General features: G+C 43.3%; 2 protein-coding genes and 2 long non-coding RNA genes across 5 annotated transcripts in view; 2 read left to right on the top strand and 2 right to left on the bottom strand.

Annotated features, from left to right (window-relative positions):
• The window catches only part of camkmt (calmodulin-lysine N-methyltransferase), a 204,881-nt gene extending 180,768 nt beyond the window's left edge, over positions 1 to 24,113 (top strand). The window contains exons 10-11 of one of the 2 annotated variants that reach the window (XM_071409403.1): positions 11,909 to 12,040; positions 22,586 to 24,113. In XM_071409403.1, coding sequence (XP_071265504.1) covers positions 11,909 to 12,040; positions 22,586 to 22,687 — 234 coding nt within the window. In that variant the 3' untranslated portion in view covers positions 22,688 to 24,113. The remainder of the gene's footprint in view (positions 1 to 11,908; positions 12,041 to 22,585) is intronic. The other variant, XM_071409404.1, reaches the window with a different exon arrangement.
• Positions 962 to 1,403, bottom strand: LOC139580574 (uncharacterized). The gene is made up of 2 exons (XR_011676066.1): positions 1,280 to 1,403; positions 962 to 1,037 (listed from the first exon to the last, which is right to left on the bottom strand). It is a non-coding gene; the product is annotated as an uncharacterized lncRNA (long non-coding RNA).
• A 76,955-nt stretch (positions 24,114 to 101,068) lies between the features above and the next one.
• LOC139580202 (uncharacterized) lies at positions 101,069 to 136,665 on the bottom strand. Its single transcript, XR_011675992.1, has 3 exons — positions 135,280 to 136,665; positions 134,815 to 134,929; positions 101,069 to 101,443 (listed from the first exon to the last, which is right to left on the bottom strand). It is a non-coding gene; the product is annotated as an uncharacterized lncRNA (long non-coding RNA).
• A 1,004-nt stretch (positions 136,666 to 137,669) lies between these two features.
• On the top strand, positions 137,670 to 141,233 carry six3a (SIX homeobox 3a). Its single transcript, XM_071409394.1, has 2 exons — positions 137,670 to 138,616; positions 140,141 to 141,233. Exons 1-2 carry the CDS (start codon positions 137,925 to 137,927, stop codon positions 140,331 to 140,333), a joined length of 885 nt encoding a protein of 294 aa, XP_071265495.1. The 5' UTR covers positions 137,670 to 137,924; the 3' UTR covers positions 140,334 to 141,233.
• The last annotated feature ends 2,946 nt before the right edge of the window (positions 141,234 to 144,179 follow it).

Genomic DNA, 144,179 nt, shown 5'->3' with positions numbered 1-144,179 from the left:
TATATATATATATATATATATATATATATATATACACATATATATATATATATATATATATATATATATATATATATATATACACACATCATAGAGGTAGGCTTCAGAACCAAGTGCAAGATTAGTTTGTGCATAACTATTTTAAACTGTGATGAGTCAGACCTACTGTCATACAGTATGTCTTGAATCAATTGACCTTCTTTTCCAAAAACATTTCAGTCATTTTGATTGTCTTTTTCGTCGACTTTTCCTTTCTTCCTAGAGTCCGTTGTACTGCTTCTCCTCACCCTTTATCAACTTTTCTATTTTTCTTTTATTGTCTTTTTCAGCCCTTTTTCATTCGCTCTTATCTCCTTTTCTACTGTCCATGGTATATCTTGAAGCACTCAATGTGCAGTGGCGCTTTGCATTTCTCACATGCATAGGTAGTGCGTTTGTCACAATGACGACTTCTCTGGAACCGGTACATCGTGTTGATTGGCCAGTGAGAAGCTTTGTCATATCTTGCCTGATCTTCAACAGTAGCAGCCAGTAAAGACCTCCTTCCGTGGCTCAGTGGTATCGTGCCAAACTTTTGCCTATTTGGGCTGTATACTATGTGTTTTGGAATCACAGCGGTGGCAGGCCTCTTCGATCGTTTGAACACTCAATCTTTATTTTTGGCCACCTGCAGCTTTTCCCTTGGCTCTTCTGGCTGACATCTATGGCTCTTCTGACTGGACCCTCTGGCGGGTAGAGGCCCTTGGCTCTTCATTATCAACAATGGAGGGGGGTGGGGGAGGTTGTGGATGGGGGGTGAGGGGTAGGTCATCATCACTGATAACGTTGTTCCTGTCATGATCTGTTAGCATAGGTTCAGCATATGCATTCAACAGCCTGGCTGGCAAATGGCCTGTCCATAGTCCATATCTGACCCATCGCTATCACAATCACTCAGGACAGCATCTTTCTCATTTTGAGGGATAACTGCAATGTTGCATGCCTTGTCTGGGCAGTCACCTAGATCCAACATATCCCGAACTTGACTCAAAGTGAAACTAAAAGAAAGAGTAGAAAGTTAGGTAGAACAAGACCTATGTATGTGTATCAGTATGTGTATACCTAGATGCACTGTGATATCCCACGGGTCACTATTGTTGCCGTCAACATGTTTACACATTCTATGACCACACTGAACAAAGTTGAGTAATTGCAAATGCATGTATCAATACTAGACACCTTAAAGATGATGTGTACCAAAAATCTTTGTCCTATCTTTATGTTAACATACTTTACTAACCTTTTGTTTGGGAGCTTTGATGCAGCCATCCTCTTCTCATGGTGCAACCAGGAAGTAAAAAGCTCTGGTCATGTGACAATTTACACTAAACATGTGACACTACACATCTTTCATTGAGACCCTTTATTATTTCAATATTTGCTGGAAATGCATTGATAAGTCATTCAGTAAAAGATTTAGAGCCTTATAACTGAAAAGTTTTTTACGGTCACTTTTGTGACCGATGGGATTAAATAGGTTAATCCCCCATTGTAAAACAATAAAATGTAAAACAATAAAATGTGAAGAAATCCAAGGGGGTGTAGTCTTTCTAAATGCACTGTAAAATAATACATAATTTACCAAAATGTTTTGCATACAGTATAACTCAGTATTTGTATTATTTATTTTATAAAGTCATTATTACTCGTATTTATTAAGGATGTCGATAATTTCAGACTCCACTGTACAGACATACAGTGGTAAAACGTATTCACACCCCTTGACCTTTTCCACATTTTGTTGTTACAGCCTGAATTTAAAATGTATTAAATTGAGATTTTCTGTCACTGGCCTGTACACAATAGCCCATAATGTGAAAGTGGAATTATGTTTTTAGAAATGTATACAAATTAATTAAAAGCTGAAATGTCTTGAGTCAATAAGCATCAACACCTTTGTCATGGCAAGCCTAAACAAGTTCAGGAGTAAAAATGTGCTTAACAAGTCACATAATAAGTTGCATGGACTCACTCTGTGTGCAATAATAGTTTTATATGACTACCTCATCTCTGTACCCCACACATACAATTATCTGTAAGGTCCCTCAGTCGAGCAGTGAATTTCAAACACAGGTTCAACCACAAAGACAAGGGAGGTTTTCTAATGTCTCACAAAGAAGGGCACCTATTGGTAGATGCTGACATTGAATATCCCTTTGAGCATGGTGAAGTTATTAATTACACTTTAGATGGTGTATCAATACGCCCAGTCACTGCAAAGATACAGGTGTCCTTCCTAACCCGGTTGCTGGAGAGGAAGGAAAACACTCTGGAATTTCACCATAAGGCCAATGGTGATTTTAAACAGTTACAGAGTTTAATGGCTGTGATAGGAGAAAACTGAGGATGCATCATCAACATTGTAGTTACTCCACAATACTAACCTAAATGACAGAGTGAAAAGAAGGAAGCCTGTACAGAATAACAAATATTTTTAAATATGAATCCTGTTTGCAATAAGCACTAAATTAAAACTGCAAAAATTGTGACAAAGAAATTCACTTTATACTGTATCCTGAATACAAAAAGCGTTATGTTTGGGGCAAATCCAACACAAGAATAATGTGCAAATATGCAAATATTGTAATAATCCAGGTATGCAAAGCTCTTAGAGACTTACCCAGTAAGACTCACATCTGTGCCAAAGGTGATTCTAACATCTTTTGACTCAGGGGTGTGAGAACTTATGTCAATTAGATATTTCTGTATTTCATTTTCAAAAAATGTGCAAAAAAATATGAAAACATGTTTTCACTTTGTCATTATAGGGTATTGTGTGTAGATGGGAGATATTTAAATATATGTAATCCATTTTGAATCCAGGTTGTAACCCAACAAAATGTGGAATAAGTCAAAGGGTATGAATACTTTCTGAAGGTACTGTACATACAGTGGGGAGAACAAGTATTTGATACACTGCCGATTTTGCAGGTTTCCTACTTACAAAGCATGTAGAGGTCTGTAATTTTTTATCATAGGTACACTTCAACTGTGAGAGACAGAATCTAAAACAAAAATCCAGAAAATCACATTGTATGATTTTTAAGTAATTAATTTGCATTTTATTGCATGACATAAGTATTTGATCACCTACCAACCAGGAAAACCTGCAAAATCGGCAGTGTATCAAATACTTGTTCTCCCCACTGTACATACACACACTGTGTAAAGTGTCTGTCTTTGTGAACAACGTAACTTAACTGTACATAACTGTATGTAATGGATTATACAGTAAAGCTGCTTGAAGTTTTCCTAAATTGAAACCACCAATACGTTGTACATAATACATGAGTCCGTTTCTGTTATGACATGGACTCTTACATTTTAAACAACGTGTTGAAACTTTGTTGCTCCTTTTGCTGAAACAAGCAACAAATTAGTCTTTGGTTGCCTAGGCCTCCCACAATGCAGTAGCAGCACATATTGAAATATAATGAATAGAATGACCTTGGACCCTCTACTCTCTGGCAACTTGAAGGTCTTCACTATTTACCACAGCCACAAAGTCTCTCATTTCTAAAATGTAGCTTATTAAAATGTTATTTTAGATATAACTTTAACCCTAACCTTAACCATACTGCTAACCTTAAATTAAGACCAAAAAGCATTTTTTAAATTATATATTTTTACGACATTGCCAATTTTGACTTTGTGATTGTGCTATATAGTGGAAACCCAATTTGACTGGTAAAGTCATTGCAATGCAATAGTTTCCATGTTTTTTATTTATTTTATTTATTTCACCTTTATTTAACCAGGTAGGCTAGTTGAGAACAAGTTCTCATTTGCAACTGCGACCTGGCCAAGATAAAGCATAGCAATTCGACACATACAACAACACAGAGTTACACATGGAATAAACAAAACATAGTCAATAATACAATAGAACAAAAGAAAACAAAAAGTCTATATACAGTGAGTGCAAATGAGGTAAGATAAGGGAGTTAAGGCAATAAATAGGCCATGGTGGCAAAGTAATTACAATATAGCAATTAAACACTGGAATGGTAGATGTGTAGAAGATTAATGTGCAAGTAGAGATACTGGGGTGCAAAGGAGCAAGATAAATAAATAAATACTGTATGGGGATGAGGTAGGTAGATAGATGGGCTGTTTACAGATGGGCTATGTACAGGTGCAGTGATCTGTCAGCTGTTCTGACAGCTGGTGCTTAAAGCTAGTGAGGGAGATATGAGTCTCCAGCTTCAGAGATTTTTGCAGTTCGTTCCAGTCATTGGCAGCAGAGAACTGGAAGGAAAGACGACCAAAGGAGGAATTGGCTTTGGGGGTGACCAGTGAGATATACCTGCTGGAGCGCGTGCTACGAGTGGATGATGCTATGGTGACCAGTGAGCTGAGATAAGGCGGGGCTTTACCTAGCAGAGACTTGTAGATAACCTGTAGCCAGTGGGTTTGGCAACGAGTATGAAGCGAGGGCCAACCAACGAGAGCGTACAGGTCGCAATGGTGGGTAGTGTATGGGGCTTTGGTGACAAAACGGATGACACTGTGATAGACTGCATCCAGTTTGTTGAGTAGAGTGTTGGAGGCTAATTTATAGATGACATCACAGAAGTTGAGGATCGGTGGATGGTCAGATTTACGAGGGTATGTTTGGCAGCATGAGTGAAGGATGCTTTGTTGCGATATAGGAAGCCAATTCTAGATTTAATTTTGGATTGGAGATGCTTAATGTGAGTCTGGAAGGAGAGTTTACAGTCTAACCAGACACCTAGGTATTTGTAGTTGTCCACATATTCTAAGTCAGAGCCGTCCAGAGTAGTAATGCTGGACGGGCGAGCAGGTGCGGGCAGTGATCGGTTGAATAGCATGCATTTAGTTTTACTTGCGTTTAAGAGCAGTTGGAGGCCATGGAAGGAGAATTGTATGGCATTGAAGCTCGTCTGGATGTTAGTTAACACAGTGTCCAAAGAGGGGCCAGAAGTATACAGAATGGTGTCGTCTGCGTAGAGGTGTACCAGAGAATCACCAACAGCAAGAGCAACATCATTGATGTATACAGAGAAGAGAGTCGGCCCGAGGATTGAACCCTGTGGCACCCCCATAGAGACTGCCAGAGGTCCGGACAACAGGCCCTCCGATTTGACACACTGAACTCTATCAGAGAAGTAGTTGGTAAACCAGGCGAGGCAATCATTTGAGAAACCAAGGCTGTCGAGTCTGCCAATAAGAATGTGGTGATTGACAGAGTCGAAAGCCTTGGCCAGGTCGATGAATACAGCTGCACAATCTGAAACCAGATTGCATAGCGGAGAAGGTACGGTGGGATTCGAAATTGTCGGTAATCTGTTTGTTAACTTGGCTTTCGAAGACCTTAGAAAGACAGGGTAGGATAGATATAGGTCTGTAGCAGTTTGGGTCTAGAGTGTCACCCCCTTTGAAGAGGGGGATGACCGCGGCAGCTTTCCAATCTTTGGTAATCTCAGACGATACGAAAGAGAGGTTAAACAGGCTAGTAATAGGGGTTTCAACAATTTCAACAGATAATTTTAGAAAGAGAGGGTCCAGATTGTCTAGCCCGGCTGATTTGTAGGGGTCCAGATTTTGCAGCTCTTTCAGAACATCAGCTATCTGGATTTGGGTAAAGGAGAAATGGTGGGGGCTTTGGCGGGTTGCTGTGGAGGGTGCCGGGCAGTTGACCGGGGTAGGGGTAGCCAGGTGGAAAGCATGGCCAGTCGTAGAGAAATGCTTATTGAAATTCTCAATTATAGTGGATTTATCGGTGGTGACAGTGTTTCCTAGCCTCAGAGCAGTGGGCAGCTGGTAGGATGTGCTCTTATTCTCCATGGACTTTACAGTGTCCCAGAACTTTTTTGAGTTAGTACTACAGGATGCAAATTTCTGTTTGAAAAAGCTAGCCTTAGCTTTCCTAACTGCCTGTGTATATTTGTTCCTAACTTCCCTGAAAAGTTGCATATCACGGGGGCTATTCGATGCTAATGCAGAACGCCACAGGATGTTTTTGTGCTGGTCAAGGGCAGACAGGTCTGGAGTGAACCAAGGACTATATCTATTCCTAGTTCTACATTTTTTGAATGGGACATGCTTATTTAAGATGATGAGGAAGGCACTTTTAAAGAATAGCCAGGCATCATCTACTGACGGGATGAGGTCAATGTCATTCCAGGATACCCCGGCCAGGTCAATTAGAAAGGCCTGCTCGCAGAAGTGTTTTAGGGAGCGTTTGACAGTGATGAGGGGTGGTCGTTTGGTCGCAGGCCCATTACAGATGAAGGCAATGAGTCAGTGATCGCTGAGATCTTGATTGAAAACAGCAGAGGTGTATTTGGAGGGCGAGTTAGTTAGGATGACATCTATGAGGGTGCCCGTGTTTACAGATTTGGAGTTGTACCTGGTAGGTTCATTGACAATTTGTGTGAGATTGAGGGCATCAAGCTTGGATTGTAGGATGGCCGGGGTGTTAAGCATGTCCCAGTTTAGGTCACCTAGTAGCACGAGCTCAGAAGATAGATGGGGGGCAATCAATTCACATATGGTATCGAGGGCACAGCTGGGGGCAGAGGGAGGTCTATAGCAAGTGGCAACAGTGAGAGACTTGTTTCTGGAAAGGTGAATTTTTAGAAGTAAAAGTTTGAATTGTTTGGGTACAGACTTGGATAGTAATACAGAACTCTGCAGGCTATCTTTGCAGTAGATTGCAACACCGCCCCCTTTGGCAGTTCTATCTTGGCGGAAAATGTTGTAGTTAGTGATGGAGATTAAGGTATTTGGTGGTTTTCCTAAACCAGGATTCAGACACGACTAAGACATCCGGGTTGGCAGTGTGCTAAAGCAGTGAGTAAAACAAACTTAGGGAGTAGGCTTCTAATGTTAACATGCATGAAACCAAGGCTTTTACGGTTACAGAAGTCAACAAACAAATGCAGTGCTAGGTCTTAAAGCATGTTTAGACATGGACCTCATCAAGCTAGTTTTATCAGTGACAGCACCAGTAGAGACAGACAATGTACTGGAGGAGTTTGCTGATGTTTTTACAGGAATAGGATTATTCCCAGGAGAATGTACCATTCACGTTGACCCAGACGCCATCCCTGTGGTCTACCCACCGAGAAAGATTCCCCTTGCTCTCCGTGCCCGTCTGAAGAAAGAGTTGGAGAGCATGGAGCAATCTGACATAGTCACCAAGGTTACGGAACCGACTGACTGGGTAAATGCATTAGTGGTGGTGGAGAAACCACGCACAGGCAAGCTCCGAGTATGCCTCGACCCAAGAGACTTGAACAAGGCTATCAAACGCCCCCATTATCCTTTACCGACGCTAGATGGCATCACACACAAGCTAGCGGGAGCACACTACTTCAGTGTAATGGACGCTAGATCAGGCTACTGGGCTATCAAGCTCACAGAAGAGTCATCTAAGCTCACAACATTCAACACACCGTTTGGACGCTACAGGTTCCGTCGCCTGCCTTTTGAGATTATCTCAGCCCAAGACGAGTTTCAGCGAAAGATCGACGAAGTGTATGAAGGCCTCGACGGAGTTGTGGTAATTGTGGACGACATCCTTGTCTATGGTCGAACCAAAGAGGAGCGCGACCAAAACCTCTGCGCGATGCTGCAAAGGTCCCGCGAGAGAGGAGTCCGGCTCAACCCCGAGAAGAGCACAGTCGGCGTTACAGAGGTCAGCTACTTCGGACATCTTCTCACAGCGACTGGAATCAAGCCAGATCCACAGAAGATCTCAGCCATAAAAGAAATGGAGCCACCAAAGAACCGTGCAGAGCTGGAAACAGTGCTTGGCATGGTCAACTACTTAGCCAAGTTCGCACCCAGCCTCTCCAATGCTAATGCACCCCTGCGTCAACTGCTAAAGCAGTCCAGTGAGTTTCTCTGGGACAAGCAACACGACATTACTTTCCAGAATGTGAAAGACTTGATCACGAGAGAACCAGGACCAATCCTTGCCTACTACGACCCCGACAAAGAGCTCAGACTCCAAGTGGACGCGTTGAAGTATGGACTAGGTGCAGTGCTACTGCAAGAAGGAAAGCCCATCGGCTACGCTTCCAAATCTCTCACAGACTGTGAAATCAACTACGCTCAAATCGAAAAGGAGCTCTACGCCATTCTGTTCGGATGTAAACGTTTCCATCAGTACATATATGGACGACAAGTCATTGTGGAATCCGACCACAAGCCCCTTGAGTCAATTATGAGGAAACCACTAGCCGCAGCCCCGCCAAGGCTACAGAGAATGATCCTTCAACTACAAAAATACGACTTCACAATCACTCACCGTCCAGGCAAAGTCATCCCTGTCGCAGACACACTCTCCAGGAAGTTTCTTACCTATAAGGACAGCAGCCTCAGTGAAGGCATGGACATGCAAGTAGACACTGTGTACAGCAACTTACCAGTTAGTGACACAAAACTGAAGGAGATCCAAGCAGAAAAGAACTCGCACAGCTGAGGAAAGTCATACAGGATGGATGGCCTGAGGAGAGGAGAAAATGCCCTCAGAGCGTCTCAGAATTCTGTAACCATCGTGATGAACTATCACAGATCAACGGAATAATTTTCAAAGGAGAGAAAATCATTATTCCTACCAGTCTCAGAGAAGAGATTTTGACAAAGATCCATGCTGGACACATGGGCATGGAAAAGTGCAAACAGAGAGCACGGGACATTTTGTTTTGGCCCGGAATGTGCAAACAAATAGAGGACATTGTTGGTAAATGCGCCATATGTCTTGAACGACGCCCCTCAAACACCAAAGAGCCAATGTTACCTCACTGTATCCCAGACCGACCCTGGCAGGTCGTGGCAACCGATCTGTTTACCTGGAACAACGAGGACTACATCGTAACAGTGGACTACTACAGCAGATACTTTGAACTCGACAAGCTTCACAGCACCACATCTGCAGCTGTGATACACAAGCTGAAAGCAGCCTTTGCCATGCATGGCATTGTAGAGACTTTAATATCTGACAATGGGCCCTGTTACAAATCAAATGAGTTTGAATCCTTCACAAATCATGGGAGTTCACACGTCACCACAAGCCCGCATTACCCTCAAAGTAATGGCCTTGCTGAAAAATCAGTGCAGATTGCTAAATCACTCATGGATAAAGCAAAAGCAGACGAGAGACCCCTACCTCAGTCTCCTTGAATACCGCAACACTCCAGTTGACAACTTCAAATCACCAGCCCAGCTGTTGATGAGCCGCAGACTTCGCTCAATCCTTCCCAGCACCAACCAGCAGCTGAAACCTGAGGTCGTCAGCTACAAGGAAATGCATGGAAAATGTGCACAGAGACAACAACAAAAGCAATACTACGACATGTCAGCTAGACCACTGCCACCACTGATCGACGGAGAGTCAGTTAGAATCCAAGAGCATGGCCTCTGGAAGCCAGCAGTCGTCATCCAGCCAGCTGACACTGAACGTTCATATCACGTCCGCACCGCAGAAGGAGCGGTCACCTACTGAACACAAAAGAACAACACACTGATGAGATGAACTATTCCCCTGAAAGAGAACGTGATGGACTAAACACACACACACACACAGCACAACATACACCATACTTACCTGCAGCACCACAAGAACTGTTGACTGACACAGAAGCATGCTCAGCATCATATCGCACAAGGTCAGGAAGAGAGGTCAAGCCCAGAGCTGTCCTAGACCTGTGAAATGTCAAAGGGTGTAAGCGGATCGCTGCCCTAAAAGAGTTCCAGACTGTAAACGTGTTATTGAAAGTTCAATGAAAATGCTTTGGTATTGTATTTGTTTGAAATGTTAAGATGTATTTCTACTGTGAAAGCTGAGTTGCTGAGAATCCCTTGTTTGAAAAGTAACAGTATGTTGGATCATTGTTCAGAGTCTATATTGATTCAGTTGGTGTAGTATGCAATATAAATGGTTACTTACCTTGAGTTCAAACTGCAGAGCATGTTTACAAAAGAAACGCTTAGAATATGTAAACATTTTTCTTTTGTTTTAAAAGAAGGGGGGTGTAATATTCATATGTGTAAACATACTGAATTATAATTGGATGCATTTTACCGCCATATCATACTGTGCTATGATTGGTTAAGACAACCCAAATGGTTAGGTCATGGTCAGTTTGATCCTGGTTGGCGATACGTGAACATGCCAGGTATAGCTAGCTAATAAAGCGCTACGTTAAGAAATATCCTGTAGTACTGCATTTTATTATTTTGTACAAAGTGTGCAAAACAAGACAATGCTAACACGCTAACAGTTAGTAGGCCGGGGCTAAACAAGCTAGCAGTTAGCAGACCGGGGCTGGCAAGCTAGCAGTTAGTAGACCGGGGCTAGCAAGTTAGCCTTTGGGGGACGTCGCGATGGGGGTAAGTCTGTTTTTGCCTCTTCGTGCGGTGACGTCGATAGACCAGTCGTGGAGTTAGTAGGGTTCCAAGTAGCTCTAGGTAGCTAGCAGGCCTAGCAGGTTAGCAGAATGGGCATTCAGCGGGCATCGCGCCTGAGGGGCCTGTTGGAATCCTCGGGCAGATTATGTTGCTATTCCAGTCGTAGAGGATCGGCGTGGTTCTGGGGGTACTGTCGGTACGGGGCACGGATATTGTAGCCCAGGAGTGGGCTTGGGTGGTAGCACAGGAGCCCTGGCCGGGCTAGCTTCAGGCTAATTGGTGCTTGCTCCGGGATGGAAACGCTAGCCAGGAGTGGTCATCCGGGATTGCGGTTAGCTAGTTGCGAAGATCCAGATTAAAATGTTCAGAGTTTGCGGTAGGAATCCGTGGATATGGAGAGAAATAGGTCCGTTATGCTCTGGTTTGAGTCATGTTGCTCGAATGGGCGAGAGCTTTCCGAGCTAAAGGTTAGCGGATGACCGCTAGCAATGGTTTGCTAACTGTTAGCTGGCTAGCTTCAGTTGAGGGATTCCAGATCCGAAGTAAATATAAATACTTTAGAAAAAAGCAGATCCACGCCACATTGGGTGAGGCGAGCTGCAGGAGAGTATTTAGAAGTTGAGGTTTAGGAAAATATTTAAAAAAGATATGCGAAGAAAAAGATGTAAAAAGATATATACATGGGACACGACAGGACAAAAGACAAAGACGTCTGACTGCTACGCCATCTTGGGTACTTTTGTTAATGTAGATTGTTCATTCAAATATGTTAATGTAGATTGTTCATTCAAATATGTTAATGTAGATTGTTCATTCAAATGATTTTAACTGATGTGGCTCATGTAATGGAATGTATTTTTTGTAATGTCACTTGAGTTGAATCAACAAATCACAGGACATATTGATGGGTACACTTGCTGCTTTGCTCTTCTGTGTACACTCTCAATGGCCTCCAGTCCACCCATTATGCCATCATTGTCTTAAAAGGGGACGCCCGTTATATATTCATTTTATGTATATGGAAGCCCATGCAGTCAGGAGCGGAGCAGAGGAGAAAATGTGCGTCTAATTATTCGAATCTTAATTGTTTGCTATTCGAACGGTTATTACGGAGACCGTGATCATTTGGCTGGCCAATTACCATCATCCAAAATTCCATGACAGTCACAACCCTAGCAAGCACATACATAAGCAGTTATAAATACACATTAACCTGATTCAGAAACATACCATTACACACGTAAAGTACAGGTGTACTTTTGAAATACATAGGTTTATCAATTGTTTTTTAATAAATTGATAGACTGTGTATCTCTTTCTCTGTATCTCTCTCTGTCTCTCTCTCTCGCTCTCTCTTTCTGTTCTCTTTATCTCTCTCTGTCTCTCTCTCTCTCTCGGTCTTTCTGTTTCTCTCTCTCTCTCTCACTGTCTCGCTCTCTTTCTGTGTCTCTCTTTCTGTCTGTCTCTCTCTCTCTGTCTGTTTTTGTAGGGTACAGCCCTGGTGTTTGCCCCCACTAGAGGAGACACTCTGGGGGAGTTCTGTCAGCTGGCCGAGGGGACGGGGCTCCAAGTCTGTCGCTATGAGAAGTATGATGAACAGGTGTGGGATCTCCACTTAAAGGTGAGCGAGACGCCTGGTACTGGAGCTAGAGCCGTGTCTGACAGGCCCTGTCCTAACCCTGAAGAGAAATGTATTCTGTCCTCCAAACCCTTACAGGGAGCGGTCTCTTGTCGAAAAACATCAAGCGAAGGGTGCTGTCCAAAGTTTATAAGATGTAGGTAGCCCAGGATCTGAGTATAGTGCTGTAAAGGCCTTGCACATTGAGAAAGAACAATCTCTAGTGCAGTTGCTATATAATCTTAGTGAAAGAGAGAGCGAGGGAGAGAGAAAGAGGCAGTGTTAAGAGCAGCAGTCAGTGTCCAGCTGGTTAATGGAAGAGCGTGGGCGTGGGCGGCGCTTGGCGCGTGGTGGGCATGATGGCAGGCACACTGAGTGGCCCATTCAACTGCCTGGAAACGTCAGAATGGACCGGCCTACTGAAGGGTAAAAGGGTCTGTCAACAGGACTCGGTCTTTCGCCTCTCAGGGGTATTGTATCCTACAATGGAGGTCTGGAGTACTGCTGGTTTTATGTTATACCTGATCATTTATTGCACCCACCTGGTCTCCCAGGTCTAAATCAGTCCCTGATTAGAGCAGTGGAACTGGCTTTGAGGTCCAGATTTGAATTTGAGGTCTCTATTCTATGAGTGATTGAGCTGCAGCCTTTTGAGCTCCCACCATTCTGATGGGCTGTGGGCGACCAAGGACTGATAATAATAATGTATTGGATTAATTTAGCGACTTTCTACATACTGAGGTACTCAAAGTGCTTTACATACAGTAGTAAGCGGAAAACTCTCCTCTCTCTGACAGTCTGTGAGGTTACCTAGGCCATGAGAAAGTCATTTATACTAATGGTATAAATGGTTCAGTAGAGATTGAATGTGGTTGTGGTTAAAGCTTAAACACACCGGTAGGATTGTCAAACGTTTGCCTGGCAGCAGTACTTAGCATCTCAGAACCTAGTGTCGGCAGTCAATCTCTTTGGTGTTCACACAGCAAAGACTAAGTTGTCAGCCACTAAGCCTTGTTCAAATACTCCAAACCAGAAGGTGGCAGTAGCGTTGTTTGGCAATGCATGTCCGTGTGTGTTGTTTATGGTCTAGATTCCAATGTCAGCTAGCTGCGCTACTGTTGCTATTTTGCAGAAAGCCCTTGTTTATACTAGCCAAATAGCTACAGCTAGATAACTACCTAGCAAGATGACAAAGAAACAATTGAATTCACTCTCCATAATCCCATACTGCCAGTGCCAGCCCATAGTCAAATGTTTAGCTAGCTAACAAATTTTAGCATATTCACTAGCTATCACAACATATCTAGCTAGCTTGCTAAGGACACTGCACTAACTTGGGAGTTTATACAGGCAGCTGTTTCATTTAAACTAGCTAATCCATTGTGATGAATTATAATGTCAATACTAGCTACAGTGGTTAGCTATCTTGAAGGAAGTATTTAGTGTTGTGTGCATGGTGTCTGTGCACTTAGGTAGCTACCATCCCATAACCTACATTGCATATGAAGTATGACTAGCTCATCCGTGGATGTATGAATAAATGCCCACTTTTTGTATTATTTGTTTTTGTTGGCTCCCCCACATGGGGGTTCGTGCTCTCTGATTGGGTGAAAGTCAAGTTGTTGGCCACTGATGGGCATTGTGATTCTACAAGTAGAAACAGTAGGTTTGTTGCTACCAGGTTGGCAGCAGGTACCGTTTTTGTTCTAGCAAGAGAAGGAACGGCCTCCCACTGTGATAAGTACATACCGGAAGTCTATCAGGAGGGAGATTATCGGTGTGTTTCATGCTTTAGACGGTTAAGGTTTGTTGACTTTGTCTCTATGGCGTCATGACAGCTATAAATTATATAGAACGACGAAGTAACAGACAGACCTACTAGGTAATAGACAGACAGACAGTGGAATATAAAGTGGCACTTAGAAGCCCATTAGTCGGGGGATTAGCCAGCAGGGTGGGGCGGGGTCAGGTTTCTCTCCAATTAGCAGCCTGGTCCTGGGACTGACCTCTAGGTGGGACTTGAGTCAGGGTTCAGCAGTTAGGATGGGAAGATGCAACATTACAGAATGTTCAGGTAATGACCATGTTGTCAGGTGGGATGGGATAGTTAGTGTAGCAGGCAGCCAGTATCAGGCAGGTCCCCCGTGATCTAAGTCAGTATTCGACATCCATCCATATCTGAGGAAGTAAGGAGATGATGTGGAAACAGGCCACTAGGGGCAACAGTGAGCGCTTTTACCTTCAAGCAATGGACGGGGATGGTGGATGGGCATAAGCATCTGCCTCTAGTTCCAAAGGTGTTCGAATCCAGTGATAAAGTTATTTTTGATATTTGTGTTTTAAGCCTATCCCAAACCTTAACCCTTATTTGAACCATTCGGAGTTAATGCCTAACCTTAAGAATTCTGAGTGAGTTAATTACTAAACTTAACCTTGAAACGATACAGAGAAGTAACCAAACACTTCAAAATTTGAGGTTTGGAGCAACTTCGAAATTTGAAGTTTGAGAAACATCGATGAACGTCTAATTCTGACATGAGACTGAGAGCTTGTTGGCCAGTATATAGGGTGCCTCCCTTCATAACATGACACAGTATTTACAGTACCAGTCAAAAGTTTGGACACAGCTACTCATTCAAGGGTTTTTCTTTATTTTAAAAATGTTTCTACATTGTAGAATAATAGTGAAGACATCAAAACTATGAAATCACACATATGGAAACATGGAGTAACCCAAAAAAGTGTTAAACAAATCAAAATATATTTTAGATTTTAGATTCTTCCGTAGCCACCCTTGATGCCTTGATGACAGCTTTGCACACTCTTGGCATTCACTCAACCAGCTTCACTTGGAATGCTTTTCCAACAGTCTTGAAACAGGTCCCACATATGCTGAGCACTTGTTGGCTGATTTTCCTTCACTCTGCGGTCCAACTCACCCCAAACCATATCAATTGAGTTGAGGTTGTGAGATTGTGGAGGCCAGGTCATTTGATGCAGCACTCCATCACTCTCCTTCTTGGTCAAATAGCCCTTACCTGGCCTGGAGGTGTGTTGGGTAATTGTCCTGTTGAAAAACAAATCATTGTCCCAATAAGCGCAAACCAGATGGGATGGCATATCGCTGCAGAATGCTGTGGTAGCCATGCTGATTAAGTGTGCCTTGAATTCTAAATAAATCACCAACAGTGTCACCAGCAATGTACCCCCACACCATCACACCTCCTCCATGCTTCACGGTAGGAACCACACATGCAGAGATCATCCGTTCACCTACTCTGCCTCTCACAAAGATACAGCGGTTGGAACCAAAAATCTCAATTTCGGACTCATCAGACAAAATTACAGATTTTCACCTGTCTAATGTCCATTGCTAGTGTTTCTTGGCCCAAGCAAGTCTCTTCTTCTTATTGGTGTACTTTAGTAGTGGTTTCTTTGCAGCAATTTGACCATGAAAGCCTGATTCAATCAGTCTCCTCTGAACAGTTGAAGTTGAGATGTGTCTGGTACTTGAACTCTGTGACGCATTTATTTGGGCTGCAATCTGAGGTAGTATAAATTCATTGAAGTTACTCTAATGAACTTATCCTTTGTGCTAGAGGTAACTATGGGTCTTCCTTTCCTGTGGCGGTCCTCATGAGAACCAGTTTCATCATAGCGTTTGATGGTTTTTGCGACTGCACTTGAAGTAACGTTCAAAGTTCTTGAAATGTTCCGTATTGACTGACATTCTCTATGCTTATTTGAGCTGTTCTTACCATAATATGGACTTGCTATTTTACCAAATAGGGCTATCTTCTGTATACCATCCCTACCTTGTCACAACACAACTGATTGGCTCAATTGCATTAAGAAGGAAAGAAGTTCCACAAATTAACTTTTAACAAGGCACACCTGTTAATTGAAATGCATTCCAGGTGACTACCTCATGAAGCTGGTTGAGAGAATGCCAAGTGTGCAAAGCTGTCATCAAGGCAAAGGGTGACTACTTTGAAGAATCTCAAATATATTTTGATTAGTTTAACACCTTTTTTGTTACTGTATGATTACATATGTTATTTTATAGATTTGATGTCTTCACTATTATTCTACAATGTAGAAAATTGTTTAAAAAATAAAGATAAACCCTTGAATGAGTAGGTAGGTGTGTCTAAACTTTGGACCGGTACTGTACATTGAATGTCCTCTATTAGCCAGTAGATTCTCAGGTGCCAAGGAACTCTTAACACACTCCTTTTTTCCCCACACACACACACACACACACACACACACACACACACACACACACACACACACACACACACACACACACACACACACACACACAGTCTCTCTCTCCACCACCTCCTCTTCATTGTGCCCTTGATGTACCTGAAGTTTGCTGGGGTCTTTGTTGGAGCCGGACCACCTACGGTGTCTCTGTGTAGATAATGATGGGAGACCAGAGGGGGTGGGATAGCTGAGTCAAGTGTCCCACTCCCATGGTCTTTGTGCAATTACACAGAGGTGTGTGTGTGTGTTTCTGTGTCTGTCTGTGTGTGCGTGCATGTGTGCGTGTGTGTGCGTGCATCATAAGGCCAACGCACACACACACAGGGTCAGCTGCTGTGTGTGGATATAGCGGCAGGCTGAAGTGGCCTCATCATATCAGAAAGTGATTAATTCTCCTCTGCTTATCTTCTGATGAACATTCTGCCCCCTGTGTGTCAGCTGATATATGTGCACGCAGGACACACACCACACACACCACTAAGACTTCTATCACACCCAGCAGATGACTTCAACACACACATGAACGCAGACGCACACACACACGCACACACAAACACCATAAGATACACAGCCTACAGGAAGAAGGTGGTCAGAGACTTACCAGTGTGGTGCCTGGACAACAACCTCTCCCTCAAAGTTAGTAAGACCAAGGAGCTGTTGTCGACTATAGGAGGAAAAGGGGAGAGCAGCGACTGGGCTGTAGGGGAGCAGGTCGAGAGCTTCACGTTCCTTGGCGTCCACATCACTAAGGACTTAACATGGTCCACACACACCCGCACAGTCAAGGAAAGGACACGACAGCTCTTCTTCCCCCTCAGGAGGCTGAAAATATTTGGCTTTGGGCCTCAGATCCTCCAAAAGTTCTACAGCTGCACCATAGAGAGCATCTTGACTGGTTGCATCACCGCCTGGTAGGGCAAATGCACCCCCCTCAACCGCAAAGCCCTACAGAGAGTGGTACGAAAAGCCCAGTACATGACTGAGACTGAGATCCCTGACATCCAGGACCTCTATGTCAGGCAGTGTCAGAGGAAGGCCTGAAAAATTGTCAAAGACTCCAACCACCCAAGTCATACTGTTCACTCTGCTATCGTCCGGCAAACGGTACCAGAGCATCGGCTCTCGGAACAACAGCTTCTACCCCCAAGCCATAAGATTGCTAAATAGCCAGGCTGCTAAATAGTCAATTAATTGTACCCAAACTATCTGTACTGTCTCTATCTTGCACTGACCCTATGTACACTCACTAGACTATATATACACACTCACTCACACACACTACATTGACACACCCACACACATTCACATACACTACATACAGTGGGGCAAAAAAGTATTTAGTCAGCCACCAATTGTACAAGTTCTCCCACTTAAAAAGATGAGAGAGGCCTGTAATTTTCATCATAGGTACACTTCAACTATGACAGACAAAATGAGGAAAAAAAATCCAGAAAATCACATTGTAGGATTTTTAATGAATTTATTTGCAAATTATGGTGGAAAATAAGTATTTGGTCAATAACAAAAGTTTATCTCAATACTTTGTTATATACCCTTTGTTGGCAATGACAGAGGTCAAACGTTTTCTGTAAGTCTTCACAAGGTTTTCACACACTGTTGCTGGTATTTTGGCCCATTCCTCCATGCAGATCTCCTCTAGAGCAGTGATGTTTTGGGGCTGTTGCTGGGCAACACGGACTTTCAACTCCCTCCAAAGATTTTCTATGGGGTTGAGATCTGGAGACTGGCTAGGCCACTCCAGGACCTTGAAATGCTTCTTACGAAGCCACTCCTTCGTTGCCCGGGCGGTGTGTTTGGGATCATTGTCATGCTGAAAGACCCAGCCACGTTTCATCTTCAATGCCCTTACTGATGGAAGGAGGTTTTCACTCAAAATCTCACGATACATGGCCCCATTCATTCTTTCCTTTACACGGATCAGTCGTCCTGGTCCCTTTGCAGAAAAACAGCCCCAAAGCATGATGTTTCCACCCCCATGCTTCACAGTAGGTATGGTGTTCTTTGGATGCAACTCAGCATTCTTTGTCCTCCAAACACGACGAGTTGAGTTTTTACCAAAAAGTTATATTTTGGTTTCATCTGACCATATGACATTCTCCCAATCTTCTTCTGGATCATCCAAATGCTCTCTAGCAAACTTCAGACGGGCCTGGACATGTACTGGCTTAAGCAGGGGGACACGTCTGGCACTGCAGGATTTGAGTCCCTGGCGGCGTAGTGTGTTACTGATGGTAGGCTTTGTTACTTTGGTCCCAGCTCTCTGCAGGTAATTCACTAGGTCCCCCCGTGTGGTTCTGGGATTTTTGCGCATCGTTCTTGTGATCATTTTGACCCCACGGGGTGAGATCTTGCGTGGAGCCACAGATCGAGGGAGATTATCAGTGGTCTTGTATGTCTTCCATTTCCTAATAATTGCTCCCACAGTTGATTTCTTCAAACCAGGCTGCTTACCTATTGCAGATTCAGTCTTCCCAGCCTGGTGCAGGTCTACAATTTTGTTTCTGGTGTCCTTTGACAGCTCTTTGTTCTTGGCCATAGTGGAGTTTGGAGTGTGACTGTTTGAGGTTGTGGACAGGTGTCTTTTATACTGATAACAAGTTCAAACAGATGCCATTAATACAGGTAACGAGTGGAGGACAGAGGAGCCTCTTAAAGAATAAGTTACAGGTCTGTGAGAGCCAGAAATCTTGCTTGTTTGTAGGTGACCAAATACTTATTTTCCACCATAATTTGCAAATAAATTCATAAAAAATTCTACAATGTGATTTTCTGGATTTTTTTCTCTCATTTTGGCTGTCATAGTTGAAGTGTACCTATGATGAAAATGACAGGCCTCTCTCATCTTTTTAAGTGGGAGAACTTGCACAATTGGTAGCTGACTAAATACTTTTTTGCCCCACTGTATGCACACACACAACACACACACGCATACTGACACAACACAAACACACACATACATGCATTTTACACACACACATACACACACTTTTACACTCATCATTTGCTGCTGCTACTCTGTTCTTTATTTTATTCTTATTATTATCTATCCTAATGCCTAGTCACTTTACCCTGCCTTTATGTACATACCTACCTCAAATACCTTATTATTATCTATCCTAATGCCTAGTCACTTTACCCTGCCTTTATGTACATATCTACCTCAAATACCTTATTATTATCTATCCTAATGCCTAGTCACTTTACCCTGCCTTTATGTACATATCTACCTCAAATACCTTATTATTATCTATCCTGATGTCTAGTCACTTTACCCTGCCTTTATGTCCATATCTACCTCAAATACCTTATTATTATCTATCCTAATGCCTAGTCACTTTACCCTGCCTTTATGTACATACCTACCTCAAATACCTTATTATTATCTATCCTAATGCCTAGTCACTTTACCCTGCCTTTATGTACATACCTACCTCAAATACCTTATTATTATCTATCCTAATGCCTAGTCACTTTACCCTGCCTTTATGTACATACCTACCTCAAATACCTTATTATTATCTATCCTAATGCCTAGTCACTTTACCCTGCCTTTATGTACATACCTACCTCAAATACCTTATTATTATCTATCCTAATGCCTAGTCACTTTACCCTGCCTTTATGTACATACCTACCTCAAAATACCTTATTATTATCTTTCCTAATGCCTAGTCACTTTACCCTGCCTTTATGTACATATATACCTCAAATACCCTATTATCTATCCTAATGCCTAGTCACTTTACCCTGCCTTTATGTACACACCTACCTCAAAATACCTTATTATCTATCCTAATGCCTAGTCACTTTACCCTGCCTTTATGTACACACCTACCTCAAAAACCTCATACCCCTGCACATTGATCTCTCTGTATAAAGCTCCATTCTAGTGTATTTTATTGTGTTAGTTATTTTATTATAATTGTTTAACTGCATCGTATTCGGCGCATGTGACAACTAACATTTGATCTGATTTTTGATTTTACACAAACACTTCCAATCTGCTACGATGTCAAGTCCGATCAGGTGGTCTAATATGATGCAATAAGAAATGGGATGGTCCCTCAAATCACTATACACTAATACCGAGACCAAAATATATGCAGTCTGAAACTCTGCCAAACACGCCACTCTCAGACCTGAGCTTATAGGAAATGCACTGAGCTGTGTGGCAGAGTTTTACGGAGGTGAATGTTGTGGACGTAAGATATGGGTGTTAGCGGTGGGAAATGTGTGCGTATGAGTGTTGCTGTTAAAATTCTTTAAGAACCGTTCTCTAAGACCCCAAAGACCCTCAAATCTGCAAGCCCCCCTTGTGCATACACACCCACACACACCCGCCCCCCCTGCAGCAGGCCTTCCCTTGTCTCTCCAGGATGAGCCAGTCTCACCAGTGTGGAGCAGGGAGACGGCTTCTTTTTAGCAGGGCTGCGTGTTATCCTCTTATCCCCACTGTTCTGGAATAGAGCGCGACCAGCTGGAGGACTGTAAGGAGCCTGATAATGTGATCTATTTTCTGCCCGCCGTCTTAATCTTGTTACTCAAATGGTTGTGAAGAGAGTCATGAATTTAAATTTTGCCCCCCACGCATTAACCCCTCTGTGTCCATATCCCTCTTTTCCTCTCTCTCTCTCTCTCCCAGCTGCCTATAAGCGAACAACCCCACCCCACCCACACGTCTCCTTCCCTTCTCTCTCTATCCACCCCATCCCTCGCTCTCTGTTACCCAATCCCACGAGAGACCACAGATGTCCGGTTCATCCTCCTCTCCCAGGAGCGCCTTCTCCTCCCCATTTCTCTCTGTCTCTCTCGCTCTCTCTCTTTTTCGCTCTCTCTGTCTCTCTCTGTCTCTGCGAAAAGCTATGGGAGGAATGAGGGAGGGATAGACAAGGACGGAGGGAGAAAAAAGCAGGGCGAAAGTGGCAATGAAATAAATGACTTGCATCTTGGCAGCAGCGCGATTAAAACGTAAGTCCCGATTTATCCAGCCACCCATGAAGCTGATTAGCAGTCTGTGATCAGGAGGAACAGCTTTGCTTGTTAAACTTTTCACCTCTGCGAGCTCGCCAGGGTTTTTCCTCCACCCCGCCCCCCAACCACACCAACCCCACCATCCTCCTCCCAGGCCAGATTTGAATGTGAATGTGGCCGTCCGTCCTTTGCAGTTGGGCTTAGTGTTGGGAGGCTGGCCTTCCCCGCATACAGGCGGGTCACGGGTTCAACCACCGGCCGGTTACGTGGAGGGGTGTGCAGGGAGATAACACACATCAAGGACACGGGAGGGGTCTTATCTGTCCTCTCAAAAGCCAGGAGAGGGAGACTGAGAGGGAGACTGAGACTGAGAGGGAGAGAGGGGATATGTCTGCTGAAAGTAGCTGGTTGTTTTAGGAGTAGGGAGGGAGCCAGGCAGGGAGAGAAAGTGTTGGTTGGTACCACTGGGTCCCAGGTGAGAGGAAGGCTGGGAGATCTGGAGGAGGAGTACTGTCTGCGATGTGTCTGTGATATACAGTTTTGGGCCTTGGCGCTGTCACGAACACCACTACTTCCTTTAATAAGACATGCATTATATAGAAGTAGTAAAAGTAACAAAGATGTCATAAATGAGTATCAGAGGCCACTTCTTTTTTTCATGTTCTCTTATTCTCTGAACCTGTCGACTGGGGTTTCTGTTTGTGAGGGAGTTGATTTATATAAACGGATTTCACATTTTGTACAAAACTCACTTTCTTAAGTCCTGGCGTGGTGCAGACACCAATCAGCGATCTGATTGGCTGGGAAAGAGACCGGCTCCTAGACCCTCAGCGCCAAGTCAGCCGAGGTGGGCACTGGTCACCACCGGGACTTAGCCCATAGAGAGACTGTAGCTTATTGTGTAGTTCATTGTGGGCATGGAGAGGCAGTATGCTAGGGGGCATACTGTACATGCTGCACTCAGTCCCTTTGTAACTGAGAGAAGTGTGAGATAAGTACCTGGGAGAGAGTCACTGTAGACTGATCCACTGTTTAAGAGAAGTCAGCTGGTAGTATCTGGGCCAGTTAGTATCATCTGAAGCAGAAAACTTCTTCCACCCCCTCTGACCTCATCCTAACTTGAAACTCCTGTGGTGTATTCACTAGGAACCAAACGGAACAAAACGGGCAGGGACGAGACCTACCAGAATTTTTTCCAATAGAAACTCTAGTTTTCCTTGCGAAACTCAACTGTTTGCGACAGTTTGGACTAATGATTACACCCCTTTCCTGTGTGTGTTTCAGATGCAGATTGAAGGGAAGGAGGCATATGATGACAACATCCACTACCCTCTCCTCATCACCCTGACCCGAGGAGCCAGCCCCACCCATCTCCATCTCCTCTGAGACCCGGCTCACCATCCTCCCCTCGCTGCCCAGCCTCTTGCCAATCAGACACCCAGGGTTAGGGTTAGCCCGTCTAGCTTCCTGGCAGTCCTGCACACCAGTACTAATGCCACTGTGTCCCTGGCTCACATAGGGGTCGCGGTTGATGAGATACAAGCTTGGGGATGAATTGTTTGATTTGTTTCCAGTTTATATTTCTTGTATTAACTCCACTCACACTGTGGTGAGTTCACTATTACTATTACATAACATTACAGAATAGTTTTTTCTTGACTTTTGGAAGTTTTGTGGCAACGCTTTGAAGAGTGTGTGTTGTGATGACGACATGTTGTGTGTGGCTGAATCGGTCTCTGATCACTTGCGACCTTGTTACTGTGCAATACAACAATGTGCGATGTGCAAAACCGAATGGTGGAGATTTCAGGTTTCCCTCGCAGCCTCAATGAACTGAAGCATACATATAGAATCACTAGATAATGTTCTGATGCGCTAACCAAGTAGTATGCCAACAACGTTTATGTATATGGTCATACCGGACAGTATCTTTCACTAAAAGTCTATGATGAACTTTTCATTTATTAATCAACAGGGTTCAGGTCACTTCGATCCATGCCCAATACCCATCCGAACAAGTGTTTCTGAACGCACATCAAACTGAAAATGTTCTTCTGATTTGTCATCTATGCTCTGCAGAAGTATCTTAAACCAAAGGTTACATGGCAGGGTTCCACAGAGTTGAATGGCGATATGTGGTTCACTGTGAAAAGTGCTTCTCAGCCAATACCTCTCTGGGGTTGAGTTTCCCAAAAGCTTCGTAGGACCCAGATCTTTAGTCCATTGCCTACAAAGCTTCCAATTGCCTCCAATGTATTTTCCGAGATCTTAATGCTGCGAAGCTTTTAAGAAACTCACACCTGGTCTCTTGCTCAATGCGCTCAGCTATATAAGCCAAGACCTTCTACACTGTCTCCAGCTGAAACTGTGTTACTGTGAGATTAACGTGAACAAAATGATTCCACAAACTCACTGCTATATTTGACGTTTGTCCATAAAACGCAAACATCAAGTATTATTTATACCCACCACTCAGCATTATGGTCTTCAGCTGGCTCTGGTCTACAGTTTGCTCTGACGCTGTGCTCTTTTACATCCACCAACCCGTACTCTAACCACAATTGTATTAGACATGGATTGATTGATTGTTTTATTAGAGTCTCAGGTGGTTTTAATAACTGTCCATTAAAAACATCTTGCTATATATTACAGTCCTCTGTGGCTACTTTTATAACTAATGTTCTGTTCTGTTTTAATAATAATACCCTCTGAAAATAACATTATGTCATAGTTGTTGTGATATAAAAGTTTTAACCCTTTTTGGACCCCAGGAAGAGTTCATGGGGATCCCAATAAATACAAAATATGGTAAGAACATGTCAAAGTTGTATTATTTTATCAAATGTGGTTGATTTGATTTCAACACATTTCACCTTGATCTCCTATTATGGGCCTATATAATTCCCTCCTTTCAGATGCTTGGATCAGTTGAAATGATACTCAACTCATACAATAACATTCTCTGCAGATCGTCGTCATCCTTCTTGGTTTTCTCAGACAGTGGTCCCTGCTCTCTAAGCCGCTCCCAGACAGGGTGCTGTTTTCAGTGCAGGCCACAGCCCTTCTCCAGACTACTCCTCCACAAAAATAATAGAGAGAGGGAGGGCAGCATAGAACAGCTAATCCTGAGGGCTGTGCTAGTCAGGCCGGTGCTGGGCTGCAGGGGTAGGGGGAATACAGGGGAGGGGCAAGCGAGCCCCCCTCGATCTCTCTTTTGATATTTTAAACAGGCCTGTTCTCTCCTCCCCACGCTCTGCCAGAGAGATTGAGAGAGGGAACGAGGGAACGAGAGAGAGAGAGGAGCAGAGAGAGAGAGAGACTGGGAGAGCGACTGGGAGAGCTCCCTGCTCAACACAAGGGCCCCATTAACTTGACCACTTGCCCTTTGCACACAAAGCCTGGGACGGCCCCCTGCCCCTCCCACCCAATTATGTGTGATTAGGCTCAGTGTGCTATGTCAAGATGCAGGAGGGTGGGAGAGAGAGCTCTGTTAAGGACATAGAGATAGGCATCTGTTTAGGCCTGTCAAATTAAAGTTTATTGGTCGCGTACACAGATTTGCAGGTGCAGTGAAATGCTTGTGTTTCTAGCTCCAACAGTGCAGTAATACCTAGCAATACGAAACAATACACACATAATCCCCCCAAAAATTATAGATAAATTAAGATATATCAGAACAAGCAATGTCAGAGTCCGCAATATATCATTGGAGGCTCCTCAGAGAAGGAATGGGGTGACCATCCTCCTCAGTGACTTTCAGAAGAAAAATAAATAGTGAAACACTAAAAAAGTTTACCTTTTTAGATGAAACTATATTAAATATATTCACATCACCAAATAATTGATCAAAATGAAGTTCTACAGTAGCCTCAACAGCACTCTGTAGGGTAGCACCATGGTGTAGCCGAAGGACAGCTAGTTTCCGTCCTCCTCTGGGTATGTTGGCTTTAATACAAAACCTAGGAGGCTCATGGTTCTCACCCCCTTCCTTAGACTTACACAGTAATTATGACAACTTCCAGAGGATGTCCTCCAACCTATTAAAGCTCTTGCAGCTAAACTGACATGTTGTCCACCCAGTCAAGGGATCAGAGAATGAATCTAGTAGTGAACGCATAAGCTACAGCTAGCTTGCACTGAAGTGCATACAATGTGGTGAGTAGTTGACACAAAGAAAGAGAAAGACAGTAGTTCAAATCACATTGTATTTGTCACATGCGCTGAATACAACAGGTGTAGACCTTACAGTGAAGTGCTTACTTACAAGCCCTTAACAAACAATGCCGTTTTAAGAAAATACAAAACAAAAAAAGTAAGAGATAAGAATAAAAAATAATGGAAGAGCAGCAGTAAATAACAATAGCGGGGCTATATACAGGGGGTACCGGTACAGAGTCAATGTGCGGGGGCACTGGTGTCGAGGTAATTGAGGTAATATGTACATGTAGGTAGAGTTATTAAAGTGACTATGCATAGATAATAACAGAGTAGTAGAAGAGGGTGGGGGGCAATGCAAATAGTCTGGGTAGCCATTTGATTAGCTGTTCAGGAGTCTTATGGCTTGGGAGTAGAAGCTGTTTAGAAGCCTCTTGGACCTAGACTTGGCGCTCCGGTACAGCTTGCCATGCGGTAGCAGAGAAAACAGTCTATGACTAGGGTGGCTGGAGTCTTTGACAATTTGTAGGGCCTTCCTCTGACACCGCCTGGTATAGAGGTCCTGGATGGCAGGAAGCTTGTCCCCGGTGATGTACTGGGCCATACACACTACCCTCTGTAGTGCCTTGCGGTCGAAGGCCGAGCAGTTGCCATACCAGGCAGTGATACAACCAGTCAGGATGCTCTCGATGGTGCAGCTGTAAAACCTTTTGAGGATCTGAGGACCCATGTCAAATATTTTCAGTCTCCTGATGGGGAATAGGTTTTGTCGTGCCCTCTTCACGACTGTCTTGGTGTGCTTGGACCATGTTAGTTTGTTGGTGATGTGTACACCAAGGAACTTTAAGCTCTCAACCTGCTCCACTACAGCCTCGTCGATGAGAATGGGGGCGTGCTCAGTCCTCCTTTTCCTACAATCATCTCCTTTGTTTTGATCACGTTGAGGGAGAGGTGAGAATTAAGATGACTTTCAAGTAGTAAGACATGTATAAAAGCAACAGATACCATTAATAAGAAGGGGCTAGAAGCGTCTTATATGGTGAGCTACCGAGTGGCTAGGACAGGCAAGAGATATGGCTGGGACAATGCTTGGGGAAAAGGCCAAAAAAACTGTACAGACAATGCCTTCATCAAACAACACTTTCACGATGCATCAGTGACATGGCAGGAGATGTTTTGAAACAATTACTGCTTCGCATACAAGCCAGTGAATTCTATGCGTTACAACTGGATGAGTCAACAGTCGTGGCGGGCCTGGCACAGCTCCTGGTATATGTCCGTTACGTTTCTGGGGGGTCAATTAAGGAAGACATCCTCTTCTGGAAACCAGGACAACAGGAGAGGATATTTTTAAAGTACTGGACAGCTTTGTGACATCAAATGGACTTTGGTGGTCAAGATGTGTTGGTATCTGTACTGATGGCACAAAAGCCATGACAGGGAGACATAGTGGAATGGTAACGCACGTGCAAGCAGTTGCCCCCGACGCCACTTGGGGACACTGCAGCATCCACCGAGAGGCTTTTGCTGCCAAGTGAATGCCTGACAGCTGTAGTGTCCAAAAAACGTTTTGGAAATTGTTAACTTTGTTAAAGCAAGGCCCCTGAACTCTCGTGTATTTTCTGCACTATGCAATGATATGGGCAGCGACCATGTAACACTTTTACAACATACAGAAGTGCGCTGGTGATCAAGGGGCAAAGTATTGACATGTTTTTTTAAATTCTTTACTGACCATAATTTTCACTTGTCTGACTGCTTGCATGATGACGAGTTTCTCACATGACTGGCCTATCTGGATGCTGTTTTTCCTCACCTGAATGATCTGAATCTAGGGTTACAGGGACTCTACGCAAATATATTCAATGTGCGGGACAAAATTGAGGCTATGATTTAAGAAGTTGGAGCTCGTCTCTGTCTTCATTAACAAGGACCTTCCTCCATGCCCTGCCTCCAGTCCACTTACCGATATCTGAACAAGAGAGCATCATCGAAATGTAATTTAATCAGAAGCCACTGCCAGATTTCTGGATTGCGCTGCGCTCAGAGTATCATGCCTTGGCAAATCGCGCTGTTAAGACACTGATGCCCTTTGCATCCACATACCTATGTGATAGTGGGTTCTTGGCCCTCACTAGCATGAAAACTAAATACAGGCACAGACTGTGTGTGGAAAATGATTTAAGACTGAGACGCTCTACAATACAACCCGGCATTGCAGAGTTTTATACCTTTCAAGCACACCCTTCTCATTAACCTGTGGTGAGTTATTCACAATTTTCAATGAACAAATAAAGTTTTATATGTAAGATGGCTAAATAAAGAGATAGATTATTGATTATTATTATATTATTATTTGTGCCCTGGTACTATAAGAGCTCTTTGTCACTTCCCACGATCCAGGTTGTGACAAAAACTCACACTCATTCTTATGTTTAATAAATGTAATGTATAGTGTGTGTGTGGCAGGCCAGCCCAGCCTCACATTCAATTCGCGCATATATGTACAAAATCTATTTCAGCAGATTTCGTGCGTTTTTGTGCATTTTTGGGGTGGTTCAATTCGTTTGAAAATACACTAATTTCTGTGCTACTTAATTTGTGCGAAAAGACACTAATTTAACCAGTAGGCGACACACAAGCCGTTGCAACAACCATAGACGCGATCGCCTGTATTTTTTTATTTTACGTTATGAATATATAGATATTTTGTCTTTTTTTAACCATATAACCATAAGAGGTTATATATATATATATTGTCTTTTTTTAATCCCTATTAAAACATTGTGGTTTTATGCCTATATGTACTGTTTTCGATTTTTCTGAACAGACTTTTCAGTATAGAATGAATGTAAGCAATGCATGATGGTTAATGGTGTTTTATTCGGCTGTAGTTCCATGTATTTCTTAAAAAATAAACGTGTAAACCATTTTTATTGACCAGAATGTAACTGAAAATACAATGGCAGCCTTGCCATTGTCCATCAATAACAAAACTTTTTTTTTTCGTATAACATTTGGGGAACGTATGCAGTCATTGTAGTCTTACATTTTGTTGGCCAACCAAAATTACCAAAACGTTAACCCGTAATAAGGCTAGGGTGGCTGAGTGTAAATACATGGCTCTGAGTGTAAGCACCTTTTCACTAGAAACGTTCTGTTGTTCAAATTACCGTCAGTGCGAAATAGCTAGAAAGCTTTCGTATTTCCCCTTGGCTGCACCTACGGTTACGATAACGATAAATCAAGTGCAATACCTGCGTCGACCTGTGTCGAGCAGCAAAACACCGGAAAGCTTCTAGCCTACTGGAAAGTTACAAGAACAAGAATAGTTACCTCATCCGGTCATGTGACACTCTGGATGCCCCCTAAAAGCAATTTCCACCGTTTTGAAAAATGACGCCTGGTAACCCCAAAAAAATACCAGGTGCACGAAAAGTTTGGACTTAGAATATTTTTTGAAAACCTCCATAAATCACTCAGGCCATTGACTCGAGAAGAAAAAACATAAAATATTTTCCAGAAGAAAAAACAGAATATTTTTTGAAAACCTCCATAAATCACTCAGGCCAGCACCCATTGATTTGGGGCGGTAGTATAGCGCTCCCAGAGCGGGTATGGAAGTCTGGATCCCCCCTAAAAGCATTTAAGGCTCTGTGTGTCTTTAAGCACCATACTTTTTCACTCCATCCTTCTGTGTGTGTGTGTGTGTGTGTGTGTGTGTGTGTGTGTGTGTGTGTGTGTGTGTGTGTGTGTGTGTGTGTGTGTGTGTGTGTGTGTGTGTGTGTGAGAGAGAGAGAGAGAGAGCTTTTCTTTGACATCTGTTTAGAGAAATTACTGATTTACAGTTCATGAGGGTTGACCGATTCACACATTTAAAGTTTTGGAAAGATCTGACTTTTTTAAACCTTCGAAACAGCACCTATGACCCCATTTTAAGGCACTTCCGGTTGGCACAGGAAGCTATAAGTAAATACATATCCTGATCGGCGTATGCTTTTACAGAATCCTGAGTTTTAAGTCTATACGTTAAGAACTGACTGATTTACACAGGGTTGAATGCACTATATATCACAAACTGCTGGTTGGGTATGGCAAAACACTTTTAGGGTGATTTTATCACTTCCGGTTGCTCCAGGAAGCTTAGAATCAACACAGGTAGACCTCATAGTGGCTTGATGGATTGTCATTGAAGACAGGTTCATAAGACATTCATAACCCACATAGGCTTCAGGTTGAATTTAGGGGTGCAGGCAATGTGTTCCTATGGGGTGAGATGTCATTGTAAACTGTTTGATGTAAACACCTTCTTTTAACTGTTAAGGGTTAATGCCACACGGTCAAGGTTAGGCTTGCACAGAGACCTTAGGAACGTTCCTGAGGTCAAATTGTGCTTCTAAACCTTAACAGTGCTCTCTCTGTCTCCCAAAAGCAAAAGACTTGAAATGTAGGTCAAGGGTCATCTTCTTGTCACTGTCGCTGCGCTCAGACCGAGCAAGCTACGGTCAAGCGGGGCATCTCGTTGAACTCGGCACGGCCTGGAGACTATGGTGATGTCATTTTTAGTGGTGATTTCAGAATGCTATTTTGGTGGTTTTTCACTGTTGAAACATAGCAACCGGAAGTGATAAAATCACCCTAAAAGTGTTGAAACACATGTGCCTTTTGCACACATTGTATATAGATTCTCTTTTTTTCTACCATGTTATTGACTTGTTTATTGTTTACTCCATGTGTAACTCTGTGTTGTTGTCTGTTCACACTGCTATGCTTTATCTTGGCCAGGTCGCAGTTGCAAATGAGAACTTGTTCTCAACTAGCCTACCTGGTTAAATAAAGGTGAAATAAAAAAAATAAAAAAAAGAATATTGCAAATGCACAAAAGTCAACTAGCAAGTCAGTGTCCATCAGCCAATTAGATATTTTCAGACACCAAACTGATACCATCTGACTCCAAACTCACTTTTTCCAACTCGTTTAGAAGCCAACTATCACATATTTCAGAGCAGGCCCACAATTCACAGCGCCTTCCATTTAAACCATAATAAAACAAATAATACGTAGTTGTGTTCTAGCTGCGGGTCCAGTTCTCACATTATGTTTAGCCCTATGTGAGGCGACCTCGAATCCCAAGTTTCGGCTCGATAGGTCATTCGGTGCCCGAGAAAAACCTTAATTGGTGCTGAAATTCCACTTTTTTCCATGCCTTGCTACGGGGCCCTTGAATGAGCTATCGGACAGAAATGTCGGGGTCCGTCTCTATGGGCCGAGCCGGTTTCAATGCACCTAGTCTTGCAACTCTGGGACTTTTCTAAATGTCACCATTTTTGTAATGCTCAAAATGAATTGAAGTCAATGCAAATGCACGAGGCTTTTTATCGGTCCGAGAACCTTCTAGAGCCACATAACTCACCGTGCTTAATCGACCTGAGCTCTAGAACAGGTTTGTAAAGTTTCAGAACTCTAGGTCTGACGGTTCTTTAAAAGTTCGAACAAAAGTAACTATTGCAGGCACTGTCTGCCTCTAAGCCCCTCAGTGTGTCACTCCATCCTTTCTGTGTGGGTGTGTAAATTCTTCCTTGAAATCTGATGGGATGAATGACTGATTTACAGTTCATGAGGGTTGCCTATTCACATATATTAAGTTTTGGAAAGATTTGACTTTTTTAACCCTTCGAAACAGCCCTTTTGACACCAATTATGGCACTTCCGGTTGGCACAGGAAGCTGAAAGTAAACACATATCCTCATTGGAGTGGGCTTTTACAGAATCCTGAGTTTTAAGTCTATACGTTAAGAACTCACTGATTTACATAGGGTTGAATGCACTATTTCTCTCAAACTGCAGGTTGGTATGGCAAACACTTTTAGGGGGATTTAACCACTTCCGGTTGCTCCAGGAAGCTTAGAATCGACACAGGTAGACCTCATAGTGGCCTGATGGATTGTCATCGAAGACAGGTTCATAAGGCATTATTAACCCACATAGGCTTCAGGTTGAATTTAGGGGAGCAGGCAATGTATTCCTATGGGGAGACATGTCATTGTAAACTGTTTGATGTAAACACCTTCTTTTAACTGTTAAGGGTTAATGCCACACGGTCAATGTTAGGCTTGCACAGATCGGGAGGTCCTTAGGAACGTTCCTGAGGTCAAATTGTGCTTCTAACCTTAACGGTTCTCTCTCTGTCTCCCAAAAGCAAAAAAATATGAAATTGAGGTCAAAGGGTAATTTGGGTCCTTCTTCTTGTCCCTGTCGCTGCACTCAGACCGAGCGAGCTACGGTCAAGCGGGGCATCTCGTTGAACTCGGCACGGCCTGGAGATAATGGCAATGCCATTGCAGGCTTTGTGTGTCTTTAAGCACCGTACTTTTTCACTCCATCCTTTTATCCCCTTTTCTTCGTGGTATCCAATCGCTAGTAATTACTATCTTGTCTCATCGCTACAACTCCCGTATGGGCTCAGGAGAGACGAAGGTCGAAAGCCACGCGTCCTCCGAAGCACAACCCAACCAAGCCGCACTGCTTCTTAACACAGCGCGCCTCCAACCCGGAAGCCAGCCGCACCAATGTGTCGGAGGAAACACCGTGCACCTGGCCCCCTTGGCTAGCGCGCACTGCCCCCGGCCCGCCACAGGAGTCGCTGGAGCGAGATGAGACAAGGATATCCCTACCGGCCAAACCCTCCCTAACCCGGACGATGCTAGGCCAATTGTGCGTCGCCCCACGGACTATTGGCCTAGCCTCCCGGTCGCGGCCGGCTGCGGCAGAGCCTGGGCGCGAACCCAGAGACTCTGGTGGCGCAGCTAGCACTGCATTTTATTTCATAAAATCACAGAATTCTGGCAGAGCTTTGAGACCCACTTAAAAAATGTTCGTCTGAACACACTGCAACTGGATCTGTAACTTTTTTTTTTAACTCCTTTTTGTGAACATTTGTCAATGTACGATTTCTCTTAAATTACGATAGATAAATGGCTGGTTCTTTTTTTCCTGACACCGTATGCTTATGTACTTTGACGTGAAGCGGTCAAATTAGCACCCTACTTTGCGTTTTTGACCTTTAATCCCAGAAAAATGGCCATAACTCAAAAAGCGTTGAGGCCTCGACCCCATCTTGTTCGGGGCCAACTGTCCATTACATCTTCGAAATATTTTCCGTTTAGGAGAAAAGGCCACATGCATTTGCAATGTGCTTGTGCATTTGCAATATTATTTATTTTCCCTCTGGTGGGAATTTCCGAGACTGCAGAAAAATGACCAAAATGTATTATTTTTATAAAACGGAAACCGAACGTCCGAGAGATTTCGTTTGATGACTTCCTGAAAGATCTCTCCCCCGCGCACGGCCCTACGCCGTCCGCGAATTTTAGAAACGTTGCAGGACGTTTAGTAAGGGACCGTACATTTGCAAAGTGGCGTTTCTCACTAACCATATGGCGAGTGCTAAAATGTTTCCTTAAGGTATGGAAAGGCCTTGGAAAGGCCATAAGTGTAAGCCAACATAATTCATTATTTTACATTAACATGTAATACATGCATTATGAAGAAATGGTGTAATTTAGGCTCCACGAAATATGAAATGGGTTATGAAGAAAATCGTGTATGGTTGCCTACATGACAAAAAAGGCGTTCTGATTACAAGTGCACCAGTATCCAAAGTATTAAGCGAAATCAAGCACAGAAAACAGCATTGGCATTAATAAAACAATATTTCCCACGAATTAAGTCGCACGTAAATGTGCGTCTTTTCTCAAAAATTCTGTTCAGCAAGTCTAAAACAGTACATATAGGCATACAACGACACATTTTAAAACATGGTTAAACAAAGACAACATTTCTGTATATTCATGACGTTGAATTAGCCATTAAGAAGAACAAAAATGAAATACAAATTATCGCGTCTATATGGTTGTTGCAAAGGCTTGTGTAGCCTACTGGTTAAATTTGTGTCTTTTCGCACGAATTAAGAAGCACATAAATTCGTGTCTTTTCTCACGAATTAAGCCAGACGAAAACGCACAAAAACGCACGAAATCTGCTGAAATACAATTTGTACATACAGTATATGCGCGAATTGAATGTGAGACTGTGTTGGGCAGGCTTACAATGATGGCAAAAAACAACATTTGAGAGTGCGCTGACCCTGGTGCTAGAGGGGGTACGCAGCTGGAGGTTGAATGTTTGAAGGGGTACAGGACTATAAAAGTTTGGGAACAACTGCAATAGAGCATCTTTGGGATGAGATGGAACTGGCTGTTTGCAGCATGAATGTACCGCCTTCTAATCTGCAGCAACTACGCCATGCCGCGTTAGGGGGACCAACATCCCTGTTAAACGTTTCCGAAACGTTGTCCCGAAGAATTCAGACTGTTCTGGAGGCAAATGGGTCTGACCCAGTACTGAGTGTACAAAACATTAGGAACACCTGCTCTTTCCATGACATATACTGACCAAGTGAATACAGGTGAAAGGTGTGATGTCACCTGTTAAATCCACTTCAATCAGTGTAGATGTAGGGGAGGAGACAGGTTAAATAAAGATTTTTAAACCTTGAGGTCATTGAGAAATGGATTGTGTATATGTGCCATTCAGAGGGTGAATGGGCAAGACAAAATATTTAAGTGCCTTTGAAAGGTGTATGGTAGTAGGTGCCAGGCGCACCTGTTTAAGTGTGTCAAAAACTGCAACGCTGCTGGGTTTTTCAAGCTCAACAGTTTCCCATGTGTATCAAGAAAGGTCCACCACCCAAAGGACATCCAGCCAACTTGACACAACTGTGGGAGGTTTCGAAGTCAACATGGGCCAGCATCCTTGTGGAACGCTTTCGACACCTTTAAGAGTCCATGCCCTGACCAATTGAGACTGTTCTGAGGGCAAAAGGGGGTGCAACACAATATTAGAAAGGTGTTCTTAATGTTTTGAACCCTCAGTCTACTGGTGATTGCGTCGTCCGTGGATCTGTTGGGGCGGTATGCGAATGGTAGTGGGTCTAGGGTGTCAAAGCACTTCATGATGACAGAAGTGAGTCCTACGGGGCGATAATAATTTAGCTCAGTTACCGTCACTTTCTTGGGTACAGGAATAATGGACATAATAATGGACATCTTGAAGCAAGTGGGGATAACAGAGATTGTCTGTAAACATTCCAACCAGCTGGTCTGCACATGCTCTGAGGACACATCTGTGTGCACGCTGCATGTGTTAAGCAGAGTTTAGGAGTGAGAGTGGCATCTGCCAAGGTCAAATGGAAAGAAATTAGTATATAGAATACATTTTCTGATTTTACTTTTTTTTTTAACTTCGTCCATTTCAAAGACTAAAGGACAGCTGGCAGTAAACCTGCCTCTCAGTTATATTTCCAAGTATCTACACACACACACACACACACACACACACACACACACACACACACACACACACACACACACACACACACACACACACACACACACACACACACACACACACACACACACACACACACACACACAGCCCCAGATGATGCCATGTCACTGAGAGCTCAGTGTTGATGTAGTCAGTGTTCAGGGGTCACATGGGAGGGGGGCAGGTTGCGAGTGCTCCTGTGCTTGGCACCACCAGGTCAGTGCGTGCCCCCCCCCTCTCCAGGACCTGGCCCACTTTGCCCAGACACTATGTGCTAGGTGAGCTTCTGAACTACCTACCCTCTAGCCCCCACCCCAGCCCTTACATCACTCTGATATGGACTCCTGTATGAGCCAGTGGCTTGACATTGTGACACCTGCTTTTAGCTGTAACATGGAACAGAGACAGATAAAATGTATATAATAACCTACTTTCTACAGTAAATTAAATCTGCTGGGCTGCGTGGGACACTTATAACCTAGGTGTGTTCTTGTGCGTGTGTGTTCTTGTGCGTGTGTGTTTGTGTGTTCTTGTGCGTGTGTGTTCTTGTGTTTGTGTGTTCTTGTGCGTGTGTGTTCTTGTGCGTGTGTGTTCTTGTGCGTGTGTGTTCTTGTGTTTGTGTGTTCTTGTGTGTGTGTGTTCTTGTGTTTGTGTGTTCTTGTGTGTGTGTGTTCTTGTGTTTGTGTGTTCTTGTGTGTGTGTGTTCTTGTGCGTGTGTGTTCTTGTGCGTGTGTGTTCTTGTGTTTGTGTGTTCTTGTGCGTGTGTGTTCTTGTGCGTGTGTGTTCTTGTGTTTGTGTGTTCTTGTGCATGTGTGTTCTTGTGCGTGATTGTTCTTGTGCGTGTGTGTTCTTGTGTTTGTGTGTTCTTGTGAGTGTGTGTTCTTGTGTTTGTGTGTTCTTGTGCGTGTGTGTTCTTGTGTTTGTGTGTGTGTCCAAGTCACTTGCTCGCCCCCTTTTCCCCAACATTTCCCCCTGCACTCCTCCAGTTGTTGTTGATGTGGAAAAGCCTCTAAGCCCTTTCCTTCTTCCCCCTGAAGTTGATTTCAGTATTTTAATCATCCACTTTAATTAGAAGTGGATTCCTTTTCTTGCTTTTCTGCACTTCCTAAAATAGTTTTTTCTGTGCCGGTGAAGTGGAATGCTGGAAAGTCCCTGAAAGCATTTTAAATTTAAAAAGCCATTGAGTCTGTCAGTGGCAGAAGTGGGAACGATTCCCCATGAACACCTGCTCCTGTCCTTGAGGGCCAATATGACTTTTTCCATTACATTCAGACGAAGCAGAAATGTGACGTCTACATTTTCAACGGTGCCATGTTGAAACATGGCTGTTCTTATAAGGAAATTGTATCGACTATGGGTTGCACTTAACTTAGATGAGACCGTGTGTTACAAAACAAGGACTGTATCTCCCTCTAGGTGAGCTTGTGGCATATACTCTTACTCATACCATAGGAGGACCATGGAGATGTTGTGCTCTCTATATCAGCTAGGCCTTGGGGAAGACACCTCTACGTCCACATAGGGATAGAATGGTCCAAGTGTCTAAACTCTATAGATACCTCACCATGAAACTCCATGACATAAAGTAGCGAGACTTCAATCCCAGAACTTAGTTGTGTTCGCCTATGAATGCATGATATGAACAATGCGATATTAATGATCTGGTGTGAATGCAATGGAACTCATACAGTAGCCTAATTAAACCAAATGTGATTCTACACATATCAGATCAGCCTCTTGGTCTGGAGGTCGACTCAACAAACAGCACTTTAGATATGAAATCATATACAGCACACAGAATAACGAAAAAGTTTGCTTATATCCAGAAAACTAGAATTTATATGAGAGCTGCACCTCATTTGAATGACACACAGTATTTGGCTAAAACAACACATGCACAGTGGGAGGAAATACCTCTTAATTTTGGTTCATTTATGGGACTATAGACCTAACTGCTGGCCACATTTCTGGGGGTATTGTGTTCCTTTATGCAGGACATTGATATTTCAGTAGTATCTTTAATTAAGCACTGACAGAATCTGGGCCAGGCAATGACATTTCCTCTTCGTTGGATTTCAACAATGTCGGGCAGACGAGACAATTTCAGCCCATTCAAATCATAATGAAACTCATAGCTATGGTGTTAAGGTAACATAAATCCAACACTAAAAGGCTAAGGGAGCTGGTGAATTGGGAGAATTGACCTCTCCTCGCTGAAAAATATAATACATAATAAAAAGGCATATAGGTCATGGCATATTCAACTATAGACTTATAGACAAAATGCCAGACAGCAAAAATATACGAAAATATAGGATTTAAATGTCCAACAAACACACACACACACACTACAGTGTTTGAAAAGAGGCCAACATTCTACAGGAAGATTGTTGCCTTTAAACAAGCCTCTTTATCATTCAGGATGAACTCTGTTCCATCCACCTGGATATGACGTTAAGCCTCTGGGCAGAGTGCCGTGCTGGGAAAAGAGAGGCAGTTATGGCTTATTGCTCTTAATTGGGGCCTTGTAATGTTGACGTAGACACTCAGCTTCACTGATTCGTTAGGGGGACGTATGCAGGGAAAATGACCGGCTCTCATTGAGAAGCACTTGTTTCCTGTAACTGTTATAGTCCTCTATATGACAGTGTTTGCTTATGTGGTAGCTGAGGAGGCAGATCATCAGTTGAATGAGCCCAGTCTACACCTGCATGTCAGCTGGGTCTGTTCTGGCCTTGGTCACACACAGACAGTTACACACACAGGCAGTCAGTCAACAGTCAGTCAACAGGTTTTATTGTCTGAAAGCCTTGCAGGAACTGGTGCCTTCAAGTCCTCTAATCTCGGCTGGGCTGCAGTCACCAGGGCAACGGTACAAACCCTCTCCGATGTTCACAACCCTTTAGGCCATTAGGATTGGTCAACGAGCCTCTTCCTGTGACAAGTGGCCTGCTGAACATCAAGAGGGTCGTTCCCTTTCTCTGAAGGTCAACAAGGCTGCAGTGTGTTCCACGATCGACCCTTAACCTGCCACGCACACAATGTTAAATCTCCTAGTATTACTTCTCTACTCTCTTGGACAAATACCAATACCCGAGCCCAATGTACATTAGATTATAGTCTTTCAATCTGCTGTACAAAAGGCATTGACTCACTTGATAATAAAAGCATAGCTTAGACTGTAGAGGTTGAGTAACATACATACTGACACACCCCCATATGTAGCCACATGTACTAGAACTGCTCTGCAATTGTCTGATTCCTTTCCCCTACTCCATTTGAGTCAATGAGTTTGAGTGTGTTTTAACTGGTAGTACAAGTCTGACTCACTAAGAGCATCCAGCTACCACTCTAGCCAATGGTTTTAGATTCAGTTATTCAGGTTTCTGTGCTGCGGTGCTGCTGGCTCATTGTCGTGAATCTGAGTGCAATCGGTAGAATAGTTAGTCTTCTAGCCTGTAGTATTGGCATGCTAGAATTTTCCTGAGTGTCTACAAGGCTGTAGTCGTTGTTGGCTTGATGGGTGAGTGAGTTCAAAATATGTGGGACCTGCAGTATTGGCATGATTCTGAGGGTCTAAAACAGGGTCTATAGACATATTGTATAGACAGGCATTTTTGCAGGGTAAACTCTCACCATAGATACGGGTGTGCTGCTCTGCGGTCTAAAACTCACACAGCTCTATTAATTAGCTGTTTGATGCTGTTAATTGAGCTCCCACAGCTGCACTAATTGATAACACCATTGCCATTGACAACAGGAAACACATATCTGCCTATTCGACAGCCCTATTCAAGCTCTTAGCAGTGTCAGAGAAGAGACTTCCAGCACGGCTATATATAAACTCAGCAAAAAAAGAAACGTCCTCTCACTGTCAACTGCGTTTATTTTCAGCAAACTTAACATGTGTAAATATTTGTATGAACATAAGATTCAACAACTGAGACATAAACTGAACAAGTTCCACAGACATGTGACTAACAGAAATGGAATAATGTGTCCCTGAACAAAGGGGGGTCAAAATCAAAAGGAACAGTCAGTATCTGGTGTGGCCACCAGCTGCATTAAGTACTGCAGTGCATCTCCTTCTCATGGACTGCACCAGATTTGCCAGTTCTTGCTGTGAGATGTTACCCCACTCTTCCACCAAGGCACCTGCAAGTTCCCAAACACTTCTGGGGGGAATGGCCCTCACCCTCCGATCCAACAGGTCCCAGACGTGCTCAATGGGATTGAGATCCGGGCTCTTCGCTGGCCATGGCAGAACACTGACATTCCTGTCTTGCAGGAAATCATGCACAGAACGAGCAGTATGGCTGGTGGAATTGTCATGCTGGAGGGTCATGTCAGGATGAGCCTGCAGGAAGGGTACCACATGAGGGAGGAGGATGTTTTCACTGTAACGCACAGCATTGAGATTGCCTGCAATGACAACAAGCTCAGTCCGATGATGCTGTGACACACAGCCTCAGACCATGACGGACCCTCCACCTCCAAATTGATCCCACTCCAGAGTACAGGCCTCGGTGTAACGCTCATTCCTTCGACGATATACGTGAATCCGACCATCACCCCTGGTGAGACAAAACCGCAACTCGTCAGTGAAGAGAACTTTTTGCCAGTCCTGTCTGGTCCAGCAACGGTGGGTTTGTGCCCATAGACGACGTTATTGCCGGTGATGTCTGGTGAGGACCTGCCTAAAACAGGCCTACAAGCCCTCAGTCCAGCCTCTCTCAGCCTATTGCAGACAGTCTGACCACTGATGGAGGGTTTATGCGTTCCTGGTGTAACTCGGGCAGTTGTTGTTGCCATCCTGTACCTGTCCCGCAGGTGTGATGTTCGGATGTACCGATCCTGTGCAGGTGTTGTTACACGTCTGTCACTGTGAGGACGATCAGCTATCCGTCCTGTCTCCCTGTAGCGCTGTTTTAGGCGGCTCACAGTACGGACATTGTAATTTATTGCCCTGGCCACATCTGCAGTCCTCATGCCTCCTTGCAGCATGCCTAAGGCACGTACACGCAGATGAGCAGGGACCCTGGGTATCTTTCTTTTGGTGTTTTACAGAGTCAGTAGAAAGGCGTCTTTAGTGTTTTCATAGCTGTGACCTTTTGCTGAGTTTATATACATACAGTACCAGTCAAAAGTTTGGACACACCTACTCATTCAAGAGTTTTTCTTTATTTGTACTATTTTCTACATTGTAGAATAATAGTGAAGACATCAAAACTATGAAATAACACATATGGAATCATGTATTAACCAAAAAAGTGTTAAACAAATCAAAATATATTTTATATTTGAGATTCTTCAAATAGCCACCCTTTGTCTTGACGACAGCTTTGCACACTCTTCACATTCTCTCAACCAGCTTCACCTGGAATGATTTTCAGTCGTGACGGAGTCCCCACATATGCTACTGCTTTTCCTTAAGTCTGCGGTTCGACTCATCCCTAACCATCTCAATTTGGTTGAGGTCGGGGGATTGTAATCTGATGCAGCACTCCATCACTCTCCTTCTTGGTCAAATAGCCCTTACACAGCCTGGAGGTGTTTTGGGTCATTGTCCTGTTGAAAAACAAATGATAGTCCCACTAAGCTCAAACCAGATGGGACGTCGTATCGCTGCAGAATGCTGTGGTAGCCATGCTGGTTAAGTGTGCCTTGAATTCTAAATAGATCACAGACAGTGTCACCAGCAAAGCACCCCCACACCATAACACCTCCTTCTCCATGCTTCACAGTGGGAAATACACATGCGGAGATCATCAGTTCACCCACAACGTGTCTCACAAATTCACGGTGGTTGGAACCAAAAATCTCCAATTTGGACTCCAGACCACAGGACAAATTTCCACCGGTCTAATGTCCATTACTCATGTTTCTTGGACTAAGCAAGTCTCTTCTTCTTATTGGTGTCCTTTAGTAGTGGTTCCTTTGCAGCAATTAGGCCAAGAAGGCCTGATTCACACAGTCTCCTCTGCACAGTTGATGTTGAGATGTGTCTATTACTTGAACTCTGTGAGGCATATATATATATATATATATATATATACTGTGGTATTTATATACTGTATATATTTATAATTGTGTTCTAATGCTCATCAGCTCAGGCTACCATTGCCATCATTGTTATAATTCTAGGTTTCAATGCACGTAATGACAATATCGTCCTACTATTTTCTTTCACCCACATTATTTACATAATTAGAATCTGACATCAACTGTCCTACCTTTGTATTGTAGTCTGGAATGCATTTGAAAAGCCTATTATCTTAGAGGTAGAATGTGTTTCACCTGTCATTGACTGAGATAATGATACTGAGGGAAGAAGGTTGACTAGTACAGTAGTGGAATCAGACGGCTAGGTCACAGGAATGCATACAGTGGAAGAGGAGGAGAGGAAAGGAGAAAAGAGGAGAGTGTTCTTAGTTAATGACCACACTTGTGCGTTATGGTAGCACCATACTGGGCTGAGCGCTGGTAATGGAGCGCGGCGGGGGCCAGTCACTGTGGTATAATGGAGGGGCGGGGTGGGGGGGTGGGGGTGGGGGGGTGAGAGAGTGGCGTTAGAGCTGGCTATAATCGTGACAGTGTCGTGACTACTCTAAAAATGACAGGCCAGGCACCAGGCCAGGCGGAGAGGGCTGGGGCTGGAGGCGGAGAGGGCTGGGGAATGGGGGACGTATTTTATTATGGTCAAAGTAATTGCCTGTAATGGCAAGGAAATATAATGACAGCATTGATTGAACCAGATGAAACATAAAAGAACAGCACCTTTGTTTAGAAATAGTCCGGAACACTTGGTGTAACTCCCCCCGTAGCCACCAGAGTTCCACCAAGTGTTCCGGACTATTTCTAAACAAAGGTGCTGTTCTTTTATGTTTTTCCTGTTTCTTTACGTGCTGCCATTACATTTCCTTGCCATTTCAGGCAATTAACTTGACCAGATTAAAAGAGCTGCATTTCCCCATGCCCTTGTGTACATTAAGGTTATTAGCTTACATTTGGTCATTTTACATCCAGCACTATAGAGCCTAATTTCATGTGGTAGTGGTTTACATAGGGTTAGCGTTGTTAAGACACTATTGAAGCAGGTATAAATAGCTAATAATGTTATGATGCCTGGATGACATAGAATCACTTTTTTACCTAAATGTGAAAAGTGCACCTCAATCAAACAATTGACATTGGGGAGTTGTGCTGTGAATGAAAGTAATTTTTAATATCAGGATATCCAGAATTTGTATTTAAACTTAAGCCTGAAACATTTAATGTGATATAGAAATCAAACATGTTTTCCATGTAAAAACAGGACTATGAAAGTAAAACCTTGAAAATGGCAAATTACCAATTTTACAATTGATGAACTCAGGAACAAGTGAGTTTAACAACTTGAAAAGCTGTCATGACCGGACAAAATGGTGGATAAAGGGATGGGATTAGCTCCTACAAACTTCCTACATTTGACCCAGCAGCCAGTAGCAGTCTGCTCCCACACATCAAACAGCTCATAAGGAAATGTCCAATGACTGACAAAAACAATCTAACAGCCTTTGATGACAGGCTACTGTACAAATACATCACGCAAGGCTGTGTACTGCAGCCAAGAGGTACATGCTGGCTCTCTGTGTTATCCGTAGCTCAGCCAGCAGGAGGACTTCCTGCCAGAAGGGCTGTGGGTTTCCTGTGTTGTGGGGCAGCAGGAGTGTGCAACATTGGGCCTCATTGTAACTGGCACATTCTGGGTTTCCTCTACAACCTCTGGTGAACCAGATCACAACCCCACAACCTTCTCATCAATACCCTCTCTCTGGTCACAGCAGTGTGGGCTGATTATTCAGATTCTGATCCCCTCTTCAACAGTCCAACAGCTATAGACAAGTTATAGACACCCTATGTCCTAAGTCCAATATATCTAATTTCGTGATATCAACTCCCTTGAAAGGTCTCGTATTATTTTAGCCGGAGAGCGAGGGAACGCCGAGGCCTTTTGTGGGAGAAATCCGAGAGGGCGTCTGTCACAGACCTCAATGCCAGCGTTATGTAAATCTCTGACTTTTCCTGATGTAAAGCTGAATAAAAACACATTAATGCCGTGTGTATATTTAAAAATCTCCCTGACTCCTTCAGATTTCGGCAGCAGATCCAGTAATCATGTTGACAAATTAATGGTAGAGAATTAGTTGTCCATTAAAAGTGTATTATGCGCTACGCTGGCATATAAAATTACTCACAAATAGTGGAGGGAGAGAGAGAGAGACGGAGGAGAGTGAGAATGAATTCCACCGGCTCTGATTCTGGGAGAATGCTTATGATTGACATCTTTAGACTGTGATAAATCAAAGCAACGTGGATGTCAGCCACAAAGGCTCTGGTTCTCTCTCTGTAACACACACACATACTATGAGGCTTTTCTACCAAATAAGTATTTTTGCCAGACAGTTGGTATGTCATTGAGTCTAGGCAGATCTCAGCAGTGTGAGGTGAGATGTAGAGTGAGGTGAGATGGAGTATAGGGCAGTAAAGTCAATTCTACCCTCTGCAAAAAAATTATGTAAATGTCAGTTTATTTGTCAGTACATGCCTTGATAGCCAGTGTTGTTGCTCAGAGCTTTGCAAGTTTTCAACATCAGGCAAATAAAGTTGAAGTTAAAATAAACATGTAAGCGGTAGTTATTTCTCCACTTTTCTTCTCTTCGGCTCTGAGAAATGTAATTCAGATGTCAACCCCCAGTCTTTCTGTCTTCATCTCAGTACACTGTCTTTTTCTTTCCATTGTTCCCTTTGTTCTCTCTGCTGTTCCTTTATCCAGCGAGACATCGCCGAGTAGGGAAGAAAAGATGACACGCTTTCAGAGCCGTCTCTCCGTGTCCCGGCTCGAGTGGCTGTCATTTTTACAGCGGTGCACTGACAGCTCCCACTGTATGGGAACACCCCCGTCCCATAATGGCCCTGATGAAGCCACGTCTGTCTGCTGTCCGTCAAGCTGTCTGCCTGGCTGTCTCTCTCTGCCTTTCGTCTGCTGCTTCCCATATCACATCTCTCTTATAGTACATTATCACATTATATCCTGCTACATCTGCCCGTTACACATTTCACAGTCACATCAGCCATGACATTAGCCATATCGCTCCATAATGTAGTCACACCACCCATCACATTAACCGTATCTTATATCAGATTCTCAGCTTGACATCTCACCATGTAACTTCCATAACCCCCCTCTGATCTAAAGCAAACATCACTATGGCCAAACTCACCGCTGTGTTATGGTGCTGGATTGGTCTAGAGTTATATTACGGCTGTTATTATTCTCCTGAATGATGAACACACAGTGATCAGCTCCTTAGAATGGATCCAGGTCTGGTCCAGGGCAGCTGGACCTCGGCTCTGGAAATTCTGACCCACGCTGAGTCTCCTAATCAGAAGGACCCAATTCTGGAGGCCTGAAAGGAGAGGAAGGGGAAAGGGAGGCCACAGCACAATACTCCCAGGAAGCATTAGGACTAGCCTGCCACTGTGGCCACATTCCCTCAGCCCAGCCCACCCGACCATCTGCAACAATACCTCTCAGAGCCCTTTAGAGCAGGGCCACCAGGGCACAAAAGCACAACGGAAACGGGGCTAACTTTTGGGAGATTGGATGCCCCCACCCTCCCTCCACCCCCAGCACTGGCAGCCCTACAGGGACACAGAGGGTAGGGAGCAGGGGGCCATTGTGGAGAGGGGGAAATAAGTTCTAGTAGTTAGTAGAGGGCCAATGTTTCTCTGTACGGGCAGTGGGGGAAAAATGATCTTTTGTGACTTGTTGTGTTCTCTAGCAGTATTCTCGTGGAAGGAAAAAGAAAATGGAGCAGGGGCTATTTGGCCACCCCTTTTCCTCTCCCCTCCTGTCCAATCAATGGGATTCAGTTAGTTACTTAGGACCCCACTGTAGTGGTAGGAATGTCTTAAGGAACAAGGGAGCCACACAAATAGCGGGCCTGAGTTTGGACGTGTTTGTTCAACAGAAAAGGAGTCAGTCAGGAAGAGTTCTCTTCCATTCCATTCCACCCCTTTGCCTCCTCTTCATTCAGCCAGACTGTTGACAAAGATGTTCAGTGTTTTGGGGAAAAAGTCAGTGGCTCAACATCTCGTTCAGAGGAGAAGCCACAGACACTGGGAGGGGGGACTGTCCTTCAGAGGGCCACACAACAAGGACACATAGGTCACTGTTATACTAGGTGAGGGAGCCCTGGTATCTCAAATAGACATGGATGGTATTCTCCATTATGGTATATTGAAAGCTGCACTTGCACTGCACTGGTGGGTCTCATATAGGAAGAGGAATAACATAAATATGGCTAAGGTAAGAGATGATTACCATCTCTGTCATATCCTTACAGACAGTACTCGCACAAACATAGATTGTCCAAAATACTTTCTTTAACCTAATCTGTCTGCATTCCAAGAAAAGGTAGTATTGTTTGTTTTGCAATCTCGATGACAGTTTGGTGACACAGTTTAGGCGTACACTTAGGGCAGAGGCCTCTGAACTATTGAGACATGACATATGGGATTTGAAAATAAATGACATCCATAATGGTAAACATTGACGGATGGAGTTGGTTTGTTTCCATTGGGGTGAGATTGGTACACTTGTGATAAGTGGTCCATTGCAGTAAAGACTGTGTACTGCTGAAGAATACCACTAATAATGCCCTTAAACAGGACCCTTTGTGCGACCTGCTATTCTCAGGCTGCAAAATTAGGCTTCCCTTTTTCCTTCTTTCTTTGGCCTCCTCCTTTCTTTTTCTGTAAACTACCATGTGAAGTGGTTCATTACTGCGCCTTCCCACTCCAGGTAGTGGCCCGGGCCATTCCCAGCACTCGAGCTCTGTAACTCCCCGCTGAAGGAAAACATGGCACACAAAGGTCTTGTTAGCACTTCCTATGTGAAATTAGCAGCTTTCTTGAAGGTACAACTCCAATTACCTATCATCAAGGAGGATGCGCCCATAGCCCACAATGTGGCCCCATCTCGCCATTGGCATTCTGCAGGGCCCGTAGTACCTCTCTAATTAAGACTAAGACGCTCTTCTCCCCTCCTGTGTCTGAGTGCATTTATTTACCTCATACTCAGAGACGCTAGCCCCTTCTCCTCTTCTCCCCTCCAGAAATACTCCCAAGATGCACCATGAAGAAGACACAGAAGGGCTCTTTTTCTCAGAGCTGCTTGGAGATGTGGGCCGTGGTATAGTTCCTCCTATACTGTTACACCCTTCAAGACCTCTGGGCCCCGCCCGCTTCGGATGCATTGTTCGCAACTTGAGAATTCTTCCTCCTGCTCAAAGGTGGCTGGAGAAGGGAACAACAGGCCACAGAACAGGAGAGGCTGGGATGGGTGCTAAGGGGGGTGGGGGGATGGAGGGGTGGATGGGGGGGGGGTTACATCCTTGGAAGCGACTAATGATGGAGGAAAGGAAAAATATTGCTGGCCTTGCTCAGGCTCCTAAAAAGCTGGGATCCTTGGGCTGGCTGAGTATTATGATGGGAGACAGTCCCCATACCCCACCCTGCTGCTCCCACCCCCAAGGCTGCACACAACACCTTAGGTGGTCAGGTCCCATTGCCTGAAATGAGAGAAGAAGTAAATTAGGAAGTGGATATGAGGCCTGCTTCGTAGTAGATATACAAGTGTTGAAGGAACCTATGTGGGATTGGAGGGGTGGAGTGGCTAAATTAGGAGATTAAAGCAATAGCTTGGATTGCTGTTTTACTTAACCCCCTCACACTACCGACTACAATCCACTACACTACAATCATACATTTCACTGGTGAGAAACCGAACAAGGCAAGACACCTGGATGAGAAGAAGCTTCAATTAATTTGTAACAGTTATAGTTAACAGGATGGACATTGATTGTAGTGAACACATACAGTATTGTCATTTGAATATGGATGTATAGTGAATGCATATTACCATTAGAACTGCATGTATAGTGAATGCATATTACCAGAATGATTGTATATTGACAGTTTGTCCAACTGTTTACATGTATAAAGACTTTTCTTGTGTTACATTTGCACACTGCTCCCTAATACAGTAGAGTAGATTGTGAACGAGATTAATGGTGTTAGTGTAACGTAACTAATGTTCGGGAGAAAGACCACACCTGAAACAATTTGCAAGTCCTCCCCTCACCAAATAATGGCTGAATATATACTCATCAAAACCAGTTTCTCTTATCGTAATATGTTGTAGCATTTTGCATCCCTCCACCAACACTCTCTCCTTCTCTTATGTTTTTCTCCCTATTTTTTAACTCAACTCAGGGCAGACGTAACATAGTAAATGAAAATCAGAGACACTCCAATGAGTGTGATATGTTAAGTTTGGTATGGTATGTATTAATTTCTGGATGTCCATCATCCATTTGGTATGATATGTCACAAATTACAATTCATAATGTATGATATGCTACGAATTGTAATTCGTACAGTAGGTTAAAAATTACCATTTGTTGTGGCTAAAGGGTTACGGTTAGGGGAAGGGTTAACTAACATCCTAAGTAGTAGCTAAAAAGTAGTAAGTAATTGCAAAGTTGCTAATTAGTTAAAAAGCTAAAGTTGTCCATGATGAGATTAGAACACACAGCCTTTGGGTTACTAGACATTCACATTATAAGTAGGTTTGTTATTGCCTTAAGTAACCTTCTGTTTTACATAACCATAACAAACTTAACATATCATTTTAATTTGGTGTCCCATATTTTAATGTATTATGTTACGTCTAGTCTATGAGACCAGGCTGTGTTTCCCATGATCCAAAAGGGGGATTTACTCTGCACGGAGATGCAGAGTCCACCAGGACTCACAACATAACACTCAGTCTTCATCTCCCCCTCCCGATCCTGCAGCACTGTTGAATACTCGTTTAGAAAGGCATTCTAGAGTGGGCATTACATTTATATATAAAGGATAGTTGGAAAAAATATAGGACACCTCTGAAGTAGTACCAACAATAGGCACTTTTTTACGGTTCTAAAGCAACCGTGGTAGGCTATAAGCAGCATGAACGCCTCCGCTCTGTACATTATCTGGTCGTCCATTTTTTCCAAGATAATATACAGAACTTCGGCGTTCATCCTTCCCTTACGTATAGCCTACAGCCAGAGCTGATACCACTAGACGTGCATTAGATTAATGGCACATTTATCCAATCTCAACTCCTTTCTGTGACGGTATCACTGGATGAGATTAGTGGATAGAGAACATAGCTTTCTGCTTGAATTAAACTCCCCCCACCAACCACGTTGTATGTAGACAATATCATTGATCGGATCTGCAGGGCAAAACTAATCAATAATAGCAACATGAATAACCCCCAAAAATCTGTCATTCTGTTTGACATGGGCTGCACTATTTATTAACGTTCACAAATTATATAAAGACTTTCACAATTGCAATGAGGGAGAATAGGGTCTAGCCAACAAATTAGTGTTTTGCATAATTGAGGGTTTGTGCTATAGGCCTATTGCTAAATCACTCAATAAATATGCACAATGTGTAAAGAATAATAGAGTTTATGAGCTTAGAACGAATTTAAGAACAATCCCCTGTTGATACTTCTAGGCTATAAATTGCTGAGACAATGAATAGACCTATTTTTAGTTTGCCAAGGGAACTATAATCCAGGTACCAGAATTCAGTCAATGTAGGTTATTTGAATGAGATGGTTATTCACTAATCTCGGAAACCCAGAACTAAAATCTCGCGTAATTGCATCAGATGCTCGGTTTAATTTACGTGCTTCTGTTCACCAGAGATTAGTTATTCACCAACCATGTTGTGTTGTAGACCTAGTCAATTAAAACACATTTTCCACACCTCAGAAAATACAATGTCTCTGCATCTAGGCTACATCCAAGTCGGTATATAAAAAATATTATGTGTTTCCCCACAGACATAATTCAAAGTGAAAAATTAAGTATATTTTAAAGGTCCAATGCAGCCGTTTTTATCTCAATATGAAATCATTTCTGGGTAACAATTAAATAACTTACTGTGATTGTTTTCAGTTAACATGGTAATTTAAAAAAACAAAAATAGCTTCTTAGCAATGAGCAATTTCTCATGCAAGAATTTTGCTAGGACTATCTTGGAGTGGTCTAAATCGGGCGGGGAGAACTGAAAACTGTTATTGCAGAGAGGTATGAAACTCTATTATTGGTCTATTAAGTAATTTACCACCTGATGATGTCACCAGGCAGGCTAAAACTCCATCCCACTAAAACAGGCTGACATTTTCACAGTATTATTCCAACTTCAAAGTTTGGAAATATATATAAAACACAGGAAACCACGTTTTGACTGCACTGGGCCTTTAACAAATACATAACCTATGTATGTATTATATTTCCGCAGATGAAAATGTGTTGGATAGTCAGTAGTCAATGTGGGAACCTTGGCTGTGCAACCTGTAGGTGCCTTGTGGATGTTCTGTTTGAATTGAATTAATCTCCAGAATATATCGACTAGGCTAGGCTATAGCCTTACATAACATTCTATAGTCCGTTGTACCTCAGTTGGTAGAGCATGGTGCTTGCAATGCCAGGGTTGTGGGTTTGATTCCCATGGGGGAACAGTATGAAAATGTATGCTCTCAATACTGTAAGTCGCTCTGAATAAAAGCATCTGCTGAATGACTAAAATGTAATTGTAGTAGCCTAGTTAGTCTTAAGGAAAAAAATAGACTTTTGGGAGTATTGTTCCCTCTAGCAACGATGAATGGACAGAGGCATGTGCACAAAGAGTGAGAGAGAGAGACAAAAATGTGTGCAATTTATTTGAGGTTTTACCTCGTTGTTTTACCAAAAAGCCTCAGACTTTTGTGTTTCCACCTCCATGGCCCAGTTCCTTGGCCATGGTCTCAGTGGACCTGCTCTGACTTGGGGCCAAGGAAAGGCTGCTGGGGTGTTCGGCTTCATTTACATAACAATGGCTAACTGTGAACATGGGTTTACACCTTTGATGGTTAACACCTCACAAAGCAACTGTTTTGATTATGCAGAGGTTGTTGATTCTGCTCTTCACAGGTTCTCACTGTCAGTCCTAGTTATGTAAACACAATTTCCAGGGTGTATACACTAGTGTAACACTGGTGTTACAGTCGAAAAGCAGCAGTTAATAAAAAATATAAAACATTTTGACCTAGCTAAAGGACCAAGTTCAAACCTGAAATGAAATGTCTTGATAGCAATGCCTGAGAGTCTAAGCTAAACTTGGAGTTGCACTTTAGGCTAGGCTACTAAGGAGTCCTATGAAGGTGAAAAAATAACAAATGAAAGGATAATATTGCAATATTTCACATTAAATGTAGTCAATAAATGTTAATGTGAGAAAAAAGCCATGTCCAAGTAGGATCGATTGATTGACTGATTAAATAATTGATTGGTAGGTGACATATATGTTAGTGCTATAGGCCTACCCTACCTAATCAAAATTATTTTGGGGATGTGTGTAAATGCACTTTTCTCTCAAATTGTATCTTAGACCCCAACCCTCATGATGATGAGGATGAATAGTAGGATTGCTATTACTAGGCTATTATTCTCATTATATGCATTATTAGGTTAGATAAACTGTTTATTAGTCACCATAAAATATGAATATACTGTATCTTGGAGCCACCAGAATAGAAGACGATCAACAAAAATGATATATATTTTTATCATGACTTAAACCATCCGTTCTAGTGCAGAGCCTTATCCAGGAACTGTAGACAGGGCTCGAGCTGCAGAAGGCGTTGAAATCCATGTATTCAGCCCCTTTCCTTTCTCTCCCTCTCCCTCTCTTTCTCTCCCTCTCTTTCACTCCTCTCCCTCCCCCTCTCTTTCTCTCCCCTCCCTCTCTTTCTCTCCCCTCCCTCTCCCTCTCTTTCTCCTCCCTCTCCCCCTCTTTCTCCTACCTCTCCCTCCCCCTCTCTTTCTCCTACCTCTCCCTCTCCCTCTCTTTCTCCTCCCTCTCCGCATCTCGAAAGCAGGTCCTGAAAGACTAGCCGCATCAGCTATTACATATTTAATCAAAACAATGAAACTATATGAAAGATTAAGGGTGCCTACAAATAATTAAGGATTATTGCAATGAAAAATGCATGCTTATTGTAACCTAGGAGTTCATGATATGAACAATACAATATTAACGATTTGAAGTGAAGGCAATATAAACCAAATGTGATTATACTGGGCAGTGCTGCGAGATACAGATCAGCCACTATACTCACAACAAACAACACTTTAGATATGAAATCATATACAACAAGGTGAATAACGAAATATGAAGAAAACTAGTATTCAAATGAGAGCGGCACCTTATCTGAATGACAGAATTTGACAAAAATGAGCCTACACATGCACAGACATTAAGAGGTATTTCCCCCCATTTTTGTTCATATATGGGACTATAGACCTAACTGCTGGCCACATTTCTGGGGGTATTGTGTTCCTTTATGCAGGACATTGATATTTCAGGAGTATCTTTAATTAAGCACTGACAGAATCTGGGCCAGGCAATGACATTTCCTCTTCGTTGGATTTCAACAATGTCGGGCAGACGAGACAATTTCAGCCCATTCAAATCATAATGAAACTCATAGCTATGGTGTTAAGGTAACATAAATTGCAACACTAAAAGGCTATGGAGCTGGAGAATTGGCCTCTCCTCTCAGAAAAAATATAATACGCAATTAAAAAAAAAAAACGGCCACTGCATATTCAACTATAGACCGAGACAAAACGCCACACACACACACACACGTCACAATGACACAGTAAAATGTTTGTCATATTTGTCTTCAGTCAGACGCTGCTCGAGTGATTAGTTCAGTGCGCGCGGCAGTGTGGATTGCAATGCGCCCAGTACTTTGTTAAAAGATTAGTAGCAGATTCTAGGGCATTATGGATCCAGCATCAACGTGATTAAAGGAAATGATTAAAATACCACTACAAACACTACTACCAGTAGGCCTACTACTAGACTACAACAAATAGCAGGCAAGGTTACTAAGAGCTCAATTCAATCCATATCGCGAAAGTTCAGCGATACAACATGATTGAAATGTAAAGGCAATGTTAGTGGAAACTGCATTCATGGTAAACTCTGCATATGTTGGCGCAATCGGAAATGACCTTTTAATTTCTATCACGCAATCTGTTAAATTTCAGCAAAACAGATTGAATAGATCCCTAAATCTACTAGCCTGAGGCTGCGTTTACACAGGCAGACACATTCTGATCTTTGTCCACAAATTGGTCTTTTGACCATTCAGATCAACTCTTTTGCCAATAATTGGGAAACATATGAGAACTGCGCAGCCTGCTTAAACGCAGCCTAACAGCCTGATAATGGGACACGTACACTGTAAAAAATATATATTGGGGATTAATATAAAATCTATGATTTTCACATAAAAATGCAGGTTTCTGGTTTTACTTCAATATTTGAAAAGCCTACCTTACTTAATTTGTATGTGTTCAAAAAGCATGACATTAGAAAATGTAAATTCCGTTTAATATACTGTGTTACATTAAAAAAATATTTACTCTCAATTTAAGAATTACACATTTTTGCCATGCGGATCCATTTTTAGAGGATTGTGTGTAATTCAAAATGTTTAGATAAGTTGTGAATAGGCTAGTAATGCTATGTGGTATTCATTTATTTATAGGCCTACACATAATGTTTTAATTCGTGATTATAAAATGCGTATTTTGTTAATCATCTTCAATTCTGGTGACTACAAGTTGTGTCCATATTTTATGGTGTTGGGCTACATTGAAAAAAAGATTTTCAGGCCTTCTTACAATCTTAGCCTACTTTATAGCCTAGGGCAGGGATGGGCAACTTAAAATGAGTAAATTATTAGCTGGGCTAATTGAGTGACTATCACTGACTGACATAACAAGAGAAAAACTGTTGATGCACAAACAAATTTCGAAATTGCAACTTGTGTATTCTACTATTCTACCTCACAACAGTAAAAATTTAATTCATCTGAGGGCCTTCAAAAGGGGGGCCACAGGCTGCCAGTTGCCCATCCCTGGCCTAGTGCCTACTGTGTGCACTTGTGGTGACAATCTAGAGACCTATAGGACTCAACATTATACTCATTGTCAGTAGTAGAGGAAGCCCCGGTATTGCTTATTAGGCCTGCAATTGAATGTATATACAATATTTATAGCCATTAATGAAATGCGTGGCAGAAATTGGCAGCCTACTGTAGCAGTTAGAGAGGCCAGCTAGGTACCAGAGGATTGCCAGTTTGAATCCCGGGTCCGACAGGAAATATCTGTCTGGAAGTGAGCTGGCAACCCAAGGGTTGCTGGTATCAAATCCTAGATGTCATTGCCTGCTGTTGTGCCCTTGATCAAGGTACTTAACCCCCCACAACAACAGCTCCCGGGCGCTCAGTGTAGCAGCCCTCCTCACCTCTACAAAACCTGTACATGCATGTGTGTCTTTCGAAGGGAATAGGCTAAAAGCGGAAGTCAAATTTCACCTAAAACTACTAATTTGAGCAGGCAGTCCTGGCTGCTATTTTTTGTAAATAACATAAGTTAGCTACGCAATTGTCAGAGTTGGTCTGTAGCCTACTTAAACATATGGAAATGAGCGGAAGGAACCACACGAACAACATCATAATTGCCAGGGATGCGAAAAAGCAGGCAGCAAGCAGGAAGCAATAAAACGCCTTTCAGTTTCAATAGGCCTACTGCGAACAGTGCAGGGATACTGAAGACAAGTGCCTCAGTCTGGGACAAAAGTATTTGGTTCTGTTTACAATTGAAAAAAAATGTATTCATAAACTGCACTTACATTTATTTGCCGTGTCATTTTAAATAAGGACTTCCAGTTTGTAATGTCAAGGGTATAGGCCAAGAACAGGTGTACTCAGTAGGCTAGGCTACAATTAAGCAATATGTCGGATCAAAACAGAAGGGAGAGAGCACGGTAAAAAATTAGCTCTCTTTTTGTGCATAAATTCATACTAATATGTGTGCCTCATAGAATCCGTTTGCTGCGGAAAGCGATAGTTGCATTAACCCTTCAACTCTCATTTCATTGCGCATTCATTAAGGAGCTTTGGTATTTAATTACCATGAGGCAACGCGGGAAAAGGTAGGCTCTTTCGTTGTAATTGTTACCTTGTCTGTACCTAACTTAACATTTTCCGGGAATATATAATTGTCAAGCACAATTTTTTGTTATTATTTAGGGGAATTACAGCGTGGTTTTATGTTAATTGTGGAGATAGTTATGCAATAAAAAGTGCCCACTTAGGACACCTTATTTAATCTGAGCCTGGTACACAGTCCTTAACAAAAGTATTAATTACAACCAAGCAACAATATTTTCATAACACCCTTTTTTGTTTAAGGATATTGTTTTTATATAATTGTTGATTTTGGAAATGAATACTGTCTCAATAAGCTTTAAAGGGGGACTCTATCCCCAAAAATACAAAGTGTTGATTTTTATAATAGATAGTATAGATGTTATTCTTCACATAATTTGTAAATCTATGGTCAAACTCCAAGCTTTAGTCTAACTATGAAGCTGATCAGATTAACACATGATGATGTCACAAGGTTATGAACACTCCCCTTCAATTAAAGCACACTGTATGACAATGTATTGTTTAGTCTACTGCTCTATTCATTGGCTTAGAAAAGGAGGGATATGGTGTGATGGTTTAGAGGTGCATGTCTTATCCATCTCTCTTCCCACCCTCAACTCTCTCTCTCCCTCTCCCTCTCCCTCTCTCTCTCTCTCTCTTTCTTCTCTCCTCTCCTCCCTCGCCCCCTTATTCGGCAGCCCATTCTTCTGTCATATCTACTCTCTTATATTAATCACTGTTATGTGAATGGCAACATTTACAGTAAAAAGCCGCTCTTTATTTTCTCTCTTAAAGTTGTCTCGAGTCGATGGCAAACAAGAAATAGAGAAATCAAACGATGACAGTTGAGCCATTAAGTCCTCAGCACAAGACTCCATTAAAGTACGGCCCGCGTTATCAATCTGCAACTTTATTATTGCCAGTCCTCATTCCACATTATCAGAAAACACTGTCATTAAAAAGCATTTGACCTTTTTGAAGCGAGTATCGAGAAATTACTTTTCTTTTTTTTCTACTCTACCCTTTTTTTCAAATAATGCTTCTCAGCAAATTGTAATTCAACCTCCTTCACCATGCGAAGCTTCGCTCTGACAGCCCTGAGGAGATACCACCCTAATTAAATGTTACTTCTGCCAATTGTTTCATGGAGACAATGAGTGTGAGGAGGATGCTACGTGGGGAGAGACAGTGCTGTGCTGGAGGCGGGCGGATGGTGTGGCGTGGAGAGGAAAGGATCAACTGAGTGCCTCTTGGCCACACATTCAGGATCTAGCTAGCATAGGAATTGCTTCTATCGATCTGCAGAGGCAAGCTAGCGCAGACAGATGGGGACTGTTTGTGGTTTAACAGGGCATCCTAACACTTTGAAATCCCCACTCATCGCTATCAGCGCCTATCATCCGCTCTCAGGGTCAGCTCCTGTGTTCCCTTACTGGCACGTGGAACCAATCTCACCTGGTCTGATGTTCCACTGGGGAGTGCGACCACCACAGCCTTCCCTCCTCTTCATCTCTTGGCGGGTTTGATTTAGTCTGGATGCTCTGCTTCAAATTAACCAACATTGAACCTGAATCACTGATATTGCAATGAAGTCATGTTTGTTGAAAAATGTACTGTTAAATGAAAATAGCGCAATTATCTTTTTCTGATCCTGCAGGTGGTGCTGTCAATAAGGTCCTCCTGTTGACTGACAGACACATAGTCAGGCAGGCACACACACACGCAGACACACTCAGAAACACACACACAAACAAGTCACAATCCACAGAAGAGGGCTTTGTTTACAAGCCTTAAACAAAAACTGCAACAGGAGTTGCTAGTCATTAAAGATCGCCCCAGGAGCAATTATCAAACTGCATGGGGGGTAATGAATAGGACGAAAATCCAAAATGGCCCAATCCATCTTCCATCACAGCCATGTCTCAGGGTCACATTAACCTCCGCTGTGGCACCGTGGCGGATGAAGAAAAGGATAGAAAGTGTAAAACACGGCTTATGCACTGGGGGTGACTAGCATTTACATACAGCAGAAAATTGGATTTAACGCCTCATCACGACAACAATGACTGAAGATACTTGGACGTGTCAGCGCTCCCTAAACCAGGTCCAGCAATGGGGAGAGACGCCCTAAACTGCCTCATCTAAGCAGAGTATGAAATCAATCTGACCATGGCAACTTCCTCTCAACACGCGTGACTCTTTATCCGGTTAGGAGGAGATGGATAGGCCTGCCTGGAGGGGAGAGAGGATGCCATCACAGTCTCTGTATCTCAGCCCCGCCGGGCAAACTCTGAGCTGGGATGCTGATTTACCCCAGGCCCAGGCTTCTGAGGCCTACAGGAGCATGCCATAGGGATGTCTGGGATGTTTGTTGGGAGTGCTGGTCAGGCTTTAAGAGTAAGGAGAAGTGATGTAGGTGCACTGATGCACCTTCAGGAATTGTATAATGCAAGCAAGGAAATATTGTAATACTTTTTTAAATGTTATTTGGGCTGGAATATGTACTGACCCCTGTGAGCCCTCTAGGTTTGTTTTTCAAATTGTATGTTTTTTCTAATGAATTAGTTTTGTTACTATATTCTTTGCTCCTTACCTTGACAAGAGGAAGCCATTGACTGTCACAAAATTACAACATTGGAAAATAGCCACACACACACCGTTGACAGCTGAAGGAAAAATCCAATAAAATGTTGAGAGTATTTTCCTTATTAGTCAATGCCAAAATAAATGCTCAGGTGTAGAGAAAAATAGAGAAATCAGTTCAAATGAAGCCCCCCCCTGCGCCCCGCAGCCAGTGATAACAAACATTCATTAGCATCTGAAAAAAAACAGACAGCCACAGTGCAAACAGATGCCTGCTTCCCTATTAGCAATGATTACCCCACTACCTTAATATCTTAGTTTTTATGGATCTCTCTCTCTCTCTCTCTCTCTCTCTCTCTCTCTCTCTCTCTCTCTCTCTCTCTCTCCCCTCTCTCTCTCTCTCTCTCTCTCTCTCTCCCACACACACACACACACACACACACACACACACACACACACACACACACACACACACACACACACACACACACACACACACACACACACACACAAAGTCCTGAAGCAAATTCCCCTCTTCCCCCTCTCATAAACACACACACACAATAAAAAAAACACTAAGCCAATTTCCTTCGTCCCTATCCTCCCACACACTAATTTCCTCAGGCCGCTGCACTGGCAGGGAGTGTGTATTGTAGCACAAACAGTGATGTGTTTTGGGTAATTGGTCTTGCTGTGTTTGTATGGAAATCTCTGAGTGTGTGACAAGGCTAGATAGCTTCCAATGTTGTTCTGATCCACGCTTTAGGCCCACAGCCAAAGTATTTTATCTCTTAATGCATTAGAGGGATCTTCCAATTAGCCGCAGCTCATAATACCCCCATTTCTGGTGGCTGTGGCTTTGAGGGTAGAGGTAGGGGAGACAGGGAGGGTGGTGGGGGGACTCCTGTGGCTGGGGGACGGGGGCGAAGCGATAGTTCTGCTTGAGAGGTGAAATGAGGTGCTTGTTGTGAGCGGTGTGGGGGTTGCGCTGTTGCCGGGTTCCTGTTGTAAAGTTTGCTGATAAGGGGAACCAGGCCCTTGAGCATCCATTCTGCTCGGTATATTAACACTCCTTATCGGTCCCAGATAAAACTGCATGCCATTTGCCTTCGGTGGAATTAGCTCGTCTTCCTTGGCTAACCAGGCAGTGGTGATTAACCTTTACGCTGTCCAATATTCTCAGCAGACTTCAGCTCGCAGATTAGAGACTATTAGTTATGACCAACTAAATGAACCGCTCCCTCTCCCGGAGAGCACTGCGAGCTGTGTGCACTCTAAAGGGGTCAGTTCCACCTCACACACTCAGGAACTAAGTATACTCACACAAACAAACACATTAACAGCATGGCTGCATGTGCAAAGGTGGGTATAGAAATGTACATACTCATCCGGTCCTCCATACAAGTTTGTGTAAGGTGCATACCCACACACACACGTTTGCACACGCACAAACATTGTGCACAATATTATATGTAATTTTGCATGCCTTCACTGCTGTTTCAATTATTTTTCAAATGTCATCTGTATTACAAAATATGCAAATATAATCATTGTTTTAATGGTCAAAAAACCTAATTATTATGATAATTGTGTTTGTAGGTATTTTTGGCTATATTTCAATTATATAATTTGGTTGAAGGGAAGTATGGTGAAAATAAATCTCTGTTAGGATTTGTCGCCTCAGACTGTAATCAAATGTTAATGAGTTTATTATTAACTATGGGGTATAGTTATACTGGATTTGTACATTTTACCATCAAAATATAATACCACTTTATGCTTAATATTCATTAATATTCATTGTATAAAGTAAGTCTATGTGCCCACAGGACACTTTATATAAGAGGTGGATAACCCAATCACAGACAGAATGCATCTTTCCTACATCCTACATCCCCTTCATACCCCTCCAAAACTGCTAACCTCATTGTTAACCTTCAGACGTTTTTATTTTATACCTTTATTTCACTAGGCAAGTCAGTTAAGAACAAATTCTTATTTTCAATAACGGCCTAGGAACAGTGGGTTAACTGCCTTGTTCAGAGGCAGAACAACAGATTTTTACCTTGTCAGCTCAGGGATTCGATCTTGCAACCTTTTGGTTACTAGTCCAAAGCTCTTACCACCCCATATAAGTTACCAGACCTGGACTCAGGGATGGCTCAGGGATCACATTCTTTATGCCTGTTCTGGGAGGACCATGTTAAGTCCTCATTGATGTGAACACCAAGGAACTTGAAGCTCTTGACCCTCTTCACTGCGGCCCAGTCTATGTGCCCCCCCTGTTTCTTGTAGTCCACAATCAGCTCCTTGGTCTTGCTGGAGTTAAGGGAGAGGTTTTTCCCTCGAACCACACTGCCATCTCTTTCCTATAGGCTGTCTCATCACCATTGGTGATCAGGCCTGGAGTTGGAGTCATGCGTGGCCACACAGTCATGGATAAACATGGAGTACAAGAGGGGGCTAAGCACACACCCAGGGTCGCAATCTTGGTGCCAATCTTGGAGGTCACTGTGTTGTTGAACACTGAGCTGTAGTCAATGAACAGCATTACCACATAGGTATTCCTCTTGTTCAGGTGGGAGAGGGCAGTGCAATTGAGATTGCATGTAGAGCTGTTTGGGCAGTATGCAAATTGGAGTGGGTCTATATGGGATTACGTTTACATTTTAGTCATTTACTGTAGCAGATGCTCTTATCCAGAGAGATTTACAAGTGCCTTGCTCAGGGGCACATAGACAGATTTTTCACCTAGTCGGCTCGGGGATTTGAACCAGCGAACTTTCGGTTACTGGCACAACGCTCTTCACCGCTAGGCTACCTGAAGCCCATGATGGAGGTGATATGTGCCAGGACTAGCCTTTTAAAGCACTTTATGATTACAGATGAGTGCCACAGAGCTGTAGTCATTGGTAGTCACTCTAAGGTAGCCTTAGAGTTCTTGGGAACAGGAATGATGGCGCTCAGCTTGAGACGTGAGGATTACAGACTGGAACAAGGTAGTATCCACATTAATGTAGAAGTGTTCAGAAACATATTCTATTCTTATTTACAAGTGACTTCAAAATGACACTATACATTATTTACCATTCATTTCTATTGGGCACAACATAATCCAAAACACAACCAAAACAAACTGCAAATGCATCCAACAAGTTTGTAGAGTCACAAGCTTGATGTAGTCATTGCATGTTAGGAATATGGGACCAAATACTAAACTTTTGACTACTTTAATACACTATAAGTTAATTTGTCCAAATACTTATGACACCTTCAAATGGGGGGGACTAGATACATAAAGTGCTTTAATTTCTAAACGGTAAAACAGATATGTATGAAAATACCCTGAAATAAAAGGTGACATTCTGAACTGTCAGCTCATATGAAACAATTGATCTCAAATCCAAAATGCTGGAGTATGAAGTCAAAATAAAAAGTTTGAGATTCACTGTCCAAATAAAGTGTGTATTAGGCAATGCTAAATTAAATATTGTGAGCACGATCCCTCTGTGTTTCAAAAAATGAATGTCAGCAATATTGTTTTCATTTGCTACTGGACACATGGGTCTGTCTTAGAGCGTAGAGCAGAGTAGAGAGAGTAGAGAGGAGGAGAGAGGAGGAGAGCGGAGGAGAGAGGAGGAGAGAGGAGTAGAGAGGAAGAGAGAGGAGTAGAGCGGATTAGAGTGGAGTAGAGAGGAGGAGAGAGGAGTAGAGCAGAGTAGAGAGGAGGAGAGCGGAGTAGAGCGGAGGAGAGAGGAGTAGAGAGGAGTAGAGCGGAGGAGAGAGGAGTAGAGCGGAGGAGAGAGGAATAGAGAGGAGTAGAGAGAGGAGTAGAGCGGAGGAGAGAGGAGTAGAGCGGAGGAGAGCGGAGTAGAGCGGAGGAGAGAGGAGTAGAGCGGAGGAGAGAGGAGTAGAGCGGAGGAGAGAGGAGTAGAGAGGAGTAGAGCGGAGGAGAGAGGAGTAGAGCGGAGGAGAGAGGATTAGAGAGGAGTAGAGAGGAGGAGAGAGGATTAGAGTGGAGTAGAGAGGAGGAGAGCGGAGTAGAGAGGAGGAGAGCGGAGTAGAGCGTAGAGAGGAGTAGAGCAGAGTAGAGCGAGATAATGAGAAGTATAGAAGTAGAGAGATATGAAGAGGTGAAGCTTCACTCCTGCCTATAGGCTTCACTCCTTGGAGGCTGTGTTTGCCAACAGATCGGGGCTGGCTGCTCTTGACAGAAGGTCACAGGAAACAATGTGATAGGAACAATATGGTGAGCAGTGTGTGTGTGTGTGTGTGTGTGTGTGTGTGTGTGTGTGTGTGTGTGTGTGTGTGTGTGTGTGTGTGTGTGTGTGTGTGTGTGTGTGTGTGTGTGTGTGTGTGTGTGTGTGTGTGTGTGTGTGTGTGCGTGTGTGTGTGAGTGAGTGTGTTTTCACTACGGAGATAACTGCGTGGTGGCTGTGAGGTAAAGAGACGTGGAGCACACACACTGCCATTCTGTCTGCATGACACACACACACACACACACACACACACACCACACACACATTAAGCCATCACATCTGGGACGAATTGACAAGAGATACAATGAGGCGATTCACAAAAACCTGTATGACTGCAGCAGCCTCAGTGCCAAAGGCAATCCCTCCTTTCTCCTGTCTCCTTTCTCCTTTCTCCTGTCTCCTTTCTCCTGTCTCCTGTCTCCTTTCTCTTGTCTCCTGTCTCCTTTCTCCTGTCTCCTTTCTCCTGTCTCCTTTCTCCTGTCTCTATGGCTCCCTTCTACTCCTCTTTTGTCTTTCAGTGCAGATATGATATATCATACTACTATTACTGCTCTATGTTCAGTCGAAGCAAACATACACTAATCTGGAACTGACACACAACACATTTATTGTCCTTGGATTTACTTCATGAAGTAAATCTGATTTCTCTAGTTAAATAAAGGTTAAATAAAAATGTTAAATAAACTTTATGTACTGGCATATGTGGATAAAATTACATATTATGATTTTCAATAGTTAAACAAAGCATATTGGATATGAACTCGGAATCCGGATATGTTAGTCCAAATGTTAGTCCACAACCACATTGTTTGTCTGCTTGTCCTATGTAAAAAGTACATTATATTGGGCTGTAACATACTGTACATTCTTTGCAGGTGCATATTGTACTTAACCAAGCCAGATCCATTTTCTGCCATAATTAAGAGCCGTTATGTAAATTTCTTTTATTATTTAGTATTTCATTACCCTTTTGAAAACATAGCCAAAAGTTAATAGGAAACTAGTTCTTTCAAAGACAGACATGGCCGTTACCACCCCTGTAGTCGTCATGGGAATATGTCCCCCCACACTGAAAACCCCTTTATCTACACAAACAATTAAGAGTGTGAAATTCGAACACGCTGCGTTAAATAAGAAACCGCTTTTATTACAAAGGAAACAAAGCCTGAGGAGAACAGAAAAAAATGAGTTTTCAGCCTTGAGCGAGAAAGACTTCCAAACCACACTGATACCCAGAATAATCAAATTTTCCCTCAAATCCAGCTGGCTGGCACTGACAGTAGCACGTTTAAGACCGTCCACAGGCAGCCACAGGAGAGAGGCAGCACAAGAGGCTGTTCCTATCACACACAGACACACTTCCTCAGTCTGCTGTGGAGCTCTGTAGCAGCCAGCCCACCCCACCCACTGTGTTCACCCCTGGTCTGGTCCACAGCAGCCCCTGGCATAGTGGGTGAGACCACCCCAACCGTCCAGCCTCTCAATGTGTTTGTTAACTGACACAGAGAGTCAATAATGACTTCCAACATTACTCAACAAATGAAGCTTCGCTCCTTTCCACCTTAAGAGAATGAGTAATCAAGAACGGGGGCCATTTGCAAACTGTCAGTCAAAAGGCGCTATCTTCCCGCCGAGGCTTCCTCCTCTAATACCAATTTAAATCATTCACGGGCCTTCCGCTGCTATTATTCAAAAGATCATAATAGTTTTCCTTGCGCCCAAAGCACAAAAAATCAATTATTTCCCCACAAAGACTTGAAAGTACTTAGCGCAGGGCTGCGAGAGAAAGCTGTGGGTTATATCAAATTGAAACTGCACTCATTACACAGCGCACAATTAGTTACCTCTGGTCTGCGAGGCTCTTTAATTCCGAATGGCATATCTGTATTATTACAGAAACAAGCATGCAAATGCTATTGTTGGGGATTTAGAGAAATCAATAGGACAGTGTCGCGAGCGTTTGGTGGGCCGTCACTCAATCTCCTGCGGCCCAGAGATAAAGGTCTGAATTCAAATGAACGAAAGCAGCCAGTGACATCACAAGTGACACCCAAAATAAAAGAGACGGCTCCATGATATATGTAATTATTCGCTGCATATTCGCACTCTTTTTTCCTCCTCATTGTATATACTTGTGTAACTGTGTTTCGCATAAAGGGATTAAGAGTATTTTAATGAGAAACTGTAATTGTTTTTTCCCGCACTCTATGGATATGTGTGTGTGTGTGTGTGTGTGTGTGTGTGTGTGTGTGCGTGCGTGCGTGCGTGCGTGTGTGTGAGTGTGTGTGTGTATGAGGAGGGAAGTGGGTTGTCTCTCATTCATCATAGACAGTGCAATTCCATTGAATGAATACTGTATTTTTTTCAGTTGCTAGGATTGTTGGATTGAATTGAAAGTGAGGGAGTTGGAAAATGTTATGAAGAAAACATACCACATGGAGTCCACATGACTAACATTGGGCACTGAAGACATATTGTACTAAAAGGCTTAAGAACGGATTTTACCTGAAGTAGTATAATACCTGGCATTAACAAGGTCTTTCATCAATGTATCTGACATTTCAATGCAAGGGCTCTGCACTGTCCTGTTCTTCCTGGCTCTTGTCTGCAATGGAACATGTTCGATTACAGACAATTACAGGAATAATTGAAACTCAGCAAACTACGAACAACAAGCTATTAATGGAAAAAGCTAATGCGAGATTAAGAGACAGAGAAAGCGCTCTCTCCTGGCTGACTTCACATGAGGACAGGTGAGAGCGCGGGCACGGCAGAGGGGTTGGTAGGGGGTCTGGAGGAGGAAGGGGTTAGGGTGGTGGGGGTCACCTCTGGCTGAAGATGCCGTGACCTGTCACCCAGGTGATCCCCTTCCTGCTCAGACAACCTTTATGTGGTCAAAAGACGGATAACACTTACAAACGACTCCCTCACTCCCCCCCATATACCCCCCTCCAGAAACAAAAAGGAGCTGGAATGTGTCTGCCTGCTAGCAGGGGAGGGTCAGATCCATACATTCCTCTCTCCAATAAACCCTTCATTCCACCCCACCTCCCACCTCCCACTACCCCACAACCTTGTCCCATCCCAAGTCACATTCCCCCCTCATGCCCCTGTACGAGTTTGGGGTGTCTCTCCTCTCTCATCCTCTCTCCCCTACTCTGTACTCTGATGCTCATTTTGGAATGAGAGCAATCACCAATATTCCTCTCTATTGAGTGAAAGAAAGACATGCCTTTCGTTCTGCAGGGATGAAGAGGAGCAGAATGCTGGGGAGGCAGAACATGCCCTTTGTTGGCCTCTCATTCTTCCCCTCTATATCCTGGCTCCCCCTTTTCCACCCCTCTAACATTGGGACGAGAGGGGGAGGGGTGCTCATTCAACGTCGGTTAAACGTTTTCACAACAGCACAATGCCAGACCGAGATGGCAGGTGCAAGCCAGGGAGAGAGGGAGAGTCAGGGAAAGAGAGATGGAGGGAGAGCGAGAGAGAGAGAGAGAGATGGAGGGAGAGAGACAGAGACAGATAGAGAATGAGAGAGGCCAGCCTATTAAGTGCAGTAATCACTGCTAGGTTATTATCTAAGACCCAGGTGTCTGTACTTGACCCCATGGACCAGTGCCTTTAACCCACCCGGCCCTGGGCCTAGACCCAGGTCCAGTAGTCTGGCTGTACTTAGCCCCAGCCAGCCCCCCCCCCCCATCTCTCTCTCTACAGTAGTATTACAGAGACCAGCCCCTCCATTGACGTCAGCAACCCCCGCCGGACCTGACCTGCTTACACCGAGCTAGTGCCTCAGCAGGCCTATCCTCAGACCTGTCCTGGACACACACACACTTATTGCACATACACACACAGACCCCTGTGACACATGTACGCTCATTAAGCATAGATGAGTACTCAAACATACAGTATACAAAAACACAAGGTCCATGCACACACACACACACAGACTCACACATGCAGAGCATATAATACACTGACAAGATAAACATTCAGACTCCCTCTCACATAATACGGACACACTCAAGCACACACACCCTGCCTTTCTCTGGAGTCAACCAAGTGAGATAAAGACCAGCAGGCTGGCTTAGAGGAGGGGTGGAGGGGGGAGGTTGCTTGGGGCTTCTGCCTCGTCATTCATCTGCTGCCAAGGAACACATTTCACAACGCCTAGTTGTGTATTCATTGTGATACATTGTGTACTGTGTGTGTGTGTGTGTGTGTGTGTGTGTGTGTGTGTGTGTGTGTGTGTGTGTGTGTGTGTGTGTGTGTGTGTGTGTGTGTGTGTGTGTGTGTGTGTGTGTGTGTGTGTGTGTGTGTGTGTATGCATGCGTGTGTGCGTGTGTGTCTGTGTGTGTGTGCGTACGTGTTTAAATTTTAGCATTGTATTATACTATGTGATGTACACTGTGTGGATTTATGGATTTTTGGCATTGTGTGAAATAGGGAGTTTTTGGATGTCTTTGTATGGAATGATAGCACAGTCACCCATCTTGCTATCTTATACAAGTGTGACCTTGTGTTGGCTAACAATAAAATGAAGTACTACCCAGAACACACCTCTGCACGGTACTATAAATATCCTTGAACCTTGAACTTCAGATACAATATTATCTCTTCTAAGCAAACCTATACAAAAACATTGACAAAACATATTTTTGTTCAATTACTTGAACATTTGCAGGATGCAATTTCTTGAGATGCACCATCTCGTTTTCAAGTCAAATCAAATTGTTTTGGTCACAGACACATATTTTGCAGGAGTTATTGCAGGTGTAGCAAAATGCCTGTGTTCCTAGCTCAGGCAGTGCAGTAATATCTTACAATTCACAACAATACACACAGATCTAGAAGATAATGGTAGATAAAATAAAGAAAGATAAAATAAAGATAAAATAATGGAATTAAGAAATATATAAATATTAGGACGAGCAATGTTGGAGTCCGGAGTGTAAATATATATATGTGATGGGATGTATAGACATTATAGACATTATGGACAGTATGTGGTTAGAATATTTAGTATATCTATAGAATACGTAAGATAGAATAGTATATATATACAGCAATAGGATGGCATTGACTAGAATACAGTATATACATAAAGTGCCTTCGGAAAGTATTCAGACCCCTTGACTTTTCCACATTTTGTTACGTTACAGCCTTATTATAAAATGGATTAAATACATATAAATCCTCAGCAATCTACACACCATACCCCATAATGACGATGCCAAAACAGATTTTTTTTAATTTTGGCAAATGTATTACAAATTAAAAACAGAAATACCTTATTTACATAAGTAATCAGACCCTTTGCTATGAGACTCGAAATTGAGCTCAGGTGCTTCCTGTTTCCATTGATCATCCTTGAGATGTCTCTACAACTTGATTGGAGTCCACTTGTAGTAAATTCAATTGATTGGACATGATTTGGAAAGGCACACACCTGTCTATATAAGGTCCTACAGTTGACAGTGCATGTCAGAGCAAAAACCAAGCCATGAGTTCGAAGGAATTGTCCGTAGAGCTCCGAGACAGGATTGTGTCGGGGCACAGATCTGGGGAAGGGTACTAAAAAGCTTCTGCAGCGTTGAAGGTCCCAAAGAACACAGTGGCCTCCATCATTCTTAAATGGAAGAAGCTTGGAACCACCAAGACTCTTCCTAGAGCTGGCCACTCAGCCAAACTGAGCAATCGGGGGAGAAGTGCTTTGGTCAGGGAGGTGACCAAGAACCCCATGGTCACTCTGACAGCTCTAGAGTTCCTCTGTTCCAGAAGGACAACCATCTCTGAAGCACCCCACCAATCAGGCCTTTATGGTAGAGTGGCCAGATGGAAGCCACTCCTCAGTAAAAGGCACATGAAAGCCCGCTTGGAGTTTCCCAAAGGGCACCTAAAGACTCAGACCATGAGAAACAAGATTCTCTGGTCTGATGAAACTCTTTGGCCTGAATGCCAAGCGTCACGTCTGTCTGAAACCTGGCACCATCCCTACGGTGAAGCATGGTGGTGGCAGCATCATGCTGTGGGGATGTTTTTCAGCTGCAGGGATTGGGAGGCTAGTCAGAACCGAAAGATGAACGGAGCAGTACAGAGAGATCCTTGATGAAAACCTGGCCCAGCCAGAGCCCGGACTTGAACCCGATCAAACATCTCTGGAAAGACCTGAAAATATCTGTGCAGCGCTCCCCATCTAACCTGACAGAGCTTGAGAGGATCTGCAGAGAAGAATGGGAGAAACTACCCAAATACAGGTGTGCCAAGCTTGTAGCATCATACCCAAGAAGACTCGAGGCTGTAGTCACTGCCAAAGATGCATCAACAAAGTACTGAGTAAAGAGTCTGAATAGTTATGTAAATGTGATATTTTTATTTTGTAAATGTTTTGCAAACATTTCTACAAACCTGTATTTTGTTTGCCATTATGGGGTATTGTGTGTAGATTGATGAGGGGAATTTAACAATTTAATACATTTTAGAACAAGGCTCTAACGTAACAAAATGTGGCAAAAGTAAAAGGGTCTGAATACTTTCTGAATGCACTGTATGAAATGAGTAAAACACTATGTAAACATTATTAAAGTGACCAGTGATTCCATGTCTATGTACATAGGGCAGCAGCCTCTGAGGTGCAGGGTTGAGTAACCGGGTGGTAGCTGGCTAGTGACAGTGACTAAGGTCAGGGCAGGGTACTGGGTGGAGGCTGGCTTGTGATGGCTATTCAACAGTCTGATGGCCTTGAGATAGAAGCTGTTTTCCAGTCTCTCATTCCAAGCTTTGATGCACCTGTACTGACCTCGCTTTCTGTATGATAGCGGGGTGAACAGGTCGTAACTCTGGTGGCTAAGGTCCTTGATGATTGTTTTTGTCTTCCTGTGACATCGGGTGCTGTAGATATCCTGGAGGGCAGGCAGCGTGCCACCCTCTGGAGAGCCCTGCGGTTGCCATACCAGGCGGTGATGCAGCCCAACAGGATGCTCTCAATGGTGCATCTGTAAAAGTTTGTGAGGGTCTCAGGTGCCAAGCCAAATTTTTGTCGGCCTTCTGAGGATGAAGAGGCAGCGCCTTCTTCACCACACTGTCTGTGTGGGTGGATCATTTCAGGTCGTCAGTGATGTGTACACCGAGGAATTTGAAGCTTTTCACCTTCTCCACTGCGGCCCCGCCGATGTGACTGGGAGCGTGCTCCCTTTGCTGTCTCCTGAAGTTCACGATCAGCTCCTTAATTTTGTTGACGCTGAGGTTATTTTCTTGGCACCACTCCGCCAGGGCCAACACCTCCTCCCTGTAGGCTGTCTCGTCATTGTTGGTAATTAGGCTTACTACTGTTGTGTATGCAAACTTGATGATTGAGTCGGAGGCGTGCGTGACCACACAGCCATGGGTGAACAGGGAGTACAGGAAGGGGCTGAGCACGCACCCTTGTGGGGTCTCTGTGTTGAGGATCAGCATAGTGGAGGTGTTGATACTTAACTAGCCTCTCAAAGCACTTCATGATGACAGAAGTGAGTGCTACGGGGCAATAGTCATTTAGTTCAGTTACCTTTGCTTTCTTGGGTACAGGAACAGTGGTGGACATCTTAAAGCAAGTGGGGACAGCCTGGGATAAGGAGAGATTGAATATGTCTGTAAACACTCTAGCCAGCTGTTCAGCGCATGCTCTGAGGACGCGGTTAGGAATGCCATCTGGGCTGGCAGCCTTGGGAGGTTTAGCACCCTTAAATATCTTACCCACATCGGCCACGGAGAACGAGAGCCCACAGTCCTCGAGAGTGGCCCGCGTCGGTGGCGCTGTGCTATCCTCAAAGCAAGCGAAGAAGGTGTTTAGCTTGACCAGGAGCAAGACGTCGGTGTCCGTGACGTGGCTGGTTTTCCCTTTGTAATCCGTGATTGTCTGGAGTCCCTGCCACATACATCTCGTGTCCGAGCTGTTGAATTGCGACTCCACTTTGTCTCTGTACTGATGTTTTGCCTATTTGATTGCCTTACAAACTGCACTGTTTGTATTCAACCATATTCCCAGTCACTTTGCCGTGGTTAAATGCACTGGTTTGCGCTTTCAGTTTTGCGCGACTGCTGCCATCTATCCACGTTTTTTGGTTTGGGTAGGTTTATTTAGTCACAGTGGGAACAACATCCCCGATACACTTCATGATGAACTCAATCACCGTGTCCGTGTATACATCAATGTTATTCTCAGTGGAAACCCAGAACATATCCCAGTCCGCGTGAGCAAAACAATCTTGAAGCATGGATTTCGATTGGTCAGACCAGCGTTGAATAGACCTTAGCACGGGTACTTCCTGTTTGAGTTTCTGCCTATAGGAAGGGAGGAGGAGAATGGAGTCGTGATCTGATTTCCCAAAGGGAGGGTGGGGGAGGGCCTTGTAGCCATCCTGGAAGGGAGAGTAATAATGGTCGAGAGTTTTTGAAGCGCAAATACTACAGGCAATGTGTTGATAGAATGTTGGTAGCGTTTTCCTCATATTTGCTTTGTTAAAGTCTCCAGCTACAATAAATGCAGCCTCAGGATATGTGGTTTCCAGTTTGCACAAAGTCCAGTGTAGTTTCTTGAGGGCCGTCGTGGTATCGGCTTGATGGGGAATATGCACGGCTGTGACTATAACCGTTGAGAATTCTCTTGGGTAGTAATAGGGTCGGCATTTGATCGTGAGGTATTCTAAGTCGGGTGAACAAAAGGACTTAAGTTCCTGTACGTTATCACAATCACACCATAAGTAGTTAATCATGACACATACATCACTGCCTTTTTTCTTCCCGGAGAGTTCTTTATTCCTGTCTGTGTGATGTACCTAGAACCAGCTGGCTGTATAGATGGGGACAGTATATCCGGAGAGAGCCATGATTCCGTGAAACAGAGTATGTTACAGTCCCTGATGTCTCTCTGGATGGAAATCCTCGCCCTGAGATTGTCTACTTTATTGTCCAAGGACCGAATTTTAGCGAGTAATATACTCGTAAGTGGTGGATGGTGTGCACTAGAAGTCCTCTTTGACCTCTTCTCTGTCAGTGGGGTCTTGGAGCAGCCTCTGGGATAAGGTCAATTGCCTTGGGGGTACCAACAAAGGATCTAATTCGGGAAAGTCGTATTTCTGGTCGGAATGCTGGTGAGTTACCGCCGCTCTGATATCCGAAAGTTATTTCTGTCTGTATTTAATAACACAAAAAGAATTCCGGACTAATAATGTAAGAAATGACACACAAAAAATGTAATACTTCAAAGTTGCTTAGGAGCTAGAAGCAGAGCTGCCGTGTCTGTCGGCATGATCTGTGTACTCTGTCTACTATATAAAATTGTTCAAATAAGTGTAAAAAAATATACATATATATATTAACAACAAATTTCATTGACGGCATAAAAAAGTTGTTGTACAACTACTTATAGGCCTACAACTAATAAAAAATACTGCTACAACTACTAATACAACTAATAAAAACTACTGCTACAACTACTAATACAACTAATAAAAACCACTGCTACAACTACTAATACAACTAATCAAACAAAGTACCTATACTATATACATACAGTGCCTTGCAAAAGTATTCACCCCCCTTGGCATTGTCCTATTTTGTTGCATTACAACCTGTAATTTAAATGGATTTTTATTTGGATTTCATGTAATGGACATACACAAAATAGTCCAAATTGGTGAAGTGAAATGAAAAATACAACTTGATTCAAAAATAAAATAAAAACAGAAAAGTGGTGCGTCCTTATGTATTCACCCCCTTTGCTATGAAGCCCCTAAATAAGATCTGGTGCAACCAATTACCTTCAGAAGTCACATAATTAGTTAAATATAGTCAACCTGTGTACAATCTAAGTGTCACATGATCTGAAACACCACTAAGCAAGGCACCATGAAGACCAAGGAGCTCTCCTTCCTATGCTTCCTGGCTGATGTTTTGGTCACTTTTGAATGCTGGCGGTGCTTTCACTCTAGAGTCTACAACCCACACAAGTGGCTCAGGTAGTGCAGCTCATCCAGGATGGCACATCAATGCGAGCTGTGGCAAGAAGGTTTGCTGTGTCTGTCAGCGTAGTGTCCAGAGCATGGAGGCGCTACCAGGAGACAGGCCAGTACATCAGGAGACGTGGAGGAGGCCGTCAAGGGGTCCAAAATTGTTGTCACAGGGGCACTGGCCCCCCCCTGCCCCCCCCCCAGAACCGCCACTGACTATATCATTAGCGTAAATGTGAACTTGAATTCTGACAAATTAGTGGTAAGAAAAGGGGGGCCAATACTGAACCTTGAGGTACTCATCTACTGAGGCCAATAAGTTTGTCTCCTCGTATGAAAACACATTGTTTTCTATTGCTAAGATATGCATGGAACCATTTTAGTGATCTGTTAGTGAAACCAATTTCTTTAGGTGTTCCTAGTAAGATAGAATGATCAACTAAATCAAATGCTTTTGATAAATCAATAAAGAGCGCCCTAGATAGTTTGTCTTGGCCAGATGAAGAATGTATATCATTTGTAAGTTTTACTAATGCTGTAACTGTCACGCCCTGACCTTAGAGATCCTTTTTATGTCTCTATTTTGGTTTGGTCAGGGCGGGAGTTGGGGTGGGCATTCTATGTTTTGTTCTATGTTGTCCTTTTCTATGTGTTTGGCCTGGTATGGTTCCCAATCAGAGGCAGCTGTCAATCGTTGTCTCTGATTGAGAACCCTACTTAGGTAGCCTGTTCCCACCTGTGTTTGTGGGTAGTTGTTTCCTGTTTTGTGTTTTTTCACCTTACAGGACTGTTTCGTGTCGTTCACTCTCTTTGTTGTTTTTTGTCATTCAGTGTTCAGTTTATTTAATCAAATTTACTATGAACACTTACCACGCTGCGTGTTGGTCCGATGATTCCTATTCCTCATCATCAGACGAAGAGGAGAGTCGTTACAGAACTACCCACCACCAAAGGACCAAGCAGTAGGGTAGGAAGGAGCAGCAATTGATGGACTCCTGGACATGGGAGGACATTTTGGACGGCAAGGGACCTTGGGCACAGCCGGGAGAGTATTGCCGTCCTAAAGAGGAGCTGGAGGCAGCCGAAGCGGAGCGGCGACGCTACGAGGAGTTAGCTCGAGGAGAGGTGCACGAGAGGCAGCCCCAGAATTTCTTTTTGGGGGGGCACACGGGGAGATTGGCGGAGTCAGGTAGGAGACCTGAGCCAACTCCCCGTGCTTACCGGGTGGAGCGTCGTACTGGTCAGGCACCGTGTTATGCGGTGGAGCGCACGGTGTCTCCAGTACATGTTCATAGCCCGGTGCGCTACATCGCAGCTCCTCGCATCGGCCGGGCTAGAGTGGGCATCGAGCCAGGATGGGTTGTGCAGGCTCGTTGCTCGAGACCTCCAGTGCGCCTCCACGGCCCAGTGCATCCGGTGCCTCGGCCAAGGACAAGGCCTCCTGCATGTCTCCCCAGCCTGGTGAGTCCTGTGCCTGTGCTAAGCCCTAACCCTCCTGCATGTCTCCCCAGCCTGGTGAGTCCTGTGCCTGCTCCCAGAGCCAGGCCTCCTGTGTGTCTCTCCACTCCAGTGATAATCCATGGCACGAAGCCTCCAGTGATGATCCATGGCACGAAGCCTCCAGTGATGATCCATGGCACAAAGCCTCCAGTGATGATCCATGGCACGAAGCCTCCAGTGATGATCCATGGCACAAAGCCTCCAGTGATGATCCATGGCACGAAGCCTCCAGTGATGATCCATGGCACGAAGCCTCCAGTGATGATCCATGGCACGAAGCATCCAGTGATGATCCATGGCACGAAGCCTCCAGTGATGATCCATGGCACGAAGCCTCCAGTGATAATCCATGGCACGAAGCCTCCAGTGAGGAGTTATGGCACGAGGCCTCCAACGAAGGCCGTCAGTCCGGAGCCTCCAGCGACGCCCTTCAGTCCGGAGCCTCCAGCGACGTCCTCTAGTCCGGAGCCTCCAGCGACACCCTCTAGTCCGGAGCCTCCAGCGACGCCCTCTAGTCCAGAGCCTCCAGCGGCCAGAGTCTCTCTCTTGTCTGGAGCAGCCAGAGTCTCCCTCCTGTCCGGGGCAGCCAGAGTCTCCCTCCTGTCCGGGGCAGCCAGAGTCTCCCTCCTGTCCGGGGCAGCCAGAGTCTCCCTCCTGTCCGGAGCAGCCAGAGTCTCCCTCCTGTCCGGGGCCCGCTGCGAGGGTCCCCAGTCCGGGGTCGGCGGCAAGGGTCTCCACTCCAGAGGCGCCACCTAAGTGGGCCAAGACTAAGGTGGAGCGGGGTCCACCACCCGCACCAGAGCCGCCACCGCGGATAGATGCCCACCCAGACCCTCCCCTATAGGTTTAGGTTTTGCGACCGGAGTGCGCACCTTTGGGGTGGGTACTGTCACGCCCTGACCTTAGAGATCCTTTTTATGTCTCTATTTTGGTTTGGTCAGGGTGTGAGTTGGGGTGGGCATTCTATGTTTTGTTCTATGTTGTCCTTTTCTATGTGTTTGGCCTGGTATGGTTCCCAATCAGACGCAGCTGTCAATTGTTGTCTCTGATTGAGAACCCTACTTAGGTAGCCTGTTCCCACCTGTGTTTGTGGGTAGTTTCCTGCTTTGTGTTTTTTCACCTTACAGGACTGTTTCGTGTCGTTCACTCTCTTTGTTGTCGTTTCGTGTCGTTCACTCTCTCTTTTCTTTATTTAATAAAATTTACTATGAACACTTACCACGCTGCGTGTTGGTCCGATGATTCCAATTCCTCATCATCAGACGAAGAGGAGAGTCGTTACAGTAGTAGAATGGTTGGGTTTCTAAAGCCAGATTGAAAGGGTGAAATTCAAATACATTTACATACCACATATCGCATATGCAATTTCAAGACCCTGTCCTTGAGGTAAATGTAACCCTATGAGTGTCATCCCAGCCAACACCCACACAGACATACAGTCACAGACTCATCACAGCCAACACCCACAGACGGCAGAGATATAAAAAATACATTATAAAATACATATCCTGCAATTCTACACATTTTGCCATGGGTTGTAGAGAAAATGTTGCTGTTTTAAAGCAAGTTGGTGCCGGAGCAGAAGGCAGACGTTTTACGTGCCCACAACCGATTGTGTTTTTTTGTTTGTTTATCTGCGTTGTTTGTAACTTACATTTTTTTGACTCTTTTTGTAGATAATGTTGCTGCTACCGTCTCTTATGACCGAAAATAACTTCTAGACATCATGACTGCGGTTACTCACCACGGACAAGCAGAATCATTTTTCTTATTTCACGACTCTGACGAGCCGGAGGCGAAGGATATACGGCTCCCTCAGGAACAGGCCCCGACCCCAGTGATCTGCGTGAAGAGGAGGCCATCGAATAAACCCCAACTTCCCTCAATTCTGCTAGCAAACATGTAATCTTTGGACAATAAAATGGACGAGTTACTGGGAACATTAAACTACGAACGGGACATTAAAAACTGTAAAATCTTATGATTCACAGAGTCGTGGCTGAATGACGACAATATCGACATACAGCTGGCTGGTTATACGATGTACCGGCAGTATAGAATAGTGGCGTCTGGTAAGACAAGGGGCGGCGGTCTATGTATTTCTGTAAACAACAGCTGGTGCACGATATCTAAGGAAGTCTCGAGCTATTGCTCGCCTGAGGTAGAGTTTCTCATGATAAGCTGCAGACCACACTACCTACCGAGAGAGTTTTCATCTGTATTCTTTGTAGCTGTTTACATACCACCACAGTCAGAGGCTGGCACTAAGATAGCATTGAATGAGCTGTATTCCGCCATAAGCAAACAAGAAAACGCTCACCCAGAGGCAGCTCTCCTAGTAGCCGGGGACTTTAATGCAGGGAAACTTAAATCAGTTTTACCAAATTTCTATCAGCATGTTAAATGTGCAACCAGAGGGAAAATAACTCTGGACCACCTATACTCCACACACAGAGATGCGTACAAAGCTCTCCCTCGCCCTACATTTGACAAATCTGACCATAATTCCATCCTCCTGATTCCTGCTTACAAGCAACATGAAAGCAGGAAGCACCAGTGACTAGATCAATATAAAAGTGGTCAGATAAAGCGTATGCTAAGCTACAGGACTGTTTTGCTAGCACAGACTGGAATATGTCCCAATGCCACGTCTGTCATTGGCTTCATCAATAAGTGTATCGATGACGTCATCCCCACAGTGACCGTACGTACATACTCCAACTAGAAGACATGGATTACAGGCAGCATCCGCACTGAGCTAAAGGCTAGAGCTGCCGCTTTCAAGGAGCGGGACTCTAACCCAGAAGCTTATAAGAAATCCCGCTATGCCCTCCGACGAACCATCAAACAGGCAAAGTGTCAATACGGGACTAAGATCGAGTCGTACTACACCGGCTCTGACGCTCGTCGGATGTGGCAGGGCCTGCAAACCATTACAGACTACAAAGGGAAGCACAGCCGAGAGCTGCCCAATGACACGAGCCTACTGGACGAGCAAAACTACTTCTATGCTCGCTTCGAGGCAAATAACACTGAAACATGCATGAGAGCACCAGCTGTACCGGAAGACTGTGTGATCACGCAACCGCAGCCGATGTGAGTAAGACCTTTAGGCAGGTCAACATTCACAAGGCCGCACGGCCAGGCGGATTACCAGGACGTGTACTACGAGCATGCGCTGACCAAATAGCAAGTGTCTTCACTGACATTTTCAACCTCTCCCTGTCTGAGTCTGTAATACCAATGTCTTAAGCAGACCACCATAGTGCCTGTGCCCAAGAACACTAAGGTAACCTGACTAAATGACTACCAACCCGTAGCACTCACGTCTGAGCCATGAAGTGATTTGAAAGGCTGGTCATGGCTCACATCAACACCATCATTCCAGAAAGCCTAGACCCACTCCAATTTACATACCTCCCCAACATATCCACAGATGATGCAGTCTCTATTGCACTCCACACTACCCTTTCCCATCTGGACAAAAGGAACACCTATGTGAGAATGCTATTCATTGACTACAGCTCAGCGTTCAACACCATAGTGCCCTCAAAGCTCATCAATAAGCTAAGGACCCTGGGACTAAACACCTCCCTCTGCAACTGGATCCTGGACTTCCTGACGGGCCGCCCCCCCCCCCACCCCCAGGTGGTAAGGGTAGGTAACAACACATCCACCACGCTGATCCTCAACACGGGGGCCCCTCAGGGGTGCATGCTCAGTCCTCTCCTGTACTCCCTGTTCACTCATGACTGCACGACTCCAACGCCATCATTAAATTTGCAGATGACAGTGGTAGGCCTGATCACCGACAACAACGAGACAGCCTATAGGGAGGAGGTCAGAGACCTGGCCGTGTGGTGCCAGGACAACAACCTCTACCTCAACGTGATCAAGACAAAGGAGATGATTGTGGACTACAGGAAAAAGGGGACCGAGCACCCCCCCATTCTCATCGACGGGGCTGCAGTGGAGCAGGTTGAGAGCTTCAAGTTCCTTGGTGTCCACATCACCAACAAACTAACATGGTCCAAGCACACCATGACAGTTGTGAAGCGGGCACGACAAAACCTATTCTCCCTCAGGAGACTGAAAAGATTTGGCATGGGTCCTCAGATCCTCAAAAGGTTTTACAGCTGCACCATCGAGAGCATCCTGACTGGTTGTATCACTGCCTGGTATGGCAACTGCTCTGCCTCCGACCGGAAGGCACTACAGAGGGTAGTGCGTACGGCCCAGTACATCACTGGGGCCAAGCTTTCTGCCATCCAGGACCTCTATACCAGGCGGTGTCAGAAGAAGGCCCTGAAAATTGTCAAAAACTCTAGCCACTCTAGTCATAGACTGCTCTCTCTGCTACCACACGGCAAGCGGTACCGGAGCGCCAAGTCTTGGTCCAAGAGGCTTCTAAACAGCTTCTACCCCCAAGCCATAAGACTCCTGAACATCTTGTCAAATAGCTACCCAGACTATTTGCATTGCCCCCCCTTCCGTCTCCACACCACTGCCACTCTCTGTTGTCATCTATGCATAGTCACTTCAATTAACTCTACCTACATGTACATACTACCTCAACTAACCGGTGCCCCGCACGTTGACTCTGTACCGGCACCCCCCTGTATCTATTGTTATATTTTACTGCTGCTCTCTAATTACTTGTTACTTTTATCTCTTATTCTTATCCGTATTTTTTAAAACTGCACTGTTGGTTAGGGGCTCGTAAGTAAGCATTTCACTGTAAGGTCTACACCTGTTGTATTCGGCGCATGTGACTAATACATTTTGATTTGATTTGATTTGACTGCCACAGAGCTGACTCACATGCATAACCACTCATGCTCAGTTTGAGAGAATTAACTATTCATGGGAAACATTGTCTTGAGGAAATCTAAATATATCATGATGTGCAATTCTTCTTCTTCAAAATAAACTTTCCTGGAAAATCTCCCTCTTCTATGTGACCGATCGGCAATACTTGAAGCCGAGTGACAATACTATGCTCAAAGGTTGTGAAAAAGTAACAGCCAGTTTCTTATATCAAATGAGGGAGTTTTGTTTGTCCAATGTACCATTATATCCCTGGACACTATGGTCACTATCTCAGATAGCATCAATGCCACAGAACTATCCGTGGTGAGATGAGGGCAGTGGAAGGCAGGCCCTTAAATGGCAGGTAATCCAAGAAAGATAACAAGGAGGTGGCCAGTACGACGCAGAAAACTTTTGGAAAACATTTCCAGATAATATATACAATGACAACGTATAACAAGGAACAGATCAGTGTCTACCATCAGGACGCACAACTGCTGTCAGTCAAACACCCTCACCTCAGGTGCCCTTTTCTCACAGTCAGACCTATTTGGTTGTAGGTGCCCAGTCCTGGATCAGCATTCTTGTGGTAACGCATCAAGAGGATCGACTACACATCAGCCCGAAGCAGGAACATACCATGAAAACAAGGGCTGGTGTGTGATAGGGCAGGGGGAGACTGACGCCATCGCTCCGGGATACCATCGCCACGGAGACTCCGCCCTGGCAGTCAGGTGTCAAAACAACAGAGCTGGCGCATGCTGCCACGCTTCCTGGGCGGCTGGTGCAGGGCTCAACCCAAACAGTAGACTGTTAATGTGGAGAAGCCCCTGACTGATCCACACACAGCCTGCTGAGGCTGAGACGCTCTAGGCACTGTGTTCTTGTTCTCACACAGCACTGTGCTGTCTGTCAGAGCGGGAAGATCATAATAATTACCCCCATTATGTAAGATGGTTCTGTTGACATCACACCCCTGGATCACCTTTCCTTGACGGTGGCACAAACAAAAATACCTAAGCATTTGCTCTTAAGCTGTACAAATCTGTGCTCCCAATAAAAACCTATCCATGCTGAAATGACCTTATTATGAAATGACTGTATTACTTGAATATAATACACTGAACAAAAACATAAATGCAACATGTAAAGTGTTGTTCATGAGCTGAAACAAAAGATCCCATCAAATGTCCATGTGCACCAAAAGCTTATTTCTCTAAAATGTTGTATACACATTTGTTTACATCCCAGTTAATGAGCATTTTACTTTGCCAAGAAAATCCAACCACCTGACAAGTGTTGCATATCAAGAAGCTGATTAAACAGCATGATCATTAAACAGGTGTACCTTGTGCTGGGGACAATAAAATGGCACTTTAAAATGTGCAGTTTTGTCACACAGCCAATTTGGCAGTACGTCCAACTGGCCTCACAACCGCAGACCACGTGTAACCACGCTAGCCCAGAACCACCACATCCGGCTTCTTCACCTGCGGGATCGTCTGAGGGGGGGTTGGAGGCGGGGTGCTGAGGAGTATTTCTGTCTGTAATAGAGACATTTTGTGGGGAAAAACTCATTCTGATTGGCTGGGCCTGGCTCCCCAGTGGGTGGACATGGCTGCCAAGTGGGTGGGCCTATGCCCTCCAAGGCCCACCCATGGTTGCACCCCTGCCCAGTCATGTGAAATCCATAGATTAGGGCCTAATTTATTTATTTAAATTGATTGATTTCCTTATATGAACTGTAACTCAGTCAAATCTTTGAAATTGTTGCATGTTGCGTATATATATTTTTTCAGCATAATTTAACTAGTGTTAGGTTTTCATGGCGAGGAGGTTACTTCTGTTATTCTTAACTCATGTATATTCAATCAAGCAATCATATAATTTACAGGTTGATTATATGAGCCCCTAATGTCAGGACCAAAACTAGATTTATTCTCTGAAATGTTATATTTTTGTTATATGAATGATTATCACGTAATTTCAGCATGGTGGTAACTCTTGTATGGAGTCAGAAATAACAATAACCAGTACAGCTGTTGTATCCTTCCTCCTGACATTGTAGCAATGATGCCACCTGTTTCACCTTCTCTCTCAGCACAGCTCACACTCTCCTTTACCCATCCACCTCTCACCGCTCCCCTCCCCTACTCACCCCCCAACCCCTCACCCCTCTCTCCTTCCCTCCTTACCCCCCTCCTCACCACACCCCCTCCTCATCTCTCCCCTCACCCCCCCCACCACCACCCCTCCCTGGGTTTGATCGATGTCCCTGTGAACATGAAACTTCCATTAAATCTCAGGCGGGGGAGACAATCACAGAGATCCCTTACTGCTCCCGGTCCCTCTTTGCTATGAACACAACCCTATAAATATTGCATCTCCTATATATATTTATTTAGGGGAGGAATATCAGTGTTGTGTGTAATGCAATATGATCAACTTTATTCTGCAGGGGGGCTGGCCACATTTTGATTGGAGTACCGTCCGAATGTCCAGAGTCAATGGGGAACCTGAAAGAGTTCTGGAAAAGTTCAGTCAACCAGCTATCATCGTTAGCCTAATTGAGGCTATAAATCCCATGTTTCTTCCAATAGCTGAGATGTCATATGCTATTAGCATAGGCAAATCAGGCTACATCTGCCTCAACTATGGCTTGACAAGTAGACAACCGAACAGACCATGACTTCTCTTTGTCTCTCTAAGTTCCTTTCTTTAGCCCGCTTTAGAGCTCACAGTTTCTATTCTGTGCCCAGAGATAAAGACAGCTCAAGTAACACACAACATATTTATCAGAGGTCTATTAGCATGAAGTTTCCTTTAGGCTTCTCTCACCTTTCCCAACCCCAACTCAAAGGTTGCTGTCTTCAAAGAACAGAGGGGTGTAATTCTAAGTGTCACAAAGATTGTTATTCTCAGAGCGTGTCTGAACAGTCACGACACACTGACACCATGCTTCTGAAATGTTATAACCTTCAAATGGAGAGCACAAGGGGAAAACCCCCTGGATATTGAATGAGAGGTGGTGTTTTTTTTCTCTCAGAGTTGGCAGTTTACTTTGGATTGGCATGAGGGGATTAGGGGAAGCATTCCTTTGTAATTAGTGACGGCTGTTCTGCCAGTGACACACACACAGCTGAGTGACACATCTCGTTGTGGACCTGGAGCTTAGCCCCGCCCCCAGGCAAGGCCCCCTGTCTGCCAGCTGAACCACCTGCAGCACTACATAATATTTTTGGATTATACAACTGTTAGCCTAGCGCTCACTGCTGGGAGCAGGCTAATCCAATAGCCAGCTGCAGGATACTACATTGAATGTATCATCTCAGTCTAAGTGTTTCAAACCCTATATGGGAGTGAACGGTTGCTCAATATTGACATTTGAAGAAATATGGTCTAACTGGTTTTCCTGGTGTTCCTGTAAGTTTGTCTAGATTTTTGGGCTGAGTTGACCACTTGGGTGCTCTGTTCTCTTGGATTTGCCATTCGGTTGCTCAGTCATATCTGTCCCACAACCACTGAGGGGGATGATGTCATCCGGACATCGTTGTTTCAGACAGAGAGAGAGAGACAGAGAAAGAGAGAGAGAGAGAGAGAGAGAGAGAGAGAGAGAGAGAGAGAGAGAGAGAGAGAGAGAGAGAGAGAGAGAGAGAGAGAGAGAGAGAGAGAGAGAGAGAGAGAGGGGGGGGTATTTGAGAGAGAGAGAGAGAGAGAGAGAGAGAGAGAGAGAGAGAGAGAGAGAGAGAGAGAGAGAGAGAGAGAGAGAGAGAGAGAGAGAGAGAGAGAGAGAGAGAGAGAGAGAGAGAGAGAGAGAGAGAGAGAGAGAGAGAGAGAGAGAGAGAGAGAGAGAGAGAGAGAGAGAGAGAGAGAGAGAGGAGAGAGAGAGAGAGAGAGAGAGAGAGAGAGAGAGAGAGAGAGAGAGAGAGAGAGAGAGAGAGAGAGAGAGAAAGAGAGAGAGGGGGGGGGGTATTTGAGAGAGAGAGAGAGAGAAAGAGAGATATTTGAGAGAGAGAGAGAGAAAGAGAGAGAGAGAGAGAGAAAGAGAGAGAGAGAGAGAGAGGGGTTACAGCAGCACCTAGATCGTCTTCACAGGTTCTGTCAGACCTGGGCTCTGACCGTTAACCTAAAAAAAACAAATATAATGATATTCCAAAAAAGGTCGGGAAATAAGGATGACAAATATAAATTCTATTTGGACACAGTTCTATTAGAACACACCAAAAACTACACATATCTAGGACTAAATATCAGCAACACAGGTAGCTTTCACATGGCTGTGAATGAGCTGAGAGACAAAGCAAGAAGAGCATTCTATGCCATTAAAAGGAACATCAAAATTGAAATTCCAATTAGAATCTGGCTCAAAATTTTTCAATCAGTTATAGAACCAATTGCTCTATATGGTAGTGAAGTATGGGGTCCACTCTCTAATAATGAATTTACCAAATGGGACAAACATCAAATTGAAATATTGCATGCAGAGTTTTGCAAGACTGTTTTGCAAGTACAAAGAAAAACTCCAAATAACGCATGTAGGGCAGAATTGGGCCAATACCCCCTCCTCATTCGAATAGAAAAAAGAGCCATCAAATTTTACAACCATCTAAAAACAAGTGACCCCAAAACATTCCATCACACAGCTCTACAATGTCAAGAGATGAAACCAGAGAAGAGTCCCCTCAGCCAGCTGGTTCTGAGGCTCAGTTCACCAACCCAAACCAACCCCATAGAGCCTCGGGACAGCCCTCAGAAAATCTGGCCCAACCAAATCATCACAAAACAAAAAGAAAAATATATAACCTATTGGAAAGACACCACAAAAAATCAAAGTAAACTTCAATGCTATTTGTCTCTAAACAGACAATACATGGTGGCAGACTATCTGACCACTGTGACTGATAGAAAACTGAGGAAAACATTGACTAGGTACAGACTCAGTGAGCACAGTCTGGCTATAGAGACCGGTCGTCACAGACAAACCTGGCTGCCCAGAGAGGACAGGCTGTGCTCACTCTGCTCCAGGGGAGAGGTAGAGACAGAGGTGCATTTCCTACTACACTGTGACAAATACTCAGACCTAAGAGCATATTTCTTTCCCAAAATTATAACTCAATACAAAGAATTTGAAACTATAAAAGATGAAGAAAAAATCAAATATTTATTGGGTGAAAAGCCAAAATGTGCAGTTTTGGCAGCCAAATATGTGTCCTCCTGCCACAATCTGAGGGACAGCCAGTGAAAAATGCAAAGTAATGTTGATAATATTTCCCATTTAGCTTAGTTTTGTTTTGTCTTTCATACCAGGTCATATGTCTTCTCAAGTCATGTTGACACTGGTCTACTACTGTTGCTTTAATGTATTGTTGTTCTGATTAATATTGTTGTTGTAGTTGCTGTTAATGGTAATCCCATGTCCACTACTACTATTATTATTGCTGTTGGTTCCACCATTTATTTATATATAAATATATATATATTTTGTATATATATACATATATATATTAGATTTTTATTTTTCGATATGTATACTTTGACAATGTAAGTAATAATGAACTTGCCATGTCAATAAAGTCAATTGAATTGAATTGAATTGAGAGAGAGAGAGAGAGAGAGAGAGAGAGAGAGAGAGAGAGAGAGAGAGAGAGGGGGGGGGGGAGAGAGAGATATTTGAGAGAGAGAGGGAGAGAGAGAGGGGGGAGAGATATTTGAGAGAGAGAGATATTTGAGAGAGAGAGAGAGAGAGGGGGAGAAAGAGAGAGGGGGGAGAGAGAGAGAGAGAGAGAGAGAGAGAGAGAGAGAGAGAGAGAGAGAGAGAGAGAGAGAGAGAGAGAGAGAGAGAGAGAGAGAGAGAGAGAGAGAGAGAGAGAGAGAGAGAGAGTCTGGATCATAGGTCTGCTGTTGAATGATACATGAGGCAAGCATTTTTTTAAACACAACAGAAACATTGAAAATCTCCTTCCAAGAACGCAGCGTCCTGTGACTGACCCAAACATAATGGGGAGTGTCTCACTCTCTCAGACAAGTGCTGCTCCTGTCATTCTTGGAAAGGGAGTCTTCAGTCCACCTGTATTTAATATTTTTCTGTTACTTTCTCATCTCTTTCTCAGTCTGTTTTTTAAATGAATTATTATAGGCTTTTATTAAATAAATTGTGATTTGATTAGACTTACTCTTTTCACTCAGTGCCTCCTTTATTTTCTGCCATTAATCGAACTTGCCTTGTTAAATAAAGGTTAAATAAAAACATTTAAAATGTAATCTACGTGTTCACTCTGTATTGATCGTTGTTTATATGTTGTAAATGAGAAAAAGAGGAGAACATGAAATTCTTTGTAAATGTGAATGACTCAAGGTTTTACCTTGAGATCATATGAGGCCTGTTCAGAGCTGTCAATGTCTGTGAGTGAGCCATGTAAACAAAGGCCTTGTCGTTGATTCACAGACGGACTACTACCAATACATTAAAAAAAAACTTGTAAGAAGAAAACATATAAATATATATTTTAAGAACTGTTTACAAATCTCATATAACAAAGAAAACCTAAATACAGAAGTTATAGGTTCAAGTTAGTCCTCCTCATATACTAACCATATATTTGATGTGAGAAAATGATTAAGAAATGCACAAATAGCAGCAAACTATCACTTGAAGTGCTGGAATTGGATTAAGCTCATTTGACGTGGAGTGTTTGTGTAAAGTTTAATTGTCTGCTTAAGCGCAGGCGTCTGGTGTGCGAGGATACATCAGCTGTTTCTGAGAAGCTGAGCACTTCCTTTCAGACGGTGAACATGTGTATTGGAGGAAGGTACTGAGAGAAGAGGGGAGGAGAGGAACGTAACAGCACACTGGGGACAACAAACAAGCACACAAGGAAAGCACTAAACTAAACAGATGAACTGCAGGGAGGGAGGGGGCCGACCTACAGGAAAGACAGGGTTATTCCACCACATCTCTCCCCTTCCCCTTTCCCCTCCCTCTCCTCCCCAAATCCAGTCTAAGCTGCCCGTGGAAGGCAGGTCAGAGAGAAGTGGGTAAAATCCCTCCAGGTGATGGTGATTTCTTCCAGTACCCCCACCCTCTATCCAAACTCATCTGTAAGGGTTTAGCGCCTGTAAGGTAGGTGGGCTGCCACGGTCAGTTAGCTTACCATTATCATATCTTAAGAAGTGCTAATGAAGTGCTAATTGTCTGAGTGGCCAGTGGAGGCTTTACTGTAAAGCCTCGGACACACAGGTAGGATTGTCTACCGTTAGCCGTCCGTGAGTACTTAGAACCTCTTAACAGGGTCTCCTGTTTCCACTAGGTAGAGAGGACACAACAGGCCCGACAGTGGAGGAGCTCACACCATCTGTGTTAGATTAGGGCCTGGCCCAGACAGTGGAGGAGCTCAGATCTTCTGTGTTAGATTAGGGCCTGGCCCAGACAGTGGAGGAGCTCAGATCTTCTGTGTTAGATTAGGGCCTGGCCCAGACAGTGGAGGAGCTCACATCTTCTGTATCAGGCAGGAGAAACTCTCAACGATACAACTCATTTCCTGCAGTGAGTGAGTAAGGCCTGGGGAAACTCATGTAGCTGGTGGAGGTATTTACTGGATGGTTTGTACATTTCCTAGCTGTTGGGGTGTTCTAAGATGTTCATTTTAAACATGCTGTAGGACTTTTCAGAGATGTTCTACAAGAACACATGATTCACATAAAAACACCTGGGATAAAGGCCAAAATGCACTACAATCCAAATGGTGCCATACAATTCACACATTAACAAACGACATAGGCAACAAAGAGAAGAGAGGGAGGAGTAGGGAGCATAGAGAAGAGAGGGAGGGGTAGGGAGCAGAGAGAAGAGAGGGAGGAGTAGGGAGGAGAGAGAAGAGAGGGAGGAGTAGGGAGCATAGAGAAGAGAGGGAGGGGTAGGGAGCAGAGAGAAGAGAGGGAGGAGAGAGAAGAGAGGGAGGAGTAGGGAGCATAGAGAAGAGAGGGAGGAGTAGGGAGCAGAGAGAAGAGAGGGAGGAGTAGGGAGCAGAGAGAAGAGAGGGAGGGGTAGGGAGCATAGAGAAGAGAGGGAGGAGTAGGCAACAAAGAGAAGAGAGGGAGGAGTAGGGAGCATAGAGAAGAGAGGGAGGGGTAGGGAGCATAGAGAAGAGAGGGAGGAGTAGGGAGGAGAGAGAAGAGAGGGAGGAGTGGATCAATGGAAAGAAAACAGACTACCAAGTGAGAGTAATGAATAGAGAGGAAAGGCTATGGAAGAGGGAAGGGTTAATTAAGTAAGAAGGAATGACAAATAGACAGATGAGTTAACTGAGGAGAGAAAAACAGAGGCAGTGTTAAAGGCCTAGATGGAGGATGAGTGGCCAGGGCTCTCCCCTGCATTAACATCATAGCGTCTGCTATCCTAAATCGCCTTATGAAATCTACTCCTGCCACGGGTAATTACAATGAACAACTTCATATGGCACGTCTGCCTGGCTCCCAGATAAGGCAGGCCAGCGCGTGGCACCGACTCCTTCGCTTTGGAAGAGAAAATCCTTTATCTTATCTCTATCTTGGCAGAACAACCGGCTTCTGCCCAATTCCAACCTAATCTTCTGCGTAAACAATACTGATATTTCACCACCGCAGCAGAAAAAAAGAGAAAGAGAGAGGGAGGGAGCGAAGGAGGGAGGGAGGGAGAAAATGGAAGAGAAAAGAGAGGAGACTGATAACATCACTCATTTACAAAGCTCACCCCTTCTGCCAAATCCCTGGTCCACTCTCAAGTCATTTATTCTGCAGAACACTACCTCAGCGTCCAAACACTCCATATGTACACACAGTCATATGGTATTTCATGCCAAGGCCATTTTGTAGGGCCTTAGGGCTAGATTCAATATGTAGTGTGGAAGATCCACCTTATAGCGCAAGTGAAATTAAAAGATTATTTCCGATTGAGCCGACATACAGTATGCACTCTTTTACCGTGAATGCAGTCTCTGCGAACGTGGGAACATTGCCTTTAAATTTCAGTTGCTCTATAGCACAGATTTTCTGCACTACGGATTGAATCTAGGCCTTAACGTATATAGCTAAAATGCGCTGCATGGTCAATCCGACGTCTACATTTGCTGTGCAGCATTTACGGTGATACGGCCTCTTCAGAAGTCAGGGAATTCATACTTCATATGTTTCACAGAGCAGTGCAGAGCTGTTGTGAAGGAAGTTGTCAAGGAAGTGAGTTTGTGTTTATACAGGATCTCCTGCCCCCACCTACCTTCAACCAATCATGTCAATGCGGAGCTATACGGAGCTATGAGGAGCCCTCCATATTAAAATTTGACTTTAATACTTTGTCTGTGAGATAGTTGTCTGACATTATGACCCACTGAACATCTTTAGAATTAAAATGGATACAAGACAGCAAATATTTCCTTTGATTTCTCTAGATATTTTACCTTTTGATAGAGTGGTGAGATGGAGCCAGCGTCTCTTACAAGTGAGTAGAAGAGTTATACAGTTGTGTAAGAATCAGTCCAAGGAAACACTCACTCACATATTCTACAAAGATGTAGTTTTTCTTCTATTCATGTCCCCTAAGGTTCTCTCTCACATCATCCCTCCCTTAGGCCATCTCTCTCCTCCATCTCTCTCCCTCCGTTTGTGTTTTGCCCTCTCTCAGAGGAGGTGAAGAGCTCCATCACTCTTTCCGTCGATGGAGCTGGATAACCCTCAGGGCTCTGGTAAATTAGAAATTCACTTTATTTAATCAGTACCACTCACACCTCCTTGGTCCAGGTGACAGAAATAAGCATGTGTCAAACACGTTACTCAATGGCAATGTCAGCACGTTCTCTTACTTCAATGCTGGTGTGGTACCTTTACTGATGGTGACAGTCAGTCCAACTACAAACTCTTCAATGATACAATATCTACAGACATAATTAATAATAATATACACAGAGTTGAGGGTCTCCCCAACTATGTTGTAATATATATAGATAAATACATAGATATAAGTAGAGTAAAAGGTCTGGTTCAGACATATTTTTAGGAAGAATAAGTGACAGTTTGTAACCAAGCTAGCCAGGTGTGTGTTGAATACAGAGGCATCATCGCTTCTAGAGCGGTTTGCAGGAGAGGGATTATTTTGACCAATCTACTCCAAAACAAGATTAAGGGGACAGGATCATGTTTGATTGTCAGCTACAATAGCCACAACTGTGAAACAAGTCGGTTGGGCGCGGGATCACACACAGGACATGCGTGAAAATCAGGGCATGGAGTAATCTCTTCTCTTAAGAACCACAGGAGACATTAAACCCATTTTGAGCGACTGTGATAAACAAGGTAGGCAGACCATTACTATAGGTAGCTAGTGTGTGCGGGAGCTCAGAAAAATGGGCCAGGGACCACATAATCTACAGTGCCTTCCGAAAGTATTCACACCCTTTGACTTGTAACACACATTTTGTGTTACAAAGTGGGATAAAAATGCATTTAACTTTCATTTTATTCCAACAATATACACACAATACTCTGATGTCAACGTGGGAAAAAAGTCTGACATTTGTAAAAACAAGAATCATGAAGAATGTAAACTAATGTATCTTGATTAGATAAGTGTTCAACCCCCTGAGTCAATACATGTTAAAATCACATTTAGCAGCGATTATAGCTGTGAGTCTTTCTGGGTAAGTCTCAGAGCGTTCTACACATGGATTGTGCAACACTTGCCCATTATTCTTTTAAAAATTCTTCAAGCTCTGTCAAATTGGTTGTTGATCATTGCTAGACAACCATTATCAGGTCTTGCCATAGATTTTCAATCTGATTTAAGTCAAAACTGTAACTTGGCCACTCAGGAACATTCACTGTCTTAGTAAGCAACTCCGGTGTAGATTTGGCATTGTGTTTTAGGTTATTGTTCGGCTGAAAAGTGAAGTCATCTCCCAGTGTCTGGTGGAAAGCAGACTGAACTAGGTTTTCCTCTAGGATTTTGCCCGTGCATTGCTCCATTCCGTTTTTCATCCTGAACTCCCCAGACCTGAACGATTACAAGCATACCCATAACATGATGCAGCCACCACTATGCTTGAAAATATGGAGAGTGGTACTCAGTAATGTGTTATATTTGCCCCGAACGTAACACTTTGTATTCATATCAGGTAAGACCCAAATGCAGACTGTGTTGAAGTAACAATGTTTATTAGGGGGTCGATAATCCAGAGTAGTGGGGCAAAGGTACAGGACGACAGGCAGGTTCAGGTCAGGCAGAGGTGTGTAATCCAGAGTGGGGCCAGGGGCTCAGGGGCAGGGTCAGGCAGAGGGGTCAGGCAGGCGGGTTCAGAGTTCTTGGATACTGGTCGGTGCTGCGGAAGTGAAGTGGCCAGGCCTTACTGAACCCCTCCCGGAGACCTGGGATTCCGTGGGAATGGCGGCGAGGTCTAGGGCAATTTCCAAGCCCCCAGGAAGACATCCCAGGCAAGGCAGAGCTGATTTCAGGCAATGAGTGTGGCAGAACAGGCTCCAGCCCACGATGGCACCAGTAGACCAGTCGATCGAGGGATTGTGTCGCTGGAGCCAAGAGAATCCCAATACCACAGGAACCTGCGGAGACTCAATTAGCAGGAATTGGATCATCTCGCTGTGGTTCCCCGACACTCGTAGGTTGATGGGGGTGGTATAGTGGGTGACCCAGCCTATAGAGCGCCCGTCCAGCGCTCTAACGTCAATGGGAATGGAGAGGGGTTGAGTGTGTATGCCCAACTCGGACGCCAGAGTAATGTCCATGAGACTCATATCGGCCCCCGAGTCGATGAGTATCTGGAGAGACTTGGAACGGTTGCCCCACAGCAGGGTGGCATGGAGATGGGGCGAGTAGGGGGAGAAGCAAAATGATCCTTAAGACCCACCAGAGTACTCATTCCTATCAATGAGCTGTGTCTCTTGAAGGGACAGGTAGACAATGACCGGAAGTACCACAATACAAACAACTCTGAGTGTTAAGTCTACTTACAGTACACGTTTGGCTGGAGACAGCCTAGCCCTGCCGAGCTGCATCGGCTCGGGAAGAGGCAAATCGGCCGTCTTTGGAGGCTCTTGGAGGAACTCGGGTAAACTCGGATCCTCTTGGGGACGAAGACGCCGGGGACTTCCAGAGTTCATCAGATGCAAGGGGGATCCTTGAGTGAGCGATTGGGACCGCAATCAGACCTCGTCTCCCTCCTACGTTCCCGTAGCCGACCATCGATCCGGATGGTTAAAGCGATGAGCGAGTCGAGATCCGTAGGTAGTTCCCGTGCTGCAAGCTCGTCCTTTACTTTCTCCGATAATCCGTGCAGGAACGTGTTGAACAGCGCTTCCGGGTTTCAGGCACCCTCCGCTGCTAGCGTGCGGAAATCCACCGCATAGTCTGCCACACTGAGGGAGTCCTGCAGAAGCTGGAGTAACTTCCGGGAAGCCTCTCTCCCAGACACCGGCGCCTCGAACACCTTTCTCACCTCCGCCACAAATACCTCCAGACTGAGGTAGACGGCAGATTGTTGCTCCCACACCGCCATGGCCCAGGCGAGTGCCCTCCTGGACATCAGCGTAATAATGTACGCTATCTTTGAGTGGTCCGAGGGGAACGAAGAAGGCTGCAGCTCGAAAACGAGGGAGGACTTGGAGAGAAAGGACCGGCAGGTTCTGGAATCTCCATCGTAGTGCTTCGGGGGAGGTAAGCAGGGTTCCCGGGAAACCGGGGTGACGGCGCTGCTACCAGCCGGGTTACTGGGGGGCTGGGAGGTTACTGTCGTGTTAGGCTGTCTAGCAACCCATGGAATTGCTCCTGCAAAGCGTCCAATGCTAGGTCGTGACGTTCGATCACGTTCGATCACGTCCTGGAACCCTTCCATCAGACCGCGAAGCAACTCCTTATGTTTACCAATGAGGGCTCCTTGGGAGGAGATGGCGTTGCTGAGCTGGTCTAAGTCTGCTGAGTCAGTCATGGCCAGTTCGTACTATCAGGTTTCAGGTAAGACCCAAATGCAGACTGTGTTGAAGTAACAGTGTTTATTACAGCAACAGGGACAGGCAAACAACAGGTCAAGGCAGGCAGGGGTCAGTAATCCAGAGCGGTGGGGCAAAGGTACTGGACGACAGGCAGGCTCAGGGTCATGTCAGGCAGTCGGTAATCCAGAGTGGGACCAAGGTACGGGACGGCAGGCAGGCTCAGGGTCAGGCGGAGTCGTCAGGCAGGAGGGCTCAGAGTCGGGACAGGCAAGGGTCAAAACTGGAGGGCGAGAAAAAGAGAGACTGGGATAAAGCAGGAGCAGAGACAAACCAGTGGTTGACTTGAACAAACAAGATGAACTGGCAACAGACAAACAGTTAATACAGGTATAAGTACCCAAGGGGTGGAGACAAGCACAAGGACAGATGAAACAGATCAGGGCGTGACAATTCAGGACAAAAAGTAAATTTATTTTCCACATTTCTTGCAGTATTACTTTTGTGCCTTGTTGCAAACAGGATGCATGCTTTGGAATATTGTATTCTGTACAGGGTTCCCTCTTTTCATTCTGTCAATAAGGTTAGTATTGTGGAGTAACTACAATGTTGTTGATCCATCCTCAATGTTCTCCTATCACAGCCATTAAACACTGTAACTGTTATATCATATAATATAATTTTCATGAAATCACAAGTCCAATACAGCAAATGAAAGATAAACATCTTGTGAATCCAGCCATCATTTCCGATTTTTAAAATGTTTTACAGCGAAAACACAATATGTATTTCTATTAGCTAACCACAATAGCCAAAGACTCAACCGCATATTTTCACCATGTTTCTACCGCATAGGTAGCTATCACAAAACCGACCAAATAGAGATATAATTAGTCACTAACCAAGAAACAACTTCATCAGATGACAGTCTTATAACATGTTATACAATAAATGTATGTTTTGTTCGAAAATGTGCATATTTGAGGTATAAATCATAGTTTTACATTGCAGCTACCATCAAAAATATCACCAAAGCAGCCAGAATAATTACAGAGAGCAACGTGAAATACCTAAATACTCATCATAAAACATTTATGAAAAATACATGGTGTACAGCAAATGAAAGATAAACATCTTGTGAATCCAGCCAATATTTCAGATTTTTTAAGTGTTTTACAGCGAAAACACAATATAGAATTATATTAGCTTACCACAATAGCCAAACACACAAATGCATTTATTCACCGCAAAAGGTAGCTATCGCAAAAACCAGCAAAAGATATAAAATTCATCACTAACCTTGAACAACTTCATCAGATGACAGTCTTATAACATCAGGTTATACAATAGACTTATGTTTTGTTCGAAAATGTGCATATTTAGGGCTGCAAACTGTGGTTATACATTGTGAATATGTAGCAACATTTCCCCAGAATGTCCGGAGCTATTTTGGACACTCACCTAATCTGACCAAAGAACTCATCATAAACTTTACATAAAAATACTTGTTGTATGGCAAATGAAAGATACACTGGTTCTTAATGCAACTGCCGTGTTAGATTTTTAAAAATAACTTTACCATAACAAACAGCTTGCGTTATTGCGAGACAGCGCTCGCCAAAACGGCGGAGAATAGGAATCAACATTTTCCACAGAAATACGAAATAACATCATAAATTGTTCTTACTTTTGCTGAGCTTCCATCAGAATCTTGTACAAGGAGTCCTTGGTCCAGAATAAATCGTTGTTTGGTTTTAGAATGTCCTTTTCTTCTGTCGAATTCGCGCCACAATGCTAGCCAATGTTGATAACGTTCCCATTTTCTCTCGACGCAAAGAACGGAAAACTCCAAAAGTCCCAATAAACGTTGAATAATCTGATAAAACTCTGTTGAAAAAACCTACTCTACGATGTTATTATCACATGTATCAAATAAAATCAGAGCCGGAGATATTCGCCGTGTAAACCGAACGCTTATCAGAAGACAATATCGAGGTGCTTCGCGCACCTTGGTAGACAAAGGAAATTCCTGACCTGCCACTCCAAAAGCTCTTGTTCGACCTCAGATCAAGCTAGACACCCCATTCCACCTTCCACTGCCTGTTGACATCTAGTGGAAGGCGTATGAAGTGCATGCATATCGATAAATATAAGGCAATTGAATAGGCAGGCCCTGAAACAGAGCCTCGTTTTCAGATTTTTCACTTGCATGGAAGTTTGCTGCAAAATGAATTCTGTTTTACTCACAGACATAATTCAAACAGTTTTAGAAACTTCTGAGTGTTTTCTATGCAATAGTAATAATAATATGCATATTGTATGATCTAGAAAAGAGTACGAGGCCGTTTCATTTGGGCACGATTTCTTCCAAAGTGAAAACAGCGCCCCCCTATTGACAAGAAGTTTTAAAGTCACAATTGGCCTCATGGTAAAATCCCTGAGCGGTTTCCTTCCTTTCCGGCAACTAAGTTAGGAAGGACACTTGTATCTTTGTAGTGACTGGGTGCATTGATACACCTTCCAAAGTGTGATTCATAAATTCACCATGCTCAAAAGGATATTCAGTGTCTGTTTATTTTTTTACCCATCTACACTTCTTTGCGAGGCATTGGAAAACCTCCCTGGTCTTTGTGGTTGAATCTGTGTTTGGAATTCACTGATCATACAGATAATTGTATGTGTGGGGTACAGAGATGAGGTAGTCATTCAAAAATCATGCAACTTATTATGTGAGTTGTTAAGCACATTTTGACTCCTGAACTTATTTAGGCTTGCCATAACAAAGGGGTTGAATACTTACTGACTCAAGATATTTCAGCTTTTCATTTTTCATCATTTGTAAAAAATATCTAAAAGCATAATTACACTTTGACATTATGGGGTATTGTGTGTAGGCCAGTGACCATACAAATCCATATTAAATTCAGGCTGTAACACAACAAATGTGGAAAAAGTCAAGGGGTGTGAATAGTTTCTGAAGGCGTTGTATGCACAGTAGCAGGACAGAACTGTCTTTTTTGTGTGGACATTGTATCGTGGGTGTGCAAGAAGTGTGTCTATGTGTGTAAGTATGTAAGTGTGTGTGTGTGCAAGCGCAAGTGCATATGTGTATCTATGTCTGTCTATTTTCAAGTGACCATGTGTTACAGTAAATAATATGTGTGCATGTCTTAAACCTAGCTGCGGCTTCAGTCTGTTTCCTGGCTGCACTCAGAAGTGAATTGAATCAGTGATGGTATGTGACCTGAAGTGAGACAATGAGCAGAGCACCATAGGACATGAATGAAGGAATGCAGGAATGAAGGTCGTTAACTACACACCAAAGAAAAAAATAAGCTTTAGTAGGCCTATAGCAAAAGAATAGGACAGACATACCTTATTCTTCCTCTACAGCGTTTACTCAGGCGACTGTAATCCAATCAGTGAGCAAGATACTATAGTGTGTTTAGATACATCAGTCAGCTGCCTGGACAAAGGACGTCAGAGAGTGAGTAATCTGTGCTGGGCTTTGTGTCCTGAATGAGGCAGGCTGCCATGTCTATCTTCAGACATGACTCAGCGATCACTTTAGCGAGCAGTAATTGGAATGGAGACACTCCGTCCGCCACTGTTGGAGAGAGAGGTATTGTCCTATCACATTAAAGCCTTCATTAGTTCTTTACTTTTTAAACAAGAACAATTCCTCTAATGGGAGGTTCTAAGAGGACTGAGATCTTTCATAGATTTGGACCATTATGTGTTGAATGTGTGAGAATGTGTATCACTATTGATGTGTGTGTGTGACTGTCTCATCAGTCTACACTCCCTCCTCACATATCTTTAGCGGGCCGCAGTGGTGTGATGTGGCCTGTGCGGCTGGTTGACCCAGTGAGGAGAGCAAAGAGCGGCCCAGAGAGGTGAGTGTGTCTGGGGCTTTTTGTCCCTAGCCGTCCCCTTGTCAGTGCTGGAGGCTGGGCCCTGATGTGATGGCTGGAGGGGCAGATGAGACTGGATGGGAGATGATCCCTGAATGGAGAGAAAAACACAACCCTAGTGACATGGCCCACCACCAACATGATGATGTGTAAATGAGACAACACCCCCCTCCTCCCCCTGCCTGTCCCGCCCGATCATCCTCACAGAGTGGTGAGCTCAGCACAGTCTGGGAGAAACACACGCACACACTGAAACATCATCCTTTCCAAAACTAACATGCAATCAGCCAACCTGGCAACCCAGGACTCTGTAAGTTCTGAGGACTCAGTGGCTTGGCTTTTGTTCTGGATAGCTTAGCTGACCACTGGAAATACCAAAGGTGACCAAACAGGCACAATACATTTTTGTTATTTAAGCTTTATTTAGGCAAGTTGGAGTCCAATTGAGGTCTCTTTTACAAGGGTCACTGCATGACACAAAAAGTACCCAATCAAGGCAGCATAGGAGCATAGGAAATACACAAAGAAACATACAAAAAACACAATAATAAAAAACAAAAAAACTAGCCACAACCATGCCCTCTCATGCAGTTCAACTTCATAGCCAGAGCCAGGATTTTCCCTGATCATGTGATCGGATCAGTAAAAACTCTGGGCTCTATAACTGTTCATTCATAGAATACAGTGGCACCAGAAAAATACCTAATGCTCAGTCAAAAGTAACCTGGAGATTATTTCACACTAACCCACTCTCTTTCACTAACTCTCTCACACTCTCTAGCATCAAGGGTTACAGTCAAAGAACATGTATGTTTCCCCAGTCCCCTTTAATGGTTTTATTAGAAGTGGGGAGAATGTATGATTAGGGATGTGACCCCATCCTTTTAGAGCTTTAATAATCCACAGTAGCTCGTGCAGCAGAGCTAGATGACACACATGGGCCCGCTGCCTTTGTCTGGGAGGGAGAACATGATTATTAATAAACTATTCACATCATTGGAAGGAGAATGGGAAGAGGAGAAGCTGGTGAAGGCAGCAGCCAGCCAGCCAGTTGACTGCTGACGGTAATTAAACTCATGGTATTAAAAGTGTGCCGCGTCTCCTCCAGGAAGAGAGAGAAGAGAAGATCTGCTGTGATACCTTTCCGCCCCCCTCTATTTCTCTCTCCACCACCACCCCTCCCCTCCGCTTTCAGGGGGAAATTATAACCTAGCATGCACACTTTAATATTTCAGCATCTAAGTGAGTGTGACAGCCTCTCTTTGTGTCATTCTCCCCTCCCACTCTTTCCCTCCTCCGTCCCTCATTCCCTCCTTCTCTCCCTCCACCTTCTCTTCTCATCTCGGTTGCTTAGCGTTCTCAACGGCTGAACTTTTTGATCATGTGACGGGAACGAGAGATGAAGAAAAACAAAAACAAATCAAACTCAAAAGCAGAAAAAACACGGAGGTATCAGGGCGTGCTCTGCTCGGCGAGAGCGTCTCAGTCTCTCTGTGAAGTTAACCACGCCACATTGCCGTGGCCAACCTAAAGTGAGGAGATGTATATTACCCCTCGTCCCTGTCCCTGTCCCTCTCCACCCTATCTGCGGTGTCAGGATGAGGAACCAGGAAGTGATATCTTCTTCAGAGAGGGTTAGACTGATACAGAGGTACAGCTGGGGGTGGGTGAGGTGGGGGGGAGGGGGGAGGGGAGGGGGTGTAGTGGAGTACACAGGCAAGATTCAGTTAGGTCACAGCTTTGGGTTTTGTTCCGAGCCTGATAAAATGTCACCTTCGATCTCTCAGCAGACTCCTGTTTGTGAAAGTACAGTACACACTTAGAAAAAAATAAGCTATTTAGAACCTAAAGGGGTTCTTCGACTGTTCCCATAGGAGAACCCTTTGAGGAACCCTTTTTGGTTCCAGGTAGAACCCATTTGGTTCCATGTAGAACCCTCTGTGGAAAGGGTTCTACCTGGAACCAAAAAGGGTTTTACCTGAAACCAAAAAGGTTTCTACCTGGACCCAAAAAGGGTTATGCTATGGGCACAGCCAAAGAAACCTTTTGGAACCCTTTTTTCTAAGTGTAGGGGGAAGTTAGGATGGTTGGATTATTAGGTGAACTTACCTCAAGATGGAATCATCTCTACAGCCACAGCCAGCAGAGAAAGCCAGCCAATCCATCTTATACTGTATATGTATGACACAGACCAGATCCAACCTGAATGTGAGCTGTATAGCCAAACCTTTATGCATGTGTGTGTCTAACCTGAATGTGAGATGTGAATGTGAGATGTATAGCCAAACCTTTATGCATGTGTGTGTCTAAGCTGAATGTGAGATGTGAATGTGAGATGTATAGCCTACCTGTATGTGTGTCAGTGTGTATATGTGCATATAAACTGAATGTGAGTGAGATGTATAGCCTACCTGTATGTGTGTCAGTGTGCATATAAACTGAATGTGAGTGAGATGTATAGCCTACCTGTATGTGTGTCAGTGTGCATATAAACTGAATGTGAGTGAGATGTATAGCCTACCTGTATGTGTGTCAGTGTGCATATAAACTGAATGTGAGTGAGATGTATAGCCTACCTGTATGTGTGTCAGTGTGTATATGTGCATATAAACTGAATGTGAGTGAGATGTATAGCCTACCTGTATGTGTGTCAGTGTGCATATAAACTGAATGTGAGTGAGCTGTATAGCCTACCTGTATGTGTGTCAGTGTGTATATGTGCATATAAACTGAATGTGAGTGAGATGTATAGCCTACCTGTATGTGTGTCAGTGTGCATATAAACTGAATGTGAGTGAGATGTATAGCCTACCTGTATGTGTGTCAGTGTGCATATAAACTGAATGTGAGTGAGATGTATAGCCTACCTGTATGTGTGTCAGTGTGCATATAAACTGAATGTGAGTGAGATGTATAGCCTACCTGTACGTGTGTCAGTGTGCATATAAACTGAATGTGAGTGAGATGTATAGCCTACCTGTATGTGTGTCAGTGTGCATATAAACTGAATGAGAGTGAGATGTATAGCCTACCTGTATGTGTGTCAGTGTGCATATAAACTGAATGTGAGTGAGATGTATAGCCTACCTGTATGTGTGTCAGTGTGTATATGTGCATATAAACTGAATGTGAGTGAGATGTATAGCCTACCTGTATGTGTGTCAGTGTGCATATAAACTGAATGTGAGTGAGATGTATAGCCTACCTGTATGTGTGTCAGTGTGTATATGTGCATATAAACTGAATGTGAGTGAGATGTATAGCCTACCTGTATGTGTGTCAGTGTGCATATAAACTGAATGTGAGTGAGATGTATAGCCTACCTGTATGTGTGTCAGTGTGCATATAAACTGAATGTGAGTGAGATGTATAGCCTACCTGTATGTGTGTCAGTGTGTATATGTGCATATAAACTGAATGTGAGTGAGATGTATAGCCTACCTGTATGTGTGTCAGCTGAATTATAGAGCATGTTATTCAAGGTCAAGGGACTGGAAGAGGTTGCAATATGTCTGTGTTCATAGCCACTATGATACAAATCAATTATTCACCAGTCAGTCAATTGTTGGTATAATATTTGAGAATTAATACTCAATTAATATGTTTTTCAAAATGAAAGCTTTATACATTATCAGGAAATCCTTTCCACACAAAGAATAAATAAATATTTAATTTGAAGATTAAAAAGTAAATAAGATCATTGAACTAAGGTACATGTACGTGTTTGTCAAACAGACACAAATACACACATGCACTTGCGAGCGCACACACACACACATAGCATAGCAGAATTGATCATATAATTTACTCCTCTCTATTATGCTACAATGATATTGATCAAATAATTCCTAGAGCAGGATTCAGACTGCCAAAATGGCAAAAGTGTTCTTGCTGTACTTAAGCATGTTCCATAATGGCTTTCTTATTGATCATCTCTCCCATCTTCCCTCTGCATGCAAACAAGTCCTTTTCATAGGACTATAGAGTGAACAGCACAAACAAGAAATGGCTCATGGCACATGTTTGTGTGTTCATCAAATTCTGAAATTAAGTAACTGAAGTGGCCCTCTCATCCGACTCCTCAGAATAGAAACAAATTGTGGGCACTCACTCCTGCTGTAATTTAGAAACAATTTGAAGATTACGGCAACTGAAAGGCAATTTGACCCCATTTTCCTATAGCTAAGGCTCCTGTGCTTAATTTCCTTCCTGTGTACTTCTGCTGTAGGGCTCCTGAGAGGCCTGAGGCAGAGGAGACAGGGAGGGAGGGAGGAGCAGAGGAGAGGTGAGAGGAGCAGAGGATAGAGGGGAGGGAGGAGCAGAGGAGAGGTGAGAGGAGCAGAGGATAGAGGGGAGGGAGGAGCAGAGGAGAGGTGAGAGGAGCAGAGGATAGAGGGGAGGGAGGAGCAGAGGAGAGGTGAGAGGAGCAGAGAATAGAGGGGAGGGAGGAGCAGAGGAGAGGTGAGAGGAGCAGAGGATAGAGGGGAGGGAGGAGCAGAGGAGAGGTGAGAGGAGCAGAGGATAGAGGGGAGGGAGGAGCAGAGGAGAGGTGAGAGGAGCAGAGGATAGAGGGGAGGGAGGAGCAGAGGAGAGGTGAGAGGAGCAGAGAATAGAGGGGAGGGAGGAGCAGAGGAGAGGTGAGAGGAGCAGAGGATAGAAGGGAGGGAGGAGCAGAGGAGAGGTGAGAGGAGCAGAGGATAGAGGGGAGGGAGGAGCAGAGGAGAGGTGAGAGGAGCAGAGGATAGAGGGGAGGGAGGAGCAGAGGAGAGTCTCTGTCTCACACTCCAGAGGCTCTCTAGATGAGCAATAGACACTGACAATCACACTGTCCAGCAAAACAACCCTTCCCCTTCCCCCTTCCCCCCCAACCATCACGCCTCCCTACCTTGCCCCTATACCTCTACCCCCAACCATCACGCCTCCCTACCTTGCCCCTATACCTCTACCCCCAACCATCACGCCTCCCTACCTTGCCCCTATACCTCTACCCCCAACCATCACGCCTCCCTACCTTCCCCTTACACTCTTAGGAAAAGGGTTCCAAAAGGGTTCTTTGGCTGTCCCTGTAGGATAACCCTTTTTGGTTACAAGTAGATCTATGTTGGGTTCCATGTAGAATCCTCTGTGTAAAGGGTTCTAAATGGAACCCAAAAGGGTTCTACCTGGAACCAAAAAGGATTCTTCAAAGGGTTCTCCTATAGGGACAGCCGAAGAACCATTTTAGGTTCAACATAGTACCTTTTTTTCTAAGAGTGTATACCTCCACCCCCAACCATCACACATCCTTACCTACCCCCTATACCTTCACCCCAACCATCACACCTCCCTACCTACCACCTATACCTCCACCCCCAACCATCACACCTCCCTACCTACCACCTATACCTCCACCTCCAACCATAACACCTCCCTACCTAGTCCCTATACCTCCAACCATCACACCTCCCTACCTACCCCTTATACCTCCACCTCCAACTCCAACCATCACACCTCCCTACGTACCCCCTATACCTCCACCTCTAACCATCACTTCTCCCTACCTAGTCCCTATACCTCCAACCATCACACCTCCCTAACTACCCCCTACACCTCCACCCCCAACCATCACACCTCCTTACCTACCCCCTATACCCCCTATACCTCCAACCATCACACCTCCCTACGTACCCCCTACACCTCCACCCCCAACCATCACACCTCCTTACCTACCCCCTATACCCCCTATACCTCTAACCATCACACCTCCTTACCTACCCCCTATACCCCCTATACCTCTAACCATCACACCTCCCTACCTACCCCGTATACCTCCACCTCCAACCATCACACCTCCCTACCTACCCCTTATACCTCCACCCCCAACCATCACACCTCCTTACCTACCCCCTATACCCCCTATACCTCTAACCATCACACCTCCCTACCTACCCCGTATACCTCCACCCCCAACCATCACACCTCCCTACCTACCACCTATACGCCCTATACCTCCAACCATCACACCTCCCTACCTACCCCTTATACCTCTAACCATCACACCTCCCTACGTACCCCTTATACCTCTAACCATCACACCTCCCTACCTACCCCTTATACCTCTAACCATCACACCTCCCTACCTACCCCTTATACCTCCACCTCCAACCATCACACCTCCCTACCTACCCCTTATACCTCCACCCCCAACCATCACACCTCCCTACCTACCCCCTATACCTCCAACCATCACACCTCCCTACCTACCCCCTATACCTCCAACCCTCACACCTCCCTACCTACCCCCTATACCGCCAACCCTCACACCTCCCTACCTACCCCCCCCCCCTTAAAAGAGTTAGATGCACTATTGTAAAGTGGTTGTTCCACTGGATATCATAAGGTGAATGCACCAATTTGTAATTCGCTCTGGATAAGAGCGTCTGCTAAATGACTTAAATGTAAATGTAAATGTACACCCTATACCTCCACCCCCAACCATTACACACACACCATCGTCTCAAACAGGAAAGGCACACTGGCTGGCCATCAAACAGTTGCCATGGGTAACGGTGACATGTTGACCATGGAAGTCAAGAGAACACAGCCTTTTGTCACAGAGGTGAACTTCACGGGCCATTGGCTTGACGGACGGCTCTGAGAAACCATGTCACTGTGATGACATCAACTACCTCTGAGCGCAAGGTGAGACTGGGGACACGTTTAACAGTAGGCTCACACACAGCTGAGGCCTCATTGAAATGAGCATCATGACCTGAAAATCTAGCAAAGGAAATGCAAACACAATACTCCCACCCAGCAATTACTGTACCACCAATGACATATTTAATATCAGCCCCTCAATAAGGAAAGATACCCCCTTTAATACGGAAAGATACCCCCCCTCAATAAGGAAAGATAGCCCCCTCAATAAGGAAAGATACCCCCCCCCCCCCTCAATAAGGAAAGATACCCCCCCTCAATAAGGAAAGATAGCCCCCTCAATAAGGAAAGATACCCCCCCTCAATAAGGAAAGATAGCCCCCTCAATAAGGAAAGATACCCCCCCCTCAATTCATACTACACATAGTAGAGTCAGTGCACCAACACCGCACCGGACAATAACAGTGGACTTCCCTAGTGCAAGCAGACCCTGTTTATATCTGTCTGTGAGTGTCAGCGGCCCATGGCCCCCATGCTGATGGCCCAGCTCCAGCTTCAGCTCCAGCCCTGTTTGTGGCGAGAGAGAGCGTCCTCAGAAGTGCAGCTGGTGGCACAAAGGCAGCGATGTGGGGATGTGACACCTCCTGTCTCGGTACACAGGCCTCAGCGGGGACACGGGTGACAGGCGTGTCAGGCCCACTCGCTGATAAAGCTCTCTCCCTCTCCTCTCCCTCGTTCCTCTCCTCTCCTTCTCTCCTGTCTGTCTGATCCTGTGTGAAAGGCTTACAGAGGGAGGAAGAGAGGGAGGGAGAGGAGGGAGAGAAGGAGACGGAGGGAGAGAGATTAAGACCAGAGCAAGAGTGACATTGGATCAACTCACTTTCACTTCCCCTCCACTGTTGTGTCTATCAGCCGTCCATGCTGCTAATGTCCTTGACACACAACCAGCCTCGCCACACACACTGGTGTGTACATTGGATGCACACACATACACACACACACAATCCCCCCCAATGCACTCAGCCACTGCCTGCCACCCACCCCTCCAAAGGGAAACAGAAAAAATTAATCATTAAAATGTGGAAGTGCCTCTAATGCTCGGTCACTCTGACAGCGCAAGGATAATGTTTAAAACAATCCTACTTAACCCTCTCTCTCAGTACCAAATATACACACAACCACACACACAGTCACTCACACACTCGCACACACACTACCACCCCCTCCACTTCAAATACTCATCCACTCCCCCTCCATCCTTTATCCATCAATATTCATGCACAAAGGGAAGCATCTCTGGGAGTCCTGTGATTTGCATGCGATAAATAAATGAAAGAAGCCAATCAAGCTCTTCCACTGGAGCCTGGCAGCCTGCAGTGGGGAGACAGAGGCGCTGAGCTGGTTAAAATTGCATGACAATCGCTCAGGTTAAGAGAAGGAGACAACAACCAGGAGGGGGGAAGAGAATAAAAATCGGACCAGACAGCAGTTTATAAAAAAAAAAGGTTAATGGGAAAAAAAGAAAAAGAAAACAAAATCTTGGAGAGCCCCAGCGTTTGCTCCATGCAGTAATGAATTTCAAATAAGTTATTCACTTCAGGAGTAAGTGGCTTGCACAAAGTCCTTACAGCTGGTTTGTTGAGATAATTGATTTTCAAATAGTTTGAAGACGAGGGAGGCAGGCAGATGACAACTGCGACGGGGTACCAGCCAATTCTGAGAGCTGTATCAGTTTAATTAGAACTGCGCCCGGCCTCCGACACGGCCTCTTTCCTGTGCGAATTAAAACATCCCTGTGACTCGCCGCCGACGCCACACTGATAAATGTTTCATGCCGTCCCACCACCACCACCGCTCCTCTCCGACTCCCCCTCTCTGTCCTCGCTCAGGGCACTGTATGCTAGCTAAACTTCTTGCTCCTTTTCAATAGACCGTTGACATGGCATGCAAGGCTGGGCTGGCTGACACAGATAACTCCGGGGACAGCAGAGCCACGGCCTGAATGAGATGCATTAGCGGCTGGATTTGAATTGGCAATGTAATTTACCACAACTCCCTGTTTAATTTATAGAGAGAGAAAGAGAGAGAGAGAGAGAGAGAGAGAGAGAGAGAGAGAGAGAGAGAGAGAGAGAGAGAGAGAGAGAGAGAGAGAGAGAGGAGGCAGCCTTCCATGCATATGCTTACAGAATGACAATCACAAACAGCAGAGAAGGATAGAGAGAGAGAAGGATAGAGAGAGAGAGGGAGAGAGAGAGAGAGAGAGAGAGAGAGAGAGAGAGAGAGAGAGAGAGAGAGAGAGAGAGAGAGAGAGAGAGAGAGAGAGAGAGAGAGAGAGAGAGAGAGAGAGAGAGAGAGAGAGAGAGAGAGAGAGAGATGTTAGTGTTTTTGTCAGGGGACACAAGCACATCCGTACGTTGAAGGACAGATGGATGGAAGGGTTACATGCATATTTGATGAGTGTTTGTGTGCCCAGGTGAGTTGAAGAATAGATTTTCTCAGGTTTATGTTGCAAAGAGGCTAGACAATTGATATCCCAATTAATCTTATCTAAATATGTACCTCATCCTTTTTCACACATCTTGGCTTGGCATGTTATGTGTTTATTAAAGATTATAGTCAATCTGTGGCAGCCACATTTTGTTTCATAAGCTCACTCAGGATCATTGGCTGGTTGACACCATTGGGCCTCAGGCCCAGATCCACACAGTACACAGAATTGGTTGTGGACTAAGAGGGTAATCTCCTGCCCCTGTTTTGTGATTGATCATTGCTCCCTGTGTAAACTGGAGCAAAATGACATCCAATCCCCTGTCATTGAGGAACAAGGGGTGCTGAAAGCAACACAGAGTGCAGGCTCTGCACAGACATGCACTTTTAGGGGTATTTTTGACAGACAGACACGCATGTGCACACACACACACACACACACATCTCGCCCATGCTCAGAGAAGCGCTGTGAGTTTGTTTGTGATTCAGATTGACAGGGCTCTTAGGAAGCGGTGTGCCTACTGTAATTACATGCACTTGAGAAATGCCCGGTTGGAGAGTGTAATCAACTCTCACACTTTACATTCCAGCCCAGATTAGGAACAGACCTCTGTGTTCACTGGAATCCTATCTGGGAGAAAAAATACACACCTGTTTGTCCCGGAGGCCTGTGTCCAAAACATCATCATCATCATCATCAGCTCCTCTGTCATTATCACCTGGCTCCATCATCATCATTGTCACCACCATCACCATCACTGTAACTCTGAACCAAAAAATCAGACTCTCTTTCTTATAATCACTCCCCAAGTAATGTATTTTAAAGTTAGGGCCTAAGCCACTATGAATAGTTTCTGGCTATCCAAACAGGCCCAAATATGTCTTCATTAAAAAATAGCATGGAAGGTCAATGGTCAGTACAGGAAATTATGTCAGTGAACAAAGAGATGTTGAGAGAAATGGACAATATGGCCTATATGACTCTTCCTACTATTCCTGTCAGTGACCCAGGCTGTGTCCGAATACCCATACTAGCGTACTACATACTTAAACTGCATACTATGTACTGATCGTCGCATACTATTTAGCATGTACCATTTAGTAAAGAGTATACAGTATGCCACGGCCGCAACGCAGTAGTGGCACCTGACTGGCTGAGTAGGTGGGGCTGGGCCGACTGTGGGGGGAGTCAACAGACATGCATGGCATTAACCAGCCTGATAATAGCTCATTTCCAATTCAATTAATTTCTCTAAAGTCTGAATAGAATAGGAATGGAGTTATAGGCCTACTCTGACTGGTTAGAGGCAGACTACTGTATCACATTCAACATATACCGTATAGCCCATCTATCCTGTTTAAAAAGGACTGAAGGCCTCCCGAGTGGCGCAGTGGTCTAAGGCACTGCATCGCAGTGCTAGCTGTGCCACTAGAGATTCCGGGTTCGAGTTCAGGCTCTGTCAAAGCCGGCTTTGACCGGGAGGCCCATGGGGTGGTGCACAATTGGCCCAGCGTCGTTCGGGTTAGGGATGGTTTGGCCGGCAGGGATGTCCCTGTCTCATTGCGCACTGCTCCTGTGGCGGGCTGGGAGCAGTGCATGCTGACACGGTCGCCAGGTGTACGGTGTTTCCTCCAACACATTGGTGCGACTGGCTTCCGGGTTGGATGGGCATTGCGTCAAGAAGCAGTGCGGCTTGGTTGGGTTGTGTTTTGGAGGACGCATGGCTCTCGACCTTCACTGAGTCCGTACGGGAGTTGCAGCGATGAGACAAGACTGTAACTACTACCAATTGAATACCACGAAATTGGGGAGAAGAAAGGGGGTGAAAAATACAACAAAAAAAAGGACTGAAGACAGAAACAGACAGTTCCAGTCAACATATACCATATAGCCCATCTATCCTGTTTAAAAAGGACTGAAGACAGAAACACATAATTTGGTTCCATTTCAACATATTTTTTATTGAAACTAAAGTGCTCTAACATACAGTGCCGTGACAAAGGATTTGCTCCCTTTCTGATTTTACATTTTTTCACATTTTTGATACTGAATGTTATCAGATCTTCAACCAAAACCTAATATTAGATAAAGGGAACCTGAGTTTACAACTAACCAAAAAAACAGACGGATGGCCTGACATTCTCCTGTAGAATTCTCTGACACAGAGCAGAATTCATGGTTCCTTCTATTAAGGCAAGTCGTCCAGGTCCTGAGGCAGCAAAGCATCCCCAAACCAACACATTACCACCTCCATGCTTGACCGTTGGTATGATGTTCTTACAGTGGAATGCTGTGTTTGGTTTTCACCAGACATAATGGGACCCATCTCGTCCAAAAAGTTGACTCAAGTTTGCCAAAAAGCACCTGGAAGATCATCAAGACTCTTGGAAGAATGTTCTATGGACAGATGAGTCAAAAGTATAACTTTTTGGATGACATGGGCCTTAATAGAAGGAACCAATAATTCTGCTCTGTATCAGAGAATTCTACAGGAGAATGTCAGGCCATCCGTCTGTGAGCTGAAACTGAAGCGCAGCTGGGTCATGAAGCAAGACAATGATTCAAAACACACAAACTTTACATGAAAATGGCTAAAAAGGAATGGCCTAGTCAAAGTCCAGGCCTAATCCCAATTCAGATGTTGTGGCAGGACTTGAAATGAGCAGTTCATGCTTGAAAACCCACAAATGTTAAAGCAGTTCTGCACAGAAGAGTGGGCCAAAATTCCTCCAAAGCGAAGTGAGAGACTGATCAACAACTACAGGAAGCGTTTGGTTGGAGTCATTGCAGCTAAAGGTGGTACAACCAGTTATTGAGTGGAAGGGGGCAATTACTTTTTCACACAGGGGCATTGGGTGTTGCATAACTTTGTTTATGAAATAAGTATGTAATTGTTGTGTTATTTGTTCACTCGGTTCTTTATCTAATATTAGGTTTGTTTAAATAATTGATAACATTCAGTATCAAAAATATGCAAAAGTAAAGAAAATTAGAAAGGGGGCAAATACTTTTTCACAGCACTGTATATACATTCAATCAAATAGCCTAGTACACACACCAAAACTTTTCAAATGTTCAAATCGAAAGACTATTGCACAGAAAAACGTGAATAGTTGGGTTCATCGCAAATTCAGAACTCCTGGACAGCAACATAATAAAAAAATACTTCTGCTTTCAAAGATGTAGCCTACGAAGTAGTCTCGCGTTACCATACCTCCAAAATCACGCCGTGGTCACGCCTCAAGCCTTGTTCTCTACAAGGCTACCTACGATGCAATACTTATGATCATTTTAAGTAGATCAAAAACTACTTAGCCTACATTTGAACAGCACCACAGAAGCTTTGCTATTCTGCATCTTCCTAATTAAAATAGCCTACACTCGTAGAACAAAAGGGTTCTTTGGGGTTGTATATAGACACTTTTGGTTCATTGGACAAGATTAAAGAACCCTTTACCAAAAAAGATTCTATATCCACTCAGAGACCAGTTTATTAGGTACACCAAACTAGTACAGGTCGGACCCCCCTTTGCCTCCAGAACAGCCTGAATTCTTCAGGGAATGGAAATGTTGCTCAATTGGTATCAAGAGACCTAACGTGTGTTAGGAAAACATTCCCCACACCATGGCACCACTGCCACCAGGCAGGATGGGGCCATGGACTAATGCTGCTTATGCCAGAACCTGACTCTGCCATCAGCATGACACAACAGGAACCAGGATTCGTCCACTCCTCACTTGTCCTGTGTTGTTGATTGCGTGCCCACTGTAGCTGCCTCTTTGCTTTTAGCTGATAGGAGTGGAACCCGGTGTGGTCGTCTGCTGCAATAGCCCTTCCGTTGACAAGGCCCTTAACTCCACAAAGTTCTCTCCATCCAGGGGCACTGCATGAAGCATGAACCTGTACTTGTCTCAACTGTATTTGGGGTGGATGAAGACACATTTTTGTTCACTGTAACTAATGGACAAAGTATATTGTGTTGTATTGTATTATATTGTAAAGTCATCAGCCAGAGTTGACGTGGCCCATCATTCCAAGAAAGAGATGCCTCCCTGGCCACCAGTGCACATTTTCAAACTATGTTTGCATATAAAGACAATAAATTCAAATAATTATGCTGGTATTCTTTTGTCCATTATTAAATTGTTTATTAAATTATATTCTTAGCTAAAAATATTACTATTTAATAGTAGTAGCCATCATTCACAAATGGCACCATGCTGGGTTCTATATGGAACCACTTTGGTTCAGTGAAGAAGAACCTCTAGGGTTCTGCTCAAAGAACCACATAAAAGGGTTCTATATATAACTTTTAGGGGTTCCATATATGAAGCAAGAAATAGAACCCCTTTTGGTTCTATAAGGATACTTTTCTTCTAAGAGTGTAGTGTTTTTGTTTGGCTCCTTGAAGAGAACTAGGGATTTTCACTCGCAGCCCATCTCTTCCTATGCATTGTGGAAAAGTGTGCATTGAATTCTAGAATTCTATTAGATGATAAGCCGAAATGAGTATAACATCCTGGCATTTAAACCATAATCTATTTTCAAAAATTCGCATAGTCTTACTCTGTTTTCGCATACTGAGAATGCATCATGTGCGATTGCATTGTTTCCTGTTATTATTCGTTGATTTCGGTAGCGCATCCCCATATGTAATTGTAATCAGCTGTTGTCAATGTCGTGAATGTCGAAAAGAGTATGACATCCGTGCATTTATACTCGCATACCTACTATTAAACCCTATTTTGTCGCATATTCAAACAGCCTACTATTTAGGATGCAAATGTGGTTATTCGGACAGAACCACTTTCTGAGAATGAGGGCTGCTCAAAGGCCTTCCTCCGCTGTGTGATGTCTCTAGCTAGCAGAACAAGACAATTCCCCGCTCCACCCAGGAACTTTAATTACCTGAGAACACCATTATCCCAGGTTAATAAAGAGACTCTTCCTCTTCCAGCTCTCTCTCTCCATGCACTCCCATTTAAGCCCTAAGCTACCAGGCTGCCTCTTTGCATAGCAGGCGCGTGGATAGTTGTGCCCCTGAACATTATTCAGCACCCTGCTGTCACCGAATTCCCAATGACAGCGGACTAACCGCAGGTCTCGGACCGCAAGCGGACCGACACTTTAAGTCACTCATTTTCTGCACACCGCGATTCTTTAAATGGCGGACTTTAGGACGGTGCTTTCATTAAATACCACCACAGAAATTAAATGGAAACTGTCGACCTTGCAACGGTATTCAATTCCAGCACACCAGGACTTCTTTCCCCGGAGCTGCTGGGTTTTCCTTCGCTAAACATCGTTCGTCCCCCCTGCCCCCCTCCCTCTCTCCCCGCCACCACCAAGCTTTCCCCGTCCTCAAAGTTCAAGACTAGGAATTAATTATGCCCTTTTTGATCTAAAAACAATTATTATTATTGCATTGCTCATCCTCAAAGCAGTTCAACCCCTCCACTTCTTTTGAAGTGCATTAACCACTGATGACACTATTAGTTAAACAAAACAATCTTATCATGGTCCCTTTTCACCCTGTTTAGAGGTCTGAGCATTTGGTAGGACTATATTAGTGCCCCATTAATAATGAGCAAATCTCACAGATTATGTTTTCTCATTAGAGAGGGACGCTTGTGATCCTTCTCAGAGGCCTGTGTAGTGGTAATGACTGAGTTCACACAAATGAAGGAGAGAGGAGACCCCAGCTCCTTGCCATATGAACAGAATGTTAAATCGTGTGACACGTGTGAGAGGAAGACAAGATGGCCAGGCAGTTTATTTTCATGGCATATCATAACGCAGACAGATTCTAAGACATGCTCACTTTGGCTCCCCTGCAGTAGCATAACCATCGAGTCTGCGTGGCACATGGACGAAAATACAGAAAAAACATCCTCACTCACACCTCCTGGCTATTACAGAGAAATGCACTTTTACGACATGCTGTCTTTGGAGAGGTGTGGACATCTTCTGTGCAAAGAACGGCCTGCTCATATATTCTAATAGACCGGACATAGCTCTTCCTCATCTCCTCCTCTGGAGAGGGGTTTTACTCTGCTGTGTGTATGTGGCCCTGACAGCGTCCATGTCAATGAAAAAAATATCCCTATTGTCCAAATTCCACACACTCCATCACCAAGAGGGAGAGAGAGAAAGAGGAGAGAGAGAGAGAGAAAGAGGAGAGGGAGAGAGAGAAAGAGGAGAGGGAGAGAGAGAAAGAGGAGAGGGAGAGGGAGAGAGAGAAAGAGGAGAGGGAGAGAGATAAAGAGGAGAGGGAGAGAGAGAAAGAGGAGAGGGAGAGAGAGAACACCAGTATCCTTCCACTCCCACAGTCCTGTAGAGGGGGTACTGTTAAGGACATCTTCTTTCATGCCAGCATACTCTGCAAATGGAATTATTACAAGAAAATACTGTCTGACCTAAAAGGTCAGCTCCATTCTGAAGTCTTTGTATGTAAGTCCATCTTCCTATGAATACGAGGCCTGCTTATCAATAAAGGGCCAAGCTCTATTAAAGGACACATGGTTGGAAGAAAGGGCTGACTTTTAAAGGCTCTGTACTCACAGCTTCCTACTGTCAGACTAAATGGCAAACTGAACTCACTCATCCAGACCTGAAAACAACATAGACCAGGGATACACCCTGCAAATTGTGTTGTGTTGTGTGTGTGTGTGTGTGTGTGTGTGTGTGTGTGTGTGTGTGTGTGTGTGTGTGTGTGTGTGTGTGTGTGTGTGTGTGTGTGTGTGTGTGTGTGTGTGTGTGTGTGTGTGTGTGTGTGCGTGTGCGTGTGCGTGTGCGTGTGCGTGTGTGTGTGTTTGTGTATCAGTTGTAGGTGCATACCATTCCATATGACTTAGTGACCTGCCTACTAACTGGGACTTTTAAATGAATTGCAGTTCTTCAAAGTTTTATTCATTATACATCTCCCTGTACAATAGAGAAAGTTCAATGATTAGAGCATAACCCTTTCTCGTGAATAAATATTTACAGTTTTGATTGATTGATTGGTAAAAAGATGCCCTGAGTACAACCCAGTGTTGTGAATTATGAGAATGTAAAAACAACCTGAAAACGTAAAACATGTGTGATTGAGTAAGCTCACAGGATCTGTAAAGAGTAATCGGAATACTAAACCCCCGTACAATTTCACTATAGTTCATTAGCTGCGTTCAGAATCATCCGACGTTCCATCAGTCTCTGTGGCTGCAGGCACATGGGAGTCCTGTCAGTGAGTGCATTAGTATGTACTGCTGTGTTCCCTACACCCCCCTCCATCCCCCTGAAGCACTCTACCTCATCCTCACCCTGATACCGTCACCTTGTTCACTGCTGTACATCTCCCTCGTATAATAACATTATTAACTCATCCTGAATGGGGGGATTGCGGACCACGCCATGGCTACCACTTCCCTCCACCTCCTCAACAATTGCTCTTGGTGTCTTCTCCTCCCGCTTCCATGACCTGGCCATTGTGGTAGCACAAAGCACTCTGAAGAGCGGCGCCTCCTACTGCATTAGCATTTTAATCACAAACTACAGTGTGTGATGCAACGCGCTACGGCTGCGCTAATTCTAAGGCTGAGGCATGGGCCACCAATGGGAGGACACAGGTTCATAAACGTACCGGTATAATCAGTGTGATTAGAATATGAGGTACTGTATATACAGGTTGAAGCACAGCAAGGAAAGAAAATATAGGGCAAGAAAAAAGTAGCATTCATTTTCGAAGTTGGGTCATTCAAATTCATCCACATTTGTGTGAAGCTACAGTGAGTCAACCATAGAGGGTCCTCTCATCATGGGTATGTCTGTGATACTAAATAATCTATTGCGTGATTGGTTCTAATATTATAGCTTACCCTTAAATGTGGGCCCTAAAATGTCAGTTTGAGGCTCACATTTTTCCAAACATGTAGTTGTAATGAGTCTAGTGAGCAAGGCCACTATCAGCTCTTCCTGCTCGACCACATAAGAGTTCCCCAGGGAAAAGGGAACACTGATCAACAGGTTCACAAGGTTCCACAGCAGAGAAAAAAAACCACTCCTTAATATTAGTCACCTACAACAGCCCTAGGATCTGGACCAGCTTTCAGGATAAAACAAATACATAACCAGGCTATTAATATGCAGCCATGGAGATGGCGGCTCCAATATCTCTCCTTTAAAAGCAGTCTACCTGTTTCACGGCCCCCCTTGCTCCGATTGGTATAACTGGTAATTAGTGGTGTGCCGTGGCCTCGGGGGGAGCCAGGGAGATGTGGGAGAGGGAGGGAGGGAGGGAGGAGAGAAGAGCTCCAGAGATTTCTGATTACCTGACAAGTTGAGGCCGGAAAGGCTACACTTAGCCCATTAAAGATTTTCCAGCGTGACATTTGAGAGCAGCTGCAGAGCCGTGCGCCACCTTGCCATTTCCCATTCGCTGGGCATCAATTTAAAGGTGGGAGAGAGAGCGGGGCCAGCAGCTCTGACACACCAGCACAAATGGATTTCATTCACCGAGGTGAACTGTACTACGCTGATAAATGCACTTCCTTGAATGTCAGCAAATGTCACTTGAGAAGCCATTTGCTGTTGCTTTAATAGCTTCCCCAAACTTACAAAGAAAAAAATGAAAATAGGAAGACAGGAAAGTGAGAGTGAGAGAGAGAGAGAAAGAGGGGGAGAGAGAGAGGCTGAGAAAGAGAGTGAGAGAGAGAGAGAGAGAGAGAGAGGGGGGAGAGAGAGATGCAGAGAAAGAGAAAGAGAAAGAGAGAGAGAGAGAGGGGGGGGAGAGAGAGAGAGAGAGAGAGAGAGAGAGAGAGAGAGAGAGAGAGAGAGAGAGAGAGAGAGAGAGAGAGGGGGGGGGAGAGAGATGCAGAGAAAGAGAAAGAGAGAGAGAGAGAACAGGGTTGGGCTATTGTCACTTCCACATGATTAAGCAATAAGCCATTTGAGACGCCTCGGTAAGAGAGTGGTTAAACTTGATGGAGGAAGCTGTTTAAACCTAAATACAAACTCCTCCATGCTAAAAAAGACATCATCAATTCAGCGTAAAATGTGATGACTTTCTAGCACACTTGACTCACCAATTGCCCCTTGAAAACTGCTCTCCGATGCGTCAATTTAAAAATGTTGAATGCTGTCAATCTCACCAGACAGAATTTTGTGCCATGACAACAACAACACAAATATCAATTATTATGTATAACCAAGACACTTTAGGAGCCATGTGTACAAAATAAGATAAAATAGTACTTTATTAATGCCCCAAATGGGAAATTTGATTGCACCAGCCAATACATACAACACCAATAAATACACAATAAAAACACAACAAAGGACAGACACTAAAAGCATCAATGAATATGAAAACTGTGTTCATGTTAAAAAGCCTCATAACATATATGTATATATATACAGGGGCGCAAATTTCACTGGGGACGGCGGGGACATGTCCCCCCCACATTCTGAAATTACATTTTTATCGTCCCCCCAGTTTATCATTGGAATGTGATACAAAACGGGGCAACGGTGTGCTTTAGGTTCTATGCGGACGCCTCAGAACCGTCGGGTAGGCTGTTTGGAGTGTTTATCTGACTGGATAAAAAAAGATATATATAATATGTCCCCCCCACTTCTAAAACCAAAGTTGCACTCCTGTATCAAATTCAGCCTTTTATCTAGGTAGTATTCAACATCGTAGCATACTTTGGACCCAATGACCTGTTGCTCAAGCTGTCACTTTCTTTACATAAGAAATTGAAAAATAAAACAAATTCCTCTCTATACCTGCTTCTCATAGAGCCTGTATCCATATTTTATAAACTTTTGTCATGCATTTGCTTGAAGCTGGGGCAAAGCCATGGTGTCAAGTCCACAAGGACAACCCACACTGCAATGATAATCCTCCTTTCCAGTAGTTGCTAAGGTTACAAATTACCTTTGGTGTTGGTAAGTGGTTCCTTTATGACACTGGACTAATCCCTTAATGGAATTCATATTTCATTTAGGATTATTATTGTACCAGATACAGTGAGTATTATACAGAACCAGAAGTTCATTTAGTTTAGTTGTTTGTTAGACAGAATCCTGCAGATCAAATTCCCCCCTCCTCTTACTTAATCATTTATCCCTTTGCTTCTTTGTCAGTCAATAACATAACAAGTGTACAAATGCGGTTGCCTGGAGGAAGGGCACACAATTAGCCGGCTAGTGTTTCCAGGTGGCAGTTGTTAAGGACTGTGCTATTATCACATAAACAATCGATTCGAGAGCCCTTTGTGTGGCTGTGTTTGGTGACTGGCACAAAAGCTACTGTTGTATTCTATTCCTCTCTCTAACAACTGATACATACTGATCTGAGGATCACACATCTAAACATGCATACATGGTTACGCGATGACAAACACACACATAGCACAATTGCCGTGGCATGGCTGACCCTTTCACACAGTGAAGGGTTGGGGGGGGGGGGGGGGGGGGGGGTTAGAGTTTACGAGGAAGGAGTTCATAGGAAGGTTGGTCAGAAAAGGTAAACAACGTGACAAAACATGGCGGGGTGACGATGGGGAACAATGATGTGCAGCCGCTCCATTCTTCCTTGTCTGGCTACTGGGGTCACTGCTACAATGTGCTGATATCATCAGAAGCCCCCAGACAACAAAAGAGCCTGATGGGAAGGGTGCTCACCTCTTAGTCACCCCCCATGTGGGAGTGGGAGGGGTGTGGGTGGGAGTAAGGTTGGATTAATTCCTGGACTCTCTGGACTCACACTGTCCTATGAGGGTGAATCATCCAATGTCAAACCAGACCATCATTTCTCATCTTTCATTATCTGAGCGGGCAGGACACCAAAAAGCATTCAGGATAAAAGACACCAGAACGCTCCCAAACAAAATAGCCAAAGTGGACACCAAGGTGAAGTGGTCCTAGGAGAACTGAACTCTGGGTCATCATTGAGAGGGATACAACAGGAATGTCCTCAGGAGAAGCCCTAAAACTAAATATCTTGGTTACAAAAATATCAGACAAATCTGAAATGTGAGGATGATGTGGGGATGAAAACCATGCCAGAGGTCTATGGATCAAAAACAATAACATAGAAAGTTCCACTATAAAGAGACTCATTAGAAAAAGTATCAAGGGTCAAGCCTGACACTGGGACAAGAACACAGGGCAAGTAATACCACATCTGATCATCTGACCCTTTCAAGCTGTGCTGAAGTTTAGACATATAATGTGTAGAATTGACTGTATGGACAATATGCTGCCAGTGCCGTGGATCAATGACATCCACAGCATGTAGCACGTCACTGAATGGACGGTCCTGTCACACTACAGACAACTCACTCATTTGTCCATTGACACACAGAGCTGCTGTCTGTCTATAAAGGCTGTCAAACATTGGAACTAATGGACAGGCATGGCTAAGGTCACTGCTGTGTCAATGAGAAACCCACTAGACCGTCCACAGCTGACCTTTTGCTTTTCATATTCATTTCATACTGGGAATTTACAGCTTCACTTTCACTACTATTGGTCTCATTTCAACCTTTCATAGGAACACAAATAAACATCAAAGCCATAAGTGTCGGAAATATATTTCAGTAAATGTCATTTAAATATGTGGCCATCATAACATACTGACACAGCCACTGTCTCTTTTTAACTGCCCTGTTTTTGCTCTAGAAAAGAGAGACAGATCACTGTTACCATTTTGGGGCATGTAAATGTGATTGTGCCTCAGTGAGAGTCAGAGTGACTGTAAGAGGGGAACCCTAAAAACTAGCACGGGTGGGCTTGAGATATTGGCTGGAGGGGGGAAGGTTTTTATTGTGACACCCTGCCAACACTCTCCTCTCTGTACCAGCAGATCCTCCCTCCTAGGTCCTCCCTGTGCTCTAAGGCTGTGAGCTGATAGGCAGCTGACCAGCACATCTCTCCCCTCTTGCTCCACCAGATGAGTGTACTCATCTATTGTAGACTGAGGCAGTGGCACTGCTGAACCTGATGAACAGGAGGGAGGAAAAACCAAACGACGCTGGCTCACCTCTGCCAACAAACACAAATCCCCACCACACACCATAGATGGGACTCTCTCTTCTCTCCTTTCTCTCTCTCTCCCTCCCTCCATTTGACCTGATGTGTGGAGATGAGAAGTGCTCTGGTCCCAGGATGGATGGATGACAGCTGGTGAAGCTAAAAGGAGTGGGAGATCTCCTTGTCCTGTACACCCTCTCCCTAGGAGAGGTGGGTTCTTTCAAATGTATGCTAAAAGTCTTTGTTAAAATGTTATGTGATATAAAATAAGTGTGGAAAAACAACAGAGGCATGTTCATAAAACTTCAGAGACATTTCTCTCAAGGATATAGCTGTTTACAGGGGTACGTCAGGGAGCATTTAGTTGTGAAGTGTCTGTAACTGAAGTGAGCAGGTACTTACCTTCAGACTGGACATTTATTTTCACATCTCGAAAGGAGTAGGCAATGTGTGTGTGAGTTTGTGTGTGTGCGTGTGTGTGTGTGTGTGTGTGTGTGTGTGTGTGTGTGTGTGTGTGTGTGTGTGTGTGTGTGTGTGTGTGTGTGTGTGTGTGTGTGTGTGTGTGTGTGTGTGTGTGTGTGTGTGTGTGTGTGTGTCATTCACTATGGTGGATTTTCCATTCTGAACAGCATGTTATCAAATATAACAACAATACGCTTGTCACCAGTTCAGCATTTTCCAGTTTGAAAGAAACATCAAAACAAACTGTTTTAAATATGTTTTTATTTCATTTGAATAAAATGAACATATTCACCAATAAACTAGAGAAGAAAGAAATACATATCATAGAAAGTGCTGGACAAATATCTGCAATCAATGATTGAAATAGCCATTTATTTTAACGTGCATTCCACGTATGTAATTACATAGTCATACACTATTGATATTATCATTTAATTCAATGACAAAGCTACTGAAATGAGTCTGGGGTAGGCTACCGAGGACAAAAATAGCAAAGTAACTTTGAAAGTCAAACACAAAACGTTCTCAGGAGTTCGAGGACAGGGCCTATAACAACACGCACAAAGACGAGAACAAACCTTGCAGCCAATGACGTCTTGATATTATTTGTTTTCCTGTTGGGGGAGAACTTAATAAACGTAGAAAAACAAACATGGTACAGACTGGTGACTGAGCGGGGTGAAAGCTGCACTGGCAAGCAGGACACGTCCTCTTTTAGGAAGGAAGCGGATTTCTGGAGAAAGCAAGACAAATGTATAAACAGTCTCTTTAACCCCACCGTGAACCAAAGACCCCGTGGACACCCTTGTCGGACTACCTTCCAATAACTTCCCCATTACCTCTGCACGAAATGTAACCCTGATATTGCCCTGGACCTATTGAGTGCACAAGTCTATGGTCAATGATGGAAAAGTTCCAAGTGCACTGAAAAAACCACGTCTATATGGACATCAAAACGACTACGAATAATTGGTTGAAATTGTGTGAAAAGTTCTAAATATTTTGATTGTGCATAGCAGCCTTATTCTCCAGTAGACTAGCCTAATTTAATTTCACATCGAAAGAGACACAATTAAGAAGAAAAAAGTGAGTATAAATTCTGACTATATACAAATGTTTCCAAAGTCATGATTTGTGGTTTTTCCTTTCACTTAATTGCTCTGTTAATGTCATGCATCGCCCAGGGAGACCATACACCTGTTCCCAGAAGTAAGTAGGCCTAGCTTATAAATCAGCCTCTGATTAAGGCAAGGATGAAACTGGCTGGTGGTCCGTCTCAGTCTGACAGCATTGTTGGCTAATGAAACATCCAGAAACGGCCGGCGGATACAGCTGCCATTCATAAATGTTTGATATCGTGATTGGATAATGCATCCCTAACCAGGCACATACACTGACACATAAACATCCCGAGACGCTCTGACATCTGCTCGAGTGTTCGCTATTAATTTCGTAAACAGTGTTCATGAAATATGAATGAACTTTAAGAATATTATAGGAGAAACATAAGCCTAGGCTAGGATACACAAAAGTATTGTAAGTAAAAACAATTTTTAAAAATAGATGCATGGTGCAATATAGTCATGAGCCTCAGTTAGGGTCCAGTGGTTTCAGAAATGTATAAGTCACATGCGTATGAAAACACTGTCTTCTCAATAGCACAAAGCGGTGAGCTGGTGAATGCACGGTTAATCTAGCTGTAATGTAAACAGTAGGCCTAGCAAGACGCCATCCAGTGATCAAAATGGAGACAAAATATTATGTTCTGGAAAGAAGCCACTGAAGTCTACATGCCATTATGTAAATGAAATGCGTCTATAAGAATCGAAAAGTTAGTAAACATGTTCAACTTAAATTTTCAGAGGTCAGTTCAATGCAACTCGTTCATCCGTAACTATTTTAATTTCAATGGGTGGATGAAATATAGATTATTTGAAGTGGACAGCCTTTGACACAAATAGAAAATAAATTAAATGAATACAGGCAGAAAAAATATGCATATAATAGGCAGCCTTTTCAGATGAACATGAACAATATTTTATATAAATCAAAATCTTGGTCACCACTTTACTTCGATGTTCGTTGATGTGTCCAAACACAGGATTAAATATTTAAAGATAGTGGAAGCATGACTGGTTTAAAAAAAAATATATATATAGCCTATCATAGCACTGTTAAAGGACACTAACTCATTGTATAACTAACTATTTTTATAAGCATATGTGCTGTCATTCTTGCGCACCAGTAGAAATGACAATTATAATGTTACTTTTGATTAAAAAAATTATATATTTAACTTTTTCCCATTTGTTTTAACGCGAATCTGAAGTTTTGGTGGCCCCCTCTTGTTATGAAAAAGTAGCACGCAACTGAAGGCTACAAAACTTTCTGGTTAACATAAGCCCCCAAAAACTAACTTTTGAGAGGTGTCTCTTTTGTTAGTGTTTCCTGACGGTAATCTGCAGTAAAAATATATATGTATATTTGAAAACACATGCATAACATTTACATTTAAGTCATTTAGCAGACGCTCTTATCCAGAGCGACTTACAAATTGCAGAGCGACTTACATAAGCAGAATTCACCAAAAGTAGGTGGATCAAACACAAATCAATAATAATAGAAATTCTGACCGATGCCAATCAATCCATTTCAAAATCCCAACACACATTTGTAACAAAGATTTATTAAAAATGTATTTTAGCGATATTTTGTCTATTATCATCAGCAGTATTTTGTTATATATTATCAGCAGTATTTTGAAAACAACAATAATATTACCACAAATAATATAGGCTATTAATAAACGTGTTATTATTATTATTATTAGTGACTTGCCTCAGCAGTAATTCTCAATCTTTGACTTATTTCAGTTTTTTACACTTATTATTATTTGGAACAATATTTTTCTTACACCATTTAAGCTTGAAACGCCATTCAAACGTACAGACTGGTCTGGAATAATGTACAGCTTTTTAATAATATTTATTATTTTGAAAGTATATAGGGCATATATGAAACCCTTCACCAGGCACCATATTAGTGATTTTCAGTCTATTTTAAAAACACTTGATCCCTAAAAAATAAATATTCATAATTTTAAGCCAAACCAGTCGAGCAACTGAAGCATATTAATACAAAAAATGCCGTAGAAATAACCAGGAAAAATATATTTTTAACCCATTGCCTAATACCAGAATTAAGATAGACCTGCAGAAAAAAAGGAGGAAGGGAAGCGCTGCTAAGGTACACAATAGTAGATTTTGGTAGACAGGAGGTGCTCTTTGGTAAAAGGGGTAAATTGGGAATCAAAAAGAAAGGAGGACCAAGGCACTCTTCATATAATTAATTAAAATGTCTTTATTTGTATGGCATATTCAATGGAAACAACGTTTAAAAACGGCATGGCCTTCATCAGGGAGTATGAAACGCGTCGGAGTTTTCAAACTTTGTTTCCATTGAAAATGCCATACAAATAAAGGCATTTTAATGAATTATATGAAGAGTGCCATGGTCCTCCTTTCTTTAAGATAGACCTGCCTTTTAATTCATGAAGTTTGAATTACTTACGCTAGTTATTGATTTATTAACATTACCTTGGCATTTTTCTGTTTTCTAAAGCATTTTTCTGTTTTAAAAATTGCAGACAATACAGTAGGCCTAGAAGATAAGCTACAGTAGCCTATTTGAAAGTTGGCTGTGGCACTGAAAATGTGGAGACCAGCGTGCGCAAGTCTATTTAAGAGTGGCGCCCTGCCCATATATGAGGATGGTGCGTTTCCATTTCCACCAGCTTTCCACCATTTCCGTAATCGACATAGCTGCATTTACAGTAGCTAATTAGCATTGTAAGTAGCACGTTTTGAGAGGTCAACATTTTTTAAATGTCTCGTACAACAATATTTGGCTGATATCATTATCAACCTACTGTATACCCCTTAGAAATATATATATTTTTCCGGACGTAGGGTATGCTATTAGCATGCTAACACTCATTGAGACAGACTGGTAGCATAGCTAGCATAGCTAACCACAGATAGCATTCACAAGTTGAAGTTGAAGTAACTTTATGAATGTAATGGAGTTGACTGGTGACTATGACATGAAATATATTCATCACAAAATATTTATGGGATCTATAATCAGCCAGAAACCCAAGCCAGGAAAAGCCAAGCCATATTAAAACCTATGTTGTGATTATTGCAGTTTGCGGTATAACCCATTTGTTCATATGCAGTGATATACCATAAAGCAGATACAACAAAAAGACAAGTAACACAGTGGCGGAATAAATTCTACCACACAGGTTTGTTTTGTTAAATTCTACCACACAGGTTTGTTTCATGACAAAACCGGAGGGCAACATCTGTCTGGAAGTCCATAAAGCAAATATTCCATGTAACAAACAATTACATGACTTACAACATGGTCAAGCAAGTTAATATTTCCAGAAGTTTACTAAACAACTCATTTGGAACCACTGAGAAAACAGGAGTACTGCCTCCCGATCTTCCAGCACCATTTCAACTTAAACATTTTAACATCATCATATCAACTAGGCTATGATTAGTCTAATACAGTGAAAAAAAGAAAGATACCAAAAACAATGAAGCCCAATCAATGTTGCTAAAGATTATGTGGCTGTCCATTGCACTGATTTGTGTGTGTGTGTCTCAAAAAAACATGTTGTTGACTAACCCTACTTGTAGAGTAGATGAACTCCAATGATCCTCCTCTCTTTCATGTTGGCAAAACAGTCTATGAGTATTATACAGAAGTACAGGCTTTTGGTTTTTGATGTCCTAGACTAGGCTACCTGGCTAAAATGCTTGATAGCTTCCTCCCATGGGCAACAATGAACCAGCTAAGTTAGCTAGCTACCTAGCAAGTCAGTTAATGTGCGCCTACTACATCTAGGCTACATATTGAACTGCAATCATTTCAGGCCAGTGGCACAATGTATGCATTTATGCTTCGATCAGAATCACTGGCCTGTACAGATAATTAGGTAAAAACACAAAGTCCAAATCCCTATCTCCATACATGGCTTATGAAATTATCAATTTAGCTAGCTACTGCAGGACAACAACACATTACAAGCAGACCAGAAACCAATGATGTGATTTGATTAGTGTGATGCCAAATCCAAACTGGCCTCCCTTGCGTTTTGCTGCACCAGGACCATCCCACAGTTGAGCTCAGCTCCACCCTGATTGGAAAAACACTTTATCAATGGAGGCCAAATGCTCACTGGCATCAATCAATCAAATTCTATGTGGCAACATGTCGTACTCTTTATGTCCAGACAGCATCAGATACATGGGCTACACATAATGAGACAGAGGTGCGCTGTTTCACTCGCTCCAGTGAGATAGATACAGCCAATTGAGAATTTAAGGAACATTTTGAAAACAGAGAGGAAAGAGAAATTGTTTTATAATTAGTATTTTTTTAATGGTAACATTTTGGAGGAAGCCCGGCTTCCCTTGTCATCCATGAATACAAGCCACTGGCTATAATCTGGTTATAAGACAACAAAATGTTTGAACTTCGTGTGTCGTTATTGCTTGAATTGAGGCTAAGTTAACTAGTTAACTACTAACTATTTTCAGTGTGGATAGATCAGCATGTACGCCAACCTTGCACTTTGTGATAAAAGCACCAACTTTGGCACTGATGTAGATTTATGTACCATGAAAATATTTAGATATGGGGCCACTCAAGATTTGGCCCCTGGGAAAATGGCAAACATTTTACAAAATGGCTGCAGCCAGTAATGTTATTTTACAATTCAGAAGGAATGTTTGGAGGTGAAGGCACTAAATTTGTCACAGAGATAGATTTACAGCGCATTTAGACCCCTTGACTTTTTCCATATTTTGTTACCTTACAGCCTCTTTCTAAAATAGATTAAATAGTTTATTCCCGCATCAATCTACACACAATACCCCATAATGACGAAGCAAAAACAGATTTTTTAAAAATGTTACAAATGTCTTAAAAATAAAAACGGAAATATCACATTTACATAAGTATTCAGACCCTTTACTCAGTACTTTGTCAAAGCACCTTTGACAGTGATTACAGCCTTGAGTCTTCTTCGCTATGACGCTGAAAGCTTGGTACATTTGTATTTGGGGAGTTTCTACCATTCTTCTCTGCCGATCCTCTCAAGCCCTGTCAGGTTGGATGGGGAGCGTCGCTGCATCTCTCCAGAGATGTTAGATGGGGTTCAAGTCCGAGACTTATCCTGAAGCCACTCCTGCGTTGTCTTGGCTGTGTGCTTAGGGTCGTTGTCCTGTTGGAAGGGGAACATTCGCCCCAGTCGCAGGTCCTGAGCGCTCTGGAGCAGGTTTTCATCAAGGATCTCTCAGTACTTTGCCCCGTTCATCTTTCCCTCAATCCTGACTAGTCTACCAGTCCCTGCCACTGAAAAACATCCCCACAGCATGATTCTGTCACCACCATGCTTCACTGTAGGGATGGTGCCAGGTTTCTTCGAGACATGATACTTGGCATTCAAGCCAAAGAGTTCAATCTTGGTTTCATCAGACCAGAACATCTTGTTTCTCATGGTCTGAGAGTCCTTTAGGTGCCTTTTGGCAAACTCCAAGCGGGCTGTCATGCCTTTTACTGAGGAGTGGCTTCCATCTGGCCACTCTACCATAAAGGCCTGATTGGTGGAGTGCTGCAGAGATGGTTGTCCTTCTGGAAGGTTTTCCCATCTCCACAGAGGAACTCTGGAGCTCTGTCAGAGTGACCATCAGATTCTTGGTCACCTCCCTGACAGAGGCCCTTCTCTCCCGATTGCTCAATTTCGTTGGGCGGCCAGCTCTAAGAAGAGTCTTGGTGGTTCCAAACTTCTTCCATTTAAGAATAATGGAGGCCACTGTGTTCATTGGGACCTTCAATGCTACAGAAACGTTTTGGTACCCTTCCCCACATCTGTGCCTTGACACAATCCTGTCTCGGAGCTCCATGGACAATTCCTTATACCTCATGGCTTGGTTTTTGCTCTGACATGTGTAACGGATGTGAAATGGCTAGCTAGTTAGCGGGTACGCGCTAATAGCGTTTCAATCGGTTACGTCACTTGCTCTGAGACTGAAGTAGGGTTTCCCCTTGCTCTGCAAGGGCCGCGGCCTTTGTGGAGTGATGGGTAACGATGCTTCGTGGGCGACCGTTGATGTGTGCAGAAGGTCCCTGGTTCGCGCCCGTGTCGGGGCGAGGGGACGGTTTAAAGTTATACTGTTACACATGCACTGTCAACTGTGGGACCTTATATAGACAGGTGTATGCCTTTCCAAATCATGTCCAACCAATTTACCACAGGTGGACTCCAATCAAGTTGTAGAAACATCTCAAGGATGTTCAATCAAAACAGGTTGCACCCGAGCTCAATTTTGAGTCTCATAGCAAAGGGTCTGAATACTTATGTAAATAAGGTATTCCTGTTTTTATTTGCGGTGTTGTGTGTGGATTTATGAGGAAAAAATGTAATTTAATCAATTTTAGAATAAGACTAACGTAACAAAATGTGGAAAAAGTGAAGGGGTCTAAATACTTTCTGAATGCACTGCAGTATATTTAGGTACCATAGATTTGGCCCCTGGGGGCTGTGGATGCCATCTTACAAAATGTCCACTGTCGGTAATGCAATGTTACAGTTCTGAAGGCCTTAACAGAAGAAACCGGACTTACACGTCAAGTCCCAGCTGCCCCCCAGTGTTTATTATGAAGTTGACATGTTAATACAGCAATACAGACTGAATTAGAAGTGACTTCATTTCTATTTAAGATCACTAGAGTCTTGTAAAGATAGGCGGTAACTGGGACAGGCAATGTAACATCCATTATGTTTTCTAGGAAATAGTTTTGTAAAACAAGAACCTAGCATCGGATCAAGTTAAAACTTTCTCTGTAAAGCTAACTTTAATCCACCCTGCCATTGTGATAAAGGGATTTACAAGTCCCTAGACACTAGAGAGAGGGAGAGAGATGAGTGGATGGTATAGTAAAGAAAATACATTGCTATTGGAGAGAGAGGTGATATGAAGAGTTTATTGCTAAATTGCTTGAATCTAACCCGCAGAGCAAGCTCTCTTTTTCCCAGAGTGTAGCCTAGTCATTTTCTACAGGGGTGCCATTCTAACACACAATCCCTTCCGAGAACCCTACGATGCCCATGTAATAGAATACCTAGTGATTTAATAGGATCTCTGTGGCGGCCATGCCTACAAAGGAAATAATGAGAGTCGGGATAGAAGTGAATGTGTTCTAGAATAGCGGTCTGATTATAACCTATTGATCCTTTTCTGTTCCACTGGGCAGCAGTGTTCTATTCTGTTCTGTCAGGTGGGTGGGTGGCACCACAGATATCTTATTCAATTAGTTAGTTCTAATATGCAATTCTATGGGTGGCACGGACACAGTATAAAGACCAGCTTCTTTCTTTATTACGTGTTCTCTCTTTCTTTCTCTCTCCTCCTCCATATATGGTCTATAATTGTTTCTCACTTTTAAGCATTTTGATATACCGTCATATAGGCTACAAACCGGTTTTGGGTGGATATGAATACGTCATATCTCCACGACGGAAGCACATTTTGTGAATGTTGTTGGCATATGTATAGTCCTCACCATATGTAGGTATATCTAGACAGTAAAGCTAACATTTTAAGTTTGGCTATACTCCAGCATTTTGGATTTGAAAAGTTGGGTGACTTGCTATTCAAAAGTATCTTAATGGTAGTCAAAGAAGTTTGCAATTTTCATTACTAAACAACAAAGTTGTCACTTGTTGTAGCAAGGTGTTGTAGCAAACGAGTGTCAATGAAATACATGCACCAGAAACAGGGTACACTTTGTGACATGTCAGAGAAAAATCTGCAAACTAGGCTGGCTAACTTTAGCAGAATAGCTAGCTAGCTGTATACTTGACTAGCTAGCTGCCTGGCTAAACAAAGAGCTTTAGCACACTGTTCTCTGATTGGCTAAAATGATCCATCTCGTCAGAAGTCTTGAGCTAAGATTTGACATGTTGAATTTTGGACACTCCAGTAGCTGACATGAGATGTTCTAAAACTAAACAGTTCAGATCAAGCCAACTTCGTACTAAAACTGCATAAAACTGTCTCATCTCATCTTGAATGTTAGATGTGAACTAGGCTTAAGTTCGGCGGTCACGCTATCTGGCGTAAGACAATGATTTAACAGTGGGAAATTTGCTTAGTTTTACTAAATAGATATATCTCTGGATTGGTATTTGATCATCCTAAAGTATCTGAAATTGATTGTGTAGCTCAACAAATTCACTTATCGATAATTTGGACATGATGGGGGAAAAATTATAATATAAGGTGCCTTCGGAAAGTATTCACACCCCTTTACTTTTTCCACATTTTGTTGTGTTACACAGTGGGATTCAAATGGATTTAATTAAAACATATGGAATCATATAGTAACCAAAAAAGTGTTTTAAAAAATCAAAATATATTTTAAATTTGAGATCTTCTTCAAATAGCCACCCTTTGCCTTGATGACAGCTTTGCACACTCTTGGCATTCTCTCAACCAGCTTCATGAGGTAGTCACCTGGAATGCATTTCAATTAACAGGTGTGCCTTGTTAAAAGTTAATTTGTGGAATTTCTTTCCTTCTAATGCGTTTGAGCCAATCAGTTGTGTTGTGACAAGCTAGGGGTGGTTTACAGAAGATAGCCCTATTTGGTAAAAGACCAAGTCCCTATTATGGCAAGAACAGCTCAAATAAGCAAAGAGAAACGAGAGTCCATCATTACTTTAAGACATGAAGGTCAGTCAATACGGAAAATTTAGAGAACTTTGAAAGTTTCTTCAAGCGCAGTTGCAAAAACCATCAAGCGCTATAATGAAACTGGCTCTCATGAGGACCGCCACAGGAATGGAAGACTACATGATTCCATATGTGTTATTTCATAGTTTTGATGTCTTCACTATTATTTTACAATGCAGAAAATAGTACAAATAAAGAAAAACCCTTGAATGAGTAGGTGTTCTAAAACTTTTGACCGGTAGTGTATAAATATTTTTTTTTAAATGGGGGGGGCTTGCCCGTTTTGCATGTTATTTTGGCATTAATACGTGTCACATATCAGTTTGCAAACAATGTAAAAAAAAATATATATATAATTGAGTTAATAAAGTTGCATACAAACAAGCTTCAAAATGCAGGTGTTTCAGCCTAGCTCAGTGCTTTCTGTGGTGGTGGGGCAAGCCAGCAGAAAATGTGGAGCATTGCGCCATGATTGGCTCAGTGTTCTGTCACTTATGGGAACACTACGTCACCGCCAAGTCTAAGGGTAGAGCTTGAAAATTCAAGCCCCTTGGGTGGTGCCATAAAGTTACATTAGAAATGACCATCCAAGAAGACTCAAGGTCATTGGCCACAGATAAAATGGCGTCAAATCACGTTATATCTACAACAGCTCTGACTTTCAAAATCTTAGCTAGCAGTCATCATCATGAATCAAGTCGACAATCTACTCGCAAATCATTTTTAATCCTTGTCATATGAAGAGAAAATATAGATAAAACGTATCGGTGCTCATCAGCCATTGGACATTAACATTACAAAACAAGTTAGAAATCGCAAATTCAACAATGACTGGTTTGGAAGGAATCGGTGGCTAACTGCAAGCATTGCAAAGCTATCATTATTCTGCTATTCAGTGGAATGCCAGACTTTGATGACAAAGTTTGATGACAAAATTTGCCCACAAAGGACCACCTCGCCACCTTTCAGTTCAAGTGAGCACAGCACAACAAGGTGAGTCCAAAAATGTCTTGTATGCCGCTGCATAAATTATGTAATATGCCAGGGAGATATGTATACTGTAGCTAAGAATGTAATACTAAGTGTATGTTGTATAGTAAGATGTTAGTAGCCCATGTGCCTCACCCTAATAATTTGGTCTATTTTCACCTCTTAATTTCACCTACTGTTCTGACTTGGTGGTGCCCATGTAGCCTATAACCTGTTTTTGAGAAATGTAATCATTGAATATTGTAAGAGCTTTCATTGTCTGCTTATATGTCCCCTTTATTTATCCTACGGTTCTGACTTGGTGTACAGGGAGAACACTGTAAGAACGGCACATGTTCTGAATTATTTTGCTGTACATTTCAAAAGTGCTGAACAAATAGATATATTGACTACGTCCGTCCTAACTCGCTCATTAATTTCTTAATCAAAATTACGGATTGCCTCTTATACTCTTGTCATCCCCTTATGCCATAGTTTGAACATCTCAATTGTCAGTAGAAACCACATTTGTTTAAGCAATTCAGCCATATCAGCTATGGTTTTTTTAAAGGCAGTAAATGAGGCTGAATGAGCCTGAATGAACTGTTTCGCTTCCAGACAAGGCTCCTCTGATAGCCAGGTGTAGCAGTGGTAAGGTGTTGGGACTGCTATTGGGACTCTGCTGTTGGGCCAGCCTTATGTAGGCAGTTTGTGGGCACCGTTTGTCACAGTTATAGTGCAATCAATGTATTGTTTAGTGTTGTGTTGTATAGTGGCTTTGCTGGCATGCATCCCACATTTTTTTTTTGCCCCACCAAGATTTACATGCTAAAATCGCCACTGACAAGCATACCCATAACATGATGCAGCCACCATCGTGCTTGAAAATATGAAGAGTGGTCCTCAATTATGTGTTGTGTTGGATTTGTCCCAAACATAACGCTTTTTAAAAATTAATAATTTCTTTGTCACATTTTTTTGCAGTTTTACTTGAGTGTCTTATTGCAAACAGGATGCATGTTTTGGAATATTTTTCTTCTGTACAGACTTCCTTTAATTTATTCTGTCAATTCGGTTAACATTGGGGCGTAAATACAATGTTGTTGATCCATCCTCAGTTTTCTCCTATCACAGCCAGTAAACTCTGGAATTGTTTTAAAAAGTCACAATTGGGCCTCCCGAGTGGCACAGCAGTCTAAAGCACTGTATCGCAGTGCTTGAGGCGTCATTACAGACACGGGTTCGATCCCAGGCTGTGTCACAGCCGACTGGGAGACCCATAAGGCGGCGCACAATTGGCCCAGTGTCGTCTGGGTTAGGGGAGGGTTTGGCCACCCGTGATTTCCTTGCCTCAAACTCCTTGTGGTGGGCATGACTTCGGTTGCCAGCTGGACAGTGTTTCCTCCGACACATTGGTGCGGCTGGCTTCCGGGTTAAGTGTCAAGAATCAGGGCGGCTTGGCAGGGTCGTGTTTCGGGGGACGCATGGTTCTCGACCTTTGCCTCTCCTGGGTCCATAGGGAGTTGCAGCGATGGGACAAGACTGTAACTACCAATTGTAAAAAGTACAACAATAAAAAAGTCACCATTGCTCTCATGGTGAAATCCCTGAGTGGTTTCCTTCCTGTCTGGCAACTGAGTTAGACTGTATCTTTGTATTGACTGGGTGTGTTGATACAACATCCAAAGTGTCATTAATAACTTCACCATGCTCAAAGGGATATTCAATGTCTGCTTTTTGATTTTTACCCACCTACCAATAGGTGCCCTTTGCCAGGCATTGGAAAACTTCTTTATGGTTGAATCTGTGTTTGATATTCACTGCTCGACTGAGGGACCTTACGGATAATTGTATTTGTGGGGTACAGAGATGAGGTAGTCATTCAAAAATCATGTTAAACACTATTATTGCACACAGAGTGAGTCCATGCAACTTATTATGTGACTTGTTATTAAGCATATTTTTACTCCTGAACTTATATAGGCTTGCCATAACAAACGGGTTGAATACTTATTGACTTAAGACATTTCAGCTTTTCATTTTTAATTAATTTGTAAAAACATAAATTCACTTTGACATTATGGGGTATTATGTGTAGGCCATTGACAAATACATCAGGCTGTAACAAAACCAAATGTGGAAAAAGTCAAAGAGTGTGAATACTTTCTGAAGGCAGATAGGTATGGCATTCATTTGATTTGTGCCACAAATTACAAATTGTGGATTGCTGTCATAACTTGTTCTTAGACTGCTTACAGGGTAAGGAACCCAATATGTAATTTTGTATGGGTGAACTATCCCTTTAATGTATTATAGGAAACCGCAGGGTCGGGAAGGGAACCGGGTCACTGGCGTGAAAGGCAAACACCCTCCACATAGGTCCAATGGGTTTAACCCAGCTGGTGAGAATTATAACGTGGGTAATATAGCAAAGATCGCTACACTGCCCCCTCCAAACGGGAAGGCGCGTCTACATGCTTTCGACCTACCACTCACACATCGAGCCGTACGTTCCGATGGCCTCACCGCTGCCATCCCACGTCTGATAACAGTGTAGCAAACGACGGGGCATAGAAGTGAACCCTGGTCGCTGGCGTGAATGGCAAACACCGTATGCATCGCGCCTATAGGGTTAACCCAATAATACGTTTAATTATAAACTACTACAAAAAATGATAATTAAAGTTATGTTTAGAGAGCATTTCAACAACATGTGAGTGCGTGAGTACGGTCCATTGATGAAACATCATTATTTCTACCTCTGCATGCGGAGGCGGTCCTTTCCCCCAGCAACGACACAGAGCCGCGCGCGGGGCTTGCACCTGTCACAGTAATGCAGCTCGCTGCGTTTCCTGGCGTGCTCCAGACGTCCTCTATTGATCTCGCCCGCCAAACGGAGCCACTGAAATAAATCACATTTGACAGGTGCTGCTCACGCGTGAACAACGAGTTCCGTGGACGCTACATCCCTCGTTATTATCCCTTAAGCTAATATCGAGTATTACAATAGCTCTCTAAATTTCAAATTCTAGGCCTTCAGTGATGGATTATGACCCGTTCCCGCCAACTCAAAGGCAGCAGTTAACCACAGAAAGTGTTAGATATAGGCTAATGGCAACAGGGAAACTAGGCTATGTCAATGGACAAACTTAGTAAATAAACTTTTAAATGAGAATAGCTTTAGAATTGTTTTTGCAAAATAAATTAGTTATATATTTGACTGTTCTATAATGACAACCATTAGTTGAAAAAAAAGAGAGATAACCAACAAGCTCTCACATATCACTGCAAAATTGGACGTTCAACCACATTCTCCAAACCTAACATTTCTAAGCTGTTCCAAATGTCAAATTGGTGCTCTGTATCATTCCATTTCTCCAAAAATCAAAAGTTAAGGGTTTAGTTTAGGCACTCATTCTGAATGGTTAAGGTAAGGATTAAGGTTTGGGATAGGGTTCAAATTAAAAATGTTAAAAACAGTGCCCACGACTGGGATGGAAAATAAAACCTTGTGATTCAGAGTCATGGGAACCCGTGTCCAACCTTCTGATGCAGAGGCTTGGGAACCAGTGACCACAATTGGGATTGAACACGCAATCTTCTGATCCAGAGTCATGGGAACCAGTATCCACGACTGGTATCGAACACAAGCAACCATCCATAAACTCCCATCCACCACACCCATCCACAACAGAAGCCAACTTGATAGTAATAGCATTCACTCCTTGTTGTCCCTAGAGGCTGGTTTTGAAGGCAATTCCCGATGTAGACTTCCAATTTCAAGGTCAATCTTGAATGACTTGGCAGCCAACCTGGTCTCAGAGCATTTCATATTATTCTGTATGTCAATTTGAGATACTCCATTTAGATGGTTAGGTTACGTTTTGTATGGTTACATAAGACAGATAGTGACTTAAGGTCAAAATGTATAACACGTACGTCTAGCAACCCAAAGGTTGCGAGTTTGAATCTCATCACGGACAACTTTAGCATTTTAGCTAATTAGCAACTTTTCAACTACTTACTACTTTTTAGCTACTTTGCAACTATTTAGGATGTTAACCCTTCCCATAACCCTAACCTTAACCCTTTTAGCTAACCCTTCACCTAACCCTAACCTTAACCATTTTAGCTAACCCTTCCTCTAACCCTAACCTTAACCCTTTAACCTAACTCCTAAACTTAACCCTAACCCCTAACCCTAAACCCTAGCTAACGTTAGCCACCTAGTTATAATTCGTAACATATCATACATTTTTGCAAATTAGCAACATATTGTACATTTCACAAATTTGTAGAATATTGTACATTTAGCTAATTCATTACATTTCATACGAATTGTAATTTGTAACATATCATATGAAATGGATGATGGACATACACAAATTAATACATACTGTATCATATGAAACGTAACATATCAGACATGTGGGTATCGGATTTACATACAGAATAATACGAGATGCTCTGAGACCCGGTTGTGGCTAGAGATAACTGTCACTACATGCTGGATACTATATATAGTTCACCGCTTCATGGTTACTTAAGCTTGACTTGGGGGGTAAACAGGAAATTGAGTGGAGTAATGTCAAAAGCTGGAGTCAAGAGGGAGTGAGGCTAAACGCTGCAGCATTTAGACTTTTACTCGTTGCATGCCACAAACACTGAAACAAACAAATGTGTGCGACAGTGACAGAATCGCAGGTGACACACAGTAGCCTAACCTTCAGGGCTCAAACTCATGCTGCCGTGTTATGGATCTGTAGGCCTATAGATCGCTCACGTCGGTCGATGACGATATAAAGCTTTAATGAAAGCATTTACCCGTGACGCGCAGAGATGGCCAGACAGTGCTCAAAGAGGTCAAGTGAATGTGGCAAGGAGCTATAACATGAAATAGGCCCTGGCCTCTTGAGCAGCACCTACTATCAAAGTAGCCTATGAATCCACATCTGGCGCGCAGAGAAAATTACGAAGGGATATAAAAATATATATATACATATTGAATTCATGAATTCATGAAATTAAATGAATGAATGAAGATGGGTAGCCTATACGCATAAATTATGTACACAACGTTAACTTCCTATTGAGTCTGACGTTGCTCATGGGCTTCCATGTGAAATAAGATTGGCCACGACTTGCCTTTCGACATGATGGTACTGATATAGCGTTCTCAGATGAAGGGGTTTTACTGCGATATTCCAGCGTCGACTCACTACCGGTCTTGGGTAATTATAGGAAACATTCCAGTATCCACATCAGCATCACGGGTTTAGCGCCCTGATCAAGTTTGACTCAGGAACATATACTGTAGCCTATATCATAGACATAATACATTTAATAACTGTGAAATGGCAAATAGTATTACCGTTACAAAAATACATATTAGTAGCACATAATGTAGGCAATATTACTTATATTACATTAACATGGGATATTAGTAACAAGATGGGCCATATTATCAGCATCATTTGTCATTAGTCTACTACTACTAGGCTACTACTACTAGGCCTACAATGTTATTACTGGTAAATGATGTGGTCAAATGGTCTTGATCAACTGGATGGTGAGGAGGTCGGATGTACAATCTCTAGCAAGGAACAACATTGCATGTCATTACGGTATGAATTTCAGAAGTACTTCTGAGATATCAGCTGCTGTGACAACCTTGACATTAAACTGTTTTTTCATTTGAAAAGATAATCTTCGCCGTTTTCTAATAGCATGAAGAGCAAGGCCTAGGGAATATTGAGTGTTATTGGGGCATCATATGTTAAACCCAGGGGCGTGAGCGATGCATCCATTATATTATTTCTGCATTAAAGCGCTCTAACCAAATACCTGGAAGAGTGATCATCGACACCTCCAGCGTTGGTGTGTCGTATTGCTGCTCTTTGGCAAGGGCACAACGCGACAGCATATGTTTCATACCTTGCATGTTGTCAAGATTATAGGTGTGTTATACTGATTTAAAATGAAAATCAGTGTGTGTTAATTAAAAATCATGAACCAGTGACCTATAGCCTGAAATGATCAAATAGAACACACAAAAATGTGAAATGTAGGTAGTAGGCAAGTGAGTCTATAATGCCATGTGATTATGCTGTCTATATTCAATAGGCTACTTTCAATTAACTTTTTTTTTTAGCAAGCAGTGTCACAACTGTAGGCCTGCCAAATTAGGTATTGTTTGTTTCCCCATGACCGCTCTATAAAACTATACTTTCACATAAACCTAGCATTGACAAACTTTTAATGAAGTGACTCGTGTTTATTTGATCTAACCCTATATCGCCATGTACTTGAAGCTCAACTGATGAATTATTTCATATGAATTTGCGTATTTTTAAATCCAATATAGGCTACTGCCAATTAGGCCTATATGATCCCATGTGACTCAGACTAATAACATGGCTACATTATTAATGTATTCATCTCTAAAATTGCAATTATTAACGTAATGAAAAGCTCTAATATTATTAGGTAATAATTACTACATCATTTCAGATTCTTATTTATCTAACCAGCGAGTAACTTTGACTCTGAACATGTGAGATTGGCTTGTTTATTTATTTCACTGATATTGTTCGCTGTAGGCCTACCTATGTATAACAATAGGCTACATAATTAAGGTGTTAAGGAGGTGAAAACAATTGGTTTATATGGATAAATAAATGCATACTATGCTAAATAAGTAAAGGGTTAAAATAAACAAATACATAATTAGAATTTTTTTATTATCCTGCTTGGGGTCCCTACATTTGTTTCGAATAATTTCCTCGAGGAAATGAAAGACTAATTGATTTTTAAGTGGTGCCCCAGTGAGCAGGAATAGTGAGGGAAAGCACACTTGGAAAGGCATTTGAGAAACTGCGCCGTTTTACCTGAATTGAGAGGCAATGACGTGTTGTTGATTCGACTTAAATCACACTGGGGCCCGGCCAAAAGCAAGCAGAGAGAACGCCTGCATGCGTGGAGGTGATTAAGTGAACTTTTGGAGAGGCAAACTGACACGTCAAACCCGATTGACCAAGTAGGCTACACGACAGCAGCTTGCGATATTACACGGGGTGATTTCTTTCACACACACAGACACACACACAGGCACACACACACACTTCCCTTTTCTCTTGTTCAATCCAAATGACTCAGTGCACCCCCACCATCTGATAAATGCATCATGGAGTTCAGTCCAACGAAAGCCCTCCTTAGAGGAACCGGAAGAAAGAGGGCCTGCAGTTCCAGCCACCCGGCTCCATTCACTGAGAAGCTTCCAATGGCTTCATTAGAAGTAACGAGTTGACACAAGGTAAATCTAACATTGAGGCGCCATTCTCTCCGTGCACGGAGCGCCCTCATTAACTGTCGCTAACAAGCCGTGCAAATACACTGATTGGACAGCTCCCGTATAACCCCGCAGACTTAGCAGGATGCCCACTTAATGAGACCACACAAAAAATAAAAGGAGAAGTTGGGAAAAACTCTTTACAGTCGAATAATGTAGGGTTTTGTGAAAGAGTTAGTGTAGTAGGTCGATAGGACTGGATTGTTCGGATGGTTCTAAACAAAAATGTGTCTGCACTGGGTTTAAATTCAGGAACTTTTATTTTTTTTTTAGAAAATAAGCAGATTTCTAGACTTTTCCCAAAAACAAATAATCAGAAAACGGTTGTCCAAAAAACCCAGTCGCCCGTCCTGCATGCGTAGGCCTAATCATCTCGTATAATCTTCATCCCCATTTTCTATTCTGCCCCTCTGGATCTCATTCTTGCTATCTTTGACAAACACTTAATTCCTCCCAAGACCATGTGCCAAGTCAATACTACCCAGGCTGTATCAATAGCCAATAAAGAATGTAGTATTGACAATAGCCAATTAATATTTTCAGTCTATAAAGGTAGGCTACGTCTGATTAAAGTTGTGTATTTCATAATCATCATAAGAATCATCAATAAGAAGAAATGCTCCAGTCCAGCGCTATAAGCCACGTTTGGACTCCCAGCAAAGCAAAGAGGGCTGAAAGCCGGTGCTAAGCAAACACAGAGAAAGGGGTATTTGCGCCCCGTCCCGACAGCATCACACAGCTGCAGCAGCTCTTGCTGTGCAGGGCTTGAAGAACTGGCTGGTGCTCGTGGCTGCTCCATGAAGACAGATGCAAAAGCAGCAGACCAAATTTTATCAGATTTTTTCATATAATTTGACACTAAAATGACATGGCAATATACCTAATCAATCATTGTAATTTAAATGCTAATGTTTTTCATGCATTTATCGACATTTTATAGCTTAAGACATTTGGGTGAGCTCGTCACTATTATCCAAAGCGTGCGTCTGAAGCAAATCCTGGGCTATTCTAATAGTCAACTTTAAAGGCAGAGCTCAGTGTGTGTCTAACGAACTTACAGGATCCGGAAAGGATTTCCCCTCTGCACTTGGACAAATGGATTCCTTCAAGAAATAATGCATACACGATAGTCCCGTCCCTTTAGTTCATCGTTGACAATCCCCCGTTTAAAACCTGATTAAAACAGGAGAGAATGAAGAAGGGGAAAGGAGGACGAAAAGAAGAATAGCAGGTGAAAGAATTTTAAAAAGGAGCAGATGAGGAAAAAATAACAACTAGGCTGACTGATGGATAACGTAGTTCTGTGGTAAATATGGCAAAATGTCACCCTAAAAGTTCTAATCCGTTCTATTGCGAGTTCAGTCAATAACATTTTAAGAAACTTTGTCGCTGTCCACATCAGCAAGACCCGTCATAAAAATATATCCATATTTCGACCATGCAGTGTCAAAATCGTCTATTGAAGTATGTATAGTCTATATGCATCAGAAGTTAAATAAATCTAAATATGAAAGTCAACGCACCCTCTCTGCATTATTTTCAGTCATTATCCTGAAAATACCCCCAATATTACGCACGCATGTTGATCGAGGGTGGGTGTAGCAGGCTTTTTCTGTTCATCATTTGAGGAGCCGAGGCTAGGGAAGAAAATAAAAACGAATGCTTTCTTACCTTTTCAAAGAGTGCCTCTGTCTTTCCTCGGTTTCCCCTCTCACAATATGACGTAAGACCTTTGTTTATTTCCCCCCTTGGAACATTGAAAAAAATATGTAGCCCAACTTCGACATTTTGAGTTCAGAGTCAATGGGCGCAAATAAATAAATCCCTGCTAACCTAACACGCCGAGTCAAGGTTAATTAATATTTGTTGCTGTCAGTTTAGTGTTATTTCTAACTCCTGCTTGCATTGTCAAGTCGGGGTTGTGCGGCAAATAAACAAAGATCGAGCTAATGTTTAGTCGGCATTGAGTAACTTGCCTCCCGCTGGTTATCGTTAAGAGAGGAGCATTAGAAGCTGGAGGATAAACAGACAATTAGGCCAGGTGAATAAACTTGTTTGGGGGTGTTAATTACGTGCTTAACGTAGACAAAAGCTATGTAAAAAAATTGATTTACCACTGGCTTTGCAAACCCATTCAGGTCTTACATTTCACCTAAGTGATTTCCGAATTGCCTGCGAGGGCTGCTTACAACTAGGCTCCATCTCCTTAAAAACATAGTTCCACGTAATACCTGGAACCCATGCATATACCTGGATCCACAAGCAGCTTTGAATATTCCGAGTACTTCCAGTTAAGCCCCCTCTTAATATTGGCCGAGCGAGAAGGGGGAGGTTAGTTTTAACATGACTATAGCCAGCATGGAAATAACGCAGGTTACTTCCAGTCCAAGAAGCTTTCCAACCGGACCAATTCAAGTGCCACTTGGAATTACTTCTCCTGAGTTTCGTATGACAAGGGAGCAAACAGGTTTGATCCCTAAGACACAACCTGCCCAAACGCTTCCAACAAGATCATCACCCCACCCCTATAGTGCGCACACACCACACACACCACGCACACTACACACACACACGCGAAAACAAAGCAAAGCTACACATATGTCTAAATCTGCATCTGCAGCCACTGGAACAAAACTCACCCTAATTGTAAAAAGAAGTGAATGTGATAAGATGAAAATGAATAAGCAAATGTACATGCTACTTAGCGTTATTCTGGAACCGGTCGGGTAGGAAGATGCGGGGAAATGCAAAAATCTGAGAAAGAGAAGGAAAAGTTTTGAATTTCTTAACGATTTAGAAAGGCGGCTTAGGATAATTATGTCAGCTTTATTGAGGGTGGATTAGCCGAAGTATATATGCTGTGTTTCACTACGTTTTATACATGCGCTTATACAATGTGAGCACTGTTCGCGACTGTGAACTCAAAACAGTTTTAACACCAACTAAGCCCTTTCTAAATATGAGGCAGTACAGTCGTTTTTTGTAATAAACATGAAAACCACACCGCTACGGCTGCTGATGTGGGCTCTAAGCCGGATCCCGAGACAAATGTGGATATTGATCATGCCTATCGTTTGTGAAAATGAAAACAGGTTATAGGCCTATTTTTCTGTAGGCTATATTGTGGCAGACTAATCATTCTCACCATAATGATATAAACTGATACATGGTCGTCAAAACTACTAGGCCTATAGCGAAAGAGCTGCATCAAAGAAAATAACATTGGAAAAACGTTCTTAATTGAAATGGTCCAGTTGATCAGCATTTAATTATTACAATGCACCCCATCGATATTCATTTGACATGAAAACAATGTTTGGAAACACCCGCGCTGGGCAGTGGGCCAGGGTTGCACCGCTGCGTAATACCAGCCGAGGCCAAACTCGACTAGAGGGTGAGCCACTGCTCATTACACCCACACCAGCCCCGGTCTGCTGGTCTCAGAGCAAAGCTAGTGCCCAGACCCTGTCACGAAAATATTGACATATAGCATTTCCCGATTCATCTCCGGAAGTAAAAGTCAGACAGACATATCAAACGGTAACAAATTGCCAATACTGTTTCATTGGTTTAAGATACGTTTTTTTTTTTTTTTACATATGTTGCGCAATATAGCCTAGCCTATTGTGCGAAAACCCTACCCGAAAATAATTGACTCTGTTATAAGCAATTTTTTTCAAAGGTGTATTCCGGTGTTCCTGCCCCCCCCCCCCCCCCCAAGCATCTCTACCCTACATATCTTCTTTAGCTTTAACGAGCCTCGTTAAGATCGCAATAATATTCCACCCACTAATTGCTCATTCCATTCAACAAATAGGCGAGCGTTGGCTTCTACTTCACGAGAGCCGTGCAGTGGGAGGGTGGTGTTGAGATTGGAGTTTGTGATAACCCCCGGTGCTTGCAACAGAAGTGGTGAAAGCCCTAGTCTACGTAGTGGCTAATGATTGGCACGCTTGACAGTGATTGGCAGGGCTGCCATGACAACCTCACAACGACACCAAGAAGACCAATAGAAAAGCGAAACAAAATGTTTCAATGCTACACTCACGGTGGATTTAGGGGGAGATATTATGAGGCTGGTGTCATTATAGGCGATAGCTATTGAATCATACAATCTTTACTCGTCGTTCTTTTTCTTGATAATTTTCTTTCTCTCTCAGGTCATTCCATGGTTTTCAGATCCCCTTTAGAGCTTTATCCCTCCCATTTCTTCCTGCCAAACTTCGCTGAGCGCCCTGTGCTCTTGGCGAGCAGCACTCCCAGCACCAGGTCTCCAGAAGACTTGTCAATGTTTGCGCTACCGACCCTCAACTTCTCTCCGGAGCAAGTGGCGAGCGTCTGCGAGACGCTGGAGGAAACCGGAGACATTGAACGGCTGGGACGATTCCTGTGGTCCCTGCCGGTGGCACCCGGAGCATGCGAGCAGATCAACAAGCATGAGTCGATCCTGCGAGCTCGCGCAGTGGTTGCTTTCCACACCGGGAATTTCCGAGACCTGTACCACATCTTGGAGAACCACAAGTTTACCAAGGACTCCCACGGCAAACTGCAGGCCATGTGGCTGGAGGCACACTACCAGGAGGCCGAGAAGCTGCGCGGTCGCCCCTTAGGACCGGTTGACAAGTACAGGGTACGGAAGAAGTTCCCCCTGCCCAGGACCATCTGGGATGGCGAGCAGAAGACGCACTGTTTCAAAGAGAGGACGCGCGGTCTGTTAAGGGAGTGGTATCTTCAGGACCCATATCCAAATCCCAGCAAGAAAAGGGAACTGGCTCAAGCCACTGGACTCACTCCTACACAGGTCGGAAATTGGTTTAAAAACCGGAGGCAACGAGACAGAGCCGCCGCAGCAAAAAACAGGTCAGTACGCTGTTAATTTGTCATAGCATATGCTACATAGCACCAAATAGGCTACAATAAATCCTATAATCGAAATGCAAATATACCATGTAAATGTTCAACTTCATCGTAGTAATACACAAGGTTATAGAGGGGTTACAAATGAGCAAGTTGGGTATATAGTTAGGGGTGAGGAGGGAGCACGGCGACATTTTACTGTTTGATCTCACAGGCCTATGCAATCATTGCCTACCGAAAAATATAACTATTATTGTTTTCCAAAATAATCACCAAAATAGTATAATGCGTAAAACATTTTCGTGCGTAAAGCAAAGCTTGTAGGCTTCAGGCTACGCTGGTATGCTAGTATCCCTGATAAGCAAAATGAAAACATCAAGGTAAGCGTTAGATAACAAAACAGGAAATACACACAAAGAAAATCATCAACCATGTACATTTGAATTTGTCCTATATTCCAGACAATAACGCAAATAATTATTAATAAGTATGTTAAACTTTGAATACAGCATATTATGATGATACTACAACAGTGCACGTTTTCGATTATCATCTTGAATCCCAAAGAGAGTGTTGTTATCTTCAACAAGTGAACGTTTTTGTCTGGAAACATCACATACACTGCAGGGGTGGTAAAGATATGGATCCCAAACAGGAAACAAAACACCTACGATCAAATACTGTAGGTTATTGGTTACTTGTTTAATCAAAATAATGTTATATGCCTATATATTCAAAGGTTGCACCTGTAAAAAGACAGTGTAGACTAAGATAGGCCTACAACCAAATAATAATGTTAAAACACTCAAAAAGATGGGGTAGTTTTGCTATATTAATACGAGTTCAGTTACCAATTTAAAATGTTTATTCGTGGTGCTTTTTACACATAAGAAACGCATACATTAGGCTATAGACGTTTGGAAATGATTGATGCATAACACTCTTGATATAAATCAACATAAACATAAATACAAAATAATTATTCTAAAATGATGGCCTGTTTTGCAGCCATGTTTTCGTATCACAGTGTGTAGCCTATTATTTATTTGCAATGTAATAATTTATTACAAATTGGTGAACTGAACAAGCCAACTGAATAAAAACAGACAAGTTGGTGAAAACAGCTATATTTCTTCATCTGCATTTTCTCAGTGATAAAAGAGTACATCATCGATTAATTCATTTAGTAAATCAAAACAAATCAGAAAAATGTAATCTTTAATTAATTTGGATAGGCCTGGGTATGACAAAATCTACTATAAAAGACAGTTCTCAAACTACATTGGCCATGATTTAAGTAGCTAACAACACGCCTGTTACTTTAACATAGACTGTTATATTTCTCCCACATTTAGTATTTGTATCTGCTTTGCTTTAGCCAATTCTTACCCCCATTATGTGTAGGCTACAGAGCTGCATTTGTTAAAGGCTTGTCAGCGAATGAATGACAAGCAGGCTGAACGCTATTTTGCGGAGCAACACTGTATTTAATTGCTATGTTATTTTCCCTTTCTTTATATTCTCCAGGCTTCAGCACCAGGGAATAGGACAGAACGGTATGCGGTCCCTTTCAGAATCCGGGTGCACTCCACGCAGCTCGGCGGAATCGCCGTCGACCGCGGCCAGTCCTACTACCAGCATCTCCAGTATGACAGAGCGAGTTGATACTGGAACGTCCATTCTTTCAGTAACCTCCAGTGACTCCGAGTGCGACGTATGATATAAAAAAAGAGAAATATTTACAGGAAATATGGACCTGAAAAAAAAACTATGAAATATCGGGATGAAAAAAGGACCAATTGATTTAAATATTTAAAAAAATATAAAAGCACGTCTTTTTTAAGCGCTTTCAATGGACCCACCAAGCCTTCCCCTACCCCCCACCACTACCTGCATGATGTTTTTGGTATCTGGGGAACATACCCTGTTCAATATTTCTACAAGGATAATCGAGAAGAGGGAATTACCAGAGGGTGTTTATCGCCTTTTCATCTCTGTTTTAGTCCAAGTGATGATGCCGCTCAGCCAAGATGCAATCCTGTTTTACTTTATGTTCATCAGACAATCATTTACGTCGTAAGCACCTTTTTACTATACACTTCTGTCACTGCCTGTGTGGGGTAGGCCTACATGGTCAAATGTGGAACCCAATCGTTATGACTGTATCAGATTTTTATTTTTATTTTAAGATTTTATATTGAATTATGTATATCTCAAATAATGCCATCATTCTCCCGCGGTCTGTAATATCCTATATGTGTAGATATGCTTGTACATAATATTGCTCTCCCATCTCCATCCTCTTTTCTATCCCTGTTCTTGACTTGGTGTTCCTATACATAAAATATTTGTCAAAACGTTAAAAAAAAGTGCTCTAGGCGTTTCTTTTGTTTGTTTGTTTTGATAGACTACCTAACATGGGATAATGACGCTATATAAACGTGTTATCGGTCACATTTATGCAAAAGGTATATAATATAAACATTGGAATATTCTTCAACAATTCAAGTCCTATACTTCCCCGTGCATCACCTAAAGCGCTTATTATTCAATGTTCATTTCTTGCGTGTTTATGTTAATGTACATTTCTAAATCAAATACAGTATTCCATTTTCTTATATATTCTGCATTAAGTCTCTCTTTTAAGTGAGTGTTCATTATCCACCATCAAGCGTTTATGAGCATCTAGGCCTATGTTGAGGAGAAGTGGTTATGTTATGCTCATGCGAGCATAATGATTCTGATACACATGCTGTGGTCCTTTTAAGAAACTACACATAGGTTGTAGCCTACGATGTTAAAAAAAGTATTTTGCCCCTAAATATATATGCATGTGTTATGGTAAATGTCAACGTCATAGTCTCTTAAACGAGAGTCCAGTTTCCCCTTTTGTTTATGGTTGCTAGTGAATACAGAAATTAAGTAAACGCGCCATTAAATGGACTAATCATGGTGGACTCCTCCCCTGCCTCAATCTCTCATTGTGGGTCGGTGAAAGAGCCTTTCTTCACCCAGGGATGAGCATTCCCTACAGAAAAGCTTTCCCCGGGCGTTTTATCCTAAAATCAAAACCAATCGTAATAACCCTTATACTTACAAGGGAACTGAAAATAATTATTATGGTAGATTACTATTGTTCCTCGACAGAGTTCCCGTTCTCTAAAACCCTACCAACATGTTTTGTAGCTGTGAAAAATGAACGGTATAGTTTCAAAGTGAGGACAGGACGTCTCATTTGAAAGGAGAAAAAAGTAGGCCAGAGCATACCTCTGGGCTCAGGGAGGCTACAACTGTTTTACTCTGGGCTCAGGGAGGCTACAACTGTTTTACTCTGGGCTCAGGGAGGCTACAACTGTTTTACTCTGGGCTCAGGGAGGCTACAACTGTTTTACTCTGGGCTCAGGGAGGCTACAACTGTTTTACTCTATGTTGGTGGAATAATAACTAACTGCTCAATTCAACAGTTTAACATCATTAACTTTCAAGACACACAACAGAATGCGTGTACATGCATGCAGTGTATCAATTATATTGGCATTGGAATTGACATATGTCGTTGACACTCGGGATATCTTAATGAGCTGCAATCCAAAAAAAAAGTCTATGAAACATCTATTGAACATATCTTGAACATGTTGATCATTACCCTTAGTCCAACCAAAGGAGCTAAAGGACATTGACCTAAAGTGAAACGCATAAACGAACATGCTGATAAAGGAATACATTCCGCGGCCAAGATCCTCATTGCTTTGACATCGGAATGTCCGTAGACAAAAATATGGGTATTTTTTTCGACAATATTCCAACCCAGAATTTTCACATGGCAACAACTTAAACTAACTGCAAAGTTCACCAATAACCCACTTGTAAAACAATGTTACTCGCTTACTTAACTCGGCAACTGTGTGTGTGTGTTTATTTTCTTCTCACCTTTATTTAACCAGGTAGGCCAGTTGAGAACAAGTTCTCATTTACAACTGCGACCTGGCCAAGATAAAGCAAAGCAGTGCGACAAAAACAACAACACAGAGTTACACATTAACAAACGTACAGTCAATAACACAATAGAAAACAATAGAAAAATCTATGTACAGTGTGTGCAAATGTGTGTGTGTGTGTGTGTGTGTGTGTGTTACTGAGAAGCTGTCTCCATTTGATGGGCACGAATGCAAGGTCTCCTAAAATTGAGAAACGGGCATAATTCGAATTTTACACATAGGCTTAAACCCTTTAATGTAAAGTTCTCAAGGTCTTATTCGGTCTTATTCATGTGTCGCTACATCAGTTTTCACTGAGCATAGGCTACCTAGGCTACTCATATCGTTTTTTCTCGTCGTGAGATGAATAGCAAAAACAACCACTAAACAAACACTAAACAAACACTAAACATAGCCTAGTGCAATATCGATATATATTTTTTTTTACTAGGCCCTAATGCAAACTAGGTGCAGAAAAACAAATATGAACTGATTAGAGTGCACTCATTGGGAGTTGTGGTTGTGGTAAATCTGCATTTAAGCCCGTTTTAACTGGTAAATCCATCTGCAGCAGAAAGATAGGGCCTATCACCCGCACCGGGCAGTGGAAACCATAGCTGATCTGTATCACCGCAGCAGACCCTCTCAGACCACATTAGTTTATTGGCGACGACAAGTCCCAGCCATGATTAAGATTACATTAATCGGAAACTGAAGAACATTTTTATCAATAAAAAGGATATGGGGGATTAACTATAACGTAGATGTCCGCTATAACAATCATAGTAGGCCTAGGATAGAGCCTCAATGAAAGTGATTTGCATATTTTCCGATACTTAAAGCCGGAGCCGGACCATACGATTTGTAAAGATACTGTATGTATTCTTTCTAAATTTAATCAGCAAATAAAACTTTGTAGTAGTAGCTTAACTAAGAATAACTTTAAACAAATAGTTTATGTATTAAAAAAAAAGTAAATGTACATTTTGCAGGTGGTTGACATTTTGCAGATGGCATTATAGGCCTATATATAACATAGGACATATATTACCTCTAACTATTAAGTCGATTAGGTCTTTTGTTTCATCAGGGATCATTACTGGTGCAGCGTTTTGTTCGTGATCTGTCAAGTCGAATATATATCATGAGACAAAATAACTTTGCCAGGAGTAGTCGCCGTCTCTGATCCTCACATCTAAATACGTACAGAAAGTAAACGATAATGTGAGACGAGCGCAGCAACAATGGACGGGCATGTGTTTTTTCTTCACTCCATATCTGTGTCTGGTCTATAGTGCGTGCGTCAAACAAACAGAATAATGGATTATTTGTCCTATTCCCATAACCTTGCGAGCGAGGCAGCCCAAAACTATTTGGCCATGGTCCGCAGTGAGAAAGGCTTGCACTGCCCCGTTTTTTCTCTGATTTCATCGGTTAACTGAACACAACTTTTCTATTCCTGTGTATTCATGCAGCTCTCAAAGAGCGGCAGTTCCCTCTGACCCGGATTCAGCGCGTGCAGCAGTGGCACAGCCTCACAGTGCACAGTGCAGGCGTTCTTGTCAGGACCGGGTCTTTTGGTTTAAAAA

The sequence above is a fragment of the Salvelinus alpinus genome, chromosome 7 (assembly GCF_045679555.1).
Source record: "Salvelinus alpinus chromosome 7, SLU_Salpinus.1, whole genome shotgun sequence".
NCBI classification, from domain to species: Eukaryota; Metazoa; Chordata; class Actinopteri; order Salmoniformes; family Salmonidae; genus Salvelinus; species Salvelinus alpinus.
This window is presented reverse-complemented; position numbering and strand designations above follow the sequence as displayed.

Coding starts and splice junctions, on each gene's coding strand:
- six3a (XM_071409394.1), top strand. CDS start 137,925: ATGGTTTTCAGATCCCCTTTAGAGCTTTATCCCTCCCATTTCTTCCTG. Junction 138,617..140,140: donor GCCGCCGCAGCAAAAAACAG/GTCAGTACGCTG, acceptor TATATTCTCCAG/GCTTCAGCACCAGGGAATAG.